This window comes from Citrus sinensis, chromosome 9 (genome assembly GCF_022201045.2).
Source record: "Citrus sinensis cultivar Valencia sweet orange chromosome 9, DVS_A1.0, whole genome shotgun sequence".
NCBI lineage: Eukaryota > Viridiplantae > Streptophyta > Magnoliopsida > Sapindales > Rutaceae > Citrus > Citrus sinensis.
This window is the reverse complement of record NC_068564.1, coordinates 16,079,945-16,224,123: the sequence shown is the minus strand read 5'-3', so window position 1 is coordinate 16,224,123 and position 144,179 is coordinate 16,079,945. Positions and strand designations below refer to the sequence as shown.

Genomic DNA, 144,179 nt, shown 5'->3' with positions numbered 1-144,179 from the left:
TTTTACCATAAAATGACAGTTCTCCCAATTTAAGATCAAGTTCTTCTCGATACATCTCTGCAGAACTAGTGTTAGATGATGTAAACATTGATCAAACGAGTCACCAAAGACAGAAAAGTCATCCATAAAGACTTCAAGGAATCGTTCAACCATATCAGAAAAAATGTTCAACATGTATCGTTGAAATGTAGCAGGTGCATTGCATAATCCAAATGGCATTCTCCTATATGCAAATGTGCCAAAAGCGCAAGTAAAAGTAGTTTTCTCCTGATCTTTTGGTGCTATGGGGATCTGATTGTATCCTGAGTAGCCATCTAGAAAGCAATAAAATTCATGACCTGCTAATCTATCAAGCATTTGATCAATAAATGGTAAAGGAAAATGGTCTTTACGTGTGACAGAATTCAACTTCCTATAATCAATGCATACACGCCATCTTGTAGTCACTCTAGTGGGTATCAATTCATTATCAACATTCGTAACTACTGTGACTCCTGACTTTTTGGGGACAACTTGCACAAGACTGACCCATGAACTATCAGAAATTGGGTAAATGATACCTGCATCTAATAGCTTAAGGACTTCAGTTCTAACAACTTCTTTCATGTTAGGATTTAACCGACGTTGCATCTCCCTAGTAGTTTTAGCATTTTCATCAAGGTGAATGTAATGCATGCAATCTACTGGGTTTATACCTTTAATGTCTGCTATGGTCCATCCTAATGCCCCTTTGTGCTCTTTCAAAACATCCAACAACTTACCTTTTTGTTCGTCATTTAGGGATGATGAGATGATTACCGGCAGAGTACTTTCTTCTCCCAAAAATACATATTCCAATGTGTTGGGCAATGGTTTGAGCTCGAGTTTCGGTGGTGATTCTGATGATGGGATAAGTTTCTTCTCTGATGGTACTAGTTGTTCAACTCTTGACTTCCATTTATTGGTGTCCATGGATGGTGCTAAGTCAAGTAGGGCGTTGACCTCTTGGACCGATCTGTCAATATCAAAATCAAAACCAAAGTGAGTTAAACATGTTTGTAAATGATCATCACTAAGGTTTGAAATAAAAGTGTCATCAATTAATGCTTCTATTAAATCCACATCAACAATTCCATCATCTCCATTGTGAGGTTGTTTGGCAATGTTGAAGATGTTCAGTTCCATAGTCATGTTGCCGAAGGACAACTGCATATTTCCAGTCCTGCATTGAATGTGAGCATCCGCAGTTGCCAAGAAAGGTCGGCCTAGAATAATGGGGATGTGCTTCCTTGAATCCTGTATTAGTTGAGTGTCAATTACAATGAAATCAACAGGAAAATAGAACTTGTCTACCTGGATAAGCACGTCCTCCACAATACCATGAGGTATTTTCGTGGACCGATCTGCAAGCTGTAACACCACTGGAGTTGGGTGTAATTCTCCCTGTCCAAGTTTCACAAATACAGAATAAGGCAACAAATTTACACTAGCTCCTAAATCCAACAAAGCATTCTCAATTGTGTGGTTCCCTATACTACATGAGATAGTGGGGGAGCCTGGGTCTTTGCATTTTAAAGGAATTTTATGTTGGAGTATAGAACTAACGTTTTCTGTTAAAAATGCCTTCTTTTGAACAATCATATTTCTTTTTTTTGTACAAAGGTCTTTAAGAAACTTGGCATAAGATGGAACTTGTTTAATAGCATCAAGTAAAGGGATGTTAACACTTACCTGTTTGAAGATTTCGAGAATCTCACCTGTGGATTTTCCCTTTTTGCCTTTAGCTAACCTCTAAGGAAATGGAGCTTTGGGAATGTATTCTCGTGGGTTGGTTTCTTCTCTCTCTTCCGGTGATGAGTCATCAACATTCACAGGTACAATTTGATTTTCTTTTGTCACCGGCATCTCCACTTTGTTGTCCACTTCTTTTCATTTTCTCAAGGTCATGACTGCTTTGACCTCTCCATGCTGCTGTGGTGAACTAGTACTTGCTTCATGTACTCCTTTAGGATTAGGCACTGGTTGACTTGGAAACTTGCCTTTCTCAACAGTCATTGCCAAGGTCTGAACTGAAGAAGCAAGTTGTCCCACCATCTTCTCGAGGCTTGAAACTTATTGGGCTTGTGAGTTGAAGCCCGCTCTCAATTCATTTCGTAGTCCATCAATGGTGCGGTTCTGTTGCTCAATCGTGGAGTGAGTAACATTCTTGAAATTCTGGAATGCATCCTCCCATGGTCTGGGTTGTGAGTAGTTCTGGTTTTGATTGTATAGTTTAAATGGGGGCTGAAAGGCTTGAGGATTTTGAGGAATTGGTTGCATTGGTGGAGCTGGAGCTGCTGGTCTATTCTGTTGGAATCCTTGAGACCATGAAAAATTGGGGTGGTCTCTCCATCCAGGGTTATATGTGTTGGAGTATGGGTTATAATTCGATGGTTTTCTCATTACACCTATGGCATTGGCTTGATCGGAGTATGAGTCATGGTCATGTGGTTCTGTTGATCTAGCAGTCGATAACGATGCTATTTGTCGAGCAAGACCTTCAACCATCTCCTTGACTTCTTTGATTCCCGAAGTTGACTCGCCAATTTGAACCTCATTTACTCCCTTAATTCTTCTAGTATTCCTGAGTGATCGACTCCGTTGTTGGGAATTATCCGCTTGTCGCTGAAAGAATTCCCAAATCTCTGATGCACTTTTTGACATTAGCTCTCCTCCACTTGTTGCCATTAGCCATTCTTGCACATTCGGCAATAATCCCTCCAAAAAGTATTGGCATTGGTGCCATTTCTCGTACCCATGATGTGGACACTTCAAGAGTAGCCCATTGAATCGCTCCCATGTTTCGAAAAATTGCTCGTCCTCTCTCTGGGTAAACTCCAAGATTTCCCTGCGTATAGCATTGGTCTTATGCACTGGGCAATATTTATTCAAAAATTTAGTTACCATTTGTTCCCATGATGAAATGCTATTAGCAGGTAATGTATTAAGCCATGAGCGAGCTCTATCCTTTAAAGAGAATGGGAATAGTCTAAGTTTAACATCATCGTCTGAAAAATTCTCGTATTTAAAAGTTTGACAAATAGCATGAAAATCATTCAGATGATTATATGGATCCTCATTTTCTAGGCCATAGAATGTTGGGAGACAATTTAGCACACTAGGTTTTAATTCAAAACTCCTAGCAGCTACATTTGGGTATCTTATGCATGATGTGCTCAAATTAGCTAAAGGACTGAAATAATCCTTAAATGGCCTCTCTTGTGGTGCTTGTAAATCCATTCCAAATTTATTTTTAATGTGTTTTTGTGTGCGAAGTGTTTTTTCTAGTTCAAGGTCTATAGGTTCAAGATTAGGAAATAATGACCTACGACCATGCATGCAAAACAAATAAAATAAAAATAAAGATGGGAACAAAATAAATAAAAATAAAGAAGATGAAGAAATTACGATACTAACCTTATTGCGCTATTAAAACCTTTCTATAAAAATACACAAAAACAAATACGTGAAATAAATTAACTAAAAATAAATTAATAAGATAAACAAAAAAAAATTACAAAGAAAAATAAATTGAAAATTAAATTACAGAATTTTAAAGAAGAGAAAAAGAAAAGAAATACTAACCTTTAAATATAGATTCACTTTTTTTTTAAATAAAAAAAAATACAAGAAAACAATTAAATGGAAATATTCACAAAAATTAATTCTATGAATTAAAATTACTTACCTCCCCGGCAACGGCGCCAAAAACTTGTTGTGCAAATTTTAATGTACTCGCAAGCGCACGAATCTATTGTAGTATAGATCAATGGTGACGAGTGTCGATCCCACGAGGAGGTGGATTTTAATTATGTGTAGAATTAATTTTGTAAATGAGTGGTTGAAATTGTGGTGGAAGTGATTTAAATTATCCTAAAATTGGAATTGAGATTCTAAAATTGGAATTGCAATGGCGAGAATAAATTGAAGCGAAATCTATTGAAATGACATACTTGGGTATCTGGATCCGTATCAACATGCATCATGGACTAAATAATCCGTATTAATGCCAATTAAATCATGAGGGGGGAATCCACACCTCATGAACCACGCTCTAATCAATATGGTGCTAAGGGCTTATCGTGCCAAATAATAATAATCTTATACTAGAGAGCCGGTGTAACCAAGGCGGTATCTAGACAAGATTATTATTATTTGTCGACGAGAAGTCAAAACATCCACAAAAACTAGAGGGGAAGAGAAAATAAATTTACCAAATTAAGCCCATGACACATGTTGAGACTTCACCTTCAACCCAAGCTTGAAAGAAAATTAGCCACTCATAATTGAACTAGGGGCAAAATGGGAATTTATTAAAATATGAAGAAAATACAAGATGGAGAGGGAATTACAGAAAATGGAGTCCAAAAATGGATTCAGAGATATCAAATTAGGGGGGGAGGCCCCCTTTTTATAGATACATAGAGTAAATCATGACCATCGGATTAAAAACAGTTTGGACGCTCAAGATTGCGCCACGTCATCAGTCAACAGTCCACGGTTTGACCACGTGGATGAACAGTAACACGGTTTGACCTGGATGAACAGTAACGCGGTTTGGTTGAAAATAATCCTGTGTGATGCATGCACCGTACGCGAGATTTTTCGTCCACTGATATACTGCCACGTCACCATCAACAGTACATAAGAATTTTAGTCCAACAGGATCGTGACACCTCATCAGTCAATGCCACATCATCGGTCAATGCCACGTCATCGATCCGTCTATGTGAACAGTGCTGTGAACAGTAACGTATACAGTACCGTATACGTGAATAGTACCGTACATGTGAATAGTGCTATTTTTTCTTTTATGCTCCTTCTAAGGTTTTCGACCGTCCTGAGTTCAAAAGTGATGTCCGTTTTGCCGTCTGATCTCTCCTTTATTATGAAATGACTATAATGCCCCTAAAATACATAAAATACTTAATTAAAATAAAACACATGTAATTAAATCACAAGAAGGTTAAATACATAAAAGTAAAGGTTGTTAGTAAGACTTGAAATGTAAAATGATGGTTTTCTCCTTTATAAATATGCATTTTCTAACACTCAACAGCTCTCATCTCATTTCGTAATCCATCAATGGTGCGGTTTTGTTGCTCAATCGTAGAGTGAGTAACATTCTTGAAATTCTGGAATGCATCCTCCCATGGTCTGGGTTGAGAGTAGTTCTGGTTCTGAATGTATGGTCTAAATGGGGGCCAAGAGGCTTGAGGAATTTAAGGAATTGGTTGCATTGGTGGAGCTGGAGCTGCTGGTCCATTCTGTTTGAATCCTTGAGACCATGAAAAATTTGGGTGGTCTCTCCATCCATGGTTATATGTGTTGGAATATGGGTTGTAATTTGATGGTTTTCTCATTACACCTATGGCATTGGTTTGATCTGAGTATGAGTCATGGTCATGTGGGTCTGTTGATTTAATAGTCGTTAACGATGCTATTTGTCAAGAAAGACCTTCAACCATCTCCTTGACTTCTTTGATTCCCGAAGTTGACTCGCCAATGTGAACCTCATTTACTCTCTTAATTCTTTTAGTATTCATGAGTGATCGACTCCGTTGTTGGGAATTATCCGCTTGTCACTGGAAGAATTTCCAAATTTCTGATGCACTTTTTGACATTGGCTCTCCTCCACTTGTTGCCATTAGTCATTATTGCACATTCGGCAATAATCCCTCTAAAAAGTATTGGCATTGGTGTCATTTCTCGTACCCATAATGTAGACACTTCAAAAGTAACCCATTGAATCGCTCCCATGTTTCAAAAAACTACTCATCATCTCTCTGCGGAAACTCTGAGATTTCCCCACGAATAGCATTGGTTTTATGCATTGTGAAATATTTATTCAAAAATTTTGTTACCATTTGTTCCCATGATGTAATGCTATTAGCATGCAATGTATTAAGCCATGAACGAGCTCTATCCTTTAAAGAAAATAAGAATAGTCTAAGTTTAACATCATCATCTGAAAAATTCTCATATTTAAATGTTTGACAAACAGCATGAAAATCATTCAAATGATTATATGGGTCCTCATTTTCTAGGCTATAAAATGTTGGGAGACAATTTAGCACACTAGATTTTAGTTCAAAACTCCTAGCAGCTACATTTGAGTATCTTATACATGATGTGCTCAAATTAGCTAAGGGACTAAAATAGTCCTTAAATGGCCTCTCTTGTGGTGCTTGTTGTTGTTGCAAATCCATTTCAAGGTCTATAGGCTCAAGATTATGTAATAGTGACCTTCGACCATGCATGCAAAGAACACAAAACAAATAAAGATAAAGAAGAAGGAGAAATTACGATACTAACCTTATTACGTTGTTAAAACATTTCTATAAAAACACACTAAAATAAATACGTGAAGTAAATTAAAAAATAAATTAATAAGATAAACAAAAAAAATTACAAAGAAAAATAACTTGAAAATTAAATTACAGAATTTTAAATAAGAGAAAGAAAAGAAATTATTACCTCTAAATGCAGATTCACTTTTTTTCTTTTTTTTTAATAAGAGAAAAAAATACAAGAAAACAAATAAAAGAAATTATTCACAAAAATTAATTCTACGAATTAAAATAACTTACCTCCCCGGCAACAGCGCCAAAAACTTGTTGTGCAAATTTTATCAAACTCGCAAGTGTATGAATCTATTGTAGAATAGATTAATGGTGACGAGTGTCGATCACACGAGGATGTGGATTTTAATTATATGTAGAATTAATTTTGTATGAGGGTGATTGGATTTGTGGTGAAAGTGACTTAGATTATTCTAAAATTGAAATTGAAATGGGGAGAATAAATTGAAGAGAAATCTATTGAAATGACATACTTGGGTATCTGGATCCGTATCAACATGCACCATGGGCTAAATATTCCTTATTAGTGTCAATTAAATTATGAGGGGGGAATCCACACCTCATGAACTACACTCTAATCAATATGGTGTTAAGGGCTTATCGTGCCAAATAATAATAACCTTGAACCAGGGAGCCGGTGAAACCAGGGCGGTATCTAGACAAGATTAGTATTATTTGTCGACGAAAAGTCAAATCATCCACAAAAATTAGAGGGGAAGAGAAAGTAAATTTATCAAATAAAGCCCATGATACATGTTGAGACTTTACCTTCAACCCAAGCTTGAAAGAAAATTGGCTACTCATAATTAAACTCAGGGCAAAATGAGAATTTATTAAAATATGTAGAAAATACAAGATGCAGAAGGAATTACAGAAAATAGAGCCCAAAAATGGATTCAGAGATGCCAAATTGGGGGGGGGAGGCCCATTTTTTATAGATACATTGAGTAAATCATGGCCATCGGATTAAAAACAGTTTGGACGCTCAGGATTGCGCCATGTCATTAGTCAACAGTACGCGGTTTGACCACGCGGTTTGAACAGTGACACGGTTTGACCCGGCTTGAACAGTAACGGGGTTTGGTTGAAAATAATTCTGTGTATATGCATGTACCGTACGCGCAATTTTTTGTCCACTGACATGCTGCCACGTCACCAATCAACAGTGTGTAAGAATTTTAGTCCAACAGGATAGTGACACCTCATCAGTCAATGCCACATCATCGGTCAATGCCATGTCATCGATCCGTCTATGTGAACAGTGTCGTGAACAATAACTTAGACAGTGTCGTACATGTGAATAATATTGTATATGTAAACAGTGTCATTTTTCCTTTTATGCTCCTCCTAAGGTTTTCGACCATCCTGAGTTCAAAAGTGATGTCCGTTTTGCCGTCTGATCTCTCGTTCATTGTGAAATGACCATAATATCCCTAAAATATATAAAATACTTAATTAAAATAAAACAGACGTAATTAAATCACAAGAAGCTTAAATACATAAAAGTAAGGGTGTTAGTAAGACTTGAAATGTAAAATGACGATTTTCTCCTTTATAAATATACATTTTCTAACACTCAACAGTAGACAATGGTGAAGAAGATGAAATGTTGACTTTATGATGAAGAGGAAGTGGATGAGCATGGGACTCCTTTGAGGTACATTCTATATCATGAATATGTATGTAGTATTTTTTACATTTGAATTCTCTCTTAAATAACTTTCTCATTATGTAGGGGGAAAAAATTAAAGAAAAAAGAACAAGCAGGCTCCAGGAGTTTCATCAATAGTTTGCAAGAAGCACATGAGATACTTGGTGATGTTGAAAAGCTTTTGTAGCTTCATAGGCAAAGGTTAGATTCTAGTGAATAGAGGGGAAGAATACTTGAAGATGAATTTGAAAAATCTCTCTTTTAGATTCCCCCTATTGTAATACAAGCTTGACTAAATTAATGGTTTCTGCCTTGGTAGATATCTGAGGAAAGCATTGGTGGTCCTCTTATAGAACTACATATAGAGATTCACCTTGTAGGGTAAGTAGAACCTAAACATGTAATGCTATATCTTACGTTGTCATAACAATTAGTCATTGTTAGGTTGCATAAAGATATAAAATATCCAACATGCGACAACTGAGGATACATATGGATTCTGTCCAGTGCTGTAGCACCGCACCTAAATTTAGAAGAAATAATAAAAACCATTAAGAAATTTTAATCACTCAACTACTTCATTCCTATTGATTTTATCCTTGTGTGTGACGTTAAAAATTTACTTTCTGCATATTCATTTATTTATTACATTTTATTACGTAGTTTGTTAGTTTAATTGCTCACTCTATTTTCAATTAAGGCAAAATTGCACTGTTGAGATTGTTGTAGCAATATGATAACATCAATCCCTGTGGAAACGATCTTGAATACTTACCATTATATTACTTGTTGTGTACACTTGCACATTGACACCAATAGTATTTGAATTTATAGCATTTTTGGGTCCTCATTGATGAGCCTGCATTTGAGCCTTCTCGAGAATTAGGGATGAAACCATTGCTAGTTTGGGGTTTGAGTGGAAAAATGGCTAACGGTTTAAGGATTCCTCAACTAAGAACAAGTTCACAATGGCTGCTTTTTCTTGCGATTGAATGTTTAATGAGTCCTTCCCGCCGATCAACTTCTGGATCTGAATACTTCACAGAGGCCTCAAGCTCGCCACCTTACTCTTGAAAATAAAGAGGCTATGTTTCAACAACTGTTAGGTGAGGTTTGTACTATCCCTGAGCAATAAAATTTCCTTCAGTCGTAATTTAAAGCCTTTCAGCAATCCCCCACCACCACCACCACAGCCATCATTCTAGATACTTTCTTGTTTCATTATTTCTTATGGTTGGCTTTGCGCTTGCCCTTGACACCACTGTTTTTGCTTCTTACCATCTCTTGAACTTTCATCACCAGCCATAGTATCATCAATATAGCCAGAAATACCCAATTTTGGATTTTTAAAATTTTGATTGAATTTTATGGGAGTGAACTGGCATGAGTGTGCTAAAGCCATGTAAGTGGAGATATGAGTGTGCTAAAGCCATATGTGGGTTTAATTTGATAAAAAAAATTAAAGAAATAGTTTCCGCCAAACCAAAATTTTTTATTTTAGGATTTTTGGAGTTTCGAGTGAAAAATCTTGTTTGAGTGGTGAATAATGGATGTCTAAGTGATAAATAATGATTTAGAAATGTCAAATATGCAAGAAAACACAATAACATTGTGGATTCTAGTGAGAGAGTGATGTGTTTCGATTCTTTATAGAGAGAGGTTGAAACTATGAAGAAAGCATTTTGCCTACAAAAACAGCCTATATGTCTATATAACAATAGCTGCAATTACATAAAAGCATCTCTTTCAAATTTAGAAAAAAATGACAAATGCAGACATTATGAGTGAAAGTACATCATAGGCATTTTGGTTCTTCGGGCTTCAAGCATTGTCTACAATTTTACAAGTCGTCTCAATATTATATATATCTTCAAATACTTTAATGTACATGCCTTGTTATTTTTAATGAGATTAGAACAAATCACAAGCGATGCTCATAACTTATATTCCATGCAATATAAAAACTTAACAGCCCCCTCCCCCAACAACTTATGCATTAACAAAATATTCAAAACAACATTACATGTATTAATAAATTGATATATTCATGCCATAAATCATAAACCTTAACTATTATATTTATGTCACTTTACACACACAATTCATACATACACAACATTCATAAGTTAAGCTAAGTTAAATAAATATCAAGTAATAACCTATAAGAAATTGTCTTCAGCTGGAAATTTGGTAAGTTTCTTTATGTCAGTTGACACACAATTCACACTTATACAACATTCATAACTTAAGCTAAGCTAAATGAATAACAAATAATAGCCTATAAGAATTTAGATATTTGTAACTAGGAATGGCAAACGTTTGAGTCCGAGCCCAGCTCTATCAAAAACATTTGAAGCCTGACCCTAAATAGACCCGAACATTTTATAGTTAGGGTCGGGTCAGTCCCGACCCGAATCGGACCAACATCGGGTCGGACCCAACTGATAACTCTAGGAAATGAGAGTTATTACATCAATTCTAGACTTGAATTAAGGTCACTTAGAAAACAAATAAAGTGTTTTCATTACAATCATAGTAATTTGTGCTAAAAACAGGTTTTAAATTATAGGTTGTAAATTCATGAGAAGATGCTGAGGCATTAGAAGAACAAGAAGAGGAAGGAAGATGGCTATAAAAGAAGTAAAGCACAATCGGGAATAAAACAGTGTTGTGGTGGCTATTAGAGCAACCAGTGCTATAGCAATTTGGAAGCAATGCGGGAGAAAATTTAGGCGCAAGTCAGCCATAAAGTTGCGATCTGCATGTTTCCTAATTAAAACACATGCACACTCATGGGTTTTAGTTTAACCTAATTTGCAATATAAAAAGGAGGTGTGCACCACATAGAAAAGCGGCAAGGAATTATCATTAGAATAATTAGAAGGAACGAAGAAGAAAAAGATCATAATTAAAGAGTGTTGTTTCGGCAACATTGGACAATCGTGCAGAATTACTTGACTTTGATTTTCATTGTGCTCAACTTATATTTATCTTTTACCTTTAATTGATTTGATGTATTCCGAGACCAATATGTTTATGTTTACTTTTCTCATCCAAATTATGAACTAAACTTATTTGTGGTTGAGTGATAAATAATCCAATGGGTTCTTGACTGTTCTTTTATGTTGTTATGGTAATGTTGTAGCATTACACTCTAGTAGTTTTTATGAATACAACTGTTATTTCGGTTGACCACCCATTTAATAGTTTCAGTTAAGATAGAGCAGCAAAAGGGCATGTCTTAGCGAACATTATTAGAGTATTACTTGTTCTTAAGTCGAATTTCCTGGATTAGGTTATCTTGAATCCCATAAGGGCGATACTTGAAGTTAAGATTTGTGACACTCTAGACATAGGTGTTCACCTTGTAGGGTAAAGAGATTAAAGGTTATAATGCCATACCATAAATATATGAGCAACTGGTCATGGTTAGTAGATTTAAAGGTATGAGATTTCCAACATGCGATAGCTGCGGATGCAGATTTAACCTACCCATTGCTGCAGCACTTATTGTAATAACTGGTGCTAATTTGGTAAACAACAGTCACCCCATTAGGAGAGTTTGATCATTCAACTATTATATTCTCAATTGAATCTTAGACACATTTAACTTAGTTTATTTCATTACAGTATTGTTTTATTTTCATCTCTCACAATTATTAGTTACGATAAAATCATTTGACAATTGTTTGTTCAATCTTTAATTAATTTGCACTATTGTGATTGCTTTAGCATTTTGAGTAACATCAATCCCTGTAGAGACGATCTTTAATACTTATCACTTTATTACTTGTTATGTATACTTGCACATTGGCATTGATAGTAATTGCTTATAGAAATTAACCAACAAGTTTTTGGCGCCGTTTCCGGGGACTGATTGTTTATTTTTGAAGTGTGAAGTAAATCTTGATAGCGCCAAATTTGATTTGATTCATTCTATTTATTGGCAGATCGGTACATGCATGCGCAAAGACAGAACTGTGGCATTCCAATTCGATCCTGAGATTGAAAGGACTGTCAGGAAACTACGAAGAGAACAAAGGAATTCTAAAATTGCTGCAAGCATGAATAATTTACAGGATGCGCAAAATTTGAATCTTCACGAGCCTTTACTACCAATCAATATTCAAGGAGAGCAGAATGAACATGCTAACGGGAGACAGCCAGGCAACAACAATATTATTTACATGGCTGATGACAGAGACAGAGCTATAAGAGATTACGATGTACTAACTCCGCAAGTTGTACACCCTAGGATCATCATACTTGAGGTAGAAGCATCAAATTTTGAGTTGAAACCAGTGATGTTTCAAATGTTACAAACAGTGAGACAATTCAATGGATTGCCTAATGAAGATCCTCATCTCCATCTTAAATTGTTATTGGAAGTAAGTGATGCTTTCAAGATTGCTGGAGCAACCCAAGATGCTTTAAGGCTGAGGCTCTTCCCTTATTCCTTAAGAGATCGAGCTAGGGCATCATTAAATTCGTTACCATCTGATTCCATCACTACATGGAATGAATTAGCTGATAAATTCTTAATGAAATATCTCCCACCGATAAAAAATGCAAAGTTGCGGAATGAGATTACTTCCTTTCATCAACTTGAAGATGAAAGTCTGTATGAGGCTTGGGAAAGATTCAAGGAATTGTTCAGAAGGTGTCCTTATCATGGTATCCCTTGTTGCATTCAACTGAAAACTTTCTACAATTGATTGAATCTGAGTACAAGGTTAATGGTGGATGCTTCAACAAATGGAGTTCTGTTATCCAAATCTTACACTGAAGCCTATGAAATTCTGGAAAGAATTGCCAACAATAATTACCAGTGGCCTTCAGCCAGGAAACCAGCAGCAAGAGGATCAGTATCAGTAGGGGTACATAACATTGATGCAATTACAGCCTTATCAGCTCAAGTAACCTCATTGACTAACATAGTAAAAGCCATGACAGCTGCTCCAGCAACAGTAAAGCAAGTTACTGAACTTTCTTGTGTCTACTGTGGTGAAGAACATGATTTTCATAATTGTCCTGGAAATCCAGCCTCAGTAAACTATGTGGGTAACTTCAATCGACAACCTCAAAATAACCCATATTCAAATACTGACAACCCAGGCTGGAAATAACACCCAAATTTTTCATGGAGCAGTCAGAATCGAAATGCTCCAGCATTCAATGGACAGAATAGAAACACACAGCCACCTGGTTTTCATCAGTAGAGTCAAGGGCAAAAGTAAATCAGTCAGGATCCAATCACTTCATTGGAAACACTGATCAATGAGTATATTGTAAATAATGAAGCAATTGTGCAGAGTCAAGTTGTGTCCTTGAGAAACCTTGAGAATCAAATGGGACAACTAGCTACAGTAATGAGCAGCAGAACTCAAGGGAGCTTACCTAGCAACACAAAAGATCATAAGAGAGAGAGCAAAGAACACTGCAAAGTAATTAGTTTGAGATCTGGAAAGAATGTTGATATACCAGTTTAGATAACTAAAAAGGGGATGGAATGCAATTCAGCACAAAAACCAACTCAAAAGGGCAGCCTGCTATAGCAAAATCCCCATCAAGACACTGAATTATTGGGCCAAGCTACAACAACTGCAGAAGAAATACAATCAGATCATGCTGAAAAGGAAGCTGTCACACCAATAGCCACAACCTGCACCACCCTAAACAAATAGAGTTTGGTACCTCCTGAATCTAACCAGCAATTTAGACATCCACCACCCTTCCCTCAAAGGTTCCAGAAGCAAAAACAAGACAAGCAGTTCAGCAAATTCTTGGAAGTGCTGAAGCAACTGCACATAAATATACCTTTTGTAGAAGCTTTGGAACAAATGCCAAATTATGTGAAATTTCTAAAAGATATCTTGGCACGAAAAAGAAGGCTGGGAGAGTTTGAAACTGTTGCTTTAACACAGGAAAGCAGTCATATGCTCCAGAGCAAAATTCCCACAAAATTGAAAGACCCATAGAGTTTTACAATACCCTGCTCTATAGGGACTAGGTATGCTGGCAGAGCACTTTGTGACTTGGGAGCTAGTATTAATTTGATGCCATTATTTGTATTTAAGCAGCTGGAAGTAGGGGAGTGCAGACCAACAACAGTCACCCTGCAATTAGCTGACAGATCTCATGCATTCCTTGAATGAAAGATAGAGGATGTACTGGTGAAGGTTGACAAATTCATTTTTCTAGTGGATTTCATTGTGCTGGACTTTGAAGCTGACAAAGAGGTACCCATTATACTTGGAAGACCTTTTCTAGCAACTGAAAAAACTCTAATAGATGTGCAGAAAGGAGAGCTTACTATGAGAGTAAATGATCAGCAAGTCACATTTAATGTACTAGAGGCTATGAGGAACCCTGATGAAGTAGAAGATTGCAATTTCTTAAGTGTAATGGATCTTGTTGTAGCAGACAGAATAGACAGATGCTGCAGTAATGTACTTGACAAAGTCACCACCTTTGAGGATGTTAAAAAGGAAGATGTTGCAGCAATCCACACGGATTAGATGAACAAACAGCAAACTGATAGGCACAACAGGTTTATTGAACACCTGAATCTTTCAGACAGGGTAGTGAAAACAACTTTACCCTCTATTGAATCACCTCCTAGCTTTGAATTAAAACTGTTACCTTCACATTTAAAGTATGCTTATCTTGGTCAAAACAACACACTCCCTGCAATCATTTCTTCTACTTTGGATGCAGGTCAAGAACAGAGTTTAGTAGATTTGCTGGAAAAATACAGAAGAGCAATTAGATTGACCATGGCAGATATCATGGGGATAAGTCCATCCATATGTATGCATAAAATCCTGTTAGAGGAGTGCTCCAGTAATTCGGTGGAGCACCAGAAAAGGTTGAATCCTATTATGAAAGAAGTGGTGAAGAAAGAAATCATCAAATGGCTAGATGCTAGAATCATATACCCAATATCAGACAGTTCATGGGTAAGCCCAGTTCAATGTGTTCCCAAGAAATGAGGGATAACAGTAATGGCTAATGAGAAGAATGAACTTATTCCTACAAGGACAGTAACTGGATGGAGAGTGTGTATAGATTACAGGAAGCTCAACAAAACCACAAGGAAAGACCATTTCCCACTTCCATTCATAGATCAGATGTTGGACAGACTTGCTGGAAAACGGTACTACTGTTTCTTAGATGGGTATTCAAGCTACAACCAGATTGCTATAGCTCCAGAGGATCAAGAGAATACTACATTTACTTGTCCCTATGGAACATTTGCCTTCAGAAGAATACCATTTGGGCTATGCAATGCTCCAACAACTTTTCAGAGATGCATGATGTCTATATTTTCTGATATGGTAGAGCAGACTTTGGAAGTTTTCATGGATGACTTCTTAGTTTTTGGAGAAACATACAATGATTGTTTACACAACTTGGAAGAAGTTCTTAAAAGATGTGAGATGACCAACTTAGTACTCAATTGGGAAAAGTGTCATTTCATTGTGCAAGAAGTAATAGTGCTGGGTCACAAGATATCCAAGGATGGTATTGAGGTAGACAAAGCCAAGATAGAGGTAATAGATAAATTGCCACCTCCAACCTCAGTAAAGGGTATTAGGAGTTTTTTGGGTCATGCTAGATTCTACAGAAGATTCATTAAGGATTTTTCCAAAGTAGCTAAGCCTCTGTGTTCATTGTTGGAGCATGACAAACCATTTCACTTTGACAAAGAGTGCCTTCAAGCATTTTGAGAATTAAAGAAAGCTTTGATCACTGCTCCGATAGTTATATCTCCATATTGGACTTTACCATTTGAATTGATGTGTGATGCTAGTGATCATTCTTTGGGAGCAGTATTAGGGCAAAGAAAGGATAAGGTTTTCCATTCCATACTATGCAAGCAAAACATTCACTCCAACTCAGATCAATTACACTACTACAGAGAAAGAGTTGCTAGCAGTAGTTTTTGCTTTTGACAAATTCAGAGCTTACCTGGTAGGTACCAAAGTAACTGTTTACACAGATAATGTAGCCATCAAATATTTAATTTCAAAGAAGGATGCCAAACCAAGATTAATCAGATGGATCTTATTGCTTCAAAATTTTGATCTAGAAATTAAATATAGAAAGGGGACTGAGAATCAAGTGGCAGACCACTTGTCACAGCTGGAAGCAGACACTAGTATATTGACAAGGAATGGCATCACTGAAACTTTTCCTGATGAACAGCTGTTGGTAATACAGCAAACACAGATGCTGCAGCAGTCAGAATCTCCATGGTATACAGACTTTGCGAACTACTTAGTAAGTGAGTTGCTACCACCTGAGCTGAAGTTTCAAGAGGAAAAGAAATTTCTTCATGATGTTAGAAGTTATCAGTGAGATGACCCACATTTATATAAGCTATGCTCAGATCAAGTAATAAGAAGATGTGTTGCAGCATAAGAAATACCTCGTATACTGGAGTCATGTCTTGCTGCAGCATATGGAGGACATTTTGGTGGTCACAGAACAGCTGCCAAAGTTATGCAATCAGGTTATTATTGGCCCACTATTTTTAAATATGCTTATGAATTTGTTAAATGTTGTGATAGGTGTCAAAGGACAGGAAACATAACTAGCAGACATGAGATGCCATTGACTAACATACTGGAAGTGGAAGTTTTTGATGTTTGGGGAATAGATTTCATGAGACCTTTTCCCTCATCCTTTGGAAACTTATATATCCTTGTTGTTGTAGATTATGTCTCCAAGTGGGTAGAAGCTACAGCATTACCTACCAATGATGCTAAAACTATGGTGACTTTTCTTCAAAAAAATGTTTTCTCCAGGTTTGGCACTCCTAGAGCAATTATTAGTAATGAAGGCACACATTTTTGCAACAAAATCTTTGCTGCAGCAATGATGAAATATAGAGTAAGACACAAGATAGCAACAACATATCACCCACAATCCAATGGTCAGGCTGAAGTGTCCAACAGAGATATTAAAAAGATCTTAGAAAAAGTGGTGAACCCAACAAGGAATGATTAGTCTTTACATTTGCATGACTCTCTATGGGCCTACAGAACAGCATACAAAACTCCACTCGGCATGTCTCCTTACCGAATTGTTTATGGCAAAGCTTGTCATTTGCCACTAGAGCTAGAGCATAAAGCACATTGGGCACTGAAGAAATTAAATTGGGATATGCATGCTGCAGCAGAGCAAAGGAAACTTCAACTTTGTGAGCTTGATGAATTACGGCTATTTTTATATGAAAATGCAAGAATCTATAAAGAGAGAATAAAACACTGGCACGACAAGCATATTCAACACAGGAAATTCACCCCTGGTCAATTAGTGTTGCTCCACAACACAAGACTAAGATTGTTTCCGGGAAATCTCAAGTCACGATGGTCTGGCCCGTTTAAGCTGTTAAAATCTTACCCTCATGGAGCTGTTGATCTTCTAGATGAACAAACAGGCCACGAGTTCAAGGTTAATGGGCACAGGGTTAAGCATTACATACATCCAGCAGCAGAATGTTCAAAGGAGGTGTTACTCCTTAAGGAACCCAGCTATTGAGCAGAAACAGAAGGTCGGGTTGAAGGACCTTAAATCAAGCGCTTCATGGGAGGCAGCCCATTGAGGAGACAGCCACTTCAAACCAATTTTGATATCCTTTTGTTTTATAGACAGCTCTTCCTCTTTGCCATTTTATTTAATCTTGTTTTTTTTTCATGTTAACCATTTATTTTTGTCCTTTTCCATTATGGCATACTTTATTTTCACTTTAATTTGATATATTTATGTCTTTTAAATTTTAGACTTGAATTTAGTAAGTGTGACAATTGAATTCTATATTGACACGTGAGAATGTATGGTGCCAGAATTCAGAGGTGAACCATGTGTCAGAAGCTTTTGTGGGGAGTATGTATCCATTGTTAGAATAAGCAAATGGATGCTGCAGCAGCTAATTTTACCATTACAATAAATTAAAAGCTGGAGTCTTTCACTTACCGTTAGAGATAAAATCGTGACAGATGGACACATGGATATGGATAGAAATTGCAGAAACAAATCTCCAAAAATAGAGCTTTAAATTCATTGGCCAATGATTTTGGGATATGCACATTTAATTCAAATTATTTTATTCCCTCAATTATTTCAAGTTACCGTATTTATCTCTAATTAAAAGTTCATTATAAAAAAGAGTCACTGTGCTTAGTACTCTACGCCACTATTCCCCATCTCCTTCGCAAAATCAAACTCTCCTAATTCTTAACATTTTCTTCTCTTTTTACTCTCAGAAACAGTAACCTCAATTTGTTACTGCTACAGCAATGCCAAGATACAAGAAAACAGTAAGCCGCCGCAAAGATCCGTCACGATTCCAAAGTTACCACGCTGAAGAAAAATATGAAGAATTCATAGAGCCGCATCGGATTCTGGAAGAAAAAGGGTTTCAATTTCCAGACCAACTCACGGGAATTGTGCAAACCATTCATAATGTTGCAGCAAAGCGAGGATGGCTAGAGTTTTGCAACCACCCTCGAGATCCTGTGCTGCCTGTCGTCAAAGAATTTTACGCCAATTTGGTAAGCCTTGATCAGCACAACGTATGGGTAAGAAATACACTTGTCCTACTAGACTCCCGTGTTATCAATGCTTTCTATAACTTACCTGCTGAAGTTACTTGTGAGTATGCTAAGTTGCGTGATAAGTTAACCCCGAAGAAGTGAAACACCATTTTCACAACGCTTACCATCGAAGGGGCAACATGGGCTAACGAAGAAGGGCGGGTAGTTAATAGAATAGATTTGAAGCCTATTGCTAAGGTGTGGGTGAAATTTTTGAAATCTAGGCTTATGCCCACCACTCACACTACCACGGTTTCGCAAGAGAGATTGGTTTTGTTATATATCCTTGTTCGAGGGCTTCCCATTGATGTGGGTAGCATCATTGCAAAAGAAATTCGAGAATGTACAGTCAAGACTCACCGAACTGCTACCTTGCTATTTCCTTCACTTGTCACCAGTATTTGTATAGTTTCAGGTGTTCGTCTTGATGCCAAAGATGACCATGTTAAGAATGAGGGTGCCTTTACGGCACGTACAATTGAGAGAGTTGCAGGTGAGAGGGCTGGAACAACCACTGAACCAGCTGCTGTGACAGGAGCAAGACGAGCTATTGGCTTAGCACAGACCATCCAGGCACTCAGCAACAGTATAACTCAATGTGTGGAAGCTCAGCAGTGGGAAAATGGTCAGTTTTAGAGTTATCTTCAGCATTTGGACAACCAACTACACCAATTTGCTCTGCACATGAAACGCACTCACAAGAACTTCCCTGATTCACTACTCCAGCAATACAATTTTGATACCAGCACCACAGGTACTCCAACAGAAGCCAGTGAAGAAGCCACTGCTACAGATGAACCAGCAGAAGTCGAATCAGATGATGCTGAACCATCTGACCTGCCTGAGGATGAAGGTAACAAGTCTGAGAATGATAGCTCACCCTCAGAGGCAGAGGACAATTCAGAGAAAGAACGTGAGGAACCAACCATCCCAACTCAGTCCAAAACTAGGAAGCAGCACATTATTCAAGAAGAAAATGAGGAAGACTTTGAAGAGGAACCATCTATTCCAGTCTTTGTAGGCAAAGGAAAGGACAAGGGTAAAGCTAAAATGACAACACCTCCTGACTCTGCAAATGAATTGGAGCAAGTTGATGCCGAGCTAGCTGCTGCAGTAGCCAAAGTTACGCCTACACCTAAACAAGCCAAGTAACTACTGGCCATCATTGCGGCCATCACAGCTAAGGGCCAAGCAGCTGATGCATCAACTCAAATTCCTCCACAGCAAACTCCTAGCCAGCCCATTCGCGCCAGCCCGCGCCAGCCTGCGACAGCTCAACAAAAGAAAAGGCAGTACTTCTAAAGGTCCTGCTACAGCAACCCCATCCACCACTCCTCTCACCAGCCCCGCAGCGAAAAAGACAAAGACATTGCCAGCCACCTCCCCAAAAGCTTCACCAAAGGATAAGTTGATCAGTGCATCCAAGAAGCACTGATCGCAACCTGTTATGTGCTGCAGTCCCCACCCCAGGGGAGTACTCTTTCTTTACTAGTTCATTTATGTTATTTCAAAAAAAAAAAAACAAGAGAGATTTTGTTATTTGGCAATGTGTGATCTGTTGTTATGTATGCTTGTGAGGACACATCATCTCTCAAGTTTGGGGGAGTTGTTGCCGAATGCATGTGATTTATGTTTGTGTTTATGTTTGTGTTGTGTGAAGCTCTGTTATCTAGTATTTATGTATGGATTTGAATATCTAATGAAGATAAATTGAGTGTTATTCAGTATTATGAGAATGCCAAGTAGAGATAAGTTATAGATGAAAGTGAAATTTTGTCCTGACACTTAGACTTTGGTTGAATTGTATGAGACTGCTAGAGCAAAGCTAAAAGAATAGAGCAGATCCTAAGTTTGGAGGGAGAAGCAAGTTTGATTAACCGTGATTTCTATGAAATGCAATCTGTTCCAATGGCTTAAGTTGCTGAGTAACCAGATCTAAGTATGTACCCCATATGCAGAATTGTGTTCAAAGTTAGCAAGAGTTATGAGCAATGCTGTAGCATTAAAAAAAAAATCCTATGTCTAAGGCATTGAGTAACCAGGTCTGTTCATGAGCCTCATGTTCAGCCTTGAGTAAAAGATACCTCTAGATAAGATTACATTATAGTTACTGCTGTAGCAACTCTGATCTGGGCATGGTTTGAGTAATTGGGTGTCATCATTACAAGTGATTGACATTCACATAAAAGATAAATGTTACAGTGATGAGGTTAATTACTCCCCAGTTTATCAATATTAGAACAATCACAGTCTGAATATGTGAAATTTATGTTACCCTTTTATGAATAGAGTATATCACTGCAGAAATTCCTGCAGTCCTTTGGTGATGTTACAGCATATCTGGAATTCAATCAAAAGGAAGCACACACACACTATGGACAGAAAGAAACTTAAGTCTAGAACTGATTTACTATGGGCATTTTGTATGATTGGGATTGTGATTTGAAGGTGGAAGAATATTTACAAATTGGATAAAAGAGCTACAGTTGTGTGCATGTTTGTTTGCGGGAAATGCTAGTATATGTCATTACTTGAGGGCAAGCAATGGTTTAAGTTTGGGGGTGTGATAACTCTAGGAAATGAGAGTTATTACATCAATTCTAGACTTGAATTAAGGTCACTTAGAAAACAAATAAGGTGTTTTCATTACATTTTGATTACATTTTGCATAAACATTCATTTTAGTTGAGTCTCAATAATTTTTGCTTGAATCATAGTAATTGGTGCTAAAAACAGGTTTTAAATTGTAGGTTTTAAATTCATGAGAAGATGCTGAGGCATTAGAAAAACAAGAAGAGGAAGGAAGATGGCCACAAAAGAAGTAAAGCACAATCGAGAATAAAACAGTGTTGTGGTGGCTGTTAGAGCAACCAGTGCTGTAGCAATTTGAGAGCAATGCGGGAGAAAATTTAGACGCGAGTTAGCCATAAAGTCGCGATCTACATGTTTTCTAATTAAAACACATGCACGCTCATGGGTTTTAGTTTAACCTAATTTGCAATATAAAAATGAGACGTGCACCACATAGAAAAGCGGCAAGGAATTGTCATTAGAATAATTAGAAGGAACGAAGAAGAAGAAGAATATTAGAATTGAAGAGTGTTGTTTCGGCAACATTGGACAATCGTGCAGAATTACTTGACTTTGATTTTCATTGTGCTAAACTTATATTTATCTTTTACCTTTAATTGATTTGATGTATTCCGAGACCAATATGTTTATGTTTACTTTTCTCATCCAGATTATGAACTAAACTTATTTGTGGTTGAGTGATAAATAATCCAATGGGTTCTTGACTGTTCTTTTATGTTGTTATGGTAATGATGTAGTATTATACTCTAGTAGGTTTTATGAATACAACTGTTATTTCGGTTGACCACCCATTTAATATTTCAGTTAAGATAGAGCAGCAAAAGGACATGTCTTAGCGGACATTATTAGAGTATTACTTGTTCTTAAGTCCAGTTTCCTGAATTAGGTTATCTTGAATCTCATAAGGGCAATACTTGAAGTTAAGATTTGTGACACTCTAGACATAGGTGTTCACCTTGTAGGGTAGAGAGATTAAAGGTTATAATGCCATACCATAAATATATGAGCAACTGGTCATTGTTAGTAGATTTAAAGGTATGAGATTTCCAACATGCGATAGCTGCGGATGCAGATTTAATCTACCCATTGTTGCAGCACTTATTGTAACAACTGGTGCTAATTTGGTAAACAACAGTCACCTCATTAGGAGAGTTTGATCATTCAACTACTATATTCTCAATTGAATCTTAGATACATTTAACTTAGTTTATTTCATTACAGTATTGTTTTATTTTCATCTCTCACAATTATTAGTTACAATAGAATCATTTGATAATTGTTTGTTCGGTCTTTAATTAATTTGCACTATTGTGATTGCTTTAGCATTTTAAGTAACATCAATCCCTGTGAAGACGATCTTTAATACTTATTACTTTATTACTTGTTGTGTATACTTACACATTGGCATTGATAGTAATTACTTATAGAAATTAACCAACACCAACCCAATCCTAGCGAAATAGTTTTCATATTATTTCATTTAACGCTTTAACTTCTTTTGTCTTTTGTGACTTAAATTTTTTTAGCCCCTTACTTTATTTTATATTTATAATGTATTTATAACTAGTAGGCCAATTTCTCCTTATATTCATTTTATAATTTTATTTAACACCTTGTATTCTTTTTATGGGTAATTTTTTAATACCTCTCCTGAGGTTTGGCCTTGCTACACTTAGAGAGAAACTATGAATATATTGACAGATAGCACCCCTGACGTGTATGACTGTTAAGTTTGACCGTTCATTGACTTTGAAAGTACTAAAATACCCACGAACTAGATAAGATCTGACAAATTGAAAAAAAAATGGTTTAAACCACCCAAAATGGGAAATTTTTTTAATAACAAAATCCAAATTAACAAATATAATGAAACATTCATTTTATTACTTTCTTTTGCTTTTTCTTAAAATTTTCTTAGAAATTAAACTAAAGTAAAATAACGTTTTCTTTTTATTATTCAAATACAACCAAAAATTGCTTTAAAAAATTTATTTCCTCAACATCTTCAACCTATTAAGATTACCACAAAAATTTTAGTTTTGTCTGCCATCATCCTCATCTAATTCCCAATTCAACCATTCGAATCCAAATATACTTCCCTTCAAATCGAACCCATTTGAATCCAAAGTCGACATGCTTCTCTTCAAATTCAATTAATTGGACTCCAAATTAAACCCCCGTGAATGCAATTCCCCAGAATACGCGCTCTTTAATTTCACAAAATCAGTTTGAATTTGAATTAGCACCTTATAAAGCTCCATGGCGTGAATCAAGGTAAAGTTTTGAGAGTTATAATTTTGATAATTGGCCAAGAAACTAACGCCAACATTAGCAACACTAACTCCAACTCTAGCATCAGTGACAACAACAAAATAAACACAAAAAGAAAAAGAAAAAGAAAAAAGAAAACTAAAGAAAAATTAAACAACAAAAAGGAAGTTGGGATGCGACTGTTTTTATGCCTTGGCGTAGGCAGAGTGTCTGCAAGTTGGGAGGAAAGGAACAACTGTGGCTTGGGGTTTGCTGGCGGGCAGCAGTGGTGCTACGATTCCATGAGTGTTGGCTAGCAACATTGTCAAGGGTTTTGAAAGTTAACTAAGACGGCGGCGGTTGGGTTTTGTGCTTGTATGGTGGTCTCTAGGGGTTACGATTAGTAGTGATTGTGGTGGTTACGGGTGGAAGGTAGCAATGGTGGTTTGGAGTGGGTGATGATGGTTGCGGCTATTGATGAAAAAGAAAAGAGGAAAAGATTGGGTTTTACTGAATTTTTTCTTTTTTTAATTGATTAATTACTTTATTGCCCTTAATTACCAAACGGCACCTTAACGATTATACACGTTAGGGGTGCTATATGGCAATATATCCAAAAATTTCTCTCTAAGTGTAGTGAGGCCAAAACTCAGGGGAGGTATTCAAAAATTACCCTTCTTTTTATTTACTATTCCTAATAAATTATTATACTACTAATTACTAAAATTTCTTTTATTAATAAATTTAAATAATATTATTAAATATAAAAAATAATAAAAAATTAAATCATAAATTGTCCAGTAGCCCATTTTGATATGAAGTGGGGGATTGAGTAAATTTCGGTATTCGTGATTCATGAACATTATACGCTATGTATATGTAATAGATTATTAATTTAGCACTCATTTGGAAATGATAAATTATTATTTACAGCAGCAAAAGAGAAAAAGCAAGCGGAGGTGGAACATTGAAATTGATGGGAATCGCTTCCAATATATATATATATAATCAATTAAAACAAAAACCCATTGGCCTATTAATTTTCACCCACTTGAATGAATGTGGAGATTTAGATCAAAAATTAAAATCTCTCACTAAACCCATCTTTCTCAATCTATAAATACATATCAAAATATTTGAAAAAGGACTTTTGGCAATTCTCTCATTAGCTAGAGAAAATCAGAACCTAAAATTACTAAACTAAAAGAACATAAATCTAATAAGAATTGAAGTGCCTTCTCAAGTACATGCTGGAGCCAAATTTATGGAGAAATATTAAGAATTAGAAATGACTTCACTTATAAAGAATGATCAGCTATAATTCGAGCTGCTAGTTTATTTAAAGGAAAAATATCCACCGTCCACCCGTTTTTTACACATTTTTTAAAAATACACAATTCCTTCATTTTTTGGCTGGAATCCACCTAAAGTTACATTTTGTTTCACTTTTCCACTTCCGTTTGAAATCCGTTAAGAAAACTAACGGAAACTTAAAAAAATGATCATTTTACCCCCAAAACGAAAATTACAATTTCACCTTAAAAATTACTAAAAATAATTAGATTAAATCTAATTATTTTCCCCATTGGTCAATAAATAAATTAATTCCACAACCATCAAATGTAGGTTTTTTTTTTAAATATGTCTGTAATTAGAATGCTAAATTATAACAATAGTATTAAAAATAGCCCAATCTCACAAACCATCAATTGAATTTAAGATAAGTAGATTTTTATTATTAATTGAGTTATAATCTCTAGTAGTTAAGATTTTTTTGTACTTCATTAAAGTACCAATAATGATATTCATCATTAAATCTTATTATTTTTGGCATTTTTTAAGGTGAAATTGTAATTTTCGTTTTGGGGGTAAAATGATCATTTTTTTTAAGTTTCCGTTAGTTTTCTTAACGGATTCCAAACGGAAGTGGAAAAGTGAAAAAAAAATGTAACTTTAGGTGGATTCCAGCCAAAAAATGAAGGAATTGTGTAGTTTTGAAAAAGGTGTAAAAAACAGGTGGACGATGGATATTTTCCCTTATTTAAATTATAAATTGGACTATTGAAGGATTTTTAATCCTTCATATATAATAAAAAAAATTAATACATTAATATAAGTCTATACTACATAAAATATTTTACTAAATTATACTTGAATACAGCCTAATGTGACAAAGTCTATAATGACGAACCAAATGCACCCATAAGATAAGAATATTTCAATTAAATAACATGATAAAAATAAGAATGCTATAAATTTTATTACTTTATGTAATAGGGCTCTTGGGGTTATATAATTTGTTATGAATATAATAAAAAATACCATAATTTTATAAAAATAAATTTATAAATAAAAATAACGTAAAGTGTTAAATGAAATTTGATAGTGGATGGAAAAAAACCCTAATATTTAAAAATAAATTGTAATTAAAAAGGTGTTTAAGATCCTAAATTAAACATGTCAATAATTCACTCTCAAAATAGTAAAGAGGGGTCTTGTAATACAAGCACAATATCGAATGAAAAGTTATAAATATGAAAATAGTATAAGGTGTTAACTAAAATGTGCCTATGGATGCATGTAGAAATTAACTGAATATTTATGAAGTAACTTTTAAATAAAAATGCGTGGAAGGGGTCTTATGAAAATTTACAGTGCTGTTGTCACAATTGGGAAAAGAAGTGAGGGTCTAGTCTTGCATTGATTTTTCTCAGTGCAGAGATTTCTCGCGTTGAAGGCTGTCGCCCTCATATGTTTTGTTCATGTGTTAAAACTTCAAAATGAGCTAGCTTCACAAGTCACGAAACCCGGCAATATCTTGCTACTGTACTGTCAAGAAAATAAAATCACAAACAAGATTATGGTTCTTCTAATTTAAATCTTAATTATTTTTTTTTTCTTTATATAATAAATAAAAGAGTTAAAAAAATAAATCATCACCTAACAAATTTTTTTTAAAAATTTTTCAACTACATTTTTTTATCTATTAAAATCATAAATAATAATTATTATAATTTTTTATTTTCAAAGAATAATAAATAAAAATAATGTAACATTAAATTAAAATTTCTAAAATTTACTTTAAATAAAAAAATTTAAATAGTTTTTCTTTTTTTAGTATAAAAAGAGAAAAAAATTAATTTTATTTAAAAAATCTTTGTTTATTACGTGGCAAACCTACCACCACCAAACTTTCTTTGCCTGGCTGCTGGTTTATTTTCGCAGTGCAGAGAGTTTATTTTTCTTAATGGCCTGTTTGGACTATCAATTGCAATGGTAAAATGATCGTAAAATATCCCGAACAGAGAGCTACTCATATTGTAAAACGATCATAAATGGTCGGATTGACCTCAGTTTTCATAATGATTTTTTATTTAGATAAGAAACTGAGAAAAAGATTTTTTTTTTTTTTTTTATAATCATTCATCAGTAAACAATAAGGATAACAAGATGCAGCAAAGCAAGCAAAACTTAAAACTGCATCAAATACAACATAATCCAACACGGCCCCATCCAAAACCTTATTCAAATCCCAAATGGTCTTCAATCAACTGAAACAAATCCGTTTCTTTCCTCCAACTTTCCCACCACCCAAACACACACTACTACCAAATTTAAACCTAACATCCTACTACAGATCATCATTGAAAACAATCAAGCCGGCCAAATATTTTGTTTCTTTCCCTCAAAACATTCACTCTTCTTCTTCTTCTTCTTCCACTTAGTACCTGTAGTGAAGAGGCTTGTAAGGACCATCGGCGGACACACTGATGTAGTCAGCCTGCTCCTTGGTGAGCCTGGTGAGCTTAGCTCCAAGTTTGCCAAGGTGAAGAGCAGCAACCTTCTCATCGAGGTGCTTGGGCAGAACATACACCTTCTTCTCGTACTTGCCGGTGCTCTTCTCCTTCCAGAGCTCAAGCTGGGCAATCACCTGATTGGTGAAGGAACAGGACATCACAAAGCTGGGGTGCCCAGTGGCACATCCCAAGTTCATGAGACGTCCCTCAGCCAACACGATGATGCCTGAGTTGGTCTCGGGGAAGACCCACCTATCAGTTTGGGGCTTGATGGTAATGCGCTTAACACCCGGGTAGGTCTCAAGACCGAGCACATCAATTTCATTATCAAAGTGACCAATGTTGCAAACAATTGCATTGTTCTTCATCTTCTTCATGTGGTCAACCATGATGATGTCCTTGTTACCGGTGGTGGTAACAAAGATGTCAGCATCGGAGAGGACATCCTCAAGGGTTAGGACTTGAAGACCCTCCATAAGAGCCTGGAGAGCGCAAATTGGATCAATCTCGGTAACAATTACACGAGCACCGGCTTGCTTCAAAGCAGCAGCACAACCCTTGCCAACATCACCATAACCGCAAACAACAGCAACCTTTCCGGCAATCATAACATCAGTAGCTCTCATCAAACCATCTGGGAGCGAGTGGCGGCATCCATACAAGTTATCAAACTGTTTCCCCCATTGCATCATCAAACATTAGTATTTAATTTCCTCCAATATTTCAAATCATTTAATGAATTGATGGCATAAAATAAAATAAAATAAACTTGAGATCTGAAGCAAATCAAAATAAATTACCTTGCTCTTGGTGACAGAGTCATTGACATTGATGGCAGGGAACAAGAGGGTTCCATTTTCTTGCATCTGATACAATCTCTTGACACCGGTCGTGGTTTCTTCGGAAACACCAACTAATCTTTCCTTCATTTTGTGGTACTTCTTGGGATCGGCCTTCAACCCATCTCTAATGATAGTCAAAACAATCTGAAACTCGGCGTTGTCGGTGGAGGCCGGGTCGGGCAACTTCCCGGTCTTCTCGTAGATCTCCTCAGCTTTGACTCCCTCGTGGATCAACAACGTGGCGTCACCACCGTCATCGACGATGAGATCTGGGCCGCCGCCGGGACCCCAGTCCAGGGCTTTCTCCGTGCACCACCAGTACTCCTGGAGGGTCTCACCCTTCCAGGCAAAGACGGAGGCGGAGTCACGTGCGATGGCGGCGGCCGCGTGGTCTTGGGTTGAGAAGATGTTGCAGGAGCACCAGCGGACTTCGGCGCCGAGAGCGGTGAGGGTCTCGATGAGGACGGCGGTCTGGATGGTCATGTGGAGTGAACCGGTGATCTTGGCTCCTTTGAAGGGCTGTGAAGGGCCGAACTCGGCGCGGCAAGCCATGAGCCCCGGCATTTCGACTTCGGCCAACTCGATTTCGAGGCGGCCGAAGTCAGCCTGGGACAGATCCTTCACCTTGAATTCACGACCGCTAGCGGATTTCTCGACGGACAAAGCCATGGCTTATTAATAGAATTGATAGATCTAAAAGGAAGAAGGAAGAGAGGGCACTCTACTCTCTCTTTGGAAACCAACCAAACAAAGTGAATGATTGTACAAGCGAGAGAGATAGAGTGGGTGTGAGCGAGGGTTTACGGGCAGAGTGAGGATGTATAAATAGGTTTGAGGGGGGAAATGGACGGTGGCGATTTGAAGTTTATAAAGGGTTGGTCAATATTGATCGGATATTGGCGGTTAGATTTGCTTCGGAGTTGGTAGAGGTGGTGAAAACAATTTGAAAAGTAAAAAATCACTTTGCGTAGGGCATGCTGTTGTGTGCCGTTGTTAATGTGACAGATTACTACTGATCACATAAGTTTAAACTAATACATGTTCCATGGAAATTGGAAAACTCTCGGTTCCAACAATAATTCCAAATTAACTAACACTCACTTGAAAAATATTTATATGTTAACATTTAAGATCCATAAATTTTAAAAAAAAATTACACAAGTGCTCACAAAAAATTATTTATTTAAAAGTTCAAATTTATTGCTTATTATTTAGTATATCATGTAATAAAAACATTGAAGAAAATTATTGTTGTTTTGGTCTAATTTTAGTTCAGCCCAAATATATTATAAGAGCTTTGCTTCAACAAATGTTTTTGGTGATGATGGAAACTAAAGTGTCCAGAAATAGTTTTATGAGGATGGTCATAATTGGGACGAACACAAAAGGAGAGAAAACACTCATAAGAGGTTATGTTAGTAATGGTCGGCAACGAAACTCCGACGATCATGTCAGCTGGAGAATGAAAGAGACGCTATACTTGAAAAAGTTGAAAAATCTAAGGCTGCAGTATGCTAAATAGGTATTAAAGAGACCAAATATTTTATTCTTAATTGTAAGACTCGATAGAATTCAACTTACTTAGTACTCACTATTGTTTTGTCATATAAAGATATATTTATTCAGTTGAGTAAGCTTGATAAACAGTAGAAATATCTACCTAATGAGTCGGAATGGGATTTGGCAAATGTTTTGTGTGCCCATTTGTGTTTGTTATGTATGTTGACAGAAATTATTTATGGATCTCAATATTTCACCTCAACTATTTTTTCTTAAAATTTTGTGAGATTAAATTGTCAGTCAATTCATGAAAGAAGTCGCCCAATGTGGGGATTAGGCAAATGGCTAAAAATATGATTGCCAAGTATTAGAAGTACTAGGATGTCATTCATGAAGTGTTGGCTACTAGGGATGGCAATGGGCACCGTCCGCAGCGGGTTTGCCATTACCAAACCTAAACCCGCACAAAATTTAAATTACCAAACCCGCCCGCAACCCGCAGCGGGTTTTAATTTTTTAAAAAAAACTCACCCGCAGCGGGTTTTAACAATTACCAAACCCACAATGGTATCCGGCGGATTTTTTGCGGGTTTCCGTATTTGAAATCACAAATGTTTAATATATAAATTTATAATGATAACCTCAAATTCCATATAACATACTCAATTTTATATTTAAACAATGTAAATGAAAAATTAAAATTTCTACATCAATTCAATACAAATTCTCAAATTTAAGTATAAATTACACAAATCTATTTAAAAAGCACAAACTAGTATCTAAAAATAATAATTACATTTCATATTATCATTTAAAATAAGCTTCAAGAGAAGATATTCATTTCATTCACCACCATAAGCACACATCCAACACAATGCCTATAATAATAATTAAGATTAATATTTTCAAATACTAATTCGAAGGGAAATACCTTTAGTTTTCTTTAGTTTATGACTTTAGAATAGGAGATGGGCCACATATACATATACACAACTTTGAGCCTTTGGCTATTTAGTAATTTGATTAATGATATTATTTTCTTTATACATTTTTAGATTAAAATTAAATTAAAAATATTTGGAAAAAATATTGCGGGTTTGGTGGATATCCATGCGGGTATCCACCGGATATAAGGTTAATGCCAAACCCACCCGCATCCATGTGCGGGTTTTAATTTATAATACTAAACCCGCCCGCAACGGCTAAAATTACCCGCAACGGACGGGTTTGGACGGGTTTGCGGATTTGCGGGTACAATTGCCATCCCTATTGGCTACTGAGAATATCTTAGATCCTAGGTTTTAAAAGATGATGGTTCACTTCATTTTTCCTAAGATTTATGGAGATCAATCTGCCTATCAAGCTAAAACTAAAAGGGCATTTAACCCTCTTGGTGAAGTGGTGAAAGAATATGAATCAAAGCATGCAACAAGTGAAGATGAATGAGATTTTGAGAAGGGCAGTTCTTCTCGAGCTAGTCATAAGCTTCTATTTTTAAGGATTCAAGTATGATTGGTGAATAGGACTCACTTGTTTTTAAAGAAGTCATCTAGAAGCAAGCTAAGTCTGAGTTGGAGACTTACTTAGACGAGAGAGATTTGCCTACTACTAGTAATTTTAATTTGTTGTCCTATTAGGATAATAATAAGGGAAATTACTTGCTGAGATTGCCAAAGATTTCTCGGTCATTCCTGTGTTTATTGTTGCTTATGATTTGGCTTTCAGCACTAGAGATAGGCATTTTAGTACTCATCATAATAGACTTCATCAAAACACTTGAAGGCATTAATATGTACTCAAAATTGGTGTTGGACTAAATTAAAGGTAAAATTTATTTCATTTATTCATGTACTTTAATATCATTATATTTTGCACTAACAGAGCACTTAATGATTATGTTTTATGTTTTCATTGTAGATTGTGAGATGGTTAAATGGTTTATAAAACAAATTATAGATGCTGAAGGAATGGATGATTCCGATTATTAATGATATAGTGGCATGCCATGTTGTGTTAGACTAGATTTATTTTATTTTTTTATGTTTAATTTATGTTATGGTATTTTTATTACTAGATTTATGGTGTTATTATATGTTATTTATATTGAATTGTTGGTTGTTGAATTATAATAGGATTTTATTTGGTATTATTAGGTAAATTATTGAATTTAAAAATTATATTTTAATTTATAATTATGCACATTCAAATATCCAAAAAATCATCTCGTAATTTGTGCGACATATCCAGATATGAAAACTTCAATAGGGATCTGGACCTGAATCCAAATTTTTCCATTTGTGCCCATGAGTTTAATGATTTTTTTTAATAACAGTTTAATGAATTTGAAGAGATTACAATTAATAGATTGAAAAGCTATTTTTGTGAGTATAAGAGAAAGGATTAGTTTCAAATTAACCCCTTATAAAATGATAACCTTCAAAATACCCTCAAATTATTATAAACTTTAACTACCCTGGTTTTGAAAAAACAAGTAAATAAATAAATCCACTCCAATTTTTCCTTATCTTTTGAATAAAAATAGAAGTTGAAGTTTACAATAATTTATGGGTATTTTGAATATTGTTATTTTACAAGGGGGTAATCTGAAATATATCATAACAAAAAACTAATAAACTGGCTTAGGAGTTGTTTGTTAAACACTGGTACAAGAAATAAATTTTTTTGCAACCATATTTTTTGTGACAACTTAATTTGTAGCAAAATGTCATTTTCTAGGACCATAGGGATCTTGTCGCTATTTTTATCATAAAATCTCACTTTTTGCGACCAAACACAATAATTGTTACAAAAGCATTTTTCAACTAGATTTTGCTTTTAATTTATTTATGACCAAACACAATTTTATTGCAAATTCTATACTTTCAGCATCCACTTAATGATTTCGTCGATAAGACAAGCAATAAAATTATATGTAACTTATCTTTGGGATAAAACTCAAATTTTCGTCTGAAATATTTACTTTTTGCGACCTCTTTCAAATTGTCATAAAAAAATCAAAGATTTTGGTGAGAAATCTATTGCCAATCAAAAATGTAAAAGATATTTGCAATACTTTTTGCAACAAATATTATTTGGTTGCCAAAGGTAGACATTTTGCAACAATTTTAATTTAGTCATGAAAAAGATGATATATAAAATTTTATAAACAATTTTTTTTTGTGACTAATCATGACTTGTCACAAATTGTTTACTTTTAGACGCCTTTAAAATATTGTCACAAAAAAGAAATATTTTGGCAGAAATTCAATCGCCTTACATAATTAAACTCAATTTGAACAAATTTTTACAATAAAATTTAACTACGATAGCAAAAGACTTGCTACATATACTTGCATTCTTCTCTCTTTCTTTTTATCTCTGAGTTCTCTCACCCTTATAATTCTCGTTTTTTGGTTCTCCCTCTATCTTCTTAGCTTACTTCTCTTACTAATTTTTTTTATTTTTGCATAATTTTATTTAATTATCATGTTTAGAAGTTAGATTTGTGTTTCATAACTTTTTGTTTACAGAAATTAATTATTGAAGACCAAATACAAGAGGTGAACAAAATCAAGATACAAGGAGGTGAACAAAATCAAAGAAATTTATGAAGAAATGTAATTGTTTCAAATATTACAATGTTATTTGAAGATCATTATGTAATTGTTCTAAATAATATAATTTCATTTGCTAAAATTTTGTGTAATTTTTATCAATAATAAATTTTTTAATTTAATTCTTCTACTTTCATAATGTTGATTCTAATTGCTTTGATCATTAAAGAAAAATTCAATTAAAAATTGAACAAATTATAGTTTCATGAAATTATCATTAAAACATAGCATTATATATAACAATATACTTTTTGCGACTAATTTAAGTATGATCTCAAATATTTTAAGCCTGTCGTTGAAATAGTTGGTGGAAAAAAAGTAATTGAGACAAAGTAAAATTAAATTTTGTGACCATTTTTTTGTTTCTAGAAGTTGTTTTTTTGTGACCAACTTGCAAAATGATTGTAGATACTTTGCCTCGACATTTCTAATGTGAAAAAGTTTCGACCATAATTTTTGTATCACAAATTATTTTTAGTGACAAATTTGATACTTCTTGTAACGAATTTATTGGTCGCAAATGACCACAATTCTAATAGTGCGTCTAAAGTATGAAATCTTATTCAGACTTTTTCTAATTTTTACACATTTACATTTTAATAAAAAGTAAACTTTTATGAATTTTATTTAAATAAAAAAAGGTCTAAATGAGAAGTAAACATTACATTCCAAAAATATCTCCATAAAACATATGTACTTCCTAAACTATAAAATCTATTCCATTTTTTTGTTTTAATTTGTAAGGACATAAATATCAAATAATAATATTTGGGATGTTTTATCTATAAAAACAAACAAGATGCCACTTATATTTAGATATTAAAAAACAAATATAAGCATGCCATTTAGATATTCGTATTCGGATCTAGTCAGCCTTTAGAAAAATTCAGATCCATTTAAATTTCAGAAAAAATAAATAAATGTTACCTTAGTTGAGGATTCTTTTGACCTTTAGACTAGTATTTAGTAATTATAGCAAAAGGTAATTTTTTTAAAAAAATTTTGTGAGAGCAGCAATTTGAATTCTCTTATGGAGAGTCAACAATATTTCCTCTTGAACTAAAAAAAAAACAAATTCCTTTCCTAATTTAAAATTGGGTAGAAGTAAGCATCTTCCCGCTCGTTTATAAGCAGAGCAAATACGCCTCTAATTTGTATAAAAATAAAAATATGGGTTCTATCATAATAAACTTGATCTAGATGATGCAGTGGATGTCGAATATAAATATCAATCTATTTATGATTGTGAAATACAAATCAGTGGTTCAAAAAAAGATATGGTATTCAAAGTATTATATGATATGCAAATAGTCCTCAGATAGCGCTACTTAGACCCACCAAACTATTTATTAAATCCAACTTTAAAAGTAATTTTTAGTTATTAAAATTCTCCTAAGCAAATAACAATTTTAGAGCAAAAAACCATAATATTATTTAAATACACGCATAACTTTTTCAAACATACATGATACATTTAGTAATTTAATTTCACATTTTGAATTTTGAATTTTTGCTTCAAAATAAATAACCAAAAGTATTGTTTATGTTTGGTGTGGTATAAAATATTTGAACAATATGTTAGTTTTGAGTTAAATAAATCTAAACTTTTAGTAAGGCTATATTAGGCATTCAAGTTAGTTTGGTGAGTAAAGCTTAAGACTTTCAAAATTTAAGGGTAAGTTTATTAGTAAATGAGTTTAATGAGTAGTTTAGTGGGTTCAGATAGCTCACTCATATTATAAAAATTATAGAAATGATCCAAAAGTTTGATCAATTTACAGACATAATGCAACTTAGAATTTCATGTTATTTTAGATTAAAAAAAAAAGAAAGAAAGAATTTTGAACAAGATACTAGATACCTAGTCGTGTTGGCAGATAAATAGCCTACTAGAGGTTATCCTTATTTTGTGCCCTAAAAACATTCAATCAAATGAAATTTTTTGAATTTAATAATTTTTATTCAATATTTATTTTGAACTTACATTCTTAACTCCTATTTATAAAGTATGCGATTCATGTATTGAGCATAAGACGTCAATATAAGATGATATAAATAACAAGTTTTTGTAGATAAAAAATTGTCTGTAGTCATTAATAAAATGACATTTCATTATGTAAGGTTTTAACTTCTCTATGTCTATTGTCAGTAGTTTTCTATTAATCACTAAAGTGGAGACTTTGAGTGGAAAAATCAGTACGAATATGTGATGTACATATTTTACAAAACTACAGTAAATTATGATATGATTTAATAAATATCATTGATCATAATTCACACAAACTTTAATAAGCTTAATCAAATTTAATATTGAGTGAATAACAAACCTGCATTCATGTATTATGTCATTTATGTCGCTATAGAGTGAGATGGCTTCAAGATTAAGGATGGCTTCGGGCTAGGCCGGGTCTAGACTTAACCAAGCCCCAGCTTGGGTTTTTTTTGGTACGGTGAGCTAAGTTCTATCAAGCTGACCTAATTTTAATATATATAACTCACTTAAAAAACTAATTTCTAAGAGGAAAGTGCCCATGAGCTTATATTCTCATTTTATTATTGTATTTTTTCTATATGAATTATTGGATTCTAGCAACCCACCACTCTTCTAACCAATAGTCGAGGCGGCCTATCATTCCCAACCATATGACTTCGCAAATCTCATCTTTTTCTGAGTAGAAATCCTACCTAATGACATGACTCAAAAATATTATTACTCTCAAGTATAAGAGTGTTTAGTTATAATATAATTCAATGAGCATAGGGTCGAACCGCAAGGAATTTAAAATCTAATAGTCAATGTATTAAACAAAGAAAATTAACTGAGGGAAAAGAAATCACTAGAAATCAATTTAAAAATATGTTAAGGTTACGAGATACACTCTGAATATTCAAACTATGCTTTAAATACTCTCTCATTTTTATATTTTCCCTCACTTTTACCAATTAATTATTATGTCATTTAATTTTTAACTAATTATGTGTGTGGATAAATATGGAATCAAGTACCTAATGTGCCACAATTATATTAATGTGTCGACATTATGTTAAAATGTCATACAAATTCAAAGAAATTTATAAATTAATATGATATAAAAATAACTAGAAAAGAATAAAATAAACTTAAAACTCACTTTAAAAAGTAATTTATTTTATAATTTAAAACTTTGAGCTTCACCCTTCACCTCAGTTTAGTAAAATTAGTCACTTATATTAAAAGAAAACAAAACACTATTTTTATTTGACTAACTTTTGAAATATATTATAAGAAAATTGATTACACCAGAAAACAAGAAAAGAAAAAAAAAGATTTTCTTAGCTTCACTCCACTCTCTCTCGGCTTCAGCTCTACTCGTGTACCCCGCTCGCTTGCATCCCCTTGCCTTTTATAGGCAAGGAATCCATTATCTTTTTTATTTTATTATTATTATTTTATTTTTATAATATATATACACATTGAGAGGTATGATGGTCTGGTGTAGGGTTGGCAAAACTTTGGGTCGGGTCCGGGTATCGCAATGCCCGAGCTCGACTCGGATGCAATTTTTAAATGCCCGTGCTGGGTTTTTTAAGCTCGGCACCGGGCTGGGTTTTAATCTAGATACTCGGATTTTATAATTTTTAATATCATATGTATATATTTTTTTATTTTTTGGTGATTTTATAAGTTTTAAATTTATTTTAATAAAATTTGACATGAAAATATAAATTTTAAGTATTTAAAACTTTATATATTTGTAATAAATGAGTCAAAAAATATAAATATTTAAAATAATATATATTTTATAATATTTTTTTAATAAAATCCAGGTTCCGAACCGAACTCTGAGTTTATAAAATGATGCCCAATATTGGTCCGGCTTCATGCATTACCCAGCCAACAACACTCGGCTGCAATTCGGGTCCAGACCGACCATGTGTTTTTACTACCCTTAGTCAGGTGGCAACATGGTTACTTGACCATCACGAGCAACCAAAGCATGGTTGCTCACCTTTTATTATTTTATTATTTTTTTAAATATTTATTAATTACATCTCTTTAATGATGCATTCTAAATTACTCCAACAGTTCTTCTTTACTCCTGCTTTCAATTCTAATTCTATTTTTATTCCTGAAAAATATTTACAAGATAAAAATTAACATATTGTGAATATTTTTTTAACATGAAAATTTATTAGGGGAGCATTCATATATGTAGGTGTATCTCTCACAATTGCACTTGGTTCGACCCGGGTAGGAAAAAAAAACTTATAATTTTCTAAAAATTACAAATAAACCCCATTCCTTGAATTTAAAAGCAACTTATAATAAAATTAGTGCATAAATAAAATAAAATAATGTCGTCATAATGAAGAAGTTATGGCCTCGCTCGGTCGACAGGGTAAACAAACGCAGACACTATCGCGTACCGCATATAGGAGTGAGCCGCCCCTCCCCTAAGCAGATATTAATCTGGAAACGTGATTAAAGATCTTTGACACTGGAAACAATCAGGTGGGGTACACACACCGTGGGCCAACCAACTGAGATATTTCGAAACAGCGTCGGCGATTTAAAAAATAGAAAATATCTTCACAAAAATAAACAATTAATTAATTGTGGTTCAAGCATCGCGTGCCGAGTGATGGGTCCCACGCCAGGCTGAGAGGTTTCCCATGTGCATGATTTGGGATTGGCGGATTTCTGGGCGCACAAGATCCGAGAGTGCGAGTTATTATACAGTGCGGCAGCCCTATTTTAGAAATCGTGATCTTTAATTTTTGGCCGCCGGCAATAAGTACAGGAGGCACAATCAAAATCATCAACGGAGACGCACATAGAGTGATTAGCTAGAGCCTGGATTTGTAATTATTTTTCCTTTGGTTAAAAATTATAATTAAACAAGGCCAAGCATTCCCCTCCTTCCTTCAATTCTACCGCTATGTATTTAATACATTCTTTTTGGATCTTGATTAAAAAGTTAATTATTTGTAGCATTTATTCAGCACTATTGAATTAATTCTACTTTTTGGATTGAATATAATTAAAAAAGGAAAAAAAAAAAACAAAATGACTTGTTTGGAGTAGGAAAGCACGAACAGGCAACTGCATTAGTTGCTTATATGAAAGTTCTATTTGTGAGTGAGATGGCATTCAAGTCAGACTTGAACAAATGGAAAATCATTGATAATTTATTGGCGAGCAGAGGGAAAAATTATGCGCCTTCTCCATCGATAAAATATAAAAATTATTCACCATAATAACTTTGAGAAATTGTGCATGCTATAAACATATTTTACTCATCTTTTAGAAGGTAAATTCTTTCTTGACTAATTACTTCTGCATTTAAATTATTCTTCAAGCATAACATTGTTATTAATTTCTTTCCACTTTATGTGAGCGAGATTTTAATTTTAAACAAGTTATTTTAAATTAAAAGATTTTATTAGTTGAATTTGGTGCCACTAATAATTTAAAATAGGATGGGACTATTTGCATTCTAAATAATAATTTGAAGACTTTTTTTTTAACAAATATATTCTTTTATGAAATTACTAATAAGGGTATTATAACTTCAACTTAAAAAATAAAAATAATTTATGCACCCATTTATCACAAACCCCTAAATCTTTATTCACGAATTCATCATTAAAGTATTATGAAATCTCCAAAACAACATTGTATGTCTCACCAGTGCACAGATGATCAACAATCTAGTTCTTCTAGCGAATAGGCTTAATTTAGACTTTTAGTTACAATATCTCATAAATTCTGTTAGTAGATGAAAAAAATTAGACAAAATTAAAAATTAATTGAAAAGAAAAATAGATTCAAAGAAAAAAAAAAACTAAACATCGATGAAATGACTAAATACTTGACATTTTTAAACTTTTAAGGAAAACTAAAAAATTTCAATTAGAACAATCATCCATTCATACACTTAAAAGTCACGAGTTAATTCTTGAAATCATAAAACGTAAGAGATCCTCTTTCTTCATATGTTATCTTCTAAGTTTGGTTTGAGAATATAAACTCAAGAGAAAGACAAAGGAAAGAGAAGAAGTAAAAATGGGTGTTGTTAAAAAAATATCAAAAATTAATTTTTAGATTTAATATAGTGTCCATAATAAAAGATTGATTTTTAAATTTTACAAATGAATGTTCTGAGTAATTGATTGTTGTAAGTAGGTTTTAGAGTGCAAATAACTCAATCCTTTAAAATAATTTAAAATTGTTTTTGATATGATATGACATTCTCGAGTGATTTTCTATAAACAAATTTCAAATTGACAACAATGATGTCTAATTGATTGCATGAAATATATAAACTACTATATATTATTCATAACTAGTATAGTGAATTTTTAATCCGATAGTATGATTAAATTCCACCATTGACTAATTATGACTCGCGATTAATTTAAAAAAATAAAATAAAAACTTCAATTCATATAATCAATCGGTATTCAATCGGCGGCTTAGCGTCAGTTCAAGCATAAAGATTTCAAACCAAAACAATATAACATCATGTTAGGTGATCGCTAAGCAACCAATTGACATTAGCTTTGTCCAAGAAAAGTGCGGTCTATCTGAAATTTGTCTCGTTGCTAAAGTACGTAAACTTTTATGTTCTGTTTGATCCCCTTAATTTTATATGCTCTTGTTGACCAAGTGACATCTTCCAAAAGAAAATAACCCTCTAATTGGTATGGTGAGAACTTTGTCAAGAATCTCAAGTCCACATTATAATTTTTTTTAGGAATATAAACATATTTACATAAACAAAGATATTCCATCAAGTAATAACCTCATCCACCATATGTTGAGCAATTGGATATGTGACGAAATTTTGTAATTTTTTGTAACTAGTAGTAGTATTGTTAATATGGATGTATCTCAAGCCTTCATGGATGGCAATTAAAAGGTATAAGAAAAAACGACAGTGGGACTCTCATAATTTGGTGAAATGGTTACAAACATTTTCTTTTATTTTAAAAATGGTAACATGCACATTTTTTTAGATAATTGTGTCATGATGAAATAAAATTAAGTCACTATAGTTAAAGGGTATAATTATCCTAAAAGAAGTTTACATGATAATTTTTAAATCACGGGCGTGATTTAGAAAGTCCCTGTTAAAGGCTTAAAAATAATTTTGCAGCAAAAATATTTAGATTGCAATTCTCATACAATATATAAAATTACCATAATCTATAAATTATATCTTTGCTTTTTCGTAGAAGTAACTTAAACCCTCAAATCACGATCTATCGGCACCAATCTTATTAGATCACAATCCGTCACCAACGATATTTTAAATTATGACTCAAGTTTGATTTACACTTAACGTGTGGGCGTCTTTATCACTACTAAAAGTAACTAGCAAGAGAAAAAATTTCCTCTCAAAATTAGAGAGAAAAACTCTTTTTTTCTCTTATTTATATATTGTGGCTCTGTGTCCCTTTTTGTAGAGAACCAAGCTTTTTTTATATCCTTATTGATGAAAACCTTAGGCTCTTTATTTATCTCATTTTTTTAATTCTATTAAATCAAAATATTTGATTTAAATTAAAAATAAGATAAAGCCCAAAAGTGGTTCTTATTATAGGGGTCCACCTTGTAAAATAACATAAGACTCCTTACACACAAGCATATTAAATGGAGCCTCCCACCAAATACTATATTTAGGCTTCTAACCCAAATAACTAGTTATCATGCTTATTAATCCAATAGTGGTGCAATCAATTAAATGAGCCAACCTAGGGATCATATGGGTATATACAATAGTGACTACAATAATTAGACTTGTAATTAAACTAGTTTGATTATTTAATTCCAAATCTACTCTACTAAAAGATTGAACATGATCTCCATAATTGTATGTTATCTAGGATAATGTTATCGAATAATAATTCGACCTATGCCACATTAATTTCTTTACTGAACAATCATTTGTACCACATCGATAATTAAACTCATATCTCAACATTCTAATCAATCTAATTACTTCTTGTTCTTTGACACTTACTAGTTTCCTCTAATAATTATTTTTAACATACTAATTATATTAACACACTCTGGTCAGAAAATTATATAATAAAGTACTGAAAACATGTCAAGAGATGTGTTGTACAAATTTTATAGTGTTAATCTATGATCTCACTGCTCATAGTTGCTTCCACCAAGATACCGAATAATCTTGACTACAAATATATACCGCACTCATTGATAACTCAAATAAAATAACAATCACAAACATTAAATTATAATTAACTCAAGATTGATATTGCAATAAAATCAATGCTAATGAGATTTAATGAGTTTGACAGTCATTTTAAGATTAATTAAATCTCATATGTGATTCAGTTCAATGTAATCAAACTACGTAAATAAATTCACACATGATTAAGACAAATCATTTAATGAATTTATTATAGTCTAAATATAAATAGAACGTCCAGCTCTATTTATCAACTACGAACTTAATTTATTTAATTATAAAATAATTCATATTTATGTCTTCTGTGAATCCATATGATGATCATATAAATACATATAATACGATTAAACGAACTTTATTCAAAATATTTATGTAATTAAGGTGTTTAAAAAATGTTTCAAATATTTTATTAATCAGAAATTATATTCATTACTAATAAGTAAATCAATATATTTTAAAGAGCACATGATACGAACATCTATTTCGCTAGAATACGGGCTTGACATCCCTTTGCCCTTGATATAATCAATGGGATACATTTGATGGGTAGACACGAATTCAAACTAAAACATCATTTTGAGTGATCTCTAAGCAAATATTTACCTAATATTTAATTTAGCCATTGAGACACCCCTTTAGCTTTATAAACTAGCAACGAAACTCAAATTTGTGTCATAACAATTCACAGTTGATAAAGGCCATAAGCCCGATAGCGTAAGCGACAGGTGTTTTGGCGAGGGCTGTGATTTTCGTCCTTCAGGTGGAAGAAAAGATAAAATAAGAAAGAAAACATAAAAATTAATCTAAATAGCATACGCTCATTTTATCTTGAATGTTAAACATTTAAAGTATCAATTAAATTTATATTTTTTAATTTTATTTATTTATTATTTATAACTTATATCTAATTTTTAGATATTTACATTTGAATATAAAAATTAAAATTTTGAGATTTTTATTTGAATGAGAAGTGAATATTATATCCTAAAAATATCTCTATTAAAAATATTTATTTTCCAAACTATAAAACTTAATTCTTTTATTTATTTTCACTAATCATGATATAAATGTCAAATATATATAATTAATATATTTTTATATATAAATATGCCAGCTATATTTAAATATTTAAAAAGAAAAAATAAATATGTCATTCAGATATTTATATTTAGATTCATTCAAATTTCAACAAAAAATCAAATTTATTCATACTTCAAATAAAAAAAACGCTAACTAAATTAATCTATTAAAAAATTCGTACAAATGTTATTTTTCTCGGTTCAACAAAGCCGCCTTATTGCTGTAATTTTTTGAACCCAAAATGTTGAAAATTGAAATTGTCAATGGGGCGGGTCATTATCAAGAGAAAATAGTAATTTTATTTTTCCCAAGACAAGGCGGTAAAATAGTAATATTTTACTTGTCTCCCTCACTTTTGAATACAGGGTAAATTTGTTATTATTTAATTCAGGGTACAGCAGTCTTGTAACAATTGTAAGGTACCATAAATTTTTGTCTTTTGTGATGTCAAATTTTATTTAACCACTTATTTTTTTTATAGTTTATTTATAATGTTATATGTTTTGGCAGATGACTTTTTAAAATATTATTTTATTTTATTTAATATTATTTACTTTTTATTTATAATTTATTTATAAGTTTATGTACTTAGGCTGGTGATTTGTTAAAATGTAGTTTTATTTCATTTAATATTATTTAACTTCTAAAAGAATAAATATAACAATAAACCTATGACTAGATAATATCAAATAATATTTTTAATAAAATAAATAATATTAAAAAATAATATTTTATTTTTTAGGACTCACAATTACTTATTCTATTTTATTTAATATTATTTAATTTTGAAAAATAAATATAATAATAAGCTATGACTAAATAATATAAAATAAAATAAAATAAATATTATTAAAATAATATTAATTTTTTGAGACTCATTACTGATTATTTCATTTTATTTAACATTATTTAGTTTCATGAAGGAATAAATATAATAATAAGCCTATGACTATATAACATTAAATAAAATCAAATAAATAATATTAAAAAATATTTATTTTTAATAAAATAAATAGTATTAAAAATTTATCCTTTTGAATAAAATAAATAATATTAATTAAAAAATAAATAAATAAATAGTTTTTTAAAAATAAATAATATTTTTAAGACTCACAACCGATTATTTATTTTATTTAATATTATTTAGTTTTTTAAAGAATAAATATAATAATAAGTCTATAACTAAATAATATTAAATAAAAATAAATAAATAATATAAGTAATATTAAATAAAAATAATAATTAAGATTAAAAATTATATTTATTTTTTAATGCTCACTACTAATTATTTTATTTTATTTAAAATGTTTTAGTTTTTTTGAAAGATTAAATATAACAATAAGCCTGCAACTGAATAATATTAAATGAAATGAGAATAAATAATTTTAAATAATATCTTTTTAATAAATAAATTATATTAAAAATTAATTTTTGAAATAAAATATATAACATTAAAATAAATTTTATTTTTTAAGACTCACTACTAATTAAACAACATAAAATTTTAAACAATTTGGACTTACGTGTTAAAAGTTTTAATTCTTAGTTTTTTTGAGTTTTTGATAAATAGCAGGGAGTATAATATTAATATTCAAATAAACGAATCTCGACCCTTAAATCTATTTTTTCACTGAATCCAATGATCAAGAATTGAAATCACAAAAAAATAACATCAGGTGCTATCTTACAATTGTTGTAAGGTAGTTGAGTCCTTTAATCCATTACCTTTCTAATGGTAAAAAAAATAAAAAAAATATTAAAAAAAAAAGCGTAACACATGAATTTTCCCAAAAAAAATCATCTATGGTAAGACTGTTCTCTTTCAAAGACACTTTAGTTACAAAATTCTAAAGCAATTCAGTGTATACGTGGCAGCATGATTGCACAATTTGCCCTCAAAGAGAGACGAGGGTTGGTATAAAACGTACTGCAATTTCTATAATTCTATAATTGTGTGGCAAAAGATCAAAAAGGGTTGGTATGATTGAAAATGGACCAAAATGCCCCTCAACAACCCCCACACAACCGCCAATTTCTATTTATTTATTTATTTCTTCGGAGCAGCACCAACTTTTTGAGATAAAATGGAAAGTAAAGCTAAATGTTCTCACCAATATTTCCTAACGCTACCAACTTCAACAAGATCGACACGGTGAATGGTGACCACATTATCCGCTCATCTTAAGCCATCACAGTGAAAGGATTTCTCTATCGAAGCAGCGAAAAGTTATTTGTCGCAATCATTTGGAGAAGTAGCTTCTAATGCTTTATTTAAATTTTGTAAGATAAAAAAAAACTAATATATATATATATATATATGAAAAAAATTTTAATTTGTGTTTAGAAGTTGGGATTAAAGTTCGGGACGAATTTACAGTACCATAAATCAACTTTGACAATATAGTAAATTTATCCTAAATTTTAATCTTGGATTCTAATTCTAGACCTAATAAGTGCTCATATGTATGTATGTGTGTGTAGTAATTTTTTTGTTCGGAATCTTAAAGTGTAGGAAAATTTCAAAAAATTTTTAAAACCATGGAGTTTAAGAGAATCAAAACGTAAAACACTTAAACTGTATGGTTTATGCATTTTTCTGAACTTTTCCATATTTTAAAATTTCATATTGGAACATTTATAATGATATCCTCACTTTAACAAAATGAAAATGTACTAATAGATAAAAAAAAACATAGTATCTAATGTATTAAAATCTATTTTTTTTAATTTTAATGTTTATCCTTACTTCTTCACTAGAGAATGACTATATATATATATAAACAAATTAATATTAATTGACCCGATAACTAATTTTATATTGTTATTGAAATATTAGCTAAGCAACTGAAGAGGGGGTGAATTGAATTTCTAAAAATTATGAAGTAATTAAATCAAAATTCAATGTAAATATCCAATGAAATTAAGCAAATAACAAACAAATAAATATCAACTATCAAAATGTAAAGAGAGAAGGAAAAGAGAATCAAATACGAGATTTTTATGTGGTTTGGCAAACTCCACTTACGTCCATACCTCAAAGCTCACCGGGTTTGAATATTTCACTATCTAAGCCTTAAATACTAAGGTTTCAAAATGTTTACAATTGACTTTTAAGGTGTTAATAAACTTTTACAACCAGAGGTTATCCCAAACCTTTTAATCCGAGCGTTTTCCACGCTCTCAGACACTCAATTTAATGTTAGAGTGAAAATTACACAAATTTATCTTCACATAATGTATGTATTTACAGATAAAAGCCCAAAGTGTGATTTAATGAAATTTTAATAAGTTTAAGCACAAAAAGGATTGAATACACAACAACATGCTCATTGATGATTGTAGAATCCATTGTAATTTGAATTTAATTGAGCATTTTTATAGTTGGAGATGCAAAATAGTCGTTGTTGACTTTTTGGGCATAATCGAATCACTGTTAATGTTGTCGAATTACTGTTTTGACTTTGTGCAAGTAACCGTTATGCTAAAATTTGAATAGTCAGTTTACTGTTTTCTAGTAATCGGTTTGCCGATTAATTTCAGTAACTAATCTGCTCGAAGTCGACTTACCGCTTGGAGTTGTATTTATAAACAAAAGCCCAAAGTGTGATTTAATGAAAACTTAACAAGTTTGAAGCACAAAAAGGATTGAATACACAACAACATGCTCATTGATGATTGTAGAATCCATTGTCATTTGAATTTAATTGAGCCTTTTAATAGTTGGAGATGCAAAATAGCCGTTGTTGACTTTTTGGGCATAATAGAATCACTGTTAACTGTTGTCGAATTACTGTTTTGACTTTGTGCAAGTAACCGTTATACTAAAATTTGAATAGTCAGTTTACTGTTTTCTAGTAATCGGTTTGTTGATTAATTTCAGTAACTAATCTGCTCGAAGTCAACTTACTGTTTGGAGTTGTTAGTATGCCGTTTAATTTTAGAAACCTGAAAGAAATTATGGCTACCCCTTTGTGCTAAATGGTTCACCATTTTTTGTTAAATTGCTCTTTGGAATTTGTCAATTAACCGTTTTTCAATAAATAGTTCACCATTATCTTCTAGAATCAAAATTTAAATGTGATCTTTATAAAATCAATTTACCGTTTCAGGATTAACAATTATCTGTTTTTGTCTAGATTTTTAAACTTGTTGAAAAACTTCATACGGCCTAAAAATTAAACAATTTTAAAGACTCCAACATTCTTAATCTAATTTGTTATCATCAAAACTAATATCATGAAAATACGTATGTTAATAGTTATGTATTTTGTTCCATAATCACAACAATTTTTATATGATGATCTTTTATACATTGGCATTAACAATGTGAAAATATGTTAAGACATCTTATTTGATTGAAGTTAAATATAAATTTGCACATAATTACAATTTTAACATATATATTGTCGGTGGTAAATGTTGTGCAAATTTTAATGTACTCGCAAGCGCACGAATCTATTGTAGTATAGACTAATGGTGACGAGTGTCGATCCCACGAGGAGGTGGATTTTAATTATATATAGAATTAATTTTGTAAATGGGTAGTTGGATTTATGGGGGAAATGATTTGGAATATGCTAATACTTAAATTAAAATGGCGAGAATAAATTCTAAAATTGGAATTGAAATGACGAGAATAAATTGAAGCGAAGATCTATTGAAATGACGTACTTGGGTATCTGGATCCGTATCAACATGCATCATGGGCTAAATAATCCGTATTAATGCCAATTAAATCATGAGGGGGGAATCCACACCTCATGAACCACGCTCTAATCAATATGGTGCTAAGGGCTTATCGTGCCAAATAATAATAACCTTATACTAGAGAGCCGGTGTAACCAAGGCGGTATCTAGACAAGACTATTATTATTTGTCGACGAGAAGTCAAAACATCCACAAAAATTAGAGGGGAAGAGAAAATAAATTTACCAAATTAAGCCCATGACACATGTTGAGACTTCACCTTCAACCCAAGCTTGAAAGAAAATTAGCCACTCATAGTTGAACTAGGGGCAAAATGGGAATTTATTAAAATACGAAGAAAATACAAGATGGAGAGGGAATTACAGAAAATGGATCCCAAAAATAGATTCAGAGATATCCAATTAGGGGGGGAGGCCCCCTTTTTATAGATACATGGAGTAAATCATGGCCATCGGATTAAAAACAGTTTGGACGCTCAGGATTGCGCCACGTCATCAGTCAACAGTCCACGTTTGACCACGCGGATGAACAGTAACACGGTTTGACCCGACTTTGAACAGTAACGCGGTTTGGTTGAAAATAATCCTGTGTGATGCATGCACCGTACGCGAGATTTTTCGTCCACTGATATGCTGCCACGTCACCATCAACAGTACATAAGAATTTTAGTCCAACAGGATCGTGACACCTCATCAGTCAATGCCACATCATCGGTCAATGCCACGTCATCATCCGTCTATGTGAACAGTGTCGTGAACAGTAACGTATACAGTACCGTACACGTGAATAGTACCGTACATGTGAATAGTGCTATTTTTCCTTTTATGCTCCTCCTAAGGTTTTCGACCGTCCTGAGTTCAAAAGTGATGTCCGTTTTGCCGTCTGATCTCTCCTTTATTGTGAAATGACTATAATGCCCCTAAAATACATAAAATACTTAATTAAAATAAAACACATGTAATTAAATCACAAGAAGGTTAAATATATAAAAGTAAGGGTTGTTAGTAAGACTTAAAATGTAAAATGACGGTTTTCTCCTTTATAAATATGCATTTTCTAACACTCAACACACCCCCCAACCAGCTTATTGCTAGTCCCTAGCAAATAAAGCGAAAACAAAATTCAAATTCAAAATAATTTTTTTTTTTTTTGTTTTAATAGAAACACTCGTATTTATTCCATCAGATTAATGATAGCAATCAAATAAAAGTATAAGCATTATCTCCAGTCTAAAGCAACATCACACCCACATCAACCATCCACATGAATTAGCCCAGTAGACTTTGTTTTAGCTACTCTCAAGAATGACATGTCAAACCCCAAAATCTCACTGGAAGTAGTGACACTCTCACAAATAAATTAATCCCAATAAAAATAGTCACTCCAATGAATGGTAATTGAGAGAGAAAATAATAAAGAAGTGATATCACATGCTCTCACCAAGATGAAATAAATATGCCCTCAGCTTAGAAATAATACGATCTCAAGTCAAATAAAATGTTAGTCAACCCACTTTATTTATCTTTTTTTTTTTTTTTTTTTTTTTTTTTTTTTTTTTAATTATGCATCACTACATCTTTTTAGCCCATATAACTAGCTTCTACTTCAAACTATAGTTCCCTAAAATCAAGAAGGACTTTTATTAGGACGAAACGTAGGCTAGGGACATGGCTAACAAAGAAGGAAAATAAGGAAAACAAAGTGTATGTTTGAGAAAAATGCAGAGAATTTTTTTTTTTTTTTTTTTTTTTGGAAGTTGCAAGGTGGATTTCACCTATTTTTATTCTTTTGAAACAACAACTTTTGTTTTTGTTTTTGTTTTTTTTGTTTTTTTTTTTTTTTTTTTTTTTTGGCATAACTTCACTGAACAAAATAATTATTTACATTTTCTCAAACATACATAGGTGATGGAACTTATAAGATATCAGGTAATACTCCAAATCGGAGTGGGTCAAGATGATAAGTTGACAAAGAAAATGTTTTTTTTTTTTTAAAGGCTCAAAAGGGTTAACTATGGATATTAAATAAAAGGGATGGCTAGAAAGGCTCAAACGGATCAAAGATGGCCTTTCCATCGTCTTTTAGGGCTCTGAATAACCTTCCATATCTACTAGTTAGATGGGCCTCCAAATGTAGCAACACACTCTTTTTTCTTTTTCTTTTTTCTTTTTTTTTTATTTTACAATTTTTTTTTTTAAAGGGTTAACTCAAAAGAAATGTAGAGATCGTGTATAAAATAATAAACTGCTAAGCTGTATAGAGAATGGGCAAAAGGGTTATTCTCCAAAAAAAAATAATAGGCTCAAAAACTCACTTGGTACTTATTATGACATGTTCATTCCTTCAAGCAACTCATATATGTCTCCGACATCAACATGTAGAGTAGCAAACATAATGTAACATCACTTAAGACCAAAGATACTACAAATACTAAAATTTAAAATTAATCATGTCACCCAATGTTAAAACAAATCACACAAATTTTTTTTTTTTTTAAACAACATTCTACCCCCCAACCTATTCTAAACATAAAAAAAAAAAAAAAAAAAAAATATGCATGCAGAAATGTGAAAATGATGTAGAAAAATTAATTTAGAAAAGTTACAAAAATGATAGAAAAGAAAATGATTTTTTTATTATTTTTTTTAAAGAAGATGCGTTTCTAGAGGAACTACACTCCATATTCAGCCATCTTCGACTCAAAAGTTGGAAAATGCATTTTTATAGAGGATAAATTAAAAAGAAGAAAAATAAACATAAACACATAATAAAGAAAAAAGAAAATGTCTTAATTTTTTTTTTTTTTAAGTTTTTTTTTTTTTAATTTTTTTTTTAAACTATGAAGATGCGTTTCTAGAGTCACTACACTCCATATTCAGCCATCTTCAACTCAAAAAGTTAGCAACAGTTAGTTTCTACAACAAAAAATTAGTAAAAACTTAACCAAAATTTCATAATTGTCGACTATTCCCTCCCCCCAACCAGAACCAAACATTGTCCTCAATGTTTGAAATGAAAGAAGTAGAGTTTAGAAGACATCACCTGGGTGGTGCAACACAGAAGAAAATATTTACAGGCGGAGAGTTAAATCTAATTTGTACTTCTTACTGCTGCTACTGTTACCATCATTATTTGGGCGCTCCAACACAAAGGTCCAGGGGTCTGGCTCCGGTTTATACGCTTGTAACAGATCAAGTAGCTCATTAGCAGTGTGAGCACAAATAAAGAGTTTTTTCACATTAGCGGGAATGAAATAGTTTTTTATTGCATGGTTAAGAAATGCGATAAAGCCATCATAAAAGTTATTGACATTTAACAAACCGATGGGTTTTTGGTGGATGTGCAGATGGGCCCAAGATGCTAGTGTCATAAGTGCCTCTAGTGTTGCAAGATCTCCTGGAAGGAAAATAAATGCATCAGCATGATTAAGCATTTCAGTTATTCTTTCTTGCATACCTGAGACGACTAACTCTTCTCCAGTTGATGAGTCAGACGAACTGCCCAAAGGTTTTAAGACTCTTGGGATGATGCCTAACACTTGACTTCCTCTGATGAAAGCTGCTTCTGAGACCATTTTTGATAACCCTCGATTACCTCCTCCATACACCAAGTGTAATTTTCTCGCTGCTACGCTTCGACCAAGATCTATTGCTGCCTCAACGAACTCTTTATGTTTGCCATAGGTAAATCCAGAAAGCACACAAATGTTCTTGAATTGTCTATTGGGAGTAGCTGCCATTGGAATATTTCTCAAAAACAATTTGTGAGTGTTTGACAAAAGAAATCACATTTAAGAGTCTTGGTGATAGTGGGTCACAGCTGTGAATGAGGTAACATGTTAGTGTCAAATAACGCATGAAGCACATGGCTCGCGAGTCAAAAAGAAAACAGTAAAAGGGAAAAAGAAAACAGTAATAAAATTTTTAAAGACAATAATGCACACAATAAAACAATAGTGAAATAAAATAACAGTAAAGTGAAAGGATATTTACAGGTAGTTGCGACTGTGGCTCACATCTTCCTCTGGTTCTACGTCCAGAAACGGCTTGAACGCCCTCTATGGGTCGAGGATAGGCTTCCTATCCAGTTTTCTTATAAACTGGCAAACAGGGTCGTTTATAGTCAGATTCCCGAGACTATATCGTGCATGCTCTTTCTGGAATAACGGCCATAACTGGAGAATCGCTCCTTGCACATATCCACTGGGATGCGTTTCAAGAGACAAAAGGATATCATCCAATGACTCCTTATTCAAGCCATCCCTAATGAATTGAATCTTATCTTCCCTGTTATCAGACACCATTCCTAAAGAACATGGGTTTTTATTGCAACTCATTCTGGCACACTTATGACAAGCAACAGAAATTCTTCGAGCTCGTCGTTTTCTTGCATAATTTCCTTTACCACAACCAGGCATGTATGCAATAAATTTTGGAGGTAACTCACCTGCCGATCGTACTTTAGCCTCGATTAACCAACGGATGTCAGCAGGTATGTTATTCCTCATGAGTAATCGCATGCGTTCGGACCGAGCTTTATAGATCGTAAGGAGGGCATTCTGAGGAAGTGAAGGGAATCGCTTGTGAAGCTTCGCTAGAATCTCGTTTCTGTCCATACCTTCGCCTCAGAATATCAGTTATTATGGGAAACTGAAGTAACCGACTTGATTGTCACGGAGTACCGTTATCCGCCACTTCACCGGGGTAACAAACTAAAGCACACAAATAGAAAAACAAATTAAAACACACAAAGAAAATTAAAATCGTCCTCTTATTGAATTTACCTCAAGCTCCAACTGGATGTCGTAAACACTTCTCTCAATGTCTCTGAGTTGGTGTTCTAAACCCTCAACATAGGCTACTAACTCTGGTGGTTGTAGAGCCCAAATGCGATGTGTTTTACAAAATTGAATCTGTCTTTTGAGATGAGTTTTGACACGTTGAAGTGGTTTAAGAATGTTCAGGAGGAACGGTCTAAGTATGAGACTCATGATTAAAAATGATAAGAGAAAACTTAATGGTAAAATAAACACACTTATGCAAAAACAATTTCAATTAGCAAAAGAATAATAATAAAAAGAAAGAAAGAAAAATCGAATCAACGAAAAGAAAAAAAATCAATTCAAATTTGGTGGGTCACTCAAATTTATTTCAGTGTCTTCTTCATGTGGTTGGTACTCTAGATATGGCTTTAATCTTTGACCATTAACTTTAAACGTGACACCATTTTTTGGGTCTTTAATTTCAATTGCCCCATGTGGAAAAACAGTATGAACAATAAATGGGCCAGACCAACGAGAGCGTAACTTACCTGGGAATAGGTGCAAGCGAGAATTGAATAAAAGCACTTTCTGACCTGGAGTGAACGATTTTCTCATAATTTGCTTATCATGGAAGACTTTCATTCGTTGCTTGTAAATCTTGGCATTTTCGTACGCGTCATTGCGAATTTCTTCAAGTTCTGCCAGCTGTAATCTTCTTTCTGAGCTGGCTTGCTGCATGTCAAAATTGAATTTCTTGATGGCCCAATATGCACGATGCTCGAGTTCCACAGGTAGGTGGCAAGCTTTTCCATACACTAGCCTGTAGGGTGACATCCCAATCGGGGTCTTGAAAGCCGTTCTATATGCCCATAAGGCATCATCAAGTCTTAATGACCAATCTTTTCTGTCCGGCCTCACCGTCTTTTCTAATATGTGCTTTATTTCTCGATTGGATATCTCAACTTGGCCACTGGTTTGCGGATGATACGGGGTTGCCACTTTGTGTGTGATTGAATACTTTGTCAAAAGTGCTTTGAATGCTTTGTTACAAAAGTGGGCACCACCATCACTGATTATTGCTCGAGGGAATCCAAAGCGTGAGACAATGTTGTTTTTCAAAAATCCTATCACCACCTTGTGATCATTGGTCCTACATGGAATTGCTTCTACCCATTTTGAGACGTAGTCAACACCAACCAATATGTATTGATGGCCAAAAGAAGGGGGAAAGGGTCCCATGAAGTCGATACCCCATACGTCAAAAATCTCAACCACTAAAATTGGATTTAGTGGCATCATGTTCCTTCGTGTAATGCTCCCCATTCGTTGACACCTATCACATGAAGAACAAAAAGTGTAAGCGTCTCGAAATAGTGTTGGCCAATAGAAACCACATTGTAAAACTTTAGTCGCTGTTTTCTTAGCACTGAAATGGCCTCCACAAGCTTGTTCATGGCAGAATGAAAGGATATTCTGAATTTCATTTTCTGGGACACATCGTCTAACAATTTGGTCTGCACAATACTTGAACAAATATGGGTCATCCCAAAAGAAATTCTTTATTTCTGCAAAGAATTTAGCCTTATCTTGCTTGGTCCAATGCTCTGGAAGTTTACCTGTAACAAGATAATTAACTATATCAGCATACCAAGGTAATACTTCCACACTCATTAATTGTTCATCTGGAAATGACTCATTTAATATTAATGGCTCTGTAATTGTGTCAAAGTGAAGACGAGAGAGATGGTCCGCCACAACATTTTCTGACCCTTTCTTATCTTTGAATTCCAAGTCAAATTCCTGCAAAAGTAACACCCAACGAATTAGTCTAGCTTTTGCATCTTTCTTTGTGAGAAGATATTTAAGAGCAGCATGATCTGTGAATATAATTATTTTACAACCAATGAGATAAGATCGAAATTTTTCCAATGCAAACACTACTGCTAGCATTTCTTTTTCAGTAGTTGAATAGTTCAACTGTGCATCATTCAATGTCATACTAGCATAGTAAATAACATGAGGAATTCGATCAACTCTTTGTCCTAAAACTGCTCCTACTGCATAATCAGATGCATCACACATAAGTTCAAATGGTAAGCTCCAGTTTGGGGCCTGAATGATGGGTGATGATGTCAACAATTGCTTTAATTTTTCAAAAGCCATAAGACATGAATCATTAAAGATAAAAGGTACATCCTTAGCAAGTAAATTGCATAAGGGTCTAGAAACTTTGCTAAAATCTTTAATGAAACGTCTATAGAAACCAGCATGCCCAAGGAAAGATCTTACTTCTCTGACTGTTTTGGGTGGAGGAAGATTAGAAATGAGATCCACCTTGGCTTTGTCAACCTCAATACCTTTACTCGAAATGATGTGACCGAGAACAATACCTTGTTTTACCATAAAATGGCATTTCTCCCAATTTAAGACCAAGTTCTTCTCGATACATCTCTGCAGAACTAGTGTTAGATGATGTAAACATTGATCAAACGAGTCACCAAAGACAGAAAAGTCATCCATAAAGACTTCAAGAAATCGTTCAACCATATCAGAAAAAATGCTTAGCATGCATCGTTGAAATGTAGCAGGTGCATTACATAATCCAAATGGCATTCTTCTATATGCAAATGTGCCAAAAGGGCAAGTGAAAGTAGTTTTCTCCTGATCTTTTGGTGCTATGGGAATCTGATTATATCCTGAGTAGCCATCTAGAAAGCAATAAAATTCATGGCCTGCTAATCTATCAAGCATTTGATCAATAAATGGTAAAGGAAAATGGTCTTTACGTGTGACAGAATTCAACTTCCTATAATCAATACATACACGCCATCCTGTAGTCACTCTAGTGGGTATCAATTCATTATCAGCATTCGTAACTACTGTGATTCCTGACTTTTTGGGGACAACTTGCACAGGACTGACCCATGAACTATCAGAAATGGGGTAAATGATACCTGCATCTAATAGCTTAAGGACCTCAGTTCTAACAACTTCTTTCATGTTAGGATTTAACCGACGTTGCATTTCCCTAGTAGATTTAGCATTTTCATCAAGGTGAATGTAATGCATGCAATCTACTGGGTTTATACCTTTAATATCTGCTATGGTCCATCCTAATGCTTCTTTGTGCTCTTTTAAAACATCCAACAACTTACCTTTTTGTTCGTCATTTAGGGATGATGAGATGATTACCGGCAGAGTACTTTCTTCTCCCAAAAACGCATATTCCAAAGTGTTGGGCAATGGTTTGAGCTCGAGTTTCGGTGGTGATTCTGATGATGGAATGAGTTGCTTCTCTGATGGTGCTAGTTGTTCAACTCTTGACTTCCATTTATTAGTGTCCATGGATGGTGTTGAGTCAAGCAGGGCATTGACCTCTTCGACCGATCTGTCAATATCAAAATCAAAACCAAAGTGAGTTAAGCATGTCTGTAAAGGATTATCACTAAGGTTTGAAACAAAAGTGTCATCAACTAATGCTTCTATTAAATCCACATCAACAATTCCATCATCTGCATTGTGAGGTTGTTTGGCAATGTTGAAGATGTTCAACTCCATAGTCATGTTGCCGAAGGACAATTGCATATTTCCGGTCCTACATTGAATGTGAGCATCCGCAGTTGCCAAGAAAGGTCGGCCTAGAATAATGGGGATGTGCTTCCTTGAATCCTGTATTGGTTGAGTGTCAATTACAATGAAATCAACAGGAAAATAAAACTTGTCTACCTGGATAAGCACGTCCTCCACAATACCACGAGGTATTTTCGTGGACCGATCTGCAAGTTGTAACACCACTGGAGTTGGGTGTAATTCTCCCAGTCCAAGTTTCACAAACACAGAGTAAGGCAATAAATTTACACTAGCTCCTAAATCCAACAAAGCATTCTCAATTGTGTGGTTCCCTATACTACATGAGATAGTGGGGGAGCCTGGGTCTTTGCATTTTAAAGGAATTTTATGTTGGAGTATAGAACTAACGTTTTCTGTTAAAAATGCCTTCTTTTGAACATGCATGTTTCTCTTTTTAGTACACAAATCTTTAAGAAACTTGGCATAAGATGGAACTTGCTTTATAGCATCAAGTAAAGGGATGTTAACACTTACCTGTTTGAAGATTTCAAGAATCTCACCTGTGGATTTTCCCTTTTTTCCTTTCGCTAACCTCTGAGGAAATGGAGCTTTGGGAACATATTCTTGTGGGTTGGTTTCTTCTTTCTCCTCCGGTGATGAGTCATCAACATTCACAGGTACAATTTGATTTTCTTTTGTCACTGGCATCTCCACCTTGTTGTCGACTTCTTTTCCTTTTCGCAAGGTCATTACTGCTTTGACCTCTCCATGCTGTTGTGGTGAACTGGTACTTGCTTCATGTACTCCTTTAGGATTAGGCACTGGTTGACTTGGAAACTTACCTTTCTCAACAGTCATTGCCAATGTCTGAACTGAAGAAGCAAGTTGTCCCACCATCTTTTCGAGGCTTGAAACTGATTGGGCTTGTGAATTGAAACCCGCTCTCAATTCATTTCGTAATCCATCAATGGTGCGGTTTTGTTGCTCAATCGTGGAGTGAGTAACATTCCTGAAATTCTGGAATGCATCCTCCCATGGTCTAGGTTGAGAGTGGTTCTGGTTCTGATTGTATGGTCTAAATGGTGGTTGAGAGGCTTGAGGAACTTGAGGAATTTGTTGCATTGGAGCTGCTGGTCCATTCTGTTGAAATCCTTGAGACCATGAAAAATTGGGGTGGTCTCTCCATCCAGGGTTATATGTGTTGGAGTATGGGTTGTAATTTGATGGCTTTCTCATTACACCTATGGCATTGGCTTGATCTGAGTATGAGTCATGGTCATGTGGTTCTGTTGATTTAGCAGTCGATAACGATGCTATTTGTCGAGCAAGACCTTCAACCATCTCCTTGACTTCTTTGATTCCCGAAGTTGACTCGCCAATTTGAACCTCATTTACTCCCTTAATTCGTCTAGTATTCCTGAGTGATCGACTCCGTTGTTGGGAATTATCCGCTTGTCGCTGGAAGAATTCCCAAATCTCTGATGCACTTTTTGACATTAGCTCTCCTCCACTTGTTGCCATTAGCCATTCTTGCACATTCGGCAGTAATCCCTCTAAAAAGTATTGGCATTGGTGCCATTTCTCGTACCCATGATGTGGACACTTCAAGAGTAGCCCATTGAATCGCTCCCATGTTTCGAAAAATTGCTCGTCCTCTCTCTGGGTAAACTCTGAGATTTCCCTGCGAATAGCATTGGTTTTATGCACTGGGAAATATTTATTTAAAAATTTAGTTACCATTTGTTCCCATGATGAAATGCTATTAGCAGGCAATGTATTAAGCCATGAACGGGCTCTATCCTTTAAAGAAAATGGGAATAGTCTAAGTTTGACATCATCGTCTGAAAAATTTTCATATTTAAAAGTTTGACAAATAGCGTGAAAATCATTCAGATGATTATATGGATCCTCATTTTCTAGGCCATAAAATGTGGGGAGACAATTTAGCACACTAGGTTTTAATTCAAAACTCCTAGCAGCTACATTTGGGTATCTTATGCATGATGTGCTCAAATTAGCTAAGGGACTAAAATAGTCCTTAAATGGCCTCTCCTGTGGTGCTTGTAAATCCATTTTATTTTTAACGTGTTTGTGTGTGCGAAGTGTTTTTTCTAATTCAAGGTCTATAGGTTCAAGATTAGGAAATAATGACCTACGACCATGCATGCAAAACAAATAAAATAAAATAAAGATGGGAACAAAACAAATAAAAATAAAGAAGAGGGAGAAATTACGATACTAACCTTATTGCGCTATTACAACCTTTCTATAAAAATACACAAAAATAAATACGTGAAAAAAAAATTAAATTAATAAAATAAACAAAAATTACAAAGAAAAAATAAATAAATTGAAAATTAAATTACAGAATTTTAAAGAAGAGAAAAAGAAAAGAAATACTAACCTTTATATGTAGATTCACTTTTTTTTCTTTTTTTTTTTAATAATAAAAAAAAAATACAAGAAAACAAATAAAAGAAATTATTCACAAAAATTAATTCTATGAATTAAAATTACTTACCTCCCCGGCAACGGCGCCAAAAACTTGTTGTGCAAATTTTAATGTACTCGCAAGCGCACGAATCTATTGTAGTATAGACTAATGGTGACGAGTGTCGATCCCACGAGGAGGTGGATTTTAATTATATATAGAATTAATTTTGTAAATGGGTAGTTGGATTTATGGGGGAAATGATTTGGAATATGCTAATACTTAAATTAAAATGGCGAGAATAAATTCTAAAATTGGAATTGAAATGACGAGAATAAATTGAAGCGAAGATCTATTGAAATGACGTACTTGGGTATCTGGATCCGTATCAACATGCATCATGGGCTAAATAATCCGTATTAATGCCAATTAAATCATGAGGGGGGAATCCACACCTCATGAACCACGCTCTAATCAATATGGTGCTAAGGGCTTATCGTGCCAAATAATAATAACCTTATACTAGAGAGCCGGTGTAACCAAGGCGGTATCTAGACAAGACTATTATTATTTGTCGACGAGAAGTCAAAACATCCACAAAAATTAGAGGGGAAGAGAAAATAAATTTACCAAATTAAGCCCATGACACATGTTGAGACTTCACCTTCAACCCAAGCTTGAAAGAAAATTAGCCACTCATAGTTGAACTAGGGGCAAAATGGGAATTTATTAAAATACGAAGAAAATACAAGATGGAGAGGGAATTACAGAAAATGGATCCCAAAAATAGATTCAGAGATATCCAATTAGGGGGGGAGGCCCCCTTTTTATAGATACATGGAGTAAATCATGGCCATCGGATTAAAAACAGTTTGGACGCTCAGGATTGCGCCACGTCATCAGTCAACAGTCCACGTTTGACCACGCGGATGAACAGTAACACGGTTTGACCCGACTTTGAACAGTAACGCGGTTTGGTTGAAAATAATCCTGTGTGATGCATGCACCGTACGCGAGATTTTTCGTCCACTGATATGCTGCCACGTCACCATCAACAGTACATAAGAATTTTAGTCCAACAGGATCGTGACACCTCATCAGTCAATGCCACATCATCGGTCAATGCCACGTCATCATCCGTCTATGTGAACAGTGTCGTGAACAGTAACGTATACAGTACCGTACACGTGAATAGTACCGTACATGTGAATAGTGCTATTTTTCCTTTTATGCTCCTCCTAAGGTTTTCGACCGTCCTGAGTTCAAAAGTGATGTCCGTTTTGCCGTCTGATCTCTCCTTTATTGTGAAATGACTATAATGCCCCTAAAATACATAAAATACTTAATTAAAATAAAACACATGTAATTAAATCACAAGAAGGTTAAATATATAAAAGTAAGGGTTGTTAGTAAGACTTAAAATGTAAAATGACGGTTTTCTCCTTTATAAATATGCATTTTCTAACACTCAACAGTAAAATGAAAGAAGAAGTATTAAGGGCATGACACGTGGGGAATATGACTAATAAGTTTTAAAGCCCTTTAAAGGATGAATGGGAAGTTGAAGAAGTAAGGGCAGAATGGAAAGATCTCGAAAAACAAGCATCAACCATCCAAATCATTTGAGAATAACAAGAAATGCCTCCTATTGTATATCCAAGTCCCCACATGTTAATACAAGACCACAAAATAGTGACAGCCTCGCCAACAACATAGTAACATGTCATCATGTTCCGGTCCCCACTTGGGTTATCTTTAAAATATCTCCTTGCATGCCACGAAAATCAGATTTGAGAGAGGGAGACCATAGGCATAACAACCTGCATAATCTCTAGTGAAATCAGGTGCACCTTAAACCAATTGGTTCATTTGAAATTGGCTAATTAGAGTTGAGGACACACTGCCATCAAAAACTATCTCACAGAGGACAGTTATCCAACCCAGGCAAGCTCAAGAGCCTCAACAAGAAAGGCCAATTTTAACCCTAAAATCCTACTTGAGGAAGAAAACAACCAATAATGACTGGCTACATATCCAAAAGGACACAAAGTTCACTCATTTCACAAAACACTCAATTTTTCTTCTATTTTAGGATTTCTTAGACACCCTTCACCTCCTTTAACCTCCTACTAACTTGACCATCAGAGTGCTATCACTGGGCATCGTTGTCGTTGCCTCTAACAGCTATTCCATATGATCTCAAGTTTGTCTTAACTACAATCTTCCCCCAAAAGACTATTTCTAGGTAAGTCTTTCTCCATCACTACCAAAAAACCACCTTCTCCAAAGAAACTCTCATAGTGTTTTAGGTTGAACCAAAATTAGATCAAACCATATATATATCCTAAACTTTGTTAGAGTTTGTAAAAGTTATTTAATCATATGCTTTAATAGTATGCTTTAATAGTATAATGTTGGGAAGGCTATTAAACTATTAAACCATGACTTAATAAATTTCTCAAACTTTAATAAAGTCTAAGATCGTAAATACGATCAGGGGTAGCTTTAGGTATAGGCGGCGAACAAGGTAGTTGCCTAAGGCTCCATATTTTGGGAAAGCCTCATTTTTTTTTAGTGTTTCCTTGATAATTTTCTAATTAATAAAGATCTCACCCCCCCCCTTTTAAATACATGTTTTACAAAATTAGAAAGACTATTAGACATCTATTTAATTATCAGTTATCCTACAATTGAAAATTATATTTTTATGAATAACCGACATTTGGTAACCTTTAATGTTAAAAAGATATAATTAATACTATTATTTGACCATTAGTTCATTGATTATTAGTATTTCCAAGAAAAAAATTAAATTATATACCCTTTCAATTCCCTAAAAAAATTTAATTGTTTAACAATAGAATTTTTTTACTTCTATTATTTATTTTAATTTCTATTAAAATTATTGTAATCTCAAAAATTATTTGAGATCAATAGATGAAAAAATTTCTTACTCTCTCCTTTACAAAAAAAAAATTATATTCATTGGTTCATTTAAAAAAATTAATTTATTAAAATATAAAGTTCATTTCTATTATCTCATCGTCAATTCATCATTTTAACTTTTTATATTCTATCATTTTAAGTATTCTATCTAAAAACATTATTGTTCTTATTTATTTATTTGTTTATTTTGTAGTGTTTTTAATGGAATGAAAAAGTTGTCTTCTGGACTTTTTTTTTAGATTTTATTTTTGAAAATTTTTGATCTTTTTAATTATTGTTGAAATTTAAGAATTAAAATGGAATAAAGTTTGAGCCCTTGTACATAGGGATGGCAAAAATCCCCATGGGGACGGGTACCATCGGGAATTTTCCCCATTCGGGGAGGGTACGGGGATAATTTTATACCCAATTTTTTATTCGGGGAGGGGACGGGGATGAGGTGGAATCCCCATCCCCTACCCATTTCCCCATTTTAATTTTTAATTTTATTTTTATTTTTAAAATTACTAATAAATAAATAACAAAATTATAAATATTGTTAAAAATAATAAATATCAAAATATTTATATTATTAAATGCTAATAGGTATCTTATATTAGCTCGAATTGCTACAGATATTTTGGCAATTTCAATTACAACAGTTGCTTCTGAATCAGCTTTTAGCACCAGTGGTAGAGTTGTGAGCCCACACCGTAACAAACTTCATCGAAGCACATTGGAGGCCTTAATGTACTGTCAAAGTTGGTTACGAGCTTACAATAACAGTATGAGTTTATTTTACATTGTGATTATATTATACAGTTATTAATATTTGCACTTATAAGTTACTTTACTTATATTATTTTCATTGTTTTATAATTATTTTAATAATTTATATTTTGAATGTGACTTTGTAATGGATCAATATTAATGTAAGATATATTTTGAACTTTATTTTTATCTGAATTTTTTATTTTAATATGATTAATTTAAAATCAAAAATAAAAATAATATATTAGACTATTAGTTTTTCGGGGACCGGGAATCCTCGGGGATCCCCTGTTATTATTCGGGGGGATGAGGATTCTCTCAAGTAATTCTGACGGGGACGGGGACATATGCAAAATATCGGGGATGGGTATGGGGAGATTGGTCCCTCCCCTCCCTTCCCCATTGCCATCCCTAATTTTAGGGGAATATCCCCTATAATAAAACGTGGGGAGCAGATACGTTGTGGCAGCGCAGCTGCCCCAAATGGAAGCTTAATCTCTAGAATTTACTGCTCCAGATAAGATTGCGGTCCAGACTTACCGATACTATTGAGGAATTGTGATATATAGTCCTATTAATTTGTCAAATTAGCTCCTACTGTTTGATTTATTTTATTTATTTTTAGAATTACTTTTATTGTATTTCTTTACCTGTGTTATTAAAAAATAAGTTTTATAATGTCGTCTTCATCATCAGGTTTCATTTGAGGCCTTTGGCCTTCTCACACTGTTTCTTCTTCATCATCAAACAAGATCCTTGTTACCCATATCGACCATATTGGAAAAGAGAAATTAAAAGACTATCTTGAGAGAAAAAATGATTGAAAAAGAACAAAAATATATATATTAAGTAATAATCCTTTCTTGCTTGCTTGGTGCATTGGTAGGCAAAGAAATTGCAGTGAATTTAATAGGTTCGACTTTTGAGAATGATAAAGAGAAACAAAATGCAAAATAAAATAATAGATTGTCTTTGGATGAAAAAGACCTCTTTACACTAAATCAAATGATCAACAAGACAACAACTAAGAGACTCTTTTCTTTGACACTCTTGAGTCAGAATTTAAAAGTAGTGACGAACACTAAAATACGAATGGTATATCTTTGAAATCAATATTGAATAAGGAGAAAAAAAAAAAATAACGAAGTAGATGAATAACGGTAATTTTGAAAATAATCAAGTTAATTTGATAGTGGGGATTGACGAGATGTGTTCGGGAGTCAAGACCACAAGATTCTTCAACTCGTTTCTCTAACCCAATGACTCTTGTTAAATGTCTTCTCAAATATTAGCACGAGAAGACATTATTTAGATTTCTTATCAGACTAAAGTGTATTATAGTTATAGGATCTATGATACAAACTCTTAAAATTATTAAAATTATTAATTTTATTTTCTTAATTTTATGTTATGGGTTAATTTTGAATTAGTTAAAAATATTTGCAGTTCTTTTATGGAACTATAGGTAAATAGTGTAAAAACTTGTTTAGTGTTATTTATTTTTATATTGTAATCTTAACAATCTAATTTACAAAGCTTGATGTCATTCAATAAAAATAAATAACACTAAACAAATTTTTATACTATTTACATTTATATAAAGTTCGATGTCATTCAATAAAAAAATATCATGAGTATTATTATTTTTGTAAGCTAAAAGTTATATTTAAGAGTTTATTAGTTTATCAAATAACCAATATTTATTTGGAGGTCTTTTCTCAAATTAAACGCATTTGACATCTAATTTTTCTATTTCATTTGATATTTCTTTATAATGTTTAGTGTTCATATCAATCTACTTACAACAAACTCAAATGTGGTTATCCACGACACCCACTTATTTTACATGCTACTATTCCTTTAAAGTGGGTAACTACTTTTAGGTTGTCATAAATAAGTTACATATAATGCAACTTAGTAGCTGCCCTAGATGTGTCGATCATATTAGTGAGCCATTTTTTTATTTAAAGAGATAAACTGTGCCTTTAATTGAAATATTTAAAGAAATCAGGGAATATCGGATGTTATTTTACTGCAAAAATGAACAAATAAGTCAATAGAACGACAGGTAATAAAAGGAAAGGGCAGCGAGCAGCCGATCGCCACCAAACACCAATTGAAAAGGGTAAAATAGTAATTTGGAAGGAAAATCGGAGTCTTTTTAAACCCCCCAAATTCTCAACATCAACTTGCCCCGCTGCCTACCACCTTTCTTCACTCATTTATTCTTTTTTTCTGTCTAAATCCATTTTCATTTTCCCTTTTTTTCGTTTTCAGTGAATCCAGAAAACGGAAAAAAAGAAAAAATGGATCCAGTGAACGAGTGGGGCAACTCATCTCTTGAAACCGTGGACCCAGAAATTCACGACCTGATCGAGAAAGAGAAGCGCCGACAATGCCGCGGCATCGAGCTCATCGCCTCCGAGAACTTCACCTCCTTCGCCGTTATCGAAGCCCTCGGCAGCGCCCTCACCAACAAATACTCAGAGGGAATGCCCGGCAACCGTTACTACGGAGGCAACGAATTCATCGACGAGATCGAGAATCTCTGCCGGTCGAGAGCTTTACAAACTTTCCATTTGGACCCCACCCAGTGGGGTGTCAACGTTCAGCCTTACTCCGGCTCGCCGGCCAACTTCGCCGCTTACACGGCGGTGCTCGAGCCTCATGACCGTATCATGGGGCTGGACTTGCCGTCCGGAGGGCATTTGACTCATGGGTATTACACTTCTGGCGGGAAAAAGATATCGGCGACTTCGATTTACTTCGAGAGCTTGCCGTACAAGGTGAATTCGAGTACTGGGTATATTGATTACGATAAGTTGGAGGAGAAGGCGTTGGATTTTAGGCCGAAGTTGATCATTTGCGGTGGGAGTGCGTATCCGAGGGACTGGGATTATGCTAGATTCAGAGCTGTTGCTGATAAGTGTGGTGCCCTTTTGCTCTGTGATATGGCTCATATCAGTGGCCTTGTTGCTGCTCAGGTATCTCATCTTCTCAGATCTGCATTTGCTATTTTAACTCACTGGCAAGTTGGATAATTATAAATTGGTTTTCTTTTTTCTGATTGTATTGACGTTTGGATCTTGCTTTTAACTTATGCTTTGATCTTGTAAACAGCATGCGAGCTAGCTTAGTTAGTAATATTTAAGTTGAATTAAGAGATCTGGGATCAAATCTCAAACATGGCACACATGAGTAGAGAGTAGTTTTAATTTACTATACATGCTATGGTTAAATAATTTTTTTTTTTAAAGAAAGAAAATTCTATGCAGGTTTTGTAATGGATCTAGGAGATGTGAAATCTGTAATGTATTGGATGATTGAAACTCATTTGTTTTGGTGGGATCATGGGGTGGATTTTGTTTCGTTTTAATTAAATATGAATGAGATCTAATACTATTTTAAGTAGAGTTTGGTTGGATTTAGCTGTTGGTGAAATTTCAGATCTATTGATAGGATGGTATAAGAAATTATTTGTCCTCTAATATTGAGTAAGAACTATTATGCCGACACCAAACCCCGTAAGTTTGGCTTTGATTATAAAATATTTCCTACAATTTCAATCTTAGCTTGAAAGCTAGTTTATTGTCATGTGTGCAAGTCCAGCTACAATCCTGTGATAAGTTCAATGTTGAATTAATTGCGTCTTTGGGTTCTTGCAGCTAGTGGTGTTGTAGTATTTTTCATATAATAAAATTTTCTTAGATTGTATTTTGTGTTTGGTGTAATGTATGTACTTTTTGCTTGTAGGAAGCTGCAAACCCCTTTGAGTACTGTCACATAGTCACAACCACTACTCACAAGAGCTTGCGGGGTCCTAGGGCTGGTATGATCTTCTACCGGAAGGGTCCTAAACCACCCAAGAAGGGCCAACCAGAGGGTGCGGTTTATGACTTTGAAGACAAGATCAACTTTGCTGTCTTCCCATCCCTTCAAGGTGGTCCTCACAACCACCAGATTGGTGCTCTAGCTGTTGCCCTGAAACAGGCCTCGACCCCTGCATTCAAGGCCTATGCGAAACAAGTCAAGGCCAATGCAGTTGCACTTGGGAACTACCTGACGGGCAAGGGATACAGCCTTGTCACTGGTGGAACTGAGAACCACCTTGTTCTCTGGGATCTACGCCCTCTTGGATTGACTGGTAAATGATTTGCATTTTACTTGTTTGAGGAAGTTAGTACTTTACATGTTTTGATAGATGCAGTTTTAACTCTGATGTAGTGAATGCTCTTCTACAGGCAATAAGGTTGAGAAGCTCTGTGACCTTTGCAACATTACTGTGAACAAGAATGCTGTGTTTGGTGACAGCAGTGCCTTGGCCCCTGGAGGAGTAAGAATCGGTAAGAATTACTATCTGAATTGATGTCATTGTTATGGTTATTCTTCATTGATCAACTGTTGAGGTCTTTGTTTGCAAACACGAAGCTTCTAATTCTGACCGAATTAGACTCTACTTGCTTGTCACACATTGCCATCTTAGCATAATACGATTCATGATGCTCAACAAAACCCTAGTTTGTTTGGGACGATTCAATGATGGGAGTTTCTGTGAACAGGTACTCCTGCCATGACTTCCAGAGGTTTGTTGGAGAAGGACTTCGAGCAAATTGGAGAGTTTCTTCACCGCGCTGTGACCCTCACGTTGGAAATTCAAAAGGAGTATGGAAAGCTCTTGAAGGACTTCAACAAGGGTCTGGTGAACAACAAGGACATCGAGGCCCTCAAGGCTGATGTTGAGAAGTTCGCCAGCTCATTTGACATGCCCGGCTTTAAAATGTCCGAGATGAAGTACAAGGATTAGGTCTCAAAGTATCATCATTATTGTTACTGTGTTGTTAGCAACTCTTTAGTGTTGAAAAACAGAAAGAGAAGAAAAAAAATTGCATGCATCTTTGCCTTTTGTTGTCCTAGGTTTAAACGCTTTCGTTTTAACTTTTTTTTTTTTTTAATTGGTACCCACCATATTGTGAAAGTGAGATCCGTTTCTCTTTGGTCAAATGATGATTGTTCATCTACAAATAAAACAACAAATTTATGTATTTTATTTCTTATAATGGGCAAAAGAAATCTACCAAAATTATCAAACATTTCTCCCTCTGTTGCGGTACTTTTGTGCAAGTAGTATGGTCGTGGCAAATTTTTGGGACACTTGTTAATATTCTGTCAGCGATGATCGCGTGAATGCCACGTATATATAAATATAAGGGTAAATTTTCAATTATTTTTTCGTGAATTTATTATCATAGAATTATTTTTATTTTTTAAAGTCTCAAATTAGCTTTATTTTTATTCAAAAGATGAGAGAAAAATAAAGGTAAGTTGATAAATTCTTCTATCTTAACAAAAATAGAAAGTAAATTGAAATTTTTTAGAAGATATGAATTGATTCTTCTTAACAAAAATAAGAAGTAAATTAAATTTTAAAAAATAATTTAAATATAATTAAATTACGATGAGGTATTTCAGAATCTAACTCTAAATACAATGCCTGCGGATGGGCCGTTTTCGGTTCAACTACATCTCGTTGTATTCGAAATCCACCGGAGGAGACATGTATCATAGGGCTGAAATTAGCGATATTTTGTCGATGGTGATACCGCGTGTAGAGTGCTCTAGACTTTTATTTTGATTGTAGTTTCTTCACCGCACTGTAAAGTACAATGAATTGGTCGATTGGTGTAATTTGTGTTTGCTTTAATGAAATTTTAGTGTTTACCAAAAAAAAAAAAAAAACACACACACACACACAACCACTCAAAGTTATATATATGACACAATAAAAAATTTGTCAAGAATATAATGGTAGCTAGTAGAGATGGCCAATGGGCCTGAAGGCACGTGGCACTGCACGACACGCACGTGGGCTGGACCAGACTTAGAATTTTAGACACACGGACCTTAAAAGTACGGTACGATGAAAAAATCTGCAATAAGCACGTTTTATTTTTTAATTAAAGTAAATTTAAAATTTTATGATTTTACAAATAATTTGAAATTGAATTTTTTAAATTCATTTAATTCCTAGTTTAAAAAATACTATAATTGATTTATATTTATTAAATAAATAATTGATATCATGATTTTAATGAATACAATTATAAATATCATGATTTTATAAATATACATTAATATTATTGTGAACTATGATCTATGACTCTATGTAATTTCAAGTTAACAATTAACCCTTAAGAAAGAATTATTATTATTGTTGTTGTTGTTAAGTATTAGAAAATTCTAATACTATAAAGTCAAACTTAATAATTAATATTACATTTTCTTACTATTATTAGTTTATTATTATTGAATATGGACTTGAGTTTTGAATTTTCAATTATATTAAATTTAAATAAAGGCATAGACTTAAGAAAAATACATAAACAAAAAGTACGTCAACAACTTAGTATGCGCTCTTAAAAAATTTTAAAAGAACTTAAGTGAACTTTTTTTCCTAAGCACAACACATGTGAGCACGTCATGAATAGGCACGGCACATGTGCTAGGCCAGGCCTAAGTAAAAAAATTTAGGCACAGCATTGTACGGCACAGGCACGAGTACGCACGAGCCTTACTTTGGTGCCGGCACAAGCACGCATGGGCCTTGTTTTGGTATCGGCACGGCCCATTAGCCATCTCTAGTAGCTAGATGCGGAGACCCATAATAGATTGATACGTACATTATGAACTGTTTCGCAATAAAATTACTTGTTGCTGAAGTCCGATTAAAGTGCTCGCCTTCATGCATAAGGTTACACCCTTGATTGATTAGTTCTTATTGTCATAAGTCCATAACAAATTCTTCTATCACAATTTGGGGAATAATGATGTTTGTACTAAGATGAGTGCGGAATTAACTTTTTATTCTGTAATAACTTCTTTTTTATCTTTCAGTAATATGACTAGGCCCGGTTGCAGAAGCTGCAACTAACAGCCTCGGCATTTTCACCTTGCATGAACAGCTGTCTTGGCCTGGTTGCATCAGCACCAACACGCGTGGAGGATTCCCATTGGTTATGTTACTTGCAGAAGCCGTAACATAACAAGAAGATCCTTTGCAATAATGTGCTTACTTTTTTACACTTATCACTACTGCAATTTGGCTGAAAGGTTGAGAATTGGAGAAGTAAAACATTTAGGCTGCCTTTTGGCACGCAAAATTAAATTATATTGAATTAACTTGTATTGAATTAGATTAAATTATACAATATTATATTATGTTTAGTACAATGTTAAATCATATTTAAATACAAAAAATATTTATAAATGTTTACGAGTAATAATTAAAATTGATTTAAAATTAATAAGAACATTAAATGTATAGTGAATTAGTTATTGGATAGTCATAATTATAAAATCAAAATGTTAGCAAATAATATATATAAAGTCAATTAGTCACTTGTATTATTAATTTTCATAATTATTTTTAATATTCCGTTAGTGATTATTAATTTTAATACAATCAATTATTGTAATAAATTATTAAATAGTTAATTTTATTGGAGTAAAATTACCAATTCAATTAGACTATAAAAGTAAAATAAGAAATAAATTTCAGGTAAATCATGAATAGATAAATTAATTAATTAAATTTTAAGTGATAAATAAAAAAAATGGTGTTATGTATGAAAGAAATATTGCAAATGAATAAGTTTTTTCTCTTATTCTAATCCAATCTAAACCCACTTATAAATGGAGATTATTAATCCCATGATTTAATGACTAAATTTAAATTTAAATTTAGTCCTCCCTAATCCAATCCAAGCAAAATTGCCAAACGATAGAATACTTAAGCCCAAAACTAATCTAATCTCATAAGCCAAAAACTAATCTAATCTCACACTTAATCCTCACTCTCAAACATAACCTTATGCAACAAACGAATTTATTAAAAAACTAACATAAATATCATCAGAAAACCACTATTATTTTTATAAGGGAAATTATTAGTCATATACTCTTAAATACACCAGTATCAAACGTGCTACAACACTTTTCAAGTGTATCACTCGTATACTCTAAGTTGACAAAACACTTCTGCCGTCCACCAATCCGTTAACTGCCGTTTGTGAGCGCTGACATCATAAGGGTAATATAGTCTTTTAAAAAAAATGACATGTCATCCCATTTACCTAATAAATAACGTCATGTCATATAATATATTTTGATAAAAAAGACATGTCATCCCATTTATCGGATAATTATTAATAATTGCTAAAAAAAAGTTACTTTACAACTAAATCTACTCCTCCAAAATTTAACCTAAATTATTGAAGATCTACTCCTCCAAGCTCCAACTTGAATTTTTTATGGTATAATATGTATAATTGTAAATAATATGTTATTAATAATTTTTTATGGTATAAGATGTATATTTTTTATGGATAATTGTTAATAATATGTACAATTAATAATTTATATTTTTTTAATAAAAAAATGTATTGTTAATAACAAAAAAAAAATTGTGTATTAAAAATTTACATTAATTTTCAAAACAAATTTATTTTTTTACCTCATTTTGAGTTTAAAGGATAAAATAATCATTTTGCTCAAATTCTGTTAAGTTCTTAACGGTGGTAAACGAAAAGGTGGACGCCAAAACTCTTTTGTCAACTTAGGGTATACAAGTGATATAAGCGAAAAATATTGTAGCACGTTTGATACTGGTGTCATTTAAAGCTATATGGCTGATAATTTCCTTTTTTATAAATTCAAAAATAATCCAAGGTAAATAATTAAAAACTAACATAACATAAGCATTTTTTTAATTATAAACTAATGACAACTCAATTTTTTTTTCATCCATGCGAGTAGAGTTCGAACCGTGAACCCTTATTTCTATTCAAGAAAACTTTTAAACTAGACTAACTTACACCCTCCACAACCATGTCATAAATACTTCACACTATAAATAACCTACAATTGTTTCATGACAAACAAACTAATAATTAGCATACACTCACTTGAGAACTAAGGACAAAAGTAAAATTTTTTATGGCTTTTGCATTTGTCCTTATACCTTAGAATCAAATTTCAGAAAGCAACGGCTTGATCATTTAAAGGGCAACCTAAAGAAAGGAAAAGGAAAGAGGAAACTTAATCAATAAAAATATTTTTTATGAATTGATTTGTTATGAAAATCATCCTCAATTCTGCAGCTATGGGTTAGCCGTTAGCAAGTCACCGTTAGGAGAAGGCTGGGATAATAATCTCAGGATACAAGTTATTGGTAACAGACTGCATCTTGACACATGACGCTATACACTAACCATACTTGCTAATCAAATATCTCCTGGGCTTCAATTATACTGTGCTGACTGAAAAAAAAAAAAGAGAGAGAGAGAGAGAGCGAGACAAATTAGTCTATGAGATTAAATCATAAGATAATGTTCGATGAGAGGTTGCAACAAGTATGATAAATTACCAAAACCAATGTATGATGGCAAGCTAAAATGGAAACCTCAGAAAAAGATGGATAAAAATGAGCTTACTGATCATCTTTTGCAACCCGATAATATTTCTCTGCGTGTTGTCGTTGACCAATTAGTTGAGCGAAACGCTCATCATGAGTAATCACAATTAGTTGAAAGTTCTCCTGGCCCTTTCTGTCCTCCATAATTCTGAAAGGAGGTAGACAACTAGATAGTTAAATGCAAAGCCTGATACTGATAAATAGAGGTGAAAATTTAACTGGTTCCATTCATACCTGTGGAGAGCTGCTGCAAGACTCTCAGCATTAGGACCATCCAAGTTCGTGGTTGGTTCATCTAATGCCAGTATTCCGCAGTTAAGGCAAAAAGTCTCAGCTAATGCCAACCGTATAATAAGGGAAGCAAGGACCTAAATGCAATCGATAAATTTTTTTACAATATAAACCAAAAATTTAAATAATTCTTAAAACCTGACATATAAAAATCTCTCTGTTTCTTGCAGGATGCATTTGAGGATTACTCACCTTTTGACCAGCACTACATCTTCCTCTCATTTCTAGCTCTGCATCTCCGGTCTGCATAAGAACCTGTAGAGAATACAATAGAATTGATAAAATACATTCGAAGTAATAGCAGCAATGAACAGCAAGAAGAAACAAATTGCTTCTATACCTTGTAACTATAAGAACGAGTCCCAGCACCTTCAGAGTCTGAGTGAATCCTAATGTAATCTATATCTTGCCCTCTGTATGTTTGCTGCCATAATTCTCTTATAATTTTATTTATTTCCTCCATTTTCATTGTGTGGAAGCGCATGAGTGCTCTAACGGAAACACCAAAATAGATCAGAAGAACAAAAAGTTCAAAATAATGTCAGAAGGAACCTGTGACTGCTGTAATGAAATACTTTAAACCCCTACTGATCAGAGGAAAAGATGGCAAAATGTAATAACCAGGACTTCCTACCTAGAACGGCAAAATGTAATAACCAGGACTTCCTACCTAGAACATCTTACTTCTTAACATTAATTGCATCACTTAAAAGGGTGAATAGAGGAAGTAAGACCCTATAAAGCTGGATGGTATCATGAATAAAGATGAGCTTATTTAAATAGCTTACTTGTCAAGTGCATTGTAGTATCTATCCAGGTCTTTGTTTGCCATCTCGGTTGTCTGCCACAAAATTCTACAAGTTAAATAACACTATGGAGCTAGAGATGACGGTGACAATCACTCAAGCAATTGTAAATTCTCCCACCTTAAGCTGGATTAGCTGGTCAAAGTGTCGTTTATCAATGTCCTTGTATTGTGCTTGTTTAAGATCAATTTTATTCCTTGAAATATTGGTCTGATAAACGGACATTGTCCCTTGGCACCTGTTTACCTGTTGAGGAGAAGGAAAACCACAATTTAGTTTTCTTTAAACATAAATATGACCTCAAAAGGAAGGTCTGACTTGAAATATTGCTAGGATAAAAAGTACTAGTGCAATTTAGACATAGCACAGATACAGCTCATTTATAAAAGTGTCTCACCTCTAGGTGATCCATTTAAAATTAACCCTAATATGCATGGATTATAATAAGCTCCTCCCTTTTTATTTGCACCCAAACACACATTATAATTGGTTGCAACAACTGACAGAAAAACCTTTACCGACATCACTTGGGATTTCAAGTGTACAATTAACCGTCTCCAATAACATGGAATGAATTGACTTGTTTTAAGCATGCACTTCAAGACATACTCTTCCTATCTTCAAGTCAAAAAACTCACCCAATTTTCTCCTTCCAGACGGTGAAATCAACTTGGACATATTTATATTGTACAGTTGACACAAGTTGGTCTTCAGTAGGAGAGAGGGCGGAAAAACAACACAAACTACCAATATTAATTGAAAAAAGATGACAAAAAGGAACTATTATTAAATAGAAAAGCAAGAAAAGAGAAAACAAATTATGAACAAATTACAGTTTCTCAAAACAGTTCATAAAACACTTCAACCCTGCAGAAAGTAGCTAGCAATTATCCCGTCAATATTACAAAAAAAATATATATATATATATAAAATGCATGTATGTATAACAATGGCAGTTAAACAAAAAGGTATAACATAGGAGATGTCTGAAGGGGCCATATATACCTCGGAAAGAAGTCTCTCCCTTTCTAGCAAGTGCTTTCCCAATTCAGTTTCAAATGTGGAAACCCCTCCAATCTTCAATACTCTTTCTTCAAGAGACTCAATCTCAGAAGCAAATTTATCTACTTTAGCTTTTGTTTCCCTGTAATTCAAGTTGTCTTCAATATTTCGTCTTATTTGATCTTGATTCCGCACTATGTCTTTGAATCGGTCCAGCTCAACTAAAATCTCATCTGTCCTGATTTTACAACTTTTAACTTCAGATTCCGACTGAGATTTCTTCTCTTGCAGTTCTTTAAACCTCTCATCTTTCCTCAAATCATAATACCTGACAGAACAAAATTGATGATTACAATTCATGGAATTGGAAAACTTCAAATATCAACCTTAGGTTCAAAGCATACTCTTTAATCTTAGAAGCAATTTTAAGCAGCATCTCAATTTCCTGTTGAAAGTTTATTTTCTGTTCGGCCTGCTCCTCATATTCACAATTAAGTTTGACTTTCAAATCATTGTAGTCACTCAGTAACTTCTCTTTCTCCTTGGATAGAGGGCCTGAAGCCTCTGCTAAGAGCTGAAAACCATTAGGAACATGCATTATTTTACAAACATAACAACCAAAAGGATAAAAAAATTGTTATCAAGGAAACAGCTGAAAGTATAACTCAAAAGTGCCAAAGTAAATAAATAAAGCATAAAACAGTTTTTCATTGATTTTCTATTTTCCAAGCCACTTGATTTTTACTCGTATATAACCAAGTTCTGTACTAGAACTACCCACCAAATATCTGGACATAAGATTACAGATTGAGAACTTCATAATGGCAGGGAAATATTTTCTCAACCTATCTTTTGAAAATCCTAGTGTTTTATGAACAAGCATACTGCAAGTTATCCAGATACAATCATCAGGCCATTTACTGACTCTTAACAACCTGTGCACGGTGCAGAAAAGACAAGCACTGGAATAATTGTTTATCAAGTCTGCTTAATTACAATCCTATGCCAACAGTATTCCAAACTGCCTATATAACACTTGGCACAAGACAACTTCAATGCATTGATGATGCTTCAACTTAATGCCAACACTGTGTCACCAACTGCTACTCCTAGACAGGTTCTTGAAAATGAACATTTAAAACTCCAGTGTGAACTGTTCATCAGTATAAGATGGCATGTCCTAAACCTAGTGGTAACTTCCCCAAGTAGATTTTCATACCCATTTTTTAATTTAATGCATCAATAAGCTATCACGACCTTTTTATGGTTGACCACTTTCTACTTTTTGATTGTCATAACCCCAATGCTTCAACGCACACCATGCAATCAAATAATATAAAACCACAAAAAGTAGTTCTTGGAAGAACAGACAACCTTCTCATCGAGATCAAGTTGACCTTTTTCTTCCATCAAATGCTCCAACTCTTCTTCAGCCTTCTTCACATCCCTCAATGTATTAGCTGCCTTAACTTTTTCCTCCCTTAGGGTGTGCCATCTTATCTGAATGTTTGACAAATCATTTTCCATGTACCTTTGCTCATCCCTTAACTTTTCTAGTTCATTCTGGAGATTATCCCTGCAGCCAGTGGAAAGAAAAATAGATCGAAAAAAAGAAAAAGCTTCAGCTAGATAAGATCTAAGAATTCAATGATAACCTGCAGGGTAATTAGCCTTCAAGATGATGGATATGCAGGACCACCGATGTAGTAATGTATGGAGAAGTAGCAAGAATTTAGAGCTTATGTGATTATATAATGTCGATTTCAGGAACATACCTTATTTGATTAAAAAAAAAATGCCTTAATTTAGTTTCCTTTTGGTTTTGTTTGGATCCACAAAGTAGGCCTCCATGAATTTCCTTTAAGCTGACATTTGATCTGACTTGAGAATGTAAAACACTAGATCTTCCATTTCTCTTCCTTTTACTCTCTTCTCCATACACGACAAACTTTGGTACTTTTTGAGAAGCCAATGGAGAAGTTTTATCAATCCAACTCACCAAGAGTCGTGTTTTTCTAAGCTAGGGTTAACGATTCAGAATCCTTTAGGGTTTTGCAATTGTTAAAAAAATTTCACTTTCCTTAGTAGTTTTCGTATTTAGGTTTTATCTTTCATATGAGGAAGTTGTTTTTCTAGGATTTTGAGTTCCCGTTTTGCCTAGGGTTTGGCAACTATTCTAGTTTTTTATATTCATGCAGACTTGAATGTTTATTTGAATGGAATAAGATTGTTCTCTCCTTAATTTCTTCTGTTGTTTCTCCCCTTTTCTGTTTGACTTCTCTCCCCGTGCTTCTGGTTTCTTCAGTTATCTCCCCCCTTTCCTCTACATTCCCTCCCACACACAACCACACCCCCCACCACAACTTTCCCTCTTTCTATCTATAGTTATCTTGTGGAACACTGGACACGTCCAAGAGATTAGCTTTTCTGGGTGGGCAGTAAACGAATGTACTCTATTTAAACAAAGCCTATATCAAAACTTTTTAAAGCTAAAAGCTAGAAAGGGATATACATTAAAGAAACTAATAACCAAGATCATAAATCAATCAAGTTAAGCACATACCATGAACCAACTAAGTTAACTGCATACCCAAATTCCTACAGCCCTGACAAATTCAAACAAACAATTGGTGTATAGTTTGAGTAACATACTTTGTGCTCAGAGAGCCACTCAGCTCCAGCTGGATTTCTTCCATAGTTCTAACACCTTGTCCTCGAGAGTCGAGCATATATTCCAAATCATCAACTTGCTTTTGCCACAATTGAATTTCTTGGAAGAGTCTGTCAGCTGTTTCAACAGGTTGTACCAAGACTTCAACTGATTCCTTATCAGCCTTAATTTGAGCTAAAACACCTAACACCTATAGGCAAAGCATTTAACACATTCTCAAAATCAGGTAATCCCATGCACATTGTAAAGTCCAACAGTCATACAAGATAGCAGTAAACAATAATTGAATGCATAGTAAGGATCTTTAAATTCATGGGGAACTTCTCATCTCCCCTTGGTACGAAAATGATGCCAAGATTGTAGAACATCTGCAAGACATGAAACATAGAGAATGAAAGAGAATAAATAACGGAAGGAAAGAGCCATGTCATTCTTCTACGTATTTGTTGATCTTGAATGTTTTTCCATTACATGCTCAACTGCTAAGAACATAATCCACCGGATAGAGTACAACATCAATCCCTTTTTGGTTGCGACACACATGTTATTATCATTCTGTTAGCCAATAGACAGCAAATCATTTTCTATTCGCCGGATCTGTGCTACTGGAGTAGCAGTTACTCTTGTGCTTATCTAGCCTACACAGCCCTAGAAATTCACATCACAGTCAGCAATCTCCCTAAACATCTATGAATTGTTGTAAACCAAGTCCAAATCTCTAGATACATGTCATGTTGATTATATTCCTCAAACTGGTTCCTAATTTGAATAGTTTTAACTGATAATTCCTCTAATATGATTCTACTCTCAACTTTTCATCAACCGTATATCATTAAGAAATTATTAGAGCTTAAATACTATTTAGATGTTTACCTAAGGGCTTAAACTTTTAGGTCAAGCAGTAACTTAACGTGGGGCAGAGCTAGTTCGAACAAGTGGTCTAGTGTTTGAGACCCTTTATTGTTAATTAACTAAAATGTAAAATATTTGAGTTCGTGTTTGTGTTAGAAAGAGTCTTCATGAGGAACCCCTAAGTGCTGTTTTGTCCAAGCTTTAATCTACTAACTTTTTTATTTTTATTAAAATTTACATCATTCATATTATAAAAAAAAAATGGATGTCGTTTTGTCTAAGCTTTAGGCTGGTAACTTTTTTCTCCCCTCTCTTTTCTTTATTAATAAAATTTACATTGTTCATATTATTTAGGGAAAAAGAAAAAAAGCTGTGTCGCTTTGTCTAAGCTTTAAGCTAGTGACCCTTTTCTGCCCTCTCCTTTCTCTTAATAAAATTTAAATCATCGTATTGTTATAAAAAATAAAAAAATAAAAAGTTAGAGGTGGTTGTGTTTAGTTCATGTGCAAGGACATGTGAGGGATGAAGTTTTGTGTCAAATAGCAACTTAGCACCCATAACATTGACTTTTAAGGCAATAGAATTTCTTAATACACGCTGAAGATAAACCTTCGGACAATAACTTTTTTTTTTTTTGTTTTGGGGGGGGGGGGGGCTAAATTAGAACCTCAGGACAAGTTTTGAAACCAAAATTTCTGGCTTAATAGCCTAATATCTTGTTGAAGCCCATTTGAGCACTTAGGATTCTCTGATGATCTCAATTGCATCATGCCAGGATGAAAGGCGAACTTCCTTTCATGCTAAACAAAACCAGGTTTAAGCCAAGACCTCCTTGTACATAGAGTGAATTTAGGTATCATAAACCCCAGACTCTTATTTATTTTGATTGGAATTCGGACTTTGAATACGCTTTAAAATCCTAACAACTTTCAGCCCAAGAAAATCATGTATATGATTCTCATAAATTCCGAGAAAAAAACTTTGAAAATCCCTTGACTAACTAAGATCTGAAAACCAAAATAGGAACCCCAAAGAACTAGAGTCTCATATAGAGCTGAGAAAAAAAAAAAGAAAAAAAAAAAGAGGAAGAAGGCAATGACAAACTTCTAAAGGAATCAAATCACAAACTGATGTAACTTTAAATTAATTATTTTGATAGGAAACTAAGAAAGATAACATTATTTGAAGAAAAATAAGATATGCAAAAATAAACAAAAAGATGAAAAGGGTGGGGAAGCCATCTATAGAATACCCATCCATGAACTCCAACAAGTATCCATCCTTCCCCTACCCAAAGATATTTTCTCCAATGGATGTTGCATGTGAATCCAACAAAATAAACAAGCGACATACAAAATTGATATGACAAACAGTCAAGTAGATATCTATTTTCAGTGCAGCAAGCATCAAAAGTTAGTTAATGAAAACCTATGCACAAGGTTACCTGGTAAACAAGATGGCCAAAGCAACTTTCTGAGGCTCATCACTGTTAGAAAGATGCTAACATTTATTTGCCTAGATTCAGTTTGAGGAACACAAGTATACAATCAAGAAAAAACAATTATTTTATACAGAGTCAAAACGTAAATCATTATGTTCCACACATTCTAAAATGCAGTCTTCCTCAATATAGAATTTGATACGTGTTATGACCTTTTTTCTTCTGTGTTTATAGGAAACAGTTTAAATGCTTTTCATCCAACATGTTGAACAATATAAAACTTCATACTAATACACAATGCAGTCACCGCTCAGAGCAATGTATAAATTGAATTTTCTATACAATATTAGAGTAGAAAACTGGTGCTGCGTAAGGATCCTCCCAGAACCCTCCTTTTGGTTTAATTACATGGGAAGATGTGCCATCGCTTATACTTTTCAAAAATGCAGTGTACGGTCAGCTGAAAAAATTACAAGAATCTTTGATTTATTTATTTATTTTTTGGACAAGAATTCAAGAAAGTGTGCAATTTTGTTAATAAAGGGAAAAAGCAAGGAGATTATATATGGACTAGGTCCACAAAGAACAAAAAGTTGGTGAGGGAAACCAATCTGTACCCCAAAAAACTATACATGAACAAAAAGAACACCCATTCCTCCAATAATCCAAAAAGATATAATATATGTGAAAAATTAAAATATTTTTCAATTGCAGATGAAAACACTGAATTGGGTAAAAACTTGAGAATCACAAATCTAAAGCACTTGTAATAAGAAATGAGAAATATCTAAAAAGGAAATGTAAAGAACTCCTACTTACATCATCAAAAGCTTGAGACTTCTGATCCAGCTCTTCCGTAAGCTCATGCAAGTTTTTCTCAGCAACAGGGATTGTTTCCTTGCTAAGTTTAACATATTCTTCATAAACCATGCGGAGCTTGTCCAACTGCTGAAAGTAAGAATCAGCATTTGAGGACTCCAGAGACAACACTTTCATGTGCTCAGCTGAACTTGCTGCCTTTACTCTTTGCTGTAATTTATGAGAAAATATCAGCAATCTTGGTGTACCTCTAAAAGAAGCTCATATAATCTCTTCCGGCAGAGTTAATGGACATCCAATGAAAAACCAAATATCAAGAAGTAATAAAAGTATGTGCTATAAGTTGATGCATAACCTACTTTAAAGATTTAACCATGAATTATACCAACCTTCTTAACAAATTCATCTTCCTCCTCAGCAGAGAAAGGACGTTCACAGCAAGGGCAGACATGATGAGCACGGGCAACTCTTTCAAAAGGATCAAACATTTGCCGCATACCATCTGCAATATTGTATTTACTGCATATAATGCACCAGGCATAGCATTAGCACCTTCATAACCACAAAATAGCACATTTCACCTTAGCCATTTATACCTTTTCTGAACATCTCTTTTCTCCTTAGCTGAGTCCAAGACTTTTTGATAAGTATCAATGCTGAAAATTTGCTGATTCAAGGACTCAAGTTTGGATTCAATAAATCTCTTCTTAGCTGCATTAAATCAGAAGAAATAAAATTATTAAGTACTAAGGAGTAATTGAGCAAACAATTATATTCTTTACTTTGGGGAAAGTGGGGGGAAAAGTGAAATCCATTGCTAATATAAATAAAGTCAGAACAGTACTGGTTCTCAATATATATAAATTTGGTTCTTAGAAGCAAAAATAGTAACACATCAAATCCTTGTTAATCAAGTTGTGAATTCTATGTAAACAACCCTAGGGTTGTTCTGTTGCACCCAAGACCAAGCCATATAACTGATGTGCATCAGTTTTGAAGCTCTCACAAGGAAAGGCTTGAAATGTAAGAAAGCTAGAATACTCAATTATAAATTTATTAAGCTCTGGGATGATACTTACAGTCCACATCCTTGCGATGTTTGGACAGGTTATCAGTCACTTCTTGTATTTTCATCTGCAACATATTTACCTCCTTATCAGCTTCACGAGATTTTGAGCTCAAGTCATCAAACTCTGTCAGAAGAGCCCTGCACCAGCAAAAGTACCAATCCCAAGGACAGCTCAAAAAGTGATTGAAAGAAGTAAGGATCAAACCAAGCTAAAGTGTGTGAAAAAAAAAAATAAATAAATAATTTTGTCACCTCTAACTTCTAAAGCCAACAAAATCCCTACAGAATGCTGATGTCAGATGAAAATTTGAAACAGGGAACATGTATCACTAATCCAAATTATGGCATAATGAATCCAGAAAAAAAAAAAAAAAAGCAATGCTATGTTTCAACAGAGAGTTTCAAATTTCTTACCAAAGTTTAGGACTTGCCAACATTTAAGGCCCAAACAAGCAGAAACATTCTGACAGCTAACAATTCCTAGTATGTTTAGTTGGATTAAGCTTGTGAAACAGAAAAGAATGAATTTTCCAGCTCAACTATATGCAGCAGATTTCCAACGACCACAAACTTTATTTGAAATAAGATGACTTAGTGCAAATCTCAGGCCTTAACTCACTTCATCCTGCACAGTTTTTCCCCTTATAAGAAGTGTAATGCTTTATTAATATCCTATGCATCTAAATTTTAGAAGCTACTGCTTGTAATTCTATCCTGCATTGTTCCTTCCAAGCACCTCTCCAAAGTGATTAAGTGCATGTTTGGGATTGTGGTGGATTGCCAAAAAGGTGAATTATTTGATAATCTAGTTCCATATTATGTTTGGGTCATCAAATTATTGTGTAGAACATGGTTTATTTGGATTGTTCTTTTTTACCCTAACACTAACAATAATTGAATAAGTGATTATCCAACATAACTAATAGGTTCGAGTTTAAAATAAAAAATAAAAACCTTAGACGGTAAGAGTAGTTTTCATTTGATTGATCACTGTAAAGGCAATAAACAACAACCTTAGGGCTTGAGTAATTTCTTTTTTCAAATCCCTGTCAAGAGGAAGCCTCCCTTTAAGCACATCTCTGATTTTATCCTTGTATTCATCAATTCTGGGTACAATAAAAAAAGGAAAAAAAAAAAAAAAGCTTCAACAAACGAAAGAAGGACGAAATAAAAAAAATAAAAATAAAAAGAAAGAGAAAAGATGAGCTAACAAAACAGAAAATATAGAGTTACATCTTTTTGTGTTTCTTCTTGTGATTCTCCAATTCCGCCTTCTTCAAAGCCAGTTTCACTCTGTCTTCAGAATCACCAGCCAGTACGTCTTTCTCTCGATTAAGTGCTTTAATTTTTTGATCCATGGCAAACAGCTCACTCTGTTTTTGGCGTATGTTTATTTCAAACTCTCTTTCAGCAAGCTGATTAGTCTTTCGCTCAACCTCTATTCGCTGTCAAAATATGCGAGCATATAAAGAGAAGCATTACATGCCCGTAGCTTGGTGTTAGCTGCTAAAATAAAAGTTATCATTTGCAAGCAAGAAAAATAAGCACGCAAACTTACCATCTTATTCTCTCTTTCATCAATGTGAGAAAGATTGAGATTAGAGATTTGAAGTTCAAATGAGTCACGTTCATTTTCCTTCTCCTTGATGTGTTTCAAAATGCCTGCCTGCAAGAACTCAAAATTTTAGAACCACACACCCTGAGCCTTGAGATTTTTATGTAACAAGTATTTTTAAAACGCCACCTTAATTTCCATTTTAGCTTGTTTTTGAGCCTCAATATTCTTCCAACGATCATTGGCATCCAAGTAGCTATCCCATGCCATTTTAAGCGCTAGTTCATCCGATTTCTGAAACAATCAATGCTCTTCATTATAGCTATAATCAAGCTAATATATGTCAAAGCTAGACAAGATTCCTGAGGTGAATTAATTTAAAAAGGTAAATATTTTAAACTCTAATAATTCATAATATATGTGCATCTATTGTAAATGAGTGATGAAAAAATCTAGCTATAGAAATGACAAAAGCCACCTTTTTATCTTCCAAGTCCCTTTCAAGATCACTTAATCTTGATCTAATGCGATTTATGAAGTTCAAAGCAGCTTCATTGCTGAAGGGGGCATTTGGGAGAGACCCTAAATTATGCCTTGCAAATAATTTTTGAATGGTCGAATCTCTTTCGTTCATTCGTGACATGTGAGCCTAAAGGCAAAAGGAACAAAGCAAGCTGACATCAGTCTAAATGAATTGGACAAGTTTTACAATATCATATGTAATTAATTCTATTAATATTACTCCAGCTTCAGACAGAAGGTTGGTGATCTCGGCTGTGTAAGCGTCTATATTCTGCTCAAGAAATTTAATTTTCGTATCCATATCATTCTTTTCCCTCTCTAGCTTGCTAATGTCACTCTCACGCTTCGCAACTATCCCTTCAAAATTGTTTTTCCAATTCTTCAATTCTTCATCAGTATCTGACAAAAAGAAAACAGATATTATGTTGCTAACCATTAAACTTTATAATAGTAATTTTATACAAACAGCATGTACATGGGTCCCTACAGAAATATCAGTAAAGACTTGGTAAAGAACACAAACACAAATAAAACATAAACTAAAATATGTGTATATGGGAAATATAGTGAAAGTTATATTATGATGTGCATTGATAAACCTTCAATTTCTTCAGCAAGGGCTGCATACTGTTTCTGTTGCTGCTCAAACAAAGTGCTTCTTCTAGCAGTCATGGTTGATATCTGGTCCTGCATTTTCCGCAAATCCTTTAGTGTTAGTTCAGTATGATGAATTTTATCATCAATGTCTTGGATGCTTTTTTCCAACTCCTGCATTTGATTTTTTAAAGCTTCAGTCTTTTCTTGATCTTGAGAAATGCTTTCACGAAGCTGCATAAAAAATCAACATCACATCATAAAATGCTCAATTTAAGTTCATCAAAACAAAAAATAGACTAAAGGACAAACAAAGCAACTGGGAAGATACATAGATATATAGGCAGCAAGGAGAAAAGGAGAGAAAAATAGCAGGAAAATGCAACTGAATAAGAAAAGAAACAAAAAGATTATCAGCAATGCTGGAGCAAAATGAAAGCATATAAATCTTGAAGTAATAAAATAAAACATTATAAGGACCTATAATGTAAAAAGATGATATAAAGCATTCTAAAGAACTTCCGAGCTTTGTTATTGATACGGACTTGGAAAAAAAGAAAGATAATCTCCAGAGGAAGACGTGGATAAAGGAAGCTCAAGGAAATCAGCAGTAATATTAGTTTAAGGAATATCATAATACGTTAATCATGCAGTAAATCTTTTAAAGGAACTCTGCTCAGTGAAATTATAACAATCCCAAGGGCTAAGAATTAAAAACTAGTAATGGCAAATACAGTTAGGCTTTAATGAACTTGAAGAGCAAATCGCTAAATCTTTGACTTGGCATTAGCCAAGCCTATGGCTGTGGCATACCTACAATTGAGAACAAAGACTACAGTACCCACAACTGACTGACACCAAGTACTAAGGATCTCCAACCCTTCAACAATAGAAAGAGCAGAAAAATGTTTAAACAGAGTAATTTGCACTTAGGTCATCGGTGCCTTTGTTCAAATTACACTAGAAATTTGTCGAAATAATCAATTAAGTCACTCACATCCACAAGGTTTACCAAACAAGTCTCTTAACCAGTTTGACCATTAGTGTTGGGTTAAAGAAATTTGAAATGACTAGATTACCCTTTCATAAGTGAAAAGGCTGATTTACCCCCCCCCCCCCCCCCAAAAAAAAAAAAATGGAATCTTAGCAATGCAATCTTCATCCATGATTGCTGCAGAAGAATCTTGTCAATAGCCCATCCTCATGCGTTAGCATTTTTCAAAAATTTAATACAGCAATGCATGCTATATGATACAAACTCGAAATTATTTGGTCAGTCTTAACTTCTGTGCAAACTATATAATAAAAGCCCCAATTAGCCACTGTTTTGCTTAATCTGCAATGCATGCCTCAAAAGTTTATGAAACAATGAGATAATACATTCCACCAGAAGCAATTCCCATCACATCAAACAAAGCCATAAAAAATTATAAATATATCTACTTGTTTACTTTGGCTCACTGATTTCATTCAGTCTCGTACCAAAGTTGTGTCATCAGTATCGGCTTTACCCCTTATTATCACATCAGCACAAAAAGAATTGGGGGGAAAAAACATTATGATCGTCCACAGTAATAGTAAACACAATTTTTATAATTTCACGATGATATTGGTGATTTCCATTATGTTACAGAAAGGACAATAAAAAACTTTTAAAACAAAAAAAAAACGTAAATTTCTTAAATTCATAGAAATTGTAAAGTGAGCACCTACTTTAATAGAAGAAGAGATAAGGAGACAAGAGTGATCAACCGGACAAATATTTTTGACAGTGATCACGTTATTGTCATTGGGAGGCATTTGTGTTGGCCTCCATAAAATATCTCCCACACCATTTGATTCTACAAAAACTGTTCCTTTTTCAAGACAAAATAATGCCAACCAAGTCTTGTAAGTTCTGGTTGGTTCAACAACTGAAACCTCTTGGTGTACAAGAGGTATGGGATTTGAATCCCTCCCAAAGGGTTTACATTTATGTAATACTGAAAAAAGGAATTCTTTTCAAAGGAAAAAAAAAAGAAAAAAGAAAAGATCCTCCAAGTCTCTCTTCACAGAAACAATATCATCTAATTCAAGTTCTTTATAACTGAAACAATAATGGTGAATAACTTATCGCAATGTCAACAGTGGATAAAAGCCAAGAGTTAAAAAAAAAAGTGAAAATAATACTGCTTGAGATAAACTTCACTCTTTCTTTTCTTTTCTTTTCTTTTATTTATTTATTTATTCTTTTTCAATTGAAAAGCAAAACTTCAAAACAATAGTTACATTTAACAGCCTTGTACTGTCTATCACTTGTCTCAAGATGCAAACCAACCATCAAGAAACTCAATTATCATGTTAGATAGTATGATGAGCAAATAGAGGATCGACAAATTACAACACAATCAAAGAAGTGGGAATGAATAGAAAAAGAGTAAAAATAAAAGAAAACCTTATAAGCAGCATCTTTCAAAGTCTGAAGATTCTCTAATTTTAGCTTGTATGTCTTTATCTCTTGAGCCTGATCCTTATGAAGTTTCTTTATGACTTCCAAAGCCTTTGTGTATCTGTATTGCATATAGCCATGTATATATTGTCATCAGCAGTTTATTAGAAGAAAAATAATGGTAAGCTAAAAACAAACGACTGCAGTGCAAAGAAAAACAATAAATAGCAGAGATGAATGGCGTGTCAGAGACCATTCATTACATGTACCATTTTATTCAAAACAGAAAAATAGGCAAGATAACTGTAAGAGATTTAACTTTAGGATGGGTACTTTGTTGATATGTGTAAAAGCCCAAATAAACCAAGACAATTTAACTGATTACTACACAAACAATACTCAGAACTACACAAATATCGTATTGCATGCATTCTGTCTCCCGCAGACAGTCTTCTTGTTTCATATGATGCAAAGCATGCGAGTGAACAATTTTGTGGTTCTCTATTTACCAACCAAACACAGCATCTTTCCCGTAACATGCTGAACAATGAAGCCTGCCTTTATCTAATAGATGAAATTCCCTTGGGGGTTTTGTCTAAAGAAGCATTTCTCTTCCACAGAGGTAATTCTTCCAAAGGTGATAACTTTTTTACATGTAGCACAACCAATGCATAATAGTGAATATCTATGATAATCACATGCACTCAGGCAGGGGTGACGGCAAAGAGAGCATCTCTTACTGTCTTATGTGAAAGTGTGAATGAAAAGATGGCATAGATAACTTTTATATTTAGGATCAACCATAGGCATGCCTAATATAACAATTTATGGATACCACACATTCTACACCATGTAGTGGTTTGATTAAATATATCTTAATCTGTTTTAGTTTGCTCCAAATCTATAAGCAGAAACCAAAAATTGAACTGAAACCAGACCATATCAAACCTGCAGATTTGATGGTTTGTTCCAATTGGTTTCATGGCCGTTTTGCCGGCACCACTGTAATGGTGTGCCTTGCTAAATTTTATAGGTGTATTGGTTAATATACAAGGTCCGTTTCCATGGTCGAGGGAGATAAGTCAAGATCGTTCAGAAACTATTTTCGTTTTATTCTCTTCCTAATTAGAACACAGCTGTAACAAATATAATTTGCAACTATCTTTTGGTGGATTTGACTGCCAACTCAACCATCTAATTGATCCTCTAACCACCCTAGATGTTCAAGTATAAGCAATTATGCAAACATGAATAAAAGTTCCACATAGATGTAAATATATATCAAACTATACACTTTTATCCTTTGAATAAGGGGGAAGGGTTGGGGGTGGGAAAGAAAAAAATAAAAAAGAACTAGCAAATGAGATACCGGGTTGCAGAAAAGATATCATCGAATTTCTTCTTCAATGTCGAAGGATCTTGCAATGGCCAATTTGCTTCATCTTGGTGTACAAATATAACATTTTCTAGAATAGCTTTTGAGACCCCCATTAGAGCCGGTACTTCCCGGTCCATGTCTGCACATCTATAACTAAGACAAACTTTCTGCAGTTCAACAACCAAAAAGAATGAATGAAATTGGAATAAATATAGATTTATAAACTATACTTGCACCATATAAAGGTGACAATAATATAGCAGAAACAACAATTATTCATTCTTTCAAAAAAAATTTTAAAACAGAATCCTCAATTTCGAGAGAAGTGCATACCTCAGAACACACAAAAAGGAGAGACAAATACATCTTGCTCATAATTTTCTTTTTATTTTCAGAAAAATAATAATTAGTCTATCTAAGTTTCTTTTTCTCTGCTAAACAGTAAGAATTTGATAAGATTTAGTTCCAACTATGATAAAATCTCTAAGAACACTTCTTCATTATGCATTTTCAGCTTTTTTGCCGTCGTTTCATCATTTTATATTGCACAATTAGACTCAATCCAGGCACTAGACACTGAAGATGATTGAATTGGACCATGATAAATCAAAATGCAGTCTTGGACCCTACATCATATCTTCGGAAACAGACCACGATAAATAAATGAATAAATTCACACCATTTGAACCTGCAATGGTCTATTTGACTGACCCCTTGACAAAATAAAATGTGAGGCCAACATCTGGTCCACAATATCTATTTTCCATACAAATATAACAAGTACATATAAGGAAAATTTAATAACTGCATAATTTAATCAAAATATATTGTCTTTTTCCATTGACATTTGTTTCAAAGCTATAAGGAGTCACATACAAATCCGCATCCCTCTGTACTTCTTCTAGTCAATAAAGCATTGATTCCTTAATAGAACCAAAATCCTGTAAAGTTCATTTGTCCCAAAAAAACAAAAAAGCAAACTAAATTGAAGACATACATCTAAATTACAAGATCCTGTATCTGAATACATTTTTCGAAACTTCATAAGACAACCATATGTTTTCTAAAACGCATACATGTTAAGGAGTTTTATTTGTATTCTATACTTTTTTTTTTCAAGCAATAAATTGTACAAGAGATTTCTTTCTGAAATCTCTTCATTGAGCCACTTCTCAAGACCAACCTGAATCACTAAATATCAACTTAGTAGTTTCCATCAACTGGAAGCTCAGAAACACAGACAACATATAAGGCCTCCAGTGGCAAACATTCAAATTTTAATTACCATAACATACAAGCATGATCTTACAGTGATAATAAAGCCAATAGGAACACCTGAATTTTCATGCCATACAACAGATTGGTCATGCTTGGGTGAAAATCCAAAATTTTTAGCTATCAAATATGAAACCAGGAAGTAAGAACAATATAATGTTGAAGTCTTCACAAGTAATATATCAAAATCATCTATACCCTACCTCTCCAGTGTGAGGATTTATTGTTTGAAGCACGCTCTCAATTGCTTTGTACTCCATCTTAGATGCCTTTTGTGTCAGTTGGAAGGACCTTATGCACACCACATCTTTACCTGCTGCTGTCTTAAACCGCAGCTTTATTTGTCCTTTTGTCTCTGTTTCCCCTGCAACCTACAATTTGCAAGTAAAAACCCACTTAAAAGAAATTTTTCATCTACGTAATCATGAATACAAGTGTAAAGTGAGAAATTCTGGAAATAAAAAATAAAAAAATAGATCCAGCACTAGGAATTCGCAAACAAGTCTCTAGTAATTCCACGGGGCTCACATTTTTCATCTACCTGGAAGTGTACAGATTTGACGACAAATAGCAGCAGCTAAGGTTCCTTTGCTCTAATTTCCAACATGTCAAACTCCTAGCTAATAATATAACCCATGCTATCATTCTTTTACATACTCCCGCAGAGTTAACACTTTGATTGAAGAATTCTCAATTTTTATAGTAGAAATAAGGTGGTAAATCCAAGGGTTATACTGATAATGGTATGGAGACTAATTCAAAATACTACGAAAACAACTGTCTAAGGGTCCGTTTGGCTTAGCTGTTGGGCTTCTATGGCTTTTAAGCCATGTTTGGTAAATACTTAACAGTCCTAGTTTTGAAGTTAAACCGATTTTAGCCTGCAAGTGTTTGATGTAAAATCTAAAATTATTTTCACTTTTTTTATCAAAATTATAATTCAAAAGCTATAGCCTTTAATATCACCACAACTGAGCCTTAAAAGCCATGAGACCAAACTACCAAACGAAGCCTGCGCCTAATAAAACTGTTCGGTTTAGCTTAGCTTATTTCGACTTTTTCCTTAAGTATACTCATCAATTTTCGTCGAACAAAGGGTTATTCAAGAAAATGAGATTCATATAACGAAAGAGTGAATGAAAGAGACCTTGGGATCGTGAATGAAACTGTGGCCGGACCTTGCATTGGGCGGCAACTCTCCAGTGCAAGACAGCTTCAAGCACTCTATAATTGTCTGCAAACAAAAAAAGAAAAAAGCATTCAGCAGATTCCATTAATCAGATATATACAAAAATAACAAATGAACAAATAAAGTGAAGCGTCGAGATGGAGAAATTAATCAATCAATTAATTACGGTTTTGCCAGCACCGTTGGGGCCCACGATTAGGGTTAAGGGTCTGAAGAAGGTGATAACGTTTTTGTTTTCAGGGTCGAAGCTCCGGATTCCTTTTATCAGCATTTTATCAACCGTGCTCATCTTTTCTTTTCTTTTCCTTTTTTTTTTAATTTTGCAAACGATGTTTGGTTGATTAAACCAATCCTTCGATGATGAGATTCATGAAAAGTGTTTTCAGGAGTTAGAGAACATAAAGAACACAAGAAGGAAGAAGAAGAGAGGGAAAGGGGTTTTTGACTAGGAAGAGGGACACTGGCAAGTGACGAAGCACAGGGGTTTTAAAAATGAAAATAAAAGGAAAAATGGAAAATGAAAAAGGCGGGTTCAGTGCGGGCTGACTATGTTAATAAGAAAACAATCCAGCTTAAATTAACAGAAAAATGAAAGTGCGGCTACGTTGGAATTATTATAAAGTGGAGCATTTTTCGTCGCATACGATTGTAGTTATAATAATTTTTTTATTATTTATAATTTTAAGTATATAATTATGATTCGCATTCTATTTCACAGTAATTCTAAGATAGTCATATCCAAAATCAAAAGATATAAAACAGGCATATAAATTAGTCAAGGAAAATCTATAAAAATGGATCAAATTTTTGACTAATTTTTTAAAATAGCCCAAATCCTCTTTTCCTTACATTTCTAGTCCAAAAGTAAATTTTTTTACTATAATACCCTCGAATAGGTGTTAAATATCTCCAAGTACCATTTAAACAAATCTTTAGCAGAGATGGTAAAAAGATCTTCATGGGTACAGAGGCCTATTCTATTAAGATTAGATATCGAGTCTAATTTTATTTTTGTTTTTAAAAAAAAGGTGTGGGTATAATTTTTTATACCATTTAGGAGAGTAGAGTACGAGTATAAAACATTATGAGTGTATTTGGCACATTGTATTGTATTATAATATATTATATTATTTTAATATAAGGGTATTGTATTATGTTGGATTGCATTAGTACTATATTATAATAATATTGTACAACGTTTGGTACTAAACTGTACTGAATTAATTTTTAATTATACTATATTTGATGTTGTATTGTAATATATTAATTTCTTTAGTGATTAATTTAAATAATATTTAGAAAATAATATTATTACTACTAAAAATATTAAATATAGAAGTCTTAAATTTTAGAAATTTAATACAAATGTATTATGTAAACATAATGATATTTGTTGTCTATCTCTAAAAGTGAAATATTACTTTATCAGTATATTTTCACAACCCACGAATTCGATATATTATTGCTTTAAAAAATATAAAAAATTAAATATTTTTGAACAAATAAAAAATAATATATAAAATTGGCGAAAATAAGTTTATCAAAAGTAAAACAATAAACTTTAACAATTAAAAGAGAAAAAGAAAAAGAAAGCAAAAATAATAGCAAATTAGCAACGCTCAATTTTATTAATGAAGAATATACTGATAATTTTGCTGAAATCAATTGCAAACCTTTGGACTTCCGAGGGATTAATAATTATGATAGTAGCACATGTGCATGTGTGTGTATATATGACATAAATTCAACTTAGAAGAAAAGCATATGGATCATCTCTTGATCTGAACACTCCTGATCTTTTACAGATCTTGTGTCACTTATATTTAAGTGTTAGTGGTTGATTAAGATTTAAATATTTTTTCTTTTTAATTTATTACCCACCAATTATATTAATAAAATTTGCTCAGATGAAAATCAGATTAGGAGAAGATCCTCATCCAGAAGAAAAAGAAACATAATCTCTGATTTTGTAGATTTTGTTTGATGATTTAGGCAATGAATATCCAACACGGCGGCAATAAAGAAGCACGTGTGGCGCACGGCAAAGCAGACCTTGAATACATGCGGGGAAGGCGATGCAGATATGGATGCGCGCAGAGAAAGCATCATGCGACAAAGCTCCGGTGCGGATTCGTCGCCGAAATCAAGAAGTAGTGGCCTTCAAGGTAAGGTGTTGGAAAATAAAAAAGGCGCTTTGTGCTTTTTAAAACAATTTTCTTTTTTGTTATATTTATGCATACCCACTTAAACCCAACCCCTCACGGGATTGGTTAATGCGGGTTTCACCGCATAATTTTTTTGCGTTATGCGATGCAATGCGAGTTTGATTCACAGCCAAATGCAAGTACACATAAGTTTAATGCTGAACAGTACTTTTATACCCAGCAATCCTGGACATCAAGGGCGCGTTTGGTGTGCTGCATTGTATTGGACTGTATTGAATTATAATGGAATGCATTAAATAATACAGTATCATGTTTGGTAGAGTATGAACTGTATTATATATTTTTATTATTTAATAGTATTAAATAATACTAAATAGTTATTATTTATTTATATTTTTAAATAAATATTATATGAATTTAATAAATATTTTAATATTTAAGTTAGTTTATTATTTAAGTTTATTAATAAAAATATAATTATATGCAGTGGATTTCAACATCTTTTCTTATTTATTAGTTAAACATAAATTAATGTGTTAAAGAAATATAATATTTGATTTGTATTGAATCTAATAGCTAATATTAAATAATAGTTAAAATAGAAAAGGACATGTGCAATTTAGACACGCAGGGGGAGGCGAGTCTTATTTGCATATCGATTGCCGAACAATCTTTTCAAACCAGTGTAATTATTTTTTGCAGCCAAACGCAGGTCTGAATTTATATTACAATACATAACCTCATAGACCCGCCCGCCAAACATACCCCAAATGCGCCCTATAATCCATACACATTCACTAAATCCATTTGACAGTTGATTTTTTTTTTAATTTTTAAATAATTAAAATTAATAACTAAATCAAATAAATAATTTTTTAAGTTGATGAATAACTGCTATTAGGAGCATTTTGTTGACAAGAATTTTGAAGAAGTACATTTAATATTAGCAAGTCGAAGTAGCATCTACTATGGCTATGTTTGGCTGCTGGGATAAAGGTAGGATAAGACTAATTTTCAGGACTAAAAATATTAATCCCATCCATAGCCATGTTTGGCTGTAAAGATTAAAAAATAAACGCAATTTTTTATCCCATAATCTTGGGATTATCAATCCCCTTTTTTAGGTGGGTTTATCTTGGATAAAAAATCTAGTGAATCTATAATCCTCTCTTCTCTTTCATCAAGCCGAAAGCAAACCCAATTACAATTACTCTCAAACAAATGCAGAGCACGCACATCTTCCTTCCTCAACAAATCTTGATTCTCCAAAAATTGGTTTAGATGATCTGAGCAACAATCAAAGGTACTCAAAATATTATTTAAATTGATTCTTATTTTCCAATTAAATTGGGGCTTCAAGTACGGATCTTAAACTTGACTTTTTTTCCCTTTTTCTTTTATTGTTGGCTTGGTTGCAGGAATTGAAAACTCACCTTTCTCCTTCAATTAGTAAGTGAATCTATATGCTTTCCCTACTTAAATCTTAATTATTTTGCTTACTTTTTCCAAACTTACAGTAATATTCCTTTAATTTTTGCATTGCCAATATATATTGTTTAGACGTTGGTGGGTTTTTATTATTTTTCTCCCTCATAACAGTTTTGTTTCATTTGGACCTTATTATTATCAATTGTGCGTTACTTTATTCTCTTCAATTTATTTTAATTAACTGAATTATGAAGACATGTCATTTGCCTAATTTTATTCTAGTATGTCAAGTGCACCGTCCAATTTGTGCTTGATTATGAAAATCAATTATTTTATTTTTACAATGCTTATTTTTTCATTATTCTCATTTATTCCCATTATTCTTTATCTTATTTCACTGTGAATGTACATTTTCTTTTTAATACATGAATTATTATTCTTATATAGGGATGGATGGTGTAACTACTAATCAAAATAATGAAAAGGATAAAAAGGGGTCAAGACGTGCATGGACAAAAGAAGAAGAGGAAGCTTTGCTGAATATATTGGAGGAAATGGTAGCACGCGGATTTCATGCTGATTGTGGGCAACTAAAACCAGGTGCTAATAGGCATATTGAAGAACAATTGGCAAAGTTACTTCCTAATGCTGGCCTAAAAGCTAGCCCACATGTGGAATCAAAAATGAAAAAATTGAAGAACAACTATGGAGTAGTGTTTGATATGCCTAACACTAGTGGCTTTGGTTGGAATGATGAAAAACAGTGTGTTGAAGTTGATAGTGATGAGGCATGGCAATCCTATATGCAGGTGAATTTTTTATTTTTCTAGTGACCTTTAATAAGAAATTTTTTTTTTCTAGTGACCATTTTAAATTAACAGAATTCTTTTTTTTTCCTTTATTTTAGCACCATAAGAATGCTGAAGGGTGGAGGAACAAACCATTTCCTATATATGAGAGGCTTGCATATATTTTTTGAAAAGATCGTGCTACTGGGAAAGGAGCTAAAACTCCTATTGACATGATAGAGAATGAAAATGAAAACAATCTTGAAGCTGAGTCTGAGATTGGTGAAGGATTATCTCCCATGTCAATGGACCAAGGTCAAACAAAATCATCTAAAAGGAAGCGAGCTACATCAACTGATCTATTGGTTGGAAGCTTGGAAAAAATTGCATGCGTATTTCAGGACGTGATGGAAAAGTCAAATCAAAATGTGAATAATCTTGTTGGTAAGCTATCAAATGAAAGTACTAATTCACAAGTTGTTGCTGACATGTTGATAAAAATGAACCTTTCACTACATCAAAGAGTTAGGGTGCAAAAGATGTTGCTGAAACAACCAGAACATGCAGAAATATTTAGGACGATGCAAAATGATGAAGAAAGAAAGGAGTTTCTTGAAGAACTTATCTTAGGTGGGTACGATGATTGATTAAGGGTGGTATTTTGGGATCCTTTTTGTACAAAAGATTAACCGTATATGGTAGGTTTATGAATGTGATGATGACATATTTTTTGTAACTGATCATATGAATTATATTTTGTTTGTGGGTGATTCTAAATTGTTTTTAACAAATGATAGCCACCGTTTTTTTGTAAGTATTTAACCACATATTAAAGTGGCTTAATGATGATCATGTATGATGTATCAAATACTTTATAAATAGTTGTTTTGTTGTTGTCTTATGTAATTAAATATAGTATATCAAAAATTGTATCTTATTTAGATTGAATTGTTGCTCTATAGTTTGTGAATTTTATATTTTTTGATAATGTTATATATTGGAGGTACTGGTTATATAGGTTGCTACATATTGAGATGTGGAATATTATTGAATCAGGTGCTGTATTTTTATTATTATTATTGATTTCATTTATAGAAGGCAGAATTTTATTCAAAAGTTATTGTCAAAATTTAAGCATATGACATTTCACTTAATTTTCCTATTATTTTTATTATCCAGTCCTGTAAAATGCCAAACATAGGATAACACTATTATAATCCTATCCGACATGCACCAAACAAAAGACAGTACTATATTTAATCCGGTGTAATCCAATATAATCCTAAAAGCTAATCCAATCCAATCTTGTCTTCTAAACGTAGTCTATGTGTCTTAGTCTGAAGTAGAACCCACATTTTTTTAGTTATTTACTTGGAAGTTATTTTTTTCAAAATTTAAAACCATTCTGTGTTCCAAACTATTTAGCCACTTATCACATTATTATTCTAATTATTTGACAATATTTATACTTTTCTCTTATTTAAATAGATTTAATATCTCTCTTTAATGATACATTGATTAAGATTGAGCTTAACAATTACCAAATTATAATAAGTATTTACCTAAAATTGAAAATGAAATATTTTAAAATATTGTGCTACATGTTCATTGTTGTGAAAATTTTAATATACTCGCAAGCGCACGAATCTAGGAATAGAATAATGGTAACGAGGTCGATCCCACAGGGATTGTTATAAATTAAAAAGTCTAATTTAAATCTAGAATTAATATTAATTCTAACCTAGTTGAGCAAATTGAGTTTTTAAGAAAATTAAACCAATTAAACTAAGGAAGCAATTAAAATAAAGGAGAATTCAATAAGATAAGAATTACCAAGGTTTCAGAATCCACCACTATTCAACTAGTAATTATCTAATTATTAATTAATCCCCAATTTTAGAGTGACAACTCGAAATCAATCTATGTCATCTCATGGATATAACAATTAAGCCCAAGTAATTAAATCTAATGTAGGTTCTTTTTCTGCTTAATAATATGACATCTAAGAATCTCATGTAAACATATTGAATAACAAAGAGTCAAAGTTTCCTAAGCACTCCATGTAAACAATTTAATGAAAGACATAAAATCAAAGATAATCATGTATAAACTTTATAGATCCAAGCATAGAATTAATCGAATATTAATCCTAACAATCAATAATGCATGGCAGAATTGATGAAAAGATTTTATTAACATCCAATTAATCATGTGAAATAAAAACCATAATCATCAAAGAACATATATAGGGAATTAATTAAATAAAAAGATAATTATTTTATTGAATAGGGTTTCATCCTTAACCTCAGTGTAAGAAAATTAGCTAGACATACTTGAATTGGGAGCAACAAAATAAATAAATTCAGCCATGGGGAAGCCGAATTGCTGCAAATTTTCTTCTCTGTCTTGAATCCTTGCCTACGTTACGTCCTAATAAAAGTCTTTCTTGATTTTAGGGAACTATAGTTTGAAGTAGAAGCTAGTTATATGGGCTAAAAAGATGTAGTGATGCATAATAATAATAAAAAAAAGAAAAATAAAATGGGTTGACCAGCATTTTTGTTTGACTTGAGATCGTATTATTTCTAAGCTGAGGGCATATTTCTTTCATCTTAGTGAGAACATGTGATATCACTTCTTTATTATTTTCTCTCAATTACCATTCATTGGAGTGACTATTTTTATTGGGTTTAATTTCTTTGTGAGAGTGTCACTACTACCAGTGAGATTTTGGGGTTTGACATGTCATTCTTGAAAGTATCTATAATAAAGTCTACTGGGCTGATTCATGTGGATGGTTAATGTGGGTATGATGTTTCTTTAGACTGGAGATAATACTTATACTTTTATTTGATTGCTATCATTAATCTGATTGAATAAACACGAATGTTTTTATTAAAAAAAAATCATTTTGGATTTGAATTTTGTTTTCCCTTTATTTGCTAGGGACTAGCAATAAGCTGGTTGGGGGGTGTGTTGAGTGTTACAAAATACATATTTATAAAAGAGAAAATCGTCATTTTACATTTCAAGTCTTACTAACAACTCTTACTTTTATGTATTTAAGCTTCTTGTAATTTAATTATGTGTGTTTTATTTTAATTAAGTATTTTATGTATTTTAGGGGCATCATGGTCATTTCATAATAAACAAGAGATCAGACGGCAAAACGGACATCACTTTTGAATTCAGGACGGTTGAAAACCTTAAGAAGAGGATAAGAGGAAAAATGGCACTGTTCACATATACGGTACTATTCACGTGTACGGTACTGTCAATGTTACTGTTCACGACACTATTCACATAGACGGATCGATGACGTGGCATTGACCAATGATGTGGCATTGACTGATGAGGTGTCATGATCCTGTTGGACTAAAATTCTTATGTACTGTTGATGGTGACGTGGCAGCATATCAGTGGACGAAAAATTTCGTGTACGGTACATGCATCACACAGGATTATTTTCAACCAAACAGCGTCACTGTTCAACCCGGGTCAAACCGTGTTACTGTTCATCCGGGTGGTAAAACCGCGTACTGTTGACTGATGACGTGGCGCAATCCTGAGCGTCCAAACTGTTTTTAATCCAATGGCCATGATTTACTCCATGTATCTATCAAAAGGGGGCCTCTCCCCCCTAATTTGACATCTCTGAATCCATTTTTAGGATCCATTTTCTGTAATTCCTTCTCCATTTTATATTTTCTACGTATTTTAATAAATTCTCATTTTACCCCAAGTTCAATTATGAATGGCTAATTTTCTTTCAAGCTTGGGTTGAAGGTGAAGTCTCAACATGTGTCATGGGCTTTATTTGGTAAATTTACTTTCTCTTCCCCTCTAATTTTTTTGGATGTTTTAACTTCTCGTCGACAAATAATACTAATCTTGTCTAGTACCGCCTTGGTTTCACCGACCCCCTAGTACAAGGTTATTATTATTTGGCACGATAAGCCCTTAGCACCATATTGATTAGAGCGTGGTTCATGAGGTGTGGATTCCCTCCTCATGATTTAATTGGCATTAATAAGGATTATTTAGCCCATGATGCATGTTGATACGGATCCAGATACCCAAGTACGTCATCTCAATAGATTTCTCTTCAATTTATTCTCGTCATTTCAATTCCAATTTTAGAATTTATTCTCGCCATTTCAATTTCAATTTTAGAATTTATTCTCGCCATTTCAATTCCAATTTTAGGATAATCCAAATCATTTTCACCACAAATCCAACCACCCATTTACAAAATTAATTCTACACACAATTAAAATCCACCTCCTCGTGGGATCGATACTCGTCACCATTAGTCTATACTACAATAGATTCGTGCACTTGCGAGTTCAATAAAATTTGTACAACACCCGCAACCTATAAAATTGCATGCAACAAGTACGTTTATTCAGGTTAGTGGGTTGGCGGGTAATTTTACCATTCCTAATATTGTCTATATGATATTATTTTTCATAATAATAAATTTTTTAATAATGCTTATATAGTCTAATTGAATGCATTTATCTAAAGTATGTATACTCGAATTTTATTTTTAGTCTCGCTCGAAATCCACTCGGTCAAGTCAATGTGACAATTTTTAAAAAATTAATTTTTTAATAATATAGAGTGTAATTTCACTACGTACTATTACAATAATTTTTGTTGACATTGCATTGTACTCTTGAACTAAATTTACGATGTAACTAGACAATTATAATTTTAGTGCAACACGTAGAATTAAATAATTTATACTTAATTGCATAGATGATTATATGATTTAAGCATGATTATTAAACTTTTAAAGTATATTTTATTAATTTGAGTAATACTCTCTTATAAATAGATATTACATAATTCGTGTAGTAATTGCAAACTATGATTGTGCAATCAATTATTACAAATTTATTACACTATTAGTAGTAATAAAATAAACTATCATTAAAATATAACAATTAAGAATAAGGGCAACATCAACTAAGCTACAAATTATGTATCCAACTATGTTAAGTATATTGTTAAATAAATTTAATTTTTATGACTTATAAAAAATGATTGCAATTCGGAACAATAAATAAGTAGTTTTAAAATAACTGTCAACATTATTGTTGAATTACAACATTGAACTGACCAATAAGAGAAAAAGTTCCTTTCGATATTTAATTTAGGAAGCAAAATTAATGTTTTAATATATTTTCTTTTTTCGATTGCATTGATTTTCTAATGTGTTCTTTTACAAATATTGTTCAATTTGATTGTATTTATTGTGTTTAGCTTTAATTAAAGATAAAATAAATGATGACTCAAATTGGATTCAAAGTAAATCCTAATTTGCAAATATTAAAAATTTTCAATAAAAAAATTAATTTTCACAGTTCATTGGATAATCATATAATAAATAAATAATTTGTATTATCATAACCATTTGAAAAATGATAATGCAGTACAAACTGCATGCACAATTGTTAAAAATAAAATTTTGGTTGAAATGATGAGAAATCAAAAAAATTATTTTGGAAAGAAAATAGAATGGTAATATTTTTATGTGAATTAAGACACAAACATAATTCTAAAGCTAATTTATTTTAAAAAGCAATAAGTACAATTAATTTGAAATGATGAAAAGTACAAGTATAAAATAAAGTTGAGTTCAAGAAAAAGTCATGAAGATAAAAAATTTAAAGAAAAAGAGATGTTTCAAGAAAATTAGATTAGGTAAGATTCTAATTTTTGCAACTTACATTATTGATTGTAGATTATAGGAAAAAAGAATAGGGGATACAATAATGAATTTTTAGTATATTGCAGTAAGTTTGATATTATAAGTTGCTAAATCTTGCCCCCAAATTGTAATAGTCAACCACTGTCTTCTTCTCTCTTTCGTCTTTTCCTAAGACCGAGCTCAACCCAATCAAAAACATTTAAAGCCCAACCCTAGCACAAGTCCGACCCAACCCAATTTAGGTCAACGTTGGGTCGGGCTCGACCCGACCCGCTCAAAATTGTTTCATAATTAAATAATTTGAGTAGCTCAAATTTGCTAATTTTTTGTAATTTTACGACCACATCCCAATTTCATTCATGTTACTTTTTAATTTTTGTTCTCTTTCTAGTGACAATACCATGAAAATAAAACAAAATAAATGATTTTTCTAATTTAAAATAATTAACAACACAAAGGCAAAATATACAATACAATTAATCACAAAATAATTCACAAAACAACCAATTAATAGGAATAATTTTTTACAAATCAATTCCACAATCCAACATTAAAAATGCACAACGCAATTAAATTACAAACACAATTCAATTCCACAACCATTTCAACCCCACACACAATTCAATTCCAAAATCCAACATTAAAAACACACAATGCAATTAAATTAAAAAAAAAACACACACACACACAATGTAATTCCACAACCATCTCAACCACACACAATTCAATTCCACAACCGAACATAAAAAAAAAAAGCATGTCTTATACTAACAAAAAAATAATAATTACATAATCATCATGACCATATAAGCTTAAATGAGAAAAATTAATTAATATTTATGAAATTATCAAAGCTAAAGTTGGTGGTAGAATGTGTGCGTGGCTGACTAAGTAATAATGGTCGCTGGCTGGCTCACGTCGCGGCATCGCGTGGCTGGCTGAAGTAAGGCAGCAGGCTGCAGGCGAGACAAATGGAGACCGTTCGGGGCTAATTGGAGTGGAGCAAGTGAGCAGTTAGAGCAGCACGACAAGCGCGCAGTGGACAGTGACGGTGCTCGACCCTGACACAAAATTTGATTAGACTTAAAAATTTTAAGCCGAACTTGACCTGAAACCCGAATATTGGAGTCAAAACCCAAAAAATTAGGGTCAGGTCAGTCTGGCCAAAAATAGGGTCGAGTCAAATTGCCAAGACTAACCGCTTGCTTTTTAAAGCCAAATTTCATTTGCCCCCTTCAAGTTTCTTTTAATTGATTAACTACCCAAACTTATAAAACTTTGGGCTTGGGCCATCCAAATGAGATGGACTCAACACCTACAATTCGAATTAGCAAAAACAATGTCTCTCCTTATTTTCCATTTAGATTTCATATTTCAAATAAAAGTAGATTTTTTCTATTTTTTATTTAGATAAAATTGTCTGACAATAAGTAATAAATTAAGAAAACAAATAATGAAAAATAAGTAAATGTCTTAAAGAAGTTAAATTCAGACTTTAGACATAAAAGCAAATAGCACCTTAGTTATAAGAGAGCAACATACTAGGTAATCATAGCAGCATACTTGTTAATCATACTTAATGATGATTTAATATTAAATCTTGTAAATTAGAGAATAGAAATAAAAAAAGGAGAACAATTCGTAAATAATTGATTCTATGTATTTTGTTCTGCGTCGCTTGTATAAATACATATTTATAGTATATAACTAATCTTATAAAAGGAAGAATACATGACTTATGCCTCTCATATAGTAATTTCATCAATCACGTAATATTGCAAATCTAAATGCACAAGTTATGCCTCTAAATTGGTACAAAACACAAGCCTATAATTAATATTAGAATTCTAGCTTAACAACCCAAGGGGAGGGAGGGTGGGAGTGGGAGGTTAATTAGGTTCTAAAAAATTCTTTAGTAGCAATACGACCATCCAACAAAAATAATAGCAACAACAATAAATAAATTAAAAAGGTAAGGATAGAGAAACGAAATACAATAATTTTTATATCGTTTGGCAAACCCTTCCACGTCCACGCCTCCAAACAAACTAAGCTCGAGAATTCCACTAACACGAAGCCTTATATCTCAAGGCTCCAAAGATTATAATTTACTTTTTAATGTGTCAATATACCTTTACAAATTCAAGGTGTGCATCCCGCACCTCTTTCACTAAGTGTTTATACACTTACAATCACTTAATTTCATAGGTGATATGATGCTTAGAAAGAACACACTCCTCACAAGAATATACTAGTAAGTGATTGCTCAATAATGAATTAGTGTATGCAAGGAAACAAATGAAAGCCTAAGAATGCTTTGAATGATCAAGTTTTAGCTCAGCAAAAGAATATGAAAAAAAAAAAGTTAGAGTTGACTTTATATAAATGGATTAAGAAGCTAGCCATTACTCTCTTAAAATAAGACATTCTCTTTACTATCGAATCACTGGTAACTCTGAAACAAATACTTGCTTGCTGACATGGCATGCTACTATTTGAAATAGATTTAAAAATTTAAGCCTAAACAGATCATTGGGATAACCATTTTAAAGATGGAATGTTTTAGAATATTAACGAATGAATGCTAATTAGGAGGTAGATGACCGCTTATTCTAATTTCTCAATTTTCTAAATTTGATAATTTAGCCTCCAAGCTTTTTAAAATTACATACTATCCTAACATGTTATAAAATCTTTCAAATGATTCCTTTTTCAGAATTTCAAACAACACTTGCATGTCTTTTTCAGAATTTTAAATAATACTTTCAAATAATTCCTTTTTCAGAATTTCAATTAGTCCATATACTTGAAAAACAACCATTTTGATAAAAACACTTGATCTTCATTTTTTTTCGAGTATACGAGCTCTATAATATGATAACAATAATGGATTTAAATGTCATGATTATGATAATAATTTGAGCTTTCAAATGTTTAATCATGAACACATTTAATCATATTAACTTTACGAGAAATGTGAAACAATAAATTACTTAAGTTAGTATCCTTGATATTTGTCCTTAACTTGATTAGCTCTGCCAATTGAGTGATTTAAAATTGATCTTACATGGATGGTTTTTGTCCTTCAAGAGGTAATAAAATTGAAATAATATATTTTCTATTTCATCCTTAACATATGCTTTGTTATCATCAAAGTCAAAGTTTTGAAAACCTTTAGATCAATAATCTCTCTCTTTTTCATGATGATAAACACTCCATGTATTTTGACAATAATAAAGGGATTTTGACAACAAGATTTTCGAGAAATACAGAGGTCCCCCAAGTATGAAATGAGTATATAAAATATCTAAACATAGGAAACACTACACGAAGCTCAAGATTAGTCAATCAAGAAATAAACCATAATTAAAGCATTTCACTATAATATCATCAAGCATGCAAGAATTTTTTGAAAAAGATCTCATCTTATCAAACACATAAGCACTTTATCATATCAAAATACATTCTTTCTCTCCCCATTTGGACATCATTAAAAAGTATTTTTAGCACTAGTCCATAATCAATAATCACATTTTAGAAATCAATATAATTAAGCTCATCAGAGATCTAATGTGACATTTTAATTCAACTTAAATAATCCCATACACCTCAATATCCAAAGTTCACATATTTCTTTTCAAAAAAAAAGTACACATATTTCTCCCACTTTTGATATCATTTAAACTAAGCAAACAAATAATGCACATTCAATAATTTGTCAATAAAGTTAAAAAAAAAAAAAAACAACATTGAATCATCAATCATAGATCTCATAAGAACTTCATCAAGTACAATGTGAGGACTTGTAATTTGATTTTGGGACCAAAATATAATTGAGGGAAAGTTGCTGGGCCATTTTACAGATCAACTTCAGTTGAGGGTTTGTTTTTTGTAAAATGTTGCTGACGTGGCCAAAAGTTATTAAAGTTGTTGGCTAAAGCAACAATGCCGGGCATTGAGGCCCGGCATCGTGCCGGCATGTAAACACAGTCGTTGGATTCAAGTAAAATGAATCCAACGGCTGAGATTGAAAAGAAATAAAAAAGAGAAAAAAATTGTTAACTTGTTAAACCGGTTCCCAAAGCTTGCAAAACAAAATTTTGCTTTTTGAGGGTTTCACCCAGGCCATTCCCAATCTGTCACACCTCTCTATGAAATCACAAATTTCTCTCTTCTATTTGTTTAGTAATCACGCAAGATCGAAGGCACCATCTCGTTCAAAGCAAATAACAAGTGGAATCCATGAAGCAGTCGCTGTCATCCTAAGGTGTTGAAGATGAACACAAGTTCCTTTATTTCCTTTTCATTTTGTGAGTTAACGGCAAGGTGAGGAGGTAATTTGGACCTTTGTGGTTTTTGTGATGTACTGTAAACTTTGTGTGAAATAATTAGAGATTTGAAACAATTAGAAGTTTGGTAATTTAGAGTGAAAAAAGATATTTAGATGATGAAAAATTGATGTTGAAGAGATGATTAATGGCTTGGAAGCATGAAATTGGCAAGAAAACCCTCAATCCTGATATGATTGATGTACTGTAATTCAAGCATGAAATTGAAGAAAGATATTTAGAAGGGGATGCAATGTTCCCATGATTTTGCATAGTTTCAATGGCATTAGTTGGTAAAATTTCTGATTGATCAACACCTAGTAGATTCGCCATAAATGTAGTCGAGGGTGGCAATGACTCCAGCAATAAAGGCCTGATCTATCCTCGGTTTCACCACTATGTGATATAGATCCTTGCTTTCCATTAAGTCTTCTATTTCTTTTTTCACTCCAATCTGTCATATTTAAACGGAATCATCACTAAGTGATCAAAAGCAAAACGAACACTGCAGCTTTAGCATACTTTTGCTTAAATGAATAAAAATAAAGCAATGTCTACAGCTTTTAGATCATGGAGTTGATTGTATACCTGAGCTACAATGTTGCCACTGGGATCAACAATGATGCAGTCTTTATCTGGGAAGTAACCTTTGACCTCAAAGTTGCTACTTCTGGCTGTAGTTTAAGTGGAGATCCTTATGGAATTGTTCCTCAATAAACATGAACTGTTGGGTGGTTCTTTTAAAGTAAACACTAATTTCTTAGATCCTTCATAGTCAAAAGCGTAACCCTTCCATTTTTTAATTTTTTTCTATTTTGTTGTTGATTTTTTGAGGTTTGGTTTTTAAGTGTTATTTTTCTATAGGTACCCTAAATTTTTCTTGTTTGGTTTTAGGTGTTGTTTGCTTGTTTTGAGCTCTACACTCTTTAGAAGGAATACTAAAGATGAGCGCTCAATAATTTGCCAAGAACTTACCCATTTTTCTGGGTCCGGCCTTGATACTACATTTATGTGTGGTCTATTTCAGGATTTAAAATATAGCATACAGTTATAAAATGGAGTCCACAGAAGGCAGAAGGGGAGGACCTGGTCAGAGAGCTTGGATACACTTTTTGTAAGTATAAAATTATTGCTTTGAATAAAGTTCTTATTATAACTATTTATTTTGTTGACGTAATTAGTTGAACTAAAATGTTGTGTACAGTAAGCATGAAGCAGAAAAGGTCAGGCAAGAAGGGATCAAAAAAGTTTGTAGGGCGACAATTGTTGAAAAATGGAAGAAATTAATGAATGAGGAAAAGTGCCGATTTGGTACGATGCATGAGGACCCAAGTTCAAATGTTGGTGAAAGGAGTATTGAAAAAACAGATGAAGAACAAAAAATTGGGGATAAGCATAGCCAATGTAATTTATCTCGTTGTTGTGTCAGTGCATTCACTAAGGTCATTTCCACACTGTCGGCCGACCAACAAGCTGCAATTAGAGAAATTGGCTTCGGAAGCATGCTAGAATTACGATGTGGTCGCCTAAGACAAGACTTCTATGAAACACTTGTCCAACAATGTGATACAAAGAGGCACTGTATAGTTTTGCAAGGGAGAGAGTTTTGTTTAAACCCTACAACCTTCAACATCGTAATGGGGATCAAAGATAGAGGGGAACTAGTATACATCCGAGAAGAAGCGGGTGATATAATTGAACTGCGTGCCAAGTATAGAACGGGTGGAAGAAGAATTGAAATAGCCGCAGTTAGTGAAAGATTGATAGCTAATAAGAGTAGTGTGTTAGCTTAAAGGGCTATACATAATATAATTTTGATGATAACAAACATATGTATTGAGTGATTTAATAAATATTGTATTTCACATTTTCACTAGTTTTTTAAGGATAATATTTATGCAAGTGAATCAAGTGAAATCAAGATTGAAGACACTCAACGGACAACGGCGACATCAAGAATATAGTTTAGAGCTCAACGAACAAATTAGTGCCATGAATTCTTGTAAAGCCGGTATGATTTAATTGATGCATGATTTAGCATTTGAGAAGCTCAAGAGATTAATTTAATTAAATTCTTTTCATAAGCTAAAATGTTTTATTTTTATAAAGTAAAATATTTTGTGGAATTGAGTAATTTGGACTTAAATGCTAAGTTTTGAAATCTTTGATTTTAATAAGTATTATCATTAAATTTCGAAGTTGGACGTTTTTATAAACATTTGAAATGTTTTGGGCCATACTATAATTTATGAATATTTTGGACTAAAGTGAAAGATTTTGAGAACTTTGAAAAATATGAGTATTATGTTGAAGAGGACCTTTGTGCGAAACAATAAAATCTTTGGGGCCATATCATAATTTTAGAAAGTTTTGGAAAGATAACTATTCTTAAGTAATTCTGAAATTGGACTTATTTGAAAAGTTTTCTGACGTTTTGGGCCATAATATAATTATAAAAAGTTTTAGACCAAAGTATAATTTAAGTGAACAGTATTACTGTAGCAAAATTCAAAAATAACGGTAATATCACTGTTCCTGAGTGGTGAGCTGGATAAACAAGCGACTAGCCGCTTGGGCGCTGGAATTTGCCTATAACGGCTAGTTTTCGAGCTTTCACTATAAAAACTCAACTCAAACTTAATTCTAATAAAAAAAAGTGCACGCAAATATAAGATCATACAACATATATTGAGCTTCCAAAATGCAAATCATCATTGATTGAAGAGCGTTTTTGTTGTAAGTTTTATTTCTCATCAAATTGTGAGTGTACAAGTGTGGGAAACACTTGGGGTGAAGAGATTGGGGATATAATCTCTTGTTGTAAAGGTCCATTGACACCTTGGAAGTCAACTGTAAACATTTGAAGCCTTGGGAGGCTTGGATAGTGAAATCCTCAAGCCGGGTGAGCTTGGAGGCATGGACGTAGGCGGGGATAGCCGAACCACGTAAAAATCCTTGTGTTTGTTTTCTCTTCCCTTACTCTTTTAATAAATTGCTTGATTGAATTTATTTTTTTTTATTTGATTAAGGCAATAGATTAAATTGTTGTGCGAATTATATTACATTATTTTTAAAACTCCAATTCACCCCCCTCTTGGGTTGTATAACTTGCATTTCATAGTGATGACGACTTTAAGATCATGTTTTGTTTGTTTCTTCTAGGAACTGTATTGTGTCCCACAAGTGCCAGCTACATCAATCCGATGTATCTGCATTCCTTAAAAGATGTGCAGTTAATTAGGAAAAAGAATTGGACTACATGGTGTTTCAACTTTCTGTGGGAGGGCATAGCGAAGTATAAAATCATCAAGTGAAGTCAGTTAGTGGTTGTGTTGTGTTTTTAGAGGTATATTTAAGAAATCTTAGATGCCATAATTAATTTACCAAATACGAAAATAAAATGATGTAGTAATTATTTTTTGAATAAACAGTTGTTCTACTTTAGTGCTGTTTTGTATGATCGGTGTTCCATGGACAGAACAGTTTGCCCTGTTATTGTATAGACCAAGGAAAAGATTCGGCGCTTATTGAATTGGCGGAAAAAGTTTGGAGACATGACAAGTACTGAGGTTTGTTTTATTTTTTGTCTTGTTCACACATGTATTTAATTTTGTTTACGGTTAATTGAATATATTTTGATTGTCATTATGTATGATTGTTGTGCATATTTATTTTAGGTTCCAATGCGTGAATCAAATTTTCTGCAGCTCGAAAGAAATTTCCCTCATTTTGAACAAACCGAAGATGCTGGGCCGAGCACTGTTAATATAGAGGAAGCTTTTAGGGTACTAACACAGTGTGTCCACAGAATTGAACACAAAATGGATTCGTTCAATGTGAGAATGGAAATGGTTGAGAAGACTTTGGAGGAATTGAGATCAAAGTCTCCAGTTGGTGCACCATCAAAACAACCATCTTATCCATGCCCGCCATCTCCGAGCTTGAAAATAGTAGAACCAACATGTCTAGTCAGAAAAACCGAGCCAACCACTGATGGAAAAAACAAAATGGTAATGGATAGCGACGAGGACTCTGTGGATCGCAGATTGAACTTGAGCCTCGATAAAATAATGGGCTGGATGGGGACAAGAGAAGAAATCGGTGAATTTCGTAAAGATCATACCCACTTTGTCCCTATTCCACCACCTAATCTCTGAGATGAGGTACAGTTTTATAACGTCATTTTCTTAAAATTATTTCGATGATAACTCACTTATGAAGTAACTTACAAATAAATTTATTTTTTATAAAGGATATAGACGAACCAGTTCAACTTAAGCAAAAACCTCAAACATCTACTAGTGTCAGTGTCCTGCCAACGCGACCAAGTAGGAATCGTAAGCCAGGTCGATATCAACTTTCACCGTACGATCAAGTGTCCAGGGGAGCAAATCCCAAGTATAAAGCTGGTCCGTTTCAAGTCAATGATCCAGTTACGCTGGAAAAATTGAACCTTATTCAATATGCTTTTAACAAAGAGGCTGACGAAAGGTAAAATTCAGAAGACTGAAATTAGTTTTATGTATATAGTTGTTATGCTATACGACTAAAAAATTACCGTGTTTTGTCTTTAGTGAAATCATTGTTTTTAGTTACAGCGAAATTCTTAATCGGCATTCTTTATTGACTCTTTTGCCTGGGGCTTATCTATATGGTAAGGTATTAGGTTTCAACATTTGGTGATGTCACAATATATGTTTGTCGTTTATTATATGTTATTATATATCTGAATCAATATGATCACTTTTAGGTGATTTCTATGAAAGCGCATCACCTCACCCTCATTCAGCAGGTGGTGGAGAAAGATGTGCCAATGAATTGGTATTTACCAACAAGATATTCTGTGAGTCTCGCCGGTACTTGTTGCATTGTGTTTTGGCTTCTTTATTGACAACTTCCTTATGCAACGTTGTCTTTATTATGTGTAGCAAGCAGTTCTAATGGTCAGAGATGAGGTGGATTGTTTTGCAAGAGCATCTAGATGTGGAAAGAATTTTATGCAACAGGTGCATAGGTGTCAAAAGGTTACTTTCTTAACCTTTAACTTATTTCAATTTATATTAGTGTGCTTGGTGTATGACATTGACAATTGAAATATCAGATTTATGTGCCAATAAATGATGAATCATCTCATTGGTACCTACTGATCGTGAATGTCAAAAATACAAGTGCAGAAACATGGGATCCTCTTCCAGATCCCCGTAGTAATAGAAGACGACACAATCAAGCCATGCGCATTATATCTTAATCATGTTCTTTTTTTTTGTGATCTATTTAACATTATCAGTTATGTATATTGTGTTATATTCATATCCATAATATTGTCTGGTTTTCGACATTGCCGACAACTACATTCCTTGGATTGGATTCTACAGCCCCAATTTCCAAGCAATATGCAACACGTGAAGTTTCAAGACTTTCCAATCAACCGGGGCATTGGAGTTCCAAAGCAAAGGAATGGATATGACTGTGGGGTTTATGTGATAAACTATATGGACAACCCAGAATTTATTCCGAAGAAATCGTCAACTTTGGTATGACTATACCAAACTTGTTTAATGGTTGAACTCAAAATTTTGTTAACTTCATAATTATATAAAACCTATTAATTATATGAAAGTAATATTAGTTTCCTTTCAAATTGACAAGTACACATCTGAGGATACACGGGGTAGGCTAGCCATTCAACTAATTAATTCTGCATTGAATCAAAATCGAGATAAATTGCTGGAACTAAGCAACGCACAGTTTTCGATTCATGCTGTAATGGTGAACCCTATACCCTCTCAAGTGCAAAAGCCATTTCACCAATAAAACGGCAACATTCGTAAGAAGAAGAAAGTTAACACGAGAACGCGCGCTTAGATATCGAACCATACTACGGAATGATTATGCAAGTGATTGCATACTATTTTTTGTTATAAGTTGTTTGAAACGTGTTGGGAGGTCATACCGTGACTTTTTTTGACTTCTTACTTACGATGGTTGTAAAATCAATTTTAATGGAGAATTATCTTTAAATTTATGACATGGTTATGTATTCTCGGCCGAGACATTATTTAACTATAATGAACATATGTATGTTAACAGTGTTCACATCTCATCATTTGATATTAAACTAGTTGTCATGTTGGTACATGATAGTGGAATTCAAATGGTAATACATATTGACTCATTTTAATGGCACTGCTTAATGAGGCCACCAATAAAAAATATTAGAAAATTGGTTGCTTGCATGACCTAACAATGTTGGATTGACACCAGCAAAGGCTCCAGGATTCTGGGTGCTTGATGAATCGAATACGGCAAAACAGTTTCCATCGACACTAAAATCAATACCACGAAAGTTATTTGCAATGAAATATCCAACAATGAAATAATTAAACACATGATAAAGAACTTGGGACATACCTTAGTTGGGTGCTATCATTCCCTTAAATAGGACAAGTTCGTGCTGTATACCCAACCTGACGACATTTTCCACACTTTCTAGAGCTTTTTGCTACACATTTTCCTTTAGATTATAGCGCCCTTGGTCTTTACAACTACAGGATTACGAAGTTTTGTTCCCATTCGTAATTTTTTATTTGAGAGATCGTCTCGTTCAAATTGTTGTTCATAAGTTAATGTTAGCGGATTGATTTCTACCAATGCATATTCATAGGCTTCAACATTTTTTGCTGCATTGTAGTACATTTTATTGCAAGCTGCAGACAATGCACTAATACTGCGTTTACTTTTTGGAATCCTGAGGAGTGGGAATCCTTGGATTAGGAGTGTGGAGTGGGAGTGGGAGTAGGGTGTTTACTTACACTAGAATGGAAGCATGGAATAGAGATCAGAATCCAATTTATGAGTTTACTTTGTCTTGGATTGGGAGTAAATAATTTCAAATTACAATTTTATCCTTATTTAAAGAATTTTAGTTTTTAATTACAGAACTAATAAAAATATATTTAATGAATAATATTTATTTTATTATATTTGTAAATTTATTATAATTATTAATATTCTTAATTATGAACAATAAATTATTAATTTTAATATAAAATGAAACCTTATTTTATTTTATTTAATATAATTATATTAAATTTATTATTATATAAAATAATAATATAATATTATTTAGGACAAAATTAATATTTTCTTAGAATAAACTATTTATTAATATTAATATTAAATAAATATAGTATTATTATTTTTAAAATAAATATAATAATATTATATTTATTAATTCTCTATTAATATAATAATATTATTTTAAAATAATTTTAACTTAGAATCAATGTAAATTATTATTTAGTTAAATATAATATTATTATTCAAATAAATATTATTTATTTTATTTTATTAATTATAAAATATTAAATTAAATTAAATTAAATTAAAAATGAAAGGATAAAAAGGGGAGAGGTGGGAGTGGATTCCCACTCCCACCTCCCCCAATGGGAGTCCCACTCCCACTCCCCACTCCAAAAATGAGTGGGGCCCACGGAGTGGGATTCCCAATCCGTGGCCATTTTAAGCAAGTAAACGCTGGAGTGGGAGGAATCCACACTCCTCACTCCCACTCCAGCAAGTAAACACAACCTAAATCTAGCCACCTCTGAAACATCGGTGTCAACTTCTGGTTTTGTGGTCCTGCAAGTATTGTGCTCCTTGGCTTTTTTTGTCCATCTACGAAGAACCATATTATCAGGAATCTTTGCAATTTGTTCTACTTTCAAGACATGAAACATATGCCTACAAGGAAGCACAATGGACTCCATCATTTGACAAGAACATTGTATGTGGTTTTCTTGTAGATTGTGGATGACATTCCAACATGTTGTTGGTGTCCCAAATTCAGTCACTGTGTACAAAGCAGCATCGACAGCTTTGACAGTTTTTACTTCGATGACCGCTCCTTCTCACAGCATCTCATCTCTAACCTTTGAAAAAACTTTTAACGAGAACAATTGTGCAGCATGTTTCTGCAGACTCTGTAAGTGCGTTCTTAAGACAGGAGTACTGTATTTGGTTTTGAACTCATCGAATGTTTTTGTGGTACGAATATTACGGAGAGCACGATCGATTTGTCGCACAAACTCATACAATTTTAGTTTATGTTAGACAAATCGGCTAAGATATGCATTCATACTTTCACATCGTTGAGTGCTTCGCATACCAGCAAAGAATGTTCCTCTAAGATAAGCTTCCGCCCAGTTGCACCGCTTTGAATACATTTTCTGTACCCATGCATGTTGTTCAAGTGCGAATTCAACCACTACCTCTGACCATTGGGTTTCAAATTCAACTACCGTTATAGGTGTCAACATCAAATCACGAAATTTTCTTGTAAAGTCTTCGTTCTTCAAATTAGCCTACGCATTGCGCTCGAGATGCCAACAACAAAGACGATGGATGCACCCAGTAAACACTGTCTTTATTGCCTTCCACATTGCCTTGTCACCATCAGTAATTACAGACACGGGCTTTCGATTGCCCATAGTGGATAGGAAAGTTTGCAGCAGCCACGCGTATGAGTCAATTGTCTCTTCTGCGAGCAAAGCAAAACCGAAAACCGTTGTTCTGAAGTAATAGTTTATTTCGACAAGTGTTACGAGGGGTTTATGATATGCATTAGTCTTATACGTTGCATCGAATGCCAGCACATCACCAAAACACTGATAGTCATAACGAGCTACACAATCAGCCCAAAACAAATTTTGTAGTCTATTTTCATCATCTAGTGTGTACTCAAAGCAAAGCCCAGGGTCATGTTCAAATTTTGCCGCAAAGTATGCTATAGTTGTGTCTGAGTCAGAATCTCCAACCTCGGCACGAGTGGAAGCATCTAGCGTGTTTTGCATGTCTTTGCGTGTGAACCTTAAGTTTTGAGGCCCCTCTACCTGATCAGCCATGTAATCCATGAATTGGCAAGTCTTCACACCAACATGCCTTAATGCCTTTGCTTGCGTAAGTTCTGCATCAGTAACCTTTTGATGTGAATGAATAAGGTGAACTTCATTATTAGAAGCCAAATGATGGTTGTGCTCAGGCCTGAATTCTTTGGCGATGTATTTACCAACTGATTCATCGTAATTCACTCGAAATGATGCCCGACACCCGGTTCGTTTTAGAGGCTGTGGTTCTCGCACCCTTCTGCAGTTTTCAGATTGTCTTTCATCTCTTACCCCTTTGAAATGACAAACCCAACGTCGAATTGTGATTCGTCCAGACTTTTTTCTGCGACGCATATCATCTTTCCTAACACCTAAACCAATCATTCGGGCATAATTGTTATACCATAGTTGTGCATCCTCTACTGAGTCGAAATGACTGCCAAGTATGTCCGATGCCTGTAAACCAACCTTTGGAGCAATGGATATTCCTATGTTGCTGGAACTATGTGGGCTACTCATATTTAACCCATGTTCAACCAAAATAACATAATTCACACCTTTTTATCTTAATAATTTAATATAATAATAAATATGAAACCATCTATGCGAGCACAAATCTACTACTTAAATTACAGCACATACCTTTGTTGAAGAGAAACTTGACTTATGAAAAGTTGAAAACTAGGCACCAGAGATGTTCAACGAGATTTTAGAACATAGCATTTGAGACTATGTTTTGGAGTGACTGTGTTTTTTTATGAATAAGTCTTGTACATGAGCCTCAGGATAATCCCTCATTAATGGAGGGAAGGTGAGTTTTGTTTTCATCATATTTATTGCAAACCTAACCAACCACTCGGCTAACCGGTTATGAAAACTAACTGACCGAATACGAGGGACATGCTTGCTGTTAACAATCGGATAATCGGTTATGAAATCTGATTATCTGGATTCGAGGGACATGTTAATAACCGAATTAAAAGGGCTTTCTAGACGAAACCGGATTACCGGTTGTGAAATCCAGTTATCCGGATTCGAGGGACAAGCTTGTTGTCCACAACAGGATAACCGATTATGCAAACCGAAAATTCAGATTCGCGTGGCTAGGTCACTGCCAAAACCGGTACGCCGGTTAGGAATTTCCATAAATCCGGATTCGCGTGGCTAGGTCACTACTAACAACCAGTTAGCCAGTTAGAAATTTCTGAAAATTCAGATTCGCGTGGCTAGGTCACAGCCAACAACCGGTTAGCCGGTTAGGGATTTTTGGAAATTCGAAATCGCGAGTATATAAACTATTCATCTCCTCTTTTATCTTTCAGTAAACCGGATAGCTTTCTCTCTCTATAACCGATTATTCCTCTCTCGTTTTCTCTCCAAAATCCATTATTTTCACATGTTTTTTTTTGCAAATGGATCCATGAAACTTGTTTCCCATCCATTCTTGTATCCAAAATCATCCTTCAAACCCTTTTTCAACCTCAAAATCAATAGATCCGAAATCGATTCTAGGGTTTAAGCTGAAACTTCTCTCTCTAGATTTCTCCCTCTGAAGCCGTTTTTTATCGAAATTGCTTCTCAAAATCTTTTTACATCCTTATTATCTCCCTTCTCATTGATTTATTTCACTTCAAATTAATCAAACTCACCATGTCAAGCTCACAGCCAGTTCGAAGAAAAGGCAAAGAACCGGTTCAACATACCAACCGATCACGACAAGCATGGGGCACATCCAATCAAGCCAACTTTGAGGCCACACACTTTCAGAACCACAAACATCTAGCCAAACGATTTCACCAACAGTTCATGACTTTGAGGTCCTCCAAACCTTTTTTGTTTTACCGGATTGGTTGAATAATCTTAGTATTAGCAATAAAACTTTATTGCAATTGTTGGAAGATGTTGGTTGGCTTAATGCAATTGTTTTTTAGGAAAATGTATATCCCAACTTGGTGAAAGTGTTTTACTCGAATATGGATTGTTCCACGGAGAAAGAGAATCGAGTAATCACCACAGTTGGAGGAGTTTCGATTGAGTTTGATGATTCAGAGTTGAACTCTATCCTAGGAACTTCCGATGATGGTCTAGAAATATTTTCACCTAGGAAACCTCCTGATATTGATGACTATTTTCATATTGATACTGTTAAGAATATATGTCGTTGTATTAACCTTTTGGATGACGATTGTACTATCCATTTTCGCACCCGATGTCTTTGTCTTCAAACTCGGATATTACTTCGTTTTATTCAGAGTATTGTGCTTCCTAGATCAGGCCATTTGGATGAGGTTTCTCATATGGATGTTGTCTTGATTGATTGTATTCTTAGACATCGTCCAGTCGACTTAGGATACACCATTGTCTGAAACATGCTTAGTATACCTAAGTTGATTACTCGTTCCCTTCCGTATGGTCATTTCATCACACGAATCCTCAAATACTTTAGCATCCCTATCGAAGAACCATCATGTAGGCCATCTAAGAGCATTGGGGATGAGGCTGTTAGTTCTTTAGGTTTTGAGTGTCGTAATGGCACTTGGGTGAAAGTCGCTGATAATAAGTTCACCTTCATTGCTCCAAGTGATGATCAGCCACTTAATGTTGTGGTTCCAGCCCATCAGCTACCTGATTTTTCACTTTTATTTCGGGGTCAGTGTAGAGGTCAAGCACCTTCAGTGTCTCCCTCAGCTCCTGCATCTGCTTTACCACATCCCGAGCCTCCTACTTCTAAAGAAGTTACTCTTCAGCAGCTTATGGATGAGATGAGGACACTCTCTGTGCGGCAGACTGAGTTTCACCACCAGCAGCAGTAGCTTATTCATGGACAGCACCTCATCTTTGAGCACTTTGGCATTCCATATCCGTATCTACCTCCATCACCACCATCCTCACCACCTCAGTAGTCTCTTATGCTTGTATTTGGACACACCTACATTTTATTATGATTTTGGATTATGTATTTGTTTTGAATGATATGGATTTGTTTTTATTGTTTGATATTTCATGGATAAATTATTGTTTTGAATTTGGACATATTTGAAAATATTTAAATGTTTTCGGTCATTCTATAATTTATGATATTTTGGATCATATCTTAATTTCAGAAAGTTTTGGCTTTAATAAAGTAATAATTAGAAATTCTGAAATTGGACCTATATAAAAATTTTTATAACGTTTTGGGTCATAACATAGTTTCATACAATTTTGAGGTCAAACTGTATTTTAAAAACATAATTCATTGTAACACTTCACGTGGAATATACAACTTATCACGTAAAGTTGGCAACATGGACGTCAAACATGAAACGGCCAAGAATAATCGAGAATTTTGGCTTTATCCAAAACATGTAACAACGTACATCAAACATGAAATCCTACCGTCAGACATGCAACAACTAAAGTTAAACATGAAACTTGCAACACTTCACGTTAAATATGCAATTTATCACGTAAAGTTCGCAACATGGACGTCAAACATGAAACGGGCGGAATATTTGAGAATATTCTTTATTTTGGCTTTATTCAAGACTAACGTAAAACATGCAACCGTTACGTCGAATATGCAACAACTGATGTTAAACATGAAACTTGCAACACTTCACGTGAAATATACGACTTAACACGTAAAGTTCGCAACATGGACATCAAACATGAAACGGGCGAGAATATTCGAGAATATTCTTTATTTTGGCTTTATTCAAGACATGCAATCTCCAACGTAAAACATGCAACCATTATGTCGGACATGCAACAACTAACGTTAAACATGAAACTTTCAACACTTCACGTGAAATATACGACTTATCACGTAAAGTTCACAACATGGATGTCAAACATGAAACGGGCGAGAATATTCGAGAATATTCTTTATTTTGGCTTTATTCAACACATGCAACCTCTAACGTAAAACATGCAACTGTTATATCGGACATGCAACAACTGACGTTAAACATGAAACTTACAACACTTCATGTGAAATATATAACTTATCACGTAAAGTTCGCAACATGGACGTCAAACATGAAACGGGCGAGAATATTTGAGAATATTCTTTATTTTGGCTTTATTCAAGACATGCAACCTCTAAAGTAAAACATGCAACTGTTACGCCGGACATGCAACAACTGACGTTAAACATGAAACTTGCAACAGTTCACGTGAAATATACGACTTATCACGTAAAGTTCGCAACATGGACGTCAAACATGAAACGGGCGAGAATATTCAAGAATATTCTTTATTTTGGCTTTATTGAAGACATGCAACTTCTAACGTAAAACATGCAACCGGTATGTCGGACATGCAACAACTAACGTTAAACATGAAACTTACAACACTTCACGCAAAATATGCAATTTATAATGTTAAGTTCGCAACTTCAACGTCAAACATGAAACATACGAGAATATTCTGAAATATTATTTATTTTGGCTTTATTCAACACATGCAACATCGTACGTCAAACATGAAATCCAACCGTCGAATATGCAACAACTGACGTTAAACATTAAACTTACAAGACTTCACGCGAAATATGCAATTTATAACGTAAAGCTCGCAACTTCGACGTCAAACATGAAACAGACGAGAATATTCCAGAATATTTTTTATTTTGGCTTTATTCAACACATGCAACATCTTACGTCAAACATGAAATCTGATCGTCGAATATGCAACAACTGACGTTAAACATGAAATTTGCAACACTTCAAGATAAATATGCAACTTATCACGTAAAGTTTGCAGCTTCGACGTCAAACATGAAACGAACGAGAATATTCTGAAATATTCTTTATTTTGGCTTTATTCAACACATGCAACATCTTACGTCAAACATGCAATCGAGACGTCAGAGATGCAACAACTGACGTTAAATCTGCAATACTATTTTTTTTCATTTTCAATTTCTTTATTTTTTAATTATATTATATAGTATTATAAGGTTTCTATTATATTATTTAATTTGTTTATCTTTTTCTATTAATTATATTATAAAAAATTATTTTTGACATTTTATTTAATTTTTCATTTTATATTATATTTTTAATATATATTTTTTAAAAAAAATATGGTGCAACCGGTTTGTTAATCGGCTGCACCAAGTATTTGGCAGCCAAAGACAGCCTGGCTCTCTTTTTGAGAGCCCGGCATGGTGCCGGGTACAAACCCAACGGCACTGTAGCCAAACCCAAATTTGTTAGGCTGTTTCTGGAAAATTTTCAAAATAAAAAGGTTGATACACAACACTTGAGATGTGAGGTTTTTTCTCATTTGTTTCTTAATCAAAATAACCAATTCTTGATTCAGAGTGATCCTTATAATGTCCTCTAAAAGCTTGATATGTTTGTAATATATTTAAGTAATAAAAACTTGTTAATTTTTCCTTCAAATTAGAATCTTGTACACGGTGTTGTTTCTTAAATTCTTTGTTCTTGTCGATCTCTTCTCTGTTTTTTGATCCATTTTGAACTTAACCAATTAAAGCCTTATGTATTGATTAAGTTCTTTGAGAATTAGCCATTAAAATATAACATACAGTATAATCATCAAAACACATTCTTTCTCCCCTTTTTAAAGTCCCGACAAATTTTGTGTTAAACATTGCTCTACATGACATTATCATGTGGTTGCACATTTCCATTACGTACTTTATATAAGACCCTTTTTTGCTTTATTTGCAGGATTTTACTATTGGGTGGGAAAAATCTTTGGTTGGACATGCCCTGAAAGTTTAGGCCGAATTCGTTTTTGGATCTACGTGATATATAGATCGTCAAAATCAACATAACTATTAAAATAAGTCACCATCACAAGTTAAAAGAACAAGTGATCCACTCTATAAGTACAAATAGTCATATATGCTAGTTTTATAAATTTAATACAATCACTGACATGATAATTCACGCATACGTAAGTGAATACATTTTTGATTAACTTTTGCATTTGGAGTAATATAATCATATTTTTTTAAAGAAAATTATCTCTCAATCATCTTAAGAATATTGAAAGTGCAAGTAACTACTATGAGATTATAATATTATTGAGAACTACCCCAAGTTTTGGTTTTATATCAACTAGCTACTTTTATGTTAACTCTATTAACCATTGTTAAAAAATCTAAAAGTCTATTTTGCCTTTAAATTCATTTAAGAAGGTAAAATGATGTTTTGGGAGACTTTAGGGTAGAATAGTCTTTTCTTCTAGATTTTCTAAGTTAACAAAAATGTTGATAGTTAATGTAAAACTGAAACTTAAGGTGATAATGAGATATTATCAAAAATTTATATTAGCTATTTGCACTTTGATATTCTTGAATTGATTAAGAGATAATTTCCTTCTTTTCCTTCTTTCTTTTTTTTTTAATGTCAATTACTACTTAGTTCTATATATGTTTGATTGTAAGTGTAATGTCCATGTATTTAACTCTTACCTCATGTTTGGTTGAAAGGAATGAGAGGAAAGGAGAGAAATGAAAAGGAGAGAGAGAGAGAGAAAATGAGGAAAAAATATGTCAATCTCAATTTTATTGTTTGATTTGATATGAAATTAATCAATTCTCTACTTATTTCTTTTTTCTCTTCTCTCTTTTCTTTTCATTTCTTCAAATCAAACATGTCATTAAAATTTATAACAAAAGTGCATAATACTTACAAGGACAAGCATGTCAAATATCAAATTTCAAATGTGTGATTTATAAAAAAAAACAAACAAGATACCATTTACATTTAGTAATTGAAAAAAAAAGCATGTTATTTAGACATTTATATTCAAACCTCTTTAAACTTTAGCTAAATTCAATCATATTTAGATTTTAAACCAAAAAAAAAAACACTACCTTATAGTTTTATTATAACTAATGGTTCAGGCTTGTAGTTTTACATTTATAATACAATATGTTTAATAGAAAATAAGTAATTTCAATAGGACGCATGTCATAATTACATTTTGTTAGTTTGGTTGAATATTAATAACTGTACTAATAAAGTAGTACTTATACATCATTTAGAAACATTAAATTTAGTATAAAAAATAATAAAGTTCAAGTAAATACTTGGGTATTTAGTACTTCTATCTTATGGTGATAAAATAGTTAATATTAAATTCATGTCAAAATAATCTCAACGGTTAAATATAAGAGAAAATAATACTTACAAGCACGAGGTTTAGGAAGATAGTCATGTAAAATCATCATATTTTTAATAAGGACTATTAAAATCCTCTTTTGAGTATAATATTGTTTATAGATAGTAACTAAAAAAATTGACTTTAAATTTTTTTAATAAATAAAAATATAATTTAAATAGTTTAATTTGTTTAGTAACAAATAATATTAGTATAATTTTTAATAATAAAATGATTTTTAAAATATAAATTATTATATTTATTTTAATAATAAATTTGTATTTTTTATAAAAAAATAAAATAAATATTTGCGTTAAATAGAATTTACAATTAATAAAACATATCTCATGTATTAATCATATTAAAATTATTTTCTATGATATTAAAATAATTTAAATTTCTGTATATTTATTTTAATATTATGTTCCCATATATTATAATTTTTTTTAATATAATATAAGATTGTAAAATATTAAAATATTTTTATATTAAAATTATTTTAAAATGTATATATTATTACATTTATTTCAATATTATATTTCTATTTATTATAAGACATTGGAGTCAATTTTTTGAGTTAATAGAGTAAAAGAGTATTGTAATAAAAAAAAAAAAGATGTTTTGGTATCTTTTATTTAAAATTTAAGAATTTACATGACCATTTCTCCAAACTTTATAGTGTAGATGTGCTTTTTCCTAAATATAAAAAATATATATCGTTAAAAAAAATAAATAGAGGTGGATTTAATTGACTAAATCTTTAAATTTTATCTTTATTTTAATTTTTCAAAATAATATGAACTTACGATAATAATTTTCGAAAATGGTTTGGGTTTAGATTTAGAAAAGCATCCAAATTTTGTCTTTGAAATTTCGCACTCCCTCCAACTTAAACCCAAAATGGAAAAGAAGTCGGTAGAAACAGAAGGGGACGACGATGAGCCCATCACGGAACAGGAACTCGAAATCGTTGAAGCAATAGAAGCCGCATATGAACTGTCAATCACAAGGAAAAGACAATTAAGACCTCCTGTTCATAACAATCATACCCATCGCCCCATGTCCATAACTTCCCGCCGGTTGCCCTCTTCACTTGTTGCTTCGCCTTCTTCACCTTCGTTTTCTCTATCACATTGCCAAGGTCCCATCTATTTCCTCACTTTTGCTCACTCTGGTTTTCGCTTTGCTTACTTATTAGTTGGTTTTTTGTTTCTTTATTTTGAATAATGTTAATGTGGGGTTAATTGACAGTAATTGTTACTGTGCGTTTCTTTTATGGAATTAAGCTTTAGACAATCTTGCAATTGCATTTTTTTGTGGTCTATTATGATCACCATAATTGTTCTTTTTTTATATATAATTTTTTTTTCTGGTTTGTAGTTTGCATTATGGATTTGGTTTAACAATGTGAGATTGATCTAAATTTATCTAAGGCTCTGTTTGGTGTTGTGGCTTAGAAGTTACAGCTATCATAAAATGGAAGTATCTAAATAAAGTTGATAATAATGATAAATATGACTTATAAAGTTAATAATTTTGAAAAAAAATGATAAGAATCATGTAGATTTTTCATCAAACAATTGTGATGTAAAATCACCTTATCAAATTTACCCAACCATTTACGGCTATGGTTTAAAAGCGATAGCTGCCGGAAAAAGTCCTAAATGTAGCCTAAATATATTGTTTTGCATTTTATTACCAGTTGAAGCTGGAAAAAGGTACGGTGTTATAATGTTGTGATATTTATTTTATTCAATCTAGGAGCTAACATGAGGTTGAAATACCCTGCAATGAGGTTTGGAGGTCAAATTTTGTATAGCAGAACTTCAACAGAGGTAGAGATGGCCGCAATAGAGCTTCGACGGATTCTTGAAGCTAATAAAAGTGAAGCAGGTCAGGTCGTTGTTGGATTTGACATTGAGTGGAAGCCCACTTTCAGAAAAGGTAATTCGGTTTTTTTAAATTCTGCAAGTTGATCTGCCCATGTCATTGAATTTTCACTTTTACAACTTGGAATGCTGACCTTTGAATATTAATGTGTGTAGAGATTGAAGCATGTAGTGGATTTTCTTTCTTGAGTGGTCTGTTGAGGCTGTATTGTTGGTTATGAATTAAAACCAATGCCTTGAATTTGCTTTTGAAGCAGAAGATGCGAATATTCATCTATTTGCTCTTTGTGCTGGGTAGCTGTAAAGCTAACTAATCAACTACTTGTAACATAAGTTTTCTTTAATTAAGGATATTTTATTGTCACAATTTACTAATTTTCTGTTTTCTGCGTGGGTGAGTGTTAAGGGATTAAACAAGGAGTTTGATACTGCAGGTATATTGAAGAAAGTAAAAGCAACCATTGCTTGGTGTTGGTCCTACTTTATATTTTTCATTTAGTTTTACATTTGGGAATCCCCACTAATTGTGCAACTGGGGAAAAAGAACTTGCTGAATTTGTGTTGACTTATATACTTCCTTGAAAGTTAGTCCATTGTAAAGCGGAATTGTGAACTCCCAACATTTTCAATCAAAATAATTCTGAGACATACGAAAACCAAACTATATGTTAGATCCACTTTAATTAGAGATGAGGGTTTCTTTTTTGTATTAGTTTATTTCTTTTGGATGTTTATAATCATGTTCCGAGAATTGATGCAGGTGTTTTACCAAGAAAAGCTGCAGTTATGCAGATATGCAGAGACAGCAACCATTGTTATGTCATGCAAATTATTCATTCAGGAATCCCTCCGAGCCTGCAACTGCTGCTTGAAGATTCCACAATTTTAAAAGTTTGTAATATCTCATACAGAAAATTCAACCATTTAGTACAGAAATTCCTAGATTGCATATTAGTTGATCACAATGATTGATGCCTGTACAGGTTGGAGTTGGGATAGGCAGTGATGCTGGTAAAGTTTACAGAGACTATAATGTATCTGTCAAAGCTTGTGAGGATCTTTCCTATCTAGCAAAACATAAGATTGGCGGAGATAGTCAAAAATGGGGTCTTGCATCACTGACCGAGATGCTTGTTTGCAAGGAGGTATCTATCCTAGTCTGCTGGATAAAACTTTATGGAAATTCCCAGAAGGGCAGTCCTGAATCTGTAAAATGATGCCTTTCTGCAACTGCATTATCTTGTGCATTTCTCTAAATATAGACGAATTGTTATTTTGCTATCTCACGTTCCTAGCTCCTAACTGCATATAGTTTCCTTTGTTTTGGCAATCTAGATCAGTTTTTGAACTCCTTTTAGACCCCCCCCCCCCCTCCCAAAAAAAAAAAAGAAGATTAGTTATTGAACCAGGTCCATCTGAAAAGTTTCTGTTGCAGCAGCCATGTCTGCTTCAGTATTCTCTTCTCACCTACTTTAATCAGTAGTATATTCAAGTCTCGTACCTCATCAACCTAGATTTCATTGCCAGCGTCAACACCGAAACTTTGTTGCTTTTATGCCAAAGATTTTAATAGTTGTAAAATATAGGTCCTTGTACTAGAAGAGATTTTGTTAGCTTGCCTCCTAGTGTTGGGTAAGTTATTCTTGCATTATCCGACTGTAATTTCCTCAAAAGGTTGGCCACTAGAGGGTTTTATGTGTGTATGGGAGCAAATTAATGTTCTGACATGGACATTTGAGAATTTATGTTTTTGCTTTTAAGCTATTCAGAAGTTGATTACACATACATAATCAGCCTTATGAATTTTATAGTCACTGTACAAGAAATTCAAAGGAGTGGAAAAAGAATCTCCTACTTATAAGTTTTAGACTGGTTTATCTAATCTAACTACAAGGTACTTAACTGTAATCAGTTGCTCATGATGTGTATGAAACTGGTGGAATGTGTGAAATACCCATATTTACATCAGTGGGAGGATGATCAATATATAGTACCACATGGCCACTTTTTTAGCTGCGTATAATATTTATCATTCCATTTATTTGTTCTTTTCATCCCCTTTTCTTTCTTTTATCATCGCTCATGATCCTAATAAGCAGTACTCAGTGGAGAAATGTTCTGGGCATTATAGGATTTTAAAATCTAACAGACATTAAGATTTCTGGCACTCAACTGAAAAGACAAATTACTAATTTTGTCTAGCTGTTTCGGGTACATTGTTTTGATTATAGTTGTAGTATCCTCTGTGTTAAAGGTGAGCACATTAGATGGGGAATCTTAATTAATTTTCTCAAACTTTGAAGCTTAAGAAGCCCAATAGAATCAGACTGGGAAATTGGGAAGCAGATGTTTTATCAAAGGACCAGCTACTGTATGCCGCAACAGATGCTTTTGCTTCCTGGCATCTTTATCAGGTAATCAGTGTTTACCGCGTCTTATTGTCTTAAGCTTGGGAAGGCTTGTATATACAACTTAGCTAAGTATGTACAACAATTACTTTGAACTGCTTATACAGGTGTTAAAGAGCCTACCAGAGCCAGTTAAAGATGCTACTGACCAGGGAAATCAAAGATGTTCCAGATTAGACTTGCACAATTGCTAAAAAAGAAGTTTAATTCATACGGTCATAAAATTAAATTTTGGTGGTCTTCCCCCATTATTTGCCATAGGATTGAGCATGTTTAACGGAAGCCTTAGATGCAGGTAACTGTATGATGATTTATTTAGCGTGTGAGATGTAGATGTAATTTATACACTTTCTTTTTTCGATTCTAGGTTTTGCTCCATTTTAATATTGATTTGGTTCCAACATTTTTTACTCCGTCGTAATTTGTATGGTTCTCTAGTTACAACTCGAGAGTCAAAATAGGACAAAGGGAGGATGAATAACCATCCTCCAAAATCAAAATGGTTCAATAATTTCTATGAATTTATTCATGAAAAATGTTATAATGGTTCTAGCTGATAGTGGACAGAAATATTAGGAGATTAAGGATCTATTTAATAAACATGAAAAATTTACAATGGCATGAAGATTCAAAGACCTGGATAACAAAATCTCTATACAATATGCTCAAAGAATTCTTCTTCTTAGGTTTTGTTTTGTATTAAGATGCTGTGAATAGAATAAAATAAAAATTGTAACTATGAATTAAAAGTTAGTAGTATATAACAATATGATTTTTAAATAATGATTTAGACAAAAAAAAGATATTATAGATTTTCATTATACTAGTGGTGGATTAATTAACATAATTTTCTAAGCCACGGTATTTAGTATCATGTTTAGTATTAATGTGTTATAGTTTAAAGTTATATATGCGATGAGAAAAGTTGTAATTATTAAATAAAAATTAATAATATGTAGTAAATATAATTATAAATAATAATTTTGATAAAAATAATAAAAATACTATAGGTTTTTTATCATATAAAAGTTATAGCAGTTAGTGTTTAACAAACATTTTAGTATTAGGTACAGCTGTTCAATCTCAATTTTAAACATAACTTTAGTGTTTACCAAATAATTTAGTACTATAATTTTAAGTTCAAGTTGCTTAATTTCAATACTAAACAGTACCTTATCATCATCGTCAGAACTAGGGGCAAATGGAGATGGGTGACCAAATAATGTCATATTTGATGGCATTATAGTCCTAATTAATTTTCAAAAAAAGAAATTCATTGATAGCAAGTGCAATGTCCTTATCATTCGTGGTCCATAAACCCCAGAATTTGCCTGCTCTAATTGACCGAAAGTCCATCAAAAGCATGTGCCTTCACACATGTTATTAGATAATCAGCACATTGAAAATGATATATTTTGTTCGTTTACCATGCGAAAGAACAAAAAAAAATAAAATAAAATAAAATAAAATAATAATAATTAATAATCAATTGATTATGTGCTTTCATCATTCTATTGATTGATATAAGTTCTTATGATATCAAGTAATCTCGATGGTCTTAGCAAGATTAACAAGCTTAATTACAAAAAAAAACGTATTTTTATATGTAAATATAGGTATTGTTTGGGATTAAAATTGAATAGTTGTATCGTAAAAGTTATAGTATTAAAGTATTTAGTAAACACTAACTACTGAACTTGAAAATTAAGTTGATTTGATTTTATACTTGTATGATGAAAAATCTATTGTATCTATATTAATTTTGTCAAAACTATTACTTAAAAATTATATTTACTACATATTATTAATTTTTATTTTATATTTATAATTTTTTTCATAGCAACTGTAGCTTAACAGTACCTCAATACCAAACAGAATCATAATTCACATTCACAATTTTCACTAACATCATATTAGTAATAGGAACAAAAGAAAAGGGGAAAACAACACATACACTCCCTAGATTTGGGAAAAGAGTAACAAAGTCTCCTAAAATTTTCATAAAGGAACATGAAAACCTCCTTTTCACCAAAATACCCTTTGAATATAGTAATTTAAAAATTGAGTTTAAAGTTTTTCAATTAATAAAAATTTAATATATATATATATATATAATCTATCAAGTAGACTAATAATATTAAATTATTTTTACATTTAAAATAATATTAAAATTTTAAATTACTATATTTATTTTAAAAATATATTTGTATTTATTATAAAAATTTAAATAAATCTTTGGGTTAAATGGATTTTACAATTAAAAAAATATCTTCCTATTAATAATATTAAAATTATTTTTACATAATATTCAAAATAATTTTAATTTTAATTTATTTATTTTAATATAATGTTTCTATTTATTATTAAAAATTACTTTAATATAATAAAATAGGTACAATAGATTGTAAAATATAAAACTATTTTTAATTATAAAATTATTTTAAATTTTGAGGTCAATTGTTTTTTTTTTTTTTTTGAGTTTATAGAATCAAAAGGTATTATGGTTAAAAGGAAATTTTGGTGTTTCTTATCGAAAACTTGGATTTTTTGTGATAATTTTTCCAAATCTTAGGGGTGTAGATTTCTTTTTTTCTAAAATAAAATAACTAAATTATCATTTATAGTTAAGTTACTCTTACATTAGAACCTTTGAAAATTAATTTTTTTTAATTGGAGCTGGAGATGGAGAAATATTTTATTAAATATATCCATTTTGTTTATAGCAAGAATTTTGATGTTGCATTATTTGATGCATGTATAGTTTTATTCCTTCATCTGCACCGACATTCTAGTAGAATCCCTTGTTTTTAATTTATTAATTATAATTTATCTTAGTCTAATATAAAATCATAGTTAACCACTATGAACAATTTTTTTTTTTTAATTAAACCAGTTTGAACATTCAAGTACACATATAGGATAAATTTATGACTTGGTCGGTTGGTCCTACCTGGCTAAAGATCCTGAGTCTGAGTTGCCCCAGAAAGTGCATGTGTGTGTATATATATATATATATATATATATATATGCGATATTCGATATTCTTCTAATCGTCACCTTTTGAATGCGCTGACAGGAAGCAGGTGATAAGCCCATACATGTGCGTGGGCCTCCCATCACATGATTCAAAATATTCACGTCTCTTTCCATGTTGCCTTTGTCAAATTGACTCCAAAAAAAAAAAAAAAAAAAAAAAAAATGAAAGTGAAAGTGAACTGGGAAACAATTATTATTGACTCATTTTGATATCTAAAAGAAATTAATAGACAAAAGAAAGTTACTCCATTGTCATAAACTATTTGGACCTTTTCCTTTTTATATACTTATTACGTTTAAAACAATTGCTTTACTTTACGTGTGTCATCAATTCTCCTTCGCATGCTGAATTCATGCACGTTAAATATATAATAAGCTCTGGTCAGCTAGGTAAAACCAGATTCCGTTTATGTATAAAATCTATTTTAATTTTTTTCTTGAATTTTTGGCTCACATTTCTGTCTATTCCCTTTTTGCCATATGTGAGTTTTTATCTTATGTATTAGTCAACATGTCACCTAGGTTAAATATTAAGACTTATCTTTAATACTATTATTGTGTCATTATTTATAAGCTTAAGCTTGATTTTAGGTCAAATAATAAATTCTTGATTTTAGGTAATAAATTAACTGTCACTTAGTTAAGGTTAGCTTATCCGTATTTTTCCTCACCAATTACAGTATTACTCTCATTTGAGTCATTTTCTTTTTCCCCTTTATCTACAGTGATTATATTACGAGGTCTTCGACACCAAGACTAAAATAAAGCTGATTTTTTAATATAATAAACAGCTTAAATTGTGTCATTCAGAAAAAAGATCTTAACTTGTTTCAAGCAGTGTTTACTTTTCTCAGCCAAAAAAAAAAAAAAGCAGTGTTTACTTTTCTCATCACTTCACAGTTCACAGCCATATGATAATTCATAATTTGTATGAAAACCACTTGAATGCCATAATAATTTAGATATAAAGTTTGTATTTCAATTATATAAATGTTGTTTTACTCGTAAAAATGTAAGCAAAATATAGGTTGAAGAAACTATTAAAGAATTAAGCAAGACTTCTGCCTTTAAAGATCTGGGGAATTTGAAATTCCTTTTTAGGATATGAGTCATCAAAAACGAAGTTAAACTAGTTCTCTCGCAATCCAAGCATTTCTAATATCTGCACAACAATGCTGGATTTCTTAACAGCAAAGGTTCATTTATACCCCTTAGAACCATGTCGGGATGGCAAAATTCCGGATCCAAATTTCATATGCTTCAATAATCATTCTTAGTGACAGCATAAGTGAAACAGTAACATTAGCAAATCTAGTGTATCACTCTTCAAAGAAAACACATTGATTTTGATCTTCATTTTCTTATAGAGAAAGTGGGCAAATCAAGAAGTTGAGATTGCCTGTCTCCCAATTGAATATCAAATTGCTAATGCTTTAACTAACCCTCTCCTCTCAAAAGGGGAAAAAAAAAATGTGATGGAATCAGAATGTTTTGAGATGAGATGAGAAATGAGAAATGAGAATTAGAATAAGTTGTTTACTTGAATATAGGGATCGAAATCAAAATAAACAGTACTATTCTTAATGTGTTTACTTCGTCTAAAAAACTGAATGTATTGTTTTAAATTACTAAAATACCTTTAGTTAATTATTATTATTATTATTTATTTCTTATTATAATAATTGTAATTATTATTATTGAAAAATATTGTTAACAATAATAATAATAATAATAATAATAATAATTACTATTATTATTATTTTAAAAGTAATAATAATGAATATTATTTTTGTTAAAAATTATTATTATTATTATTATTAACAATAATATTATAATATTATAATTGATTATTGAGGGCAAAAGTGAAATTACAAAATTTAGGTTAACTGACTGATGAGCTCAAGGAATGGAAACTTGATTCTCACAACCCCTAGGAGAATCAAGATCTCATATGATGTTTCATTCTCATTTCCTTTCTATTTTAACAAATAAACATCACAAAAGTAATTTAAAATTCAAGATAACAAGCTAATGGTTAAAAAGTTTGTTTAAATAGATCAAACCGAAAACTAGTCTTTAGAAATATAAGAATTCAAAAAATCGTATTTTTATACGTACTAATTTCAATGATAATATTTTCACATTACTAATAATGCAAAGTGTAATTTGAATATCCATTTAAAAAAAAAACTTTATATTTCCTCCTCAAAAGAACACGTGGATGATGATTCCAGAATTTTGAGAAACGGAGTTATTACTCATTAATCGTACTTCTTGTAGAAGTATCACGGCAAGTCTACTTCTTCGTCTTCTTCTTCCTTTTTTTTTTTTTTTTTTTTTTAATTAAAAGAAGAATTAGACTAGTACTCCCACCCGTAATTTATATATCCTTACAATAAAATTGTTTTAAAAATGTCAAAACAACTCTTTTTTTTTTTTTTTTTTATAATTTCTAACGATTTGAGGAATCCAAAAGAATATATTGTAACCAATTAAGTAGACCTCGAAAGGGACTTTAATATATTATTATTATTATTATTTCTTGTACATATTTTAACATTAGAATATTTAGATTATTAACAAACAAAAAGAATTCAACTGAGAATTGCGCATTCACATCTAAAATAGTAAAATGGGATAATGATTCAGGCGATATGTTTGGCCTCAAATCATTCCATGTTTGAAGTTTGAACAACTAACAAAACATTTATTTAAAAAATGCCATTTTGCAGCCCAAAGTTGAACAGCACACGGTGACTTGAAAATATGACATAACATTATGTGGAAGCTTCACAGTGACTTGAAAATATGACATAACATTATGTGGAAGCTTCTGCTTCACAAAGGTATTCTGCCGACATTATGGTGATCGAGAAATAGAGATGTCGCTTTCTTATTGTTTAACAATGGAAAATAACTTTTTGTCACCATTGCAAAATCATTACTCCCTTTAGCAATTAGCATTATTATCTAAGATCCTAGATCAGCTATAATTTTTAATTTTTGTATGTTAAATTTCATTTAACCCCTTACTTTCCTTTTTATTTATAGTTATTTTTAAGTTTATGTGTTTTGGTTAGTGACCTTTTAAAATGTAATTTTATTTTATTTAATATTATTTATTTATAGGTTTATGGCTGGTGACCTTTTAAAATTTTATTTTATTTTCTTTAATATGACTTAGCTTTTTAAAAGAATAAATAGAACAATAAGCCTATGACTAAATAATATTAAATGAATTGAATTAATGATGTTAAAAATAATATTTATTTTTTAAGACTCACTATTGATTATTTTATTTTATTTTATATTAATTTTTTAAAAAGAATAAATATAATAGTAAGCCTATGATTACATAATATTAAATAAAATAATATTAATTTTTAACATTGTTTAGTTTTATGAAAGAATAAATATAATAATAAGTCTATGACTATATAATGTTAAATAAAATAAAATAATATTAAATCATAAATATTTTTAATAATATAAATAATTTTAAAATTTTATCCTTTTAAATAAAATAAATAATATTGATTAAAAGTGATATTTTTTAAGACTCAATACTGATTATTTTATTTTATTTAATATATTTAGTTTTTCAAAGAATAAATATACTAATAAGCCTATGACTAAATAATATAAAATAAAATAAAAATATAAAATATAAAAAATAATATTTATTTTTTAAGGCTCATATTGATTATTTTATTTTATTTAATATTATTTAATTTTTTGAAATAATAAATATAGTAATAAGCCTTAAATAATATTAAATAAAATCAAAATAAATAATATTTATTTAAAAAATAAGTAACATTAAAAAATTATTCTTTTAAATAAAATGGATAATATTAAAAATAAAATTTATTTTTTAAGACTCACTACTAATTAAATAATATAAAATTGAAACAATTCGGACTTATGTGCTAAAAATTTTAACTCGTTAATTTTTTTGAGTTTTTAATAAATATCAGGGAATATAATGTTAATAATAATATTCAAATAGACAAATCTCCACCATTGAAATCATCTTTTTATTAAATCCAATAATTAAGGATTGAAATCACAAAAAAATAAAATTAGTGGTACCTTGCAACTGTTGCGAGTTAGGTGGACCAATTTCTTGTAAATAATGAGCATAAAAGTACTTTGTAAAATGATAATGGGAACGAAAAAAAAAAAAAAACCAATTGCGGCAGAGATGAGGTATAACTTTAAGGGAGTCCCACCAATTAACACAATGCTTCAATTGATAGGGGAAACAAAGAAAAAGGTCAAAAAGTTAAAAATGACTCCACATGGCATCTACTCTTCTTCTTTTTTTTTCAACTTTTGAAAAGCATAATATAAATCATTGAGACTTAAATTTTATAATATCCTTGCATGTAATAAAAGCATTGACCTACAAAAATACTATCAAGTTTCTCAATACATCTATTACTAAATTTTAAAAATCATATTTTTCCTTTTAAGATTGATTGAATGTTAAAAGTAATTCCGATTTACCCCTTTATTCATATTTTTTCTTTCTTCTCAAAGACTCAATCCATGCGTGGATTTTTTTTTTTTTTTTTTGGTTTCCTTGCCATTTAAAACAAATTGCTGTTAGTGGAAAGTTTGGAATTAAAAATGGTCATAAAAACTCTTTTATATCATCCGAAAATACATTAAAATTTTGAGTTGATCCCCATCATTTGATTGAAGAGAAAAAAAGAAAGGAAAAAAAATTCTTGTCGAGGTGCACAATAGTAAGATAGTGATGATATAACTATGAGGAAGAGAAAATTCATTATTTATCAAACCATGTTTAAATTTTGTAACTTCAAAAGCATGAAAAGATCAAAGGACTTTATTTGCATATCCTTTCCTCTTGCATCTGAATGACTGTATCTTTACACCAAGTGCACGCATAGGGATACTAACTATTAGTAACTAACTCCCAGAAACACAATGATTATATTTTTCAATACATGATTAATTAGCAAGTTTATTAACATTAAACTTTTTTCTCTTTACTTTCGTCAAAAATTTATGAAAAGAAAATCAATAGATTTATGAAATGTGATGGACTGGATGTATATATTATTTTAATTTATTTTGTCCTTCTAACTTTTGAGTATTTTCACTCAAGGTTATTAAAGTAATAAAAAATTATAGAAAATGAGTATCGAGAGTAGTATTGTGAGTTTTATTAGTATTACCCTAAAAGCATAATTATCTTGTCTAGTGGTGAAAATAACTAAAATTGCGTGTCTTTTTATTACCATTATCAAACATTTCCTTATCACCCACATGATTGTGTCACATTTCTTGCCTTCTTTAAGGCTCATCAAATTCCCTTACTTTCCCTTATTTTAACTTTTTTATGCTGTCTTTCCTATATTCAATAGCCTGCGCATACACATACAAACATATATATAGAAATGAAATGTTCCAATCTAAATTTTTAGATTTGTTGAAGTCCACAAAAGTTATTAAACCATATAAATTAATCGTATAATAGTATTATATTATTAAATTATATAACTTAATAATTTTTTCTGAACTTTAATAAAATCTAAGATCTTAGATTAAATCATCATTGCTATATTTATAATATTATAAACTAAAGAAAATGCAAGGGGTCCATAAAACATTTTAGTTGAACACCGAAAAGCTTTAGTAAGTAACGGCCTATCAAACCATTGATTAGACAAATCTTAATAAGTAATTTGCAGACACCGGAGCCTTAATCGCAATTTTAGTTATACATATATATATTCATATTTTGGCCCCTTTATCTTTAATGATATTATGCCATTCTCGCTCGTCTTATATTCATTTATTATAGATTGGCCCATTATCTTTTCCGCTTTGATATTTTGGTCCTCTCAATAAGTTTCTCTCTCTTAACTCTGCCTCTTTCTACAAGAGCTTAAAAATAAGCCACAAAATACTTCCGCTTATAATTGTGCCATGAAAGAAAGTTCAGCCACGGATCTTACCTTAGTAGAATTGGTTGACCCACAAAATAAAACTATTAAATAAGGGCTGAAGAACAAGCCTTTACAACTCAAATTTATAATTTTATCAAAACGAGTTAACATTGAAAATATTGAAGTGAACACTTATACATAGAAAATCAATCATATCCTTTAACAAATTTTTGAACTACTTAATTAGTTAATATTCTATTGGCGATGCTACATTGTCAACCCCTTCTCCAAATTCTCCCATGTCACTTAATTATTTAAAAAAAAAAAAAAAGAACCAAAAATATAAGAATGAAATTTTTTAAAAAAAAGGAAGAAAAAAACAAAGAAACAGAAGGCAATCTACATGATTTCAAATTAATTTTTAAACAACTAAAATTTCCATTGACTTTGAACGGTTACGGTGTTGAACTAGTCCTCCCTCCAAACGCTCATACCAACTCAAAAAGTTGGAATCCCAAACAAAAACTTAAAATATAAAATAAAAATATTATTAATTAGTCAAGAAAGTCTTCGCAAAGAATGTGAAACCCTAAATTAGAATGTAATATATATATATATATATGTAATTTGTGAGGGTGGGGTGTGGATGAATGATGCCATTCCACTTTCGTTAGCAAGGCATGCATGGCAACTCTCCACATGTCATTCCAAAGTAATGTAAATATATAATCACAAATAATTATCAAATAGAATATAATATATAGAATCATATGTGTGAGTTAAAATGTCAAAGCCTATGGCCCTCTGTCCCTCTTCCCATGTGATAAAGAGACCTAAGTCTCGCGGAATGATATGGAAGGGAGAGTCACATTTCACATTCGTTAGATTAATTATTAGGATATAAACTATAGGTCCCACTACGTGGTTCACATTTTACACAACATCTACCATCCACGTCCACTATATATTACTAAAATAAATATCATCCATTTGCACTATATATATATATATATATATATATATATATATATATATATGTGTGTGTGTATGTATGTGTGTGTGTATTATAAATATTGAGTGTACACTATACATCTGTAATCTATTAATTATATGAAACATCATCTGAAGTCTATGCTTATCAATATTCCTTTTTATCAATAATAAATGATTTCTTGTAATTTTCTTATGATTTTTTCTTTTTAATGGATTTTGTTAAATGGTAATGTTAGAATTCTCAAGTAATAATCCATTAAGTGGTATGATTCTGAATTTTGATTATTACGCCCTTCAACTCATACGTTTTTACTAATTTTTAGTTATAAAATTAAATCATGTGACAATTAAAAACAAGTAACGGCACCACTTAGATTCCAAATGTTACTATTTACAATAACAAACACCAATCTTTTTATGTATGTTTTTTGGTTAAATTTTTACAGCTAAATAAATCTGTATTTTTTTATATTTAAATTTAAGGGTATGAATTTAATTTTTAAGTAAATAATAAAATTAAATCAAGTTTTTATTTTCATCGGTTATATAATTAAGTGTGAGGTCGGGATAGCAATTAAGATTTTAGCACAACGAATTTTCTAGTTAAAGTAACCTTTAATTTAATCGAAATTACGATTATATCCAACTAACCGTTAAGGGGAGTGGTCGGTGGCCAATTCAGACACACATGTACTGCTAAATAATTATGCAGTCAATGTGTTAGTAGACTTTGACGTGGTAATTAAGATTAAAGAAATAATAAGTTCACAAAAAAAAACTATAGAAAATGATATTTGGAAGTATCATCATAACATACAGTACTGTTATTTTGTGCGCTATAGTGGTATTGTAACATGAACACTATCTCATTTTATATTTTGGTGGTTTTCAAAAATCAATGCTCGAATCATATGCACTCCCACAAAAAAAACTCCATCTCAACTCTAACAAGAAAAATTTTTAGGTAAATTTTGTCAATTATTCAAAAATTGTGACAACTTTACTATTAGTTCAATTTTTATTCACTCTTATATGGAATGAGGCCAAGTTGGAGTGGATATTCTGTCATTTCTCTATGTTCACACACTTTAGTTGAAATCAATTCATCTGACTTCACAAAATGTAATTACTTATTCTCATTAGTTTTAACAAGTGTATTAACTCTAGAAAAAAGTAAGATTATAAAATTGAAAACCTCTAATAAATTTGCCCTTTAATTTTAACAAATGTATTAACTCTTAAAAAAAAAGACTAAGATTATTAAACTAAAAACTTCTAATAAGTATGCCCTTTAAAGGAAACCACTTGAGTGGTGGACACCTTGCCTTATGTTTTAAGTTGAGGATTTGATTTGCTTAGGTTGATTTTTTTTTAATATTTAGAAGTAAATTCAATTTATTTTGGGTCTAGAGCTGGTCCAAATTGAGACACTATAGAATTATTTTAAGAAATACTTAAAAATAGATTCAGTTCATAATCAGAATCTTCATTATCCAGACTGTAGTATCGCATAATTAAATTAAGAAGTTCAAGAAGATGTCTAATTGCAATAATCAATTTTTAAAGTTGGAATATAAAATTTATATCTCCATGAATGTGATAGATGATGTGGTATTATCTCGTATAGTCTAATAATTAGTTTTTGGTCTAAATATCATAGAGTTAGACCAAACTGAAACACTATAGCGCTAATTTAAGAGGTATATGAAAGTGACTCAATTTATAAACAATGCAACACTACATAAATAAATTAAGAGGTTTAGTAAGACTTCTGATTTGGTTTGTAAAGTTGGAATATAAAATTTATATGCCTACAAATGTGGTAGATGACATGAAATTATCACCTATATATAATCCTGATAATTAGTTATTTTTTTTGAATACTGATTAATCATCATATTACTGCATTACACAGATATTTACAACTGCTATTATAGCAGATATATTACACTGATATTTACAATCAAAAATACATGATTGGGACTTATATTATTATATTGAATTCTGTGAAGTACATGCCCAGATAAATAATCCCTTATAGAATAGGGATGTCCATACTCCACTCGTATTGCACGAGGGAGAGGAAATTTTTGAAATATTAAACAAATAAGCACGTTAGCCCCCACAAATGCTTTTGTGGGGGCTTGAACCGCTGCCCTCACAATGCAGTAATATGCACGTTACCCAATAATATGCTTGTGAGGGCAGCAGCCCACCACTCCGACCAAGGCCGAAGTGGCGATAATTAGTTATTAAGAGTTATAAGCGATGAACACCTTTATTTTATAATTCAATTACCACTAAAAAACAAAAAATAGTTTGTGCCTATCCATTGCCGAAGGAACCTTTCAAAAATAGGGCCAACTAGTTCTGTAAACTGACAAAAATGGGACAAAGCTCCAAATCCAGCTCACCGATTGCATTATAAAAGTTGATGATGAGAGGATTTAGACCACCGACGCGCAATTTCTCTATTCATTGCAGAAACTTTCAAGGAAATTATGGGCAGTCGGCAACAGTTTCTGACTTTAATTCAATCTTGATTTATTAACTAACTCTTCGTTAACTAAATTAATTTAAGCAAAAATCATGCACATTAACTGCATAATCTGTTACCATTACAGAGCTTTTAAGCACCTTCGTAAATTAATGAAGACAAGTCAACCCACTTGTGCAAAATTATTTTTTAACCTATAACCATTAAAACTTTTTTTTTTTTCCTTCTAAGAACATATTATAGGGCAAACCCATTTTTGTCGGTCGAAGGCACGAAAATGGAAAATTATAATTAAGTGAGCAAGAAGTAGATAGGAAGATTCTATGAAATTTTGGTCACATGATTACATTAATTACTGTTCAAAATGGTGTCCCTGTATTGTGTATGATGAAATGAGTGGGCAATATAGCCTATAAATTTAGCAAATATCAGAAATATTCAATTAATATTTTTACATCAGAACACGTTTGTATCACATGGAAGCCAGTTTTTCTACAGACCAAGATAGCTGGCAACATTTTCACAATTCCATTAAAATACAAAAACGCATTGACATTTCTGTAATTATTGGAAAATTTATGAAAATAACCATAAAATTTTTACTATTTTCACAATTAACCCTCTCAATTTTTTTCTATCAACATTAGCCAAACATACGCTTTTCTCCTCAAATTACCCTTCTTTACAAACCAAAAGCAACTTTCTTTCTCTCATTTCGTTAAACCAAAGGTAGCTTTCCACTCTTGAATCATCAACCAACGGCGACGACAAAAGGCAACGATAAAAGTGAAATCCGATCATAATCTATCCGGATCCAACATTAATCGACATCACATAGTGGTATGAGTTATTTTCTGAACTTGCTCGAGAGTTTCAGTGAACTGCCAGTCGTGAGTGAATCTGGCGACAGGCTACCTGTCGCACGAAGCTTTACGCGATAGGGAACCTGTCACACCAAAACTTGGTGCGATAGGCACATGTCGCCAGATTCACCTACGACTTGCAATTCACTGAAACTCTCGAGCAAGTTCAGAAAATAACTCATACCACTATGTATTAATGAAAATAAATAAAATAGATAACCTAAGTTTTGTTGAAGACTGTAGATGGTAGATTGGATGCCGATGAGGGATGAAGCCGCCGCCAACGAGGGCTGATGTTACCGCCGATGATGGGAGTTTGTTTGGTTTGGGAGAGATGGGTGAAAGAGAGTGTTGGGGGAGAGATGAGAGAGAGGGGTATTTTGGTCTCAAAAGTTCTTTTATGGCTAATGTTGATAGAAATTTGTTTGGGGGGTTAAGATGAAAAAAGCCAAAAATTTTTATGGCTATTGGTGTAAATTTCCTGTAATTATTCTCGAAAAACTAAAGTTATTATTACTCAAGCTGAGGTTATTAAGACAAGCGAAAATGACAGTGATAACCCCTATAATTTAGTGAAATAGTAATAGAGATTTATTTATTCTTAAAAATAGTCAATCATGCCCTTTAAGACTGTAGTAATTCAATTATATTGCAAATTATTTTTGGGAAATTTACAAGAATAACCTTAAAACTTTTGCAATTTTTGAATTTAACTCACCTAATTTTTTCTATCATAACTAGCCAAACATCTTATTTTTGGACTAAATTACTCTCACCACTTTCATCAAATTTACAAATGCATGTCACTCGATAAAATCCAACACAACTATAATGCTCTCAACCCTAAACAACTTAACAAACCTTCATCACTCTCAATAAATCAACAAATTCCATCAAACAAACATTGCATAATTGAAGATATAATCATCAATTGGAGAGCTTCTTAAAGTTAGTTTATGCTCTTACACAATATAAACATTTAATCTATTGATTTTATCAACTAAGTTCGAAATTAAAGTGGGTTTTGTTGCAAATGTTGTTATTTTTCATTCATAAAATAATGTGATTTGTTAAAGTACTTAGTTTGAGTTGAGAAATGAAGAAAAATCATTGAAAACACAGAAAAATCGGGCAAAAAATGAAGCCCAGAACAAGTGAGACTGACACATATCCCACTGCCTGTCTTACCAAATTTAGTGAGACAAGCAGTGGGACAGGTGCCTATCTCACTAAATTTCAGATATTTTCCAAAAGTCATAACTTTGGCTACATGTGTCCGTTTATAATATACCGTTTCGAAGCTTACAACGAGACAAATCAAATCCAAAATCATATACTCCATAAAACCAATGGGTTTATGTGTGACAGACACTTGTCCCAATACTTGTCGCACTAAATTTGGTGAGACAGGCAGTGGGACAAATGCATATCTCACTAAATTTCAGATATTTTTCGAAAGCTGTAATTTGGGATACATGTGTCTGTTTTAGACATATAATATACCGTTTTGAAGCTTACGACGAGACAAATCATATACTCCATAAACCCAGTGGATTTATGTGCGACATGCAGTGTGATATGTGCCTGTCGCACATAAACGCAGTGTGTTTATGTGAGACAGGCACCTGTTTCACTACCTGTCTCACTTGTTCTGGGCTTCATTTTTTGCCCGATTTTTCTGTGTTTTCAATGATTTTTCTTCATTTCTCAACTCAAACTAAGTACTTTAACAAATCACATTATTTTATAAATGAAAAATAACAACATTTGCAACAAAACCCACTTTAATTTCGAACTTAGTTGATAAAATCAATAGATTAAATGTTTATATTGTGTAAGAGCATAAACTAACTTTAAGAAGCTCTCCAATTGATGATTATATCTTCAATTATGCAATGTTTGTTTGATAGAATTTGTTGATTTATTGAGAGTGATGAAGGTTTGTTAAGTTGTTTAGGGTTGAGAGCATTATAGTTGTGTTGGATTTTATCGAGTGGCATGCATTTGTAAATTTGATGAAAGTGATGAGGGTAATTTAGTCCAAAAATAAGATATTTGGCTAGTTATGATAGAAAAAAATTAGGTAAGGTTATTCTTGTAAATTTCCCATCATTTTTCAAAACAAGGAAGTCTATGTAACTATTTCGCTAAACTACGAAGACGTGATTGTTATTTTCCCTTAAAAATAACAAAGGAAAGGAGAAAAGAAGAAAGGACATGTTATACTCTCATGACATACATGTCATATACATATTATTAATTAAAATAACTTGTCATACATCATAACCGGCATGTTATATATATGTAATTCAGTAAATTAAATAATCATACATTTTTAAAAACTCAAATTTTGGGGCATCTAGGATCCTGATAAAAATTTTCAGATATCCCAAATATTGACCAAATAGTAAATTGAGATAAAATTTTATCTCGAATTCATCCTAAATGGGTCGGGATCCCGAATCTTGATCAGAATTTGGGAAATTTTACCAATCCTATTTGAGATTACAGTGATTCAACTTTATTGCAGATCATTTCTAAAAGTAAGGAAGTCTCTGTAGCTATTTTGTTAAACTGCGAGGGGGCAATTGTTATTTTCCCTTAAAAGTAGCAAAGGAAATGAGGAAAAGGAAAGTGGTCTCCAACCCATTTTGGTCCACCACACTCGTCGGTCACTTTATAATATAATCTTGTTAGCGAGAGGCTCTCTCACAAAGTTTAGAACAAAGCAATAAACCCAACAAACAAAATCCCAATAATGGCTTCTCCGCCAGACACAAGCAAAACCATTAAGCTAGAACGCTACAACAGTTACCTCCGGAGGCTACATGTCACAAAAATGTTGCACTCTTCTTCAAAACTCTTTTTTCGTGCCACAATTCTGATTGCACTTGTTCTAATCCTTTTCTTCACACTCAATCACCCTCCACTTTCTGACAATACTGGTGAGAGTGGTGACAATAACAGTAATAATAAAAATAACCCACGTAATTTATTCACTCATCAGCACAGTCTTCTCTCCTCTTCGTTCTTCTCCTCTTCCTTTTCCACTGGCGGGGCAGAGTGGGAGAAGCAGGTCCGCCACTCTGCCACCCCTCGCCGCCCCAACGGGATGACCGTTTTGGTCACCGGAGCTGCCGGTTTCGTCGGATCTCACTGCTCCCTCGCTCTCAAAAAGCGAGGCGACGGCGTTTTGGGGTTGGATAATTTCAACAGTTATTACGATCCGTCGCTTAAGCGGGCGAGGCAAAAGCTGCTTCAAAAGCATCAAGTCTTCATCGTCGAAGGGGACCTGAATGACGCTCCCCTGTTAACAAAGCTTTTCGACGTTGTACCTTTCACCCACGTACTGCACTTAGCAGCACAGGCCGGGGTTCGTTACGCCATGCAGAATCCGCAATCTTACGTGGCATCCAACATCGCTGGATTCGTCAACCTGCTCGAAGTTTGCAAATCGGTGAATCCTCAGCCGTCGATCGTGTGGGCCTCATCGAGCTCGGTGTACGGCCTCAACACCCAGGTCCCCTTCTCCGAGTCGCACAGAACCGACCAGCCCGCGAGTTTGTACGCGGCGACTAAGAAAGCCGGGGAGGAAATCGCCCACACTTACAACCATATTTACGGTCTTGCCCTCACGGGCCTAAGGTTCTTCACCGTGTACGGCCCCTGGGGGAGACCCGACATGGCTTACTTCTTCTTCACCAAAGATATCTTACGGGGCAAAACCATTGATGTGTACAAGACGCAAGATGACAGGGAGGTGGCGCGTGACTTCACATACATAGATGACGTAGTGAAGGGCTGTGTCGGGGCGTTGGACACGGCGGGGAAGAGCACGGGGAGCGGGGGGAAGAAGCGGGGCCCCGCTCAGCTGAGAGTTTACAATCTCGGAAACACGTCGCCAGTGCCCGTGGGGAGATTGGTGTCGATATTGGAGAATCTGTTGAACACTAAGGCCAAAAAGCATGTGATAAGAATGCCGAGAAACGGGGACGTGCCGTATACACATGCCAACGTGAGCTTGGCTTACAAAGACTTCGGGTACAAGCCCACCACTGATCTGGCTGCCGGCCTGAGGAAGTTCGTCAAATGGTACGTTAGTTATTATGGGATTCAACCGAGGGTAAAAAAGGAAAATGGTTTTAGTACTACTACTTCTACTATTCAGCATCCCGATGAGTCCGCTTGATAATCAATCATATGGCTGTTTTTTTTTTTCTAAATTTTTTGGGTGAATTAAATTATATTGTTGTGGTGATCAATCGTTGGAAGCTGTTGATGGTGTGTAGCAGAATAGATGTAGATGTTATGATGCTGATGATATATACATACAACAGATAACTGTGTATTAAATCTGTGAAATCAAGTGTAATAATGTGGTGTGGGGTCTGCTAGAATGGGTGCAGATCTTAGCCGTTGGATTTATATTTAGAAAAAAGAATTTGTATGAACAACAGTCATTAATTACATCAAGAATCAAGATTCTTCTTTGCCTTTATATATATATATATATATATATATAAAATTTATTTTTGCATTTGCTTAGCTTGCTTGCTAGTTTGCTTACTGCCTTTTGGTTTATTAGTTGTTAGTTCATAATTGATTGAGCTTTTTTTGGAGTACAAGTGGGTGAGATGTTGAATATATTTAGCTTTTGAAGATGCTGTTCTCATGAATGAAGAAGATTGAAGCAAGGATATGGATAGGGATATTTCCATACAATTATATGGAACTTAACCCTCGTAGTCAAAGTGGGTCACGATCAAAGACGACAAAAGAATTTCTTATAATTAATTATTATTAAGTTAAAAGTAATTTAGACGATAAAATCAAATACTATACGTAAAAGAGGGACATAATCAAAATTTTGGATTGATTGTGTTTTAAAGCCTTCACTCAAAAGTTAATTGCTTTCATGTCATGTAGCTTTAGCCGTAATTATGTATTGCGTGAGCTGCATGCTTGTTTTTATATAGTTGTTTTTCTTTTCAACGAGACAAATTACTTTTAGGTTTTAATTCTACATTTTTCAACCTACGTTAATCATAATTCAGGGAAAGAGACTCGTGAGTCGTGTTGATCTTTATATATTTCGTCGTGTTCAAGATCGAAAATTGAAGCGTTTGGATATATAGAGAGGATTATCGCGGAAAGAGAATGGAGAGAAAAAAAAAAAAAACCATTAATTGCAAATAAATAATAATAAGGTTAATATAATAAAGGGTAAATGTTAGTTTTATTCTCAAGTGTTTATTTTATTTAATCTTTATATTCTAAAAGTTATCTTAAAATATTATTACTGTTAAATATAGGACGCTTTCAACTTTTAATTTTTCTTTGTCGGTACTATAATAACACCCTTGGAACGAAGCATTAATCAATTTATTCATAAAAAAGTTAATTAATAAATTGACTGGTAATTACCAATCCAAAAGTATCCTTATGAAAATCTTTCTAATAATTATTTATAAATAAATTAATACCAGTCAACTGAAAACTACGTTTAATATCCTACCGTTTTGCTAATAATTAGCAATTAAAAACATTTTAAGTTACCAAATTAACTCAAAAAGTAAAATAATTAATTTTTATTTTTATTTTAGTGTTAGTTTGAGTAATCAACTTTTTTTTTCTTTTCATTATTGTCATTAAGAATATTCTTAAAAGGGTATTTTTGTAAAAGTAAAGAAAAATGAAGGTAAAAATATTATATATTTAATAGAGTGATGATACAATTACGAACTCTTGTATAAACTTATCTTGTACAAACTGATGTGTCATTAATTCATTGGTTGAATGAAAATATAAAATAATATAAATAAATCATGTGAGTCAAGTGATATTTAATTCAACTAATTTTATCATGTCACATCAGTTTATATAAAATAAGTTTGTACGAGAATTTGTACCTATATCATTACTCTATTTAATATTAGGGATGTCTTGATGTATTTTTTAAAATACAAGAATTAAACAGTCAGTTAACTAAAAAAAAAAAAAAACTAAACTAACATTTATCCTAACAAATAAGGTGTTGAGATTATTATTAATCATCCTTTTCAAGTATACATTGGTTTTTTTTTACCTCCCCAGAAATTTTGTTCCCGTTCCAAAGTTAAGAAAGCTAAGACGATCTTCACTTATAATGTTACCGTTCCAAGAAAGGAGTAAAAACCCCAAGGTTCACAAGAATAACATCAAATCTCCAATTCAATGTAAAATCCTGCAAGATTTATAAGAATTCAAACACAAAATCTAACAGACAAATCTCTCTTACAAGTAACAATGATATTGTTGACGAGTAAACAAAAGAATAACATCAAACTGAAACAAATGTACAAACTCTTTAATATTTACGAGAACAACATTAAACCTAATTTCAACGCGCGTATCTCATTTACAGCAATATTGTAAAAGTGAACCCAAAATTTTACATCAGTAAAACTCAAATCCTATCCAATTTATAAATCCCAAAGTTTTTCAAAAATGACATTGAATCTCATATTCAATGTACAGATCCCAAGTATTAAGGGAATAAATCAACCGCTAGTCGTAACTTATAAATCTCATTTACAACAATATTATCCCCACAATGATGAGTGAACCTTTAGGTGTACAAAATTAAAAATTAAACCTAGTTTCAATATACAAATTTCCAGATTTTACAAGGATAAACACATTCACTGTCACCTTATGAATTATGAGTCATCAAAATTATATTTATTACACAGGGATTTCTAATTTCGCTAGATCTTTCTCAAGCAAAGATTAAATACAATCGGAAGCTTGTAAGTTGAAAGATGTAATGTAAGAACATCATTAAATTTTTAATAACATTATAATAAGTGCATAATCGGCATGCTGTACCTCCATAACCCTTTAAACACAATCGGAAGTTTTCACTTTGAGCCGATAAAAATTCACAAATATTTTTTGAATTTAAAATTTAAAATAATTAAACCTATAAACTCTTATATAAATTATTTTTGTACAAATTAATGTGACATAACATGGTTGGTTGAATAAAAACACTACATAGTTCAAATGAATTACTTTTATTATTTTATATTTTCACTTAACCAATGATATGCCACATTAATTTGTACAAAAA

General features: G+C 32.8%; 7 protein-coding genes and 3 non-coding genes across 12 annotated transcripts; 6 read left to right on the top strand and 4 right to left on the bottom strand.

Annotated features, from left to right (window-relative positions):
• Positions 1 to 5,730: 5,730 nt before the first annotated feature.
• LOC127900187 (small nucleolar RNA R71) lies at positions 5,731 to 5,838 on the top strand. Its single transcript, XR_008052201.1, has one exon. It is a non-coding gene; the product is annotated as a small nucleolar RNA R71 (small nucleolar RNA).
• A 6,764-nt stretch (positions 5,839 to 12,602) lies between these two features.
• Positions 12,603 to 12,709, bottom strand: LOC127900083 (small nucleolar RNA R71). Its single transcript, XR_008052112.1, has one exon. It is a non-coding gene; the product is annotated as a small nucleolar RNA R71 (small nucleolar RNA).
• A 14,152-nt stretch (positions 12,710 to 26,861) lies between these two features.
• On the bottom strand, positions 26,862 to 28,918 carry LOC102617645 (adenosylhomocysteinase). Its single transcript, XM_006492478.4, has 2 exons — positions 28,072 to 28,918; positions 26,862 to 27,942 (listed from the first exon to the last, which is right to left on the bottom strand). The coding sequence occupies exons 1-2, from the start codon at positions 28,780 to 28,782 to the stop codon at positions 27,196 to 27,198; spliced, it is 1,458 nt and encodes a 485-aa protein (XP_006492541.2). The 5' UTR covers positions 28,783 to 28,918; the 3' UTR covers positions 26,862 to 27,195.
• A 28,211-nt stretch (positions 28,919 to 57,129) lies between these two features.
• LOC127900153 (small nucleolar RNA R71) lies at positions 57,130 to 57,233 on the top strand. Its single transcript, XR_008052171.1, has one exon. It is a non-coding gene; the product is annotated as a small nucleolar RNA R71 (small nucleolar RNA).
• Positions 57,234 to 63,843: 6,610 nt separating this feature from the next.
• On the top strand, positions 63,844 to 66,713 carry LOC102617050 (serine hydroxymethyltransferase 4). The gene is made up of 4 exons (XM_006492476.4): positions 63,844 to 64,655; positions 65,425 to 65,815; positions 65,913 to 66,014; positions 66,231 to 66,713. The coding sequence occupies exons 1-4, from the start codon at positions 63,978 to 63,980 to the stop codon at positions 66,473 to 66,475; spliced, it is 1,416 nt and encodes a 471-aa protein (XP_006492539.2). The 5' UTR covers positions 63,844 to 63,977; the 3' UTR covers positions 66,476 to 66,713.
• Positions 66,714 to 70,764: 4,051 nt separating this feature from the next.
• LOC102616752 (DNA repair protein RAD50) lies at positions 70,765 to 89,587 on the bottom strand. 3 transcript variants are annotated; one of them, XM_006492475.4, is made up of 27 exons: positions 89,199 to 89,585; positions 88,991 to 89,077; positions 88,047 to 88,214; positions 86,560 to 86,735; positions 85,197 to 85,311; positions 82,768 to 82,996; positions 82,389 to 82,567; positions 82,125 to 82,295; positions 81,836 to 81,940; positions 81,650 to 81,757; positions 81,325 to 81,536; positions 81,105 to 81,197; positions 80,102 to 80,229; positions 79,619 to 79,733; positions 79,412 to 79,541; positions 79,023 to 79,232; positions 75,892 to 76,100; positions 74,614 to 74,815; positions 73,644 to 73,813; positions 73,243 to 73,567; positions 72,358 to 72,483; positions 72,220 to 72,272; positions 71,772 to 71,922; positions 71,624 to 71,686; positions 71,375 to 71,508; positions 71,160 to 71,288; positions 70,765 to 70,985 (listed from the first exon to the last, which is right to left on the bottom strand). In XM_006492475.4, exons 1-27 carry the CDS (start codon positions 89,319 to 89,321, stop codon positions 70,946 to 70,948), a joined length of 3,951 nt encoding a protein of 1,316 aa, XP_006492538.2. In that variant the 5' UTR covers positions 89,322 to 89,585; the 3' UTR covers positions 70,765 to 70,945. The 3 variants fall into 3 exon arrangements, 2 of the variants coding, with proteins under 2 accessions (XP_006492538.2, XP_052289532.1); XM_052433572.1 differs by having other exon boundaries at positions 89,213 to 89,585; XR_008051688.1 differs by lacking the exons at positions 70,765 to 70,985; positions 71,160 to 71,288; positions 71,375 to 71,508; positions 71,624 to 71,686; positions 71,772 to 71,922 and adding an exon at positions 71,926 to 72,053 and having other exon boundaries at positions 72,099 to 72,272; positions 89,199 to 89,587.
• Positions 89,588 to 92,622: 3,035 nt separating this feature from the next.
• On the top strand, positions 92,623 to 94,186 carry LOC127900039 (uncharacterized). The gene is made up of 3 exons (XM_052434409.1): positions 92,623 to 92,646; positions 93,073 to 93,434; positions 93,533 to 94,186. The coding sequence occupies exons 2-3, from the start codon at positions 93,075 to 93,077 to the stop codon at positions 93,602 to 93,604; spliced, it is 432 nt and encodes a 143-aa protein (XP_052290369.1). The 5' UTR covers positions 92,623 to 92,646; positions 93,073 to 93,074; the 3' UTR covers positions 93,605 to 94,186.
• Positions 94,187 to 111,820: 17,634 nt separating this feature from the next.
• On the bottom strand, positions 111,821 to 112,861 carry LOC127899885 (protein FAR1-RELATED SEQUENCE 5-like). The gene has a single exon (XM_052434028.1). The coding sequence runs from the start codon at positions 112,859 to 112,861 to the stop codon at positions 111,821 to 111,823; it is 1,041 nt and encodes a 346-aa protein (XP_052289988.1).
• A 7,434-nt stretch (positions 112,862 to 120,295) lies between these two features.
• Positions 120,296 to 124,174, top strand: LOC102616461 (3'-5' exonuclease). Its single transcript, XM_006492474.4, has 6 exons — positions 120,296 to 120,605; positions 121,226 to 121,408; positions 122,114 to 122,244; positions 122,337 to 122,498; positions 123,657 to 123,767; positions 123,869 to 124,174. Exons 1-6 carry the CDS (start codon positions 120,365 to 120,367, stop codon positions 123,953 to 123,955), a joined length of 915 nt encoding a protein of 304 aa, XP_006492537.2. The 5' UTR covers positions 120,296 to 120,364; the 3' UTR covers positions 123,956 to 124,174.
• Positions 124,175 to 139,740: 15,566 nt separating this feature from the next.
• On the top strand, positions 139,741 to 141,566 carry LOC102616171 (UDP-glucuronate 4-epimerase 6). The gene has a single exon (XM_052433696.1). The coding sequence runs from the start codon at positions 139,827 to 139,829 to the stop codon at positions 141,255 to 141,257; it is 1,431 nt and encodes a 476-aa protein (XP_052289656.1). The 5' UTR covers positions 139,741 to 139,826; the 3' UTR covers positions 141,258 to 141,566.
• The last annotated feature ends 2,613 nt before the right edge of the window (positions 141,567 to 144,179 follow it).

Bases quoted from the DNA above. Each gene is read 5' to 3' on its own strand.
- LOC127899885 (XM_052434028.1), bottom strand. From the start codon at position 112,861: ATGAGTAGCCCACATAGTTCCAGCAACATAGGAATATCCATTGCTCCA.
- LOC102617050 (XM_006492476.4), top strand. From the start codon at position 63,978: ATGGATCCAGTGAACGAGTGGGGCAACTCATCTCTTGAAACCGTGGAC. The intron at 65,816-65,912 runs GTAAATGATTTG...GCTCTTCTACAG, and splicing joins ACGCCCTCTTGGATTGACTG to GCAATAAGGTTGAGAAGCTC. The intron at 66,015-66,230 runs GTAAGAATTACT...TTCTGTGAACAG, and splicing joins CCCTGGAGGAGTAAGAATCG to GTACTCCTGCCATGACTTCC.
- LOC127900039 (XM_052434409.1), top strand. From the start codon at position 93,075: ATGGATGGTGTAACTACTAATCAAAATAATGAAAAGGATAAAAAGGGG. The intron at 93,435-93,532 runs GTGAATTTTTTA...CCTTTATTTTAG, and splicing joins CATGGCAATCCTATATGCAG to CACCATAAGAATGCTGAAGG.
- LOC102616752 (XM_006492475.4), bottom strand. From the start codon at position 89,321: ATGAGCACGGTTGATAAAATGCTGATAAAAGGAATCCGGAGCTTCGAC. The intron at 71,687-71,771 runs GTATAGAAGCAA...TATTCTCTACAG, and splicing joins CTCGTTCTTATAGTTACAAG to GTTCTTATGCAGACCGGAGA. The intron at 70,986-71,159 runs GTAAGCTCATTT...TTTTTTTTTCAG, and splicing joins CGGGTTGCAAAAGATGATCA to TCAGCACAGTATAATTGAAG.
- LOC102616171 (XM_052433696.1), top strand. From the start codon at position 139,827: ATGGCTTCTCCGCCAGACACAAGCAAAACCATTAAGCTAGAACGCTAC.
- LOC102616461 (XM_006492474.4), top strand. From the start codon at position 120,365: ATGGAAAAGAAGTCGGTAGAAACAGAAGGGGACGACGATGAGCCCATC. The intron at 122,245-122,336 runs GTTTGTAATATC...ATGCCTGTACAG, and splicing joins AAGATTCCACAATTTTAAAA to GTTGGAGTTGGGATAGGCAG. The intron at 122,499-123,656 runs GTATCTATCCTA...CAAACTTTGAAG, and splicing joins AGATGCTTGTTTGCAAGGAG to CTTAAGAAGCCCAATAGAAT.
- LOC102617645 (XM_006492478.4), bottom strand. From the start codon at position 28,782: ATGGCTTTGTCCGTCGAGAAATCCGCTAGCGGTCGTGAATTCAAGGTG. The intron at 27,943-28,071 runs GTAATTTATTTT...TGGGGGAAACAG, and splicing joins ACTCTGTCACCAAGAGCAAG to TTTGATAACTTGTATGGATG.